This window comes from Perna viridis, chromosome 5 (genome assembly GCF_037379345.1).
Source record: "Perna viridis isolate PV_CMFRI_1.1 ecotype Kerala chromosome 5, ASM3737934v1, whole genome shotgun sequence".
NCBI classification, from domain to species: Eukaryota; Metazoa; Mollusca; class Bivalvia; order Mytilida; family Mytilidae; genus Perna; species Perna viridis.
Window position 1 is genome coordinate 28,947,457 of NC_142449.1, and position 121,896 is coordinate 29,069,352.

Sequence of the window (121,896 nt, forward strand, 5' to 3'; positions counted from 1 at the left end):
TTTCATGGAGAGTCTCTAATCTCAAGTTTGAATTAATGCATTTATAAACTTCGTTCAACACATACATACAAACACGACATACGATTAGTGATCCATGTTCCTCGCCTGGTCCAGGGAAGATTTAGTGCAATAGTATTAGTCTGACATTTTAATTTTAACTTGCCTTTGATATAAATGTTAATAAAACCAAGAGAAAACGGACAGCGGGACACCAATGGACGTTTTTTAGTGGAAACAGAACTTTCTTAAACTTTAAGTGCTGAACAGTGTTTGTTTTATCGTTTTTCTCCGTATCTATAGCATCTATATTATTAATTGACATTTATTTATTTGTAATTGACTTTAGTTGCCCGATTGTTGTTTAATCCCCTGTTAATCTTTATGTTTGTCACGGAGCTGAGAAACCAATCCCAAGCATATTAGTCAATATAGCATTATCGCTAAATGATGTTATTCCTAAACATTCGGAATGTTTTAAGTGTTTAATTGAGGAGTCTGTCCCTGACTTCCAAACTGTACCAAAATATTCACCAGATATAAATAAAGTTGTATATAGTGTAATGACATGAGTGAGGGTTTTGGCAGTTATAAAGCTGCAAAGGACATATGTTCGTTCTGCAGTCAAAGGGTCAACTTAATTAATTTTTTAATGGTCATGATCCAGAGTTAAGTTATTCTGACAACAAAGGAATGATACAGTTTTTTAAGTATAACTTTAAGGTTCAGAATGAAATTATAGAAAGAATAAAAGGTTTAGAAGGAGATATGCAGGCCAAAAATAGGAACAAATAATGGGGAAAAATGTAAAAGTCCCAAATGGAATGAAAGTTTGTCATTAAACGTACACAATCTTATACATTACTCTTTGTCAAACAACTTATTAATTTGATAATCTTTTTGATCAGATACAATTGTACCCATTGACAGTTTTTAGACTTGTTTTGTTAAGTAAACTGCATTGTTTGAATTTATTTAAATGTACATATTGATATAAGAGTTCCATTGATAAGACAGAATATGCTGACTTGAATAAAGTGCTTTATACATACATGTACATGTATGTATAAAAATGTAAAATGATTATCTGTTGTCTGTTTATTAACAATAGACCTTTGCTTTTAAAGAATACTGTAAACTGTGGATCCAAAAATAGAACGGAGAAAGGTTTGAGGTGGCACCTTGAAGGAAAAAGGTATATGCAATTGTATATATTCATTACAACGGAAAAAAAAAACGTTTTACCGGAAATATTTCTAATTTTTACCTCATTTTAAACCGTTTTCAACAAGGGGTATAATTTTTAGTTTACTTTGAATATCTGGATTGGTTATTTTCTTTTTCAATGCTTAATTTTTCAAAATTGATAGGCTTGGATAAATTCATTCATTAACTAAACTTACACCCTAATAATTTAAACATTTAAAACTATAAAATGATTCATGTTAAAGTCGAGTAGAATTTTCTAAATTCCTGTATTTAAGCAATGGTCTATAAGTTTCGTTCGCTTGTTTGTATTTTGGTTAAATTAAATAAGTTTTTCGCAATAACGCTTTCCATTTTAAGTCCAAAATGTAAATTAAAGATATCCGGTATTATAAGTGAGTAGGCGGAAGAGATTTTTTTAATAAGCATGATATTAGATGTATAGATTGAATCGATTTAAATTCGTTTGTTGGACTGACACATCAATGCTTTTAAGGGATGAATGGGAGTACAAACTTAATTGTTATGTATTTACATTGTATGTGCGCACCTAAGCGAATGCATTTTTGGTCAAAAATATAAGTTTCTAGTGATAAAACGCGAGACTACTATTAAAAGGTTCTCTTTAATTTCGCTACACACTTACACACTAAATATTACGTGACTAAAATCAGAAATAACAACAATTAGATGATACAAACAGTTACATTTTTCCTACCTACCCATTTTGTATACAGATATGAGATATCACTATATAGCAATTAAGAATCTCATTCAACACGTGGTTTGTCTGTCACTTCTCTTTCTCTGTCACTTATAATTTTAGTTCATGCGGATAAAATCTTAAGTTTCAACGGTAAAAAGTTTATCTTTTTTATCCATTTTTATCTGATACTGTTTCCAATTACACCGTACTTAATAAAAACGGTGTATATAACGGTACAGGCGATAAAAGAACTAGATGAATGGACTACGTGGAGTACTCCAATGTATTTGTAGTAAAGTAATCAGACAAGCGTTCGATTCACTGCATAATTATGGAAATTTAACTACTTCGTTGATGCATTATTTATGTATTGTTTTACGATGTGAATATGATTTTATCGGAGGCTTACTGTTCCTTAGTAAACATGTTATATATCATATCACCACAAGTTTTTACTTAAAAATAGACTATTTTAACATTCGCAGTACCAATTAGGATTGAAAACATAACGTTGTTTTCGCAAGGCAGGTGTTTTCTGTAAGTCGTAAGTAGGAATTAACTTTCCAAAAATGATTTTAGTATTTAACATGAGCAGAAATTTATTTTAAGTGTACAAACAGTAAAAGGGAGATGTGCAAGTGTATGCCTTGTTCGTCATACAAACAAATCAGACGTTGAAGATAATGTAAATTTTATACGATAGTGCCTTCCTGGCACATTTTGAAACGTTCTTTCTCTTACGGACTTGACTACACGTGTATAGATATTTATGAAAATATACCACGAAGTACCCTGCCACCAAGGAATTCTGGAATATTTTTAAGGGTAGGACAGTCGTTTGGATTATAGATGAGCGGCCTCAAAAAACCATTTTTATGATGTCCTAACAATAACTTCATTACATGTGAATAGTCCTCCTTACAATTGCATCACAAGGTGTTATTCAACAAAGAAATGTTGGAATTGATTGTTTGTAGTTTTAGATGAGAACTGTCTAGATATTCTGGGCCCCAACTAAAGGTCAGGAACATGTATTGTCTTGATGTTCTGACAATAACTTCAGTAAGAGTAAGTGAATCTCTTTTGAAATTTTACCGCAAAGTATCAAACCTCATATGTAGGAATGGGATTGATTATGGGTAATGTGACGTGAATGGTTTAGGAATCAAGAGGTTGGGCCAGAAAGGGGTCTGACACATTAATTTTCCTATGTCAAGGAAAAGCAAATGGGGATCGCTTATATTTTGATGTTTGGATTTCGGACCAAGTGTTCTATTCTATAACAAAGTATTAGTTAATAATATCATAAATGTTGTCATAAGATAAGGTGATAAGGTAATTTATATGGTTGGAATTACACAATGCACGTAAAATACAACAGTAATCTGTTTGGAGTTCTTGCTAAATACAAAACAAAATCACTTTTTATTGCTTTGAAACATGTCAACCCTTATGGTGATCAGTCAGATAATTTCATTCTAATGTTAAATTTGTATATTAAGCGTGCCGAATTGGATTTCATGAATTTTGATTACCAGGACTAAAAGCTGCAGAAACACAAAACAATTTCCATTTTCAAGACTGATTAATGCAAATAAATCTACATGTTCGTGGTAAAACACGAAAACAACTGTTCTACAAATACTCTTGTTGAGTTGGTAAATAAAATTGTCAATAAATAAGTAATTTCATATTGGCCGTGTTATAGTTTCGGTCAATCATATTGGCCTCGACAGCTTTTTTGGCACTCGACGATGCTTTGGGAACAATACGACCGCCATGACCAATATGACAAACCTCAAACCTATAAAAGGGCCAATGTGAAATAACATGTTGATTGACATATATTATCAATTCCTTTATATATGTAGAAGAAATTAATTTTAATTTTGAATTGAATGTATGTGAAGTATTAACTGGTTACATTTTAGTTTTCGTTTATATGAACAGTCGCAATGGTTCGACTTTTTAGAGGAAAAGTAGAGTGTCCATATAATTATATTAGCCGTTTTCTTTCCGTAAAACGATTAATATAATAAATACAGTAAAATGCATTGTTATCATTTGTAATTGATTGATTGTGAATTGATTACCCTCGTTAACAAAATCGTACAGACAAAATATTTCATATAAACTTTTAGTGTTTGAAATGGTATAAAAATATATCTGTAAGAGTGTTGGCATAGAAATCTATATGATTAAATTATAAACATTAATTTTTTAAAAAAAATAATGGGAATATTTGTTTCGAAAAGGGATACAATGGCGTGAAAAGAGGTTTTGGTAAATGGCCTCTGCATTCGTTTTACAAAGTAGTTCACCTTGGCAAGTAACAGTGATTGTCTATCCAATTTACACTATTTCAAATCCCGTTTTCCGTTAATGATTCTTTTGAAAATGTTTATGTTTCTTGCATTTCTTGTTTCTAAATTAAGCTGATTCTAGTATCTAACTGTTGAAAATTAAAAAAAAAAGACTTTCCAGAACTAGTTAATCTAAAGTGGGGTATGTTATAATCCGCACTATTGCGTCAATTATACGACGAAATCTGGTTATTAAGTCCGGACATAAGATCGCTTAAGCATTGTGGACACAGATGGACATGAATACAGTACATGTGAAGACGTTTGAAGTGTCCTCCAACTTCCAATTACTCCCAACCCGTTTCATAGTAAATCGATTCCTTGCTGGCAAAAAAAGATGTAATCCTGTTATAATACTTCTAGCTACAAATTACATTTTAGCTAAATTATTACTTACATCAAGACAACACCCGTCCCAGATTTCAGAAGCGTATTCCATGACTGGACGGATGAAAATTAGATAAATTCTAAATAAATATTTTCTATACAGAACAAGTTTAAGTTTTCTAAGAACTTATATTTTTGCTAGCACATTGCATAATATTATCTAAATTGTTTTGAAATTTGAATTTGAATCAAACGTAATATCCAAGCGTTTATTAGACGCAAAGAATTCAATTTGAGTTGGTCTTAAATGATAAACCGACGTCTTCCGTAAGGTGGCGTTTAGCAATAATTAGACCTTTGGTTTTCTTGGAATTAAATCTTATTAACCATCTTTCAGACCATGTTGGTATATTCTCTAGGCCTTAATTAATTATATCTTCGATTGTAGAGTACGATTTTGTGGACTATAATTGTCATATATCATCCTTTAAAAGTCTGGTAGAACCGAAAAGATCATCTGCTGTATCAATAAAACAACCAAGAAAAAGAAGAAGGCCAAGAACAGAGCCTTGTGGTACTCCAGCATTTGTTTGCTTCAGAGGAGTTATTGAATTGTCCACAAAAAAATTCGCGCTAAGAAGCTTTAAAACAAGTTCTTAAAACTGTCGCATCATATGCATTAAGTTTTATGTGAAAAAAGGTCTTTAGTTGGAAATTTCCAGTATATATTGGTTTTTAAAAAGTGGCATCACGGTCGCGGTTTTCCAAATTCTTGGGAATAGGGTTGTAAAAAAGGAAAAACAATAAAAGCATACATAGCGGAAGCATGTTATATCTTTATTATTATTAAGGTTGTAGTGACTGATTGAATTGGGTCCTGGAGCTTTACCAAGTTTGAGTATTTGAAGAATTTTTTTAACATCTTCAGAATAAATGATAAGTGAAACCAACCGACACGTTCGGTCGCTGTTCAATATCAATAGTTTGAATACCAGTATCATTAATTGTAGATATAGAACAAAAAATAGTTCTTGAGACGGCACGCGTTCTCCTCAGATACAACATCAAATTGTTCTCTTTTTTAATTAACTAATTCTAGAAATTTCATCAGTACTTTTGTGTTTGTTTTTTTTTTATTCAGGACCAATAGTATTTTGAATTATTGTTTTCTAATTCATCTAGTATATCATTTGCTTTCAAGGCAGTTTTTTATGTGACATTTGTTTAAGTTATGAAAATGATTTCTCTTTTTTCTTTTTCTTAAGAACACGTTCCTGCATATTATTTAAGTAGGTTTGAGTGAAATGTTTGTACATTTATCCAAAGAATTATTGGAGACTATGATTGTTTACCAGCCAGATGCAGCTATCAGATTATTTCAGCTTTGAAAGCCTGCATGACATTTATCCCATAGAAGTCTCGTATACGAAATTTACGTTTTTGAAGATATTTGGAAGAATTTAATCGCAGCTTCGTGATCGATGTACTGTCCATCGACTTATTTTATATGGGAATCAGAGGCAACGCAGTCGCAGGTAACCAGAAAATATTACTATTTCTTGTTATACTAACTCTAGAAGATGAATTTAATGCCACTTCGATGGACTGTTGGAATTTATCAAAAACGGACTCTACTTGGATGACGATTATCCATACATACGAATATTTGTTTGGAAAGATAAGTTCAATACATAGGGCTTCACCTTCAAATTATAGATCTTGACGGTAATTAACCTGTAATAACGTACCAACATATACCATGGAACCCCTTCCCCTGAACTGTTACGGTCTTTCCTGGATAGAATATGTCGTCGTTCTTAACAAAATCAGCAAAATGAATTTCCGACAAACAAATAATATCAGTTTTATAATATATACTCCCTATATAATCACTTTTCTGGCGCATATTTCGAGCATTTTAATGTACAAAATGATATTTCAACTTGATGTGGTTCTGGGTTTTGTTGAACATCATTTGATACACTGTAGTGTAAGTATGACAACCATCTGAAACCTGTGTAAGGGGTCACATACAAAGTGTGATAATAAAGTTTAAAACACCTGAAAATACAATTAATAACAACACATTTGAAAACAAACAGAAAATATTTTTAACAAATGTACTATGAAACACACTTTTCTTGTGAAACGGTAATATGCTTTACAATAAAAACAGTCTATTAAATTAAAGTTCTGTATGAAAATACATCATAGCCCTTTTTCAAATCGTAACACATTAATTGTAGTAACAATAATAAAAAGCCGCTGCATAACCAAAAATTTCTCACAACCTTGGTTGGAGTATATCACCATAAAACGTCCGTCTATAAAGGACTTATGAAGGAAAGAATTGATCATCGTTTTACAATTTACAATCTGATGAAAAAAATTATACCCTCCCCTTTTTGTGGATTTTTTCTGACTGCATTATTTTACTTTTAATTAACTACAATACGATAGATGACCTGTTCACCAACTGGCATTTACCGCAAAGTATTGCACGTTTCTATTCAAAATAAACCGCTACCGTGAATTTCTGATTTGTTTGAATATTTTTTAACTTTCAGTAACATTATTAAAATTACTAGTCAACGCAATTACAGGTTTTTTTTATCCCTAACCACCAATCATCGTTTCTGCTTTACGATGAGTAAATATTATACATCGAAGCATTTATCAATGCATTTTTGGAGTTGAAGTGATCAACCTATTCCTACCCCAAAAACAAAGCTTTAAATTGTACTCATAAAACTAAATAAAAACTAGATTGAATTGAGTTGAAGGAACAAATACTTGTAGAAGTAAAGTTTTGCGGTATACAACCACTGCGTTAAAGTATGACTGCGTTCAACTAGTATTTATACAATTTCCGGTGGGCGCAGAAAGGCCCCAGACACAAAATAAATGCTCGGTAACAGAACGATGATAATTCTTTAAAATCAAAGTAAAAAGTAATATATTCCGAACCATTAATGACCAATAGCTCCTCATTTTTGGCAGGCGCGTGAAATCTGCTATAGGGTTAAACGAGCTTACGAAGCAATCTCAAATGAGCAACTTACTTTAAGCTAATCCGAATACTAAATACATGTATGATATTCACATGCTACAAGTTATATTACAAAATATTCCAAAGACTGGAAGTACAGCTTTTATGAAGTTTGTTTTAAGACTGGATTCTAAAAGTAACTACAATTTGATTTTAAAATTTATGTTAAAATAATTCATATTGTTCTATTGTCATTTTGATTCTTTAGACTTTCTGTAATATTGAGATATTCATTACCTGATATTTACATCTGTGTACACAAATGTGTATCAATACTACAAATCTAAATGTGTAATGTAAAGCAGGATAGATATAGGATAGAAATATGATCACTGGATTTTAAATAACTCTCTAGAAAAGCAGAGGACGCTTACCCTATCGCTGCACCTGGTCCATGCTCCCAGGTTTTAGTGGAGTCCGAGTTGCTCATTTGTTTTTGTTACTTTGTATGTATGATTTTAGTTACTTTATGTTCTTTGTTGTGTATGTCTGTTTTCCATATTTGGTCTTTGTCCCTGGATTACATTCTTTTAATTACCGTTATAACCTTGGTTCCCCTGATTACTCTTAGATGTATTTGTTAATCTGAAAGAACTGACGTTTATGTTTTTTTCTTAGCTTTTATGGAATCTACATTATACTTCTGTTTTGGATCAGGAGTATTTTCGACGGGTTTAATCTTTAATCTCCGAAGCCAGCATCTTTGACTCATAGATGTCTTATACCCTTATACATTATACACTGAGTTTCAAAACCCTGTCTGTTTATCGAAATCTATATTACAGTTCAAGTGAATCTGGTCTAGTTTCTAACATTTGGATATGTGCAACCGATTTTGTCATCGAAAAAGAGGTCCCGTCCCGTCATTGAAACTTTCACAAATTTGGCTTGCAAATGTCATCATCAAAAGGCTCTAACATCGTTCAGAACAAGATAAATCACATAAATTGGGGTTTTTGTGGTATTTAGATAGTTCTTTGAATTATTTCTTTTCAGTATTATTGGAATAACCATAGAAAATATCTCCGTTAATATGACAACATGCTGTGAAGCAACATAAACCCATATAGTTCTTGCACTCCCGACTACATGTGCAGTGATCAAAAGAATGCACTTTATTATTTTTAATTTCTGACTTAATTGTACCAACAATTTGCAATTCGTTGTGATAAATTAATATTAAAATCAGTGCATGGTTTTCTTCCGCAGATATACGACCAAATATAAAAATAACTTATTTGAATACGTAGAACTGACATATAGTACCCATGTATAATGAAACGTTCGTTGGGGTAGATATACTATGACTAGGACATGGAAGTCTTTAGAGGGAAAATGTCATAATAATAAGGTTTCTTATTATCGTTTTAAAGCTTGTATTTGAAACACGGTTATGTTGCAACAAGAGACTACATCATCACTTAGAATAAAATATCACTCATTAATATTGCAAATTTCGATATGCTGTGATCTTTTAAAGAACTACAATAAACCCCTTAGTCGAAAAGCTTCGTTTTCAGAATGCATACAAAAATACATACAGACACATGTATATATGGCACGCAAAAGTAACCAAAACCCCATTATCTCCGTTATCTATGGGTTCCTGGATCGTTATCAATTGAGTATATTCAGTTGATTATGACACGCATGTCTCATTTTTTTGAATGAAGAAAAAAGAGGGAAGAGAAGATGATTTATTCAATAAATGGAGGACTTAGAAATTTTAATTTAAATTACAGACAAATCATCTTCTCTTACGCTACCAGTACACCTGGTATTTAGTGGAGCTCGAGTTGCTTTTGTTATATTGTATATTTAATTATGGCTGTTCTATGTTCTTTGTTATGTGTGTCGTTTTTCCATGTCTTGGTTCCTGGATAATATTGTTATAATTTCTGCTAGAATCTTGAAACCCTTGATTATTTTTTGCTTTATACATTTGTAAAAAAGGGGCGAATTTTATCCTTTCATAAATTTAGAGGATATGTCGTAACGAAATGATGGACTTTTTACTTTTTTTTTATTCATTTTAAAAATTGTGGGTTTCATAGTCTCAATTTACATTTTATGAAAAACGAAAAGACATATATTTGCCTTTCATTCATTGAAAGTTGTAAAATATTAGCAAAGTCAAAACCAGCACCGAACCACTTTATCTGAGAATGTTAAAGGAGTTACATTATTGTAGAACTTTGTTCAATACAAGGAATGATGTCTCACTGTTAAAAGGGTTTTGATTTTAGTGCTACGGAAAATACCAAACAAACTATATATTACCGTCGACATTGACTATAAGGTTTTCATAGTGATTAAAAATGGATTTATCAGCATATCTATTTTATTTGAGTAAATATGGTCTTTCTTATTCATCAAGTAATTCATCAGAACATTTTTAAATATATTTGTTACGTCCTAAAACAAATTTGTTGATTGATTATTGTGTATTAATTCCCTGCGACTAATTTGCCCGTACTTTTTTGAAGGAGAACAAAACAAAATCTGAAGTGGTTTAAATATCTCTAGTGGCAATCTTTTGTTCTTTTTAATATTTTTTCTATGATGACAACTGCAAATTTCAAATTAAAACAAATGTTGTGTTAAGAAATACACGAACATACTAATCGCAGGGTTTAAGACCGAGCTGCACTTGATTACACTATGTTAATTGGTTAATTAGACGCCTTCTTCTCATATAGTAATCAAGCCTTGTTTTCTATATTCATAAACATAGCTTTCCTTTATCTTTTGCAATACAACAAAAATATTCTTACAATCGTGAAAGGCGTACAATACAAATCATTGCAGTAATGGTATCAATTTGAGCAAAGATACATATGTCTGATTTAAACCTGACTGTTTAAAAATAGTATATTTCCGCAAGAGTGCATTTTGTAACAAATTGATACTCCTTAGAATATAAAAGAAAATATTTCTTTTATATTTTTGTCACTTAACACAAAATACCACTATAAATGACAGGTAGAAATAATATATTGGCACACCCTTAAATAAATACGTGGGATGCTGAAACAAGGGTAAAGTATCCGATCGAAATCAAAGAGAGATTGAAGTCGAACACGTAATATTTCATATCTTTGTAAAAAAAAACAACCTAGTTTTTGAACGCTATGTCGTGATAAGAATACTAAAATTCAACCGTTTAAGTCAAAACTAAGAATGGGAGACATAGTATAATTCGTCATACAGAGGCAATAGACAAAATATCTAACGAACCCCTTAAGTAGATGATAAGAAATCCGTTATCTGCCCAACATTACTATCATGCACCCCACCCCTACCCCCACCACCCCCCCCCCAAAAAAAAAAAAAAAAACCAATATCTTATATTTAAAACCACTTATAAAATAGTATGTCGACTGATATGTACGACAAATATATACAGCAGATATTGTATTTGAAAACTTATATTTCATTCACGTCGGACGAATTCCTACGGCGTCCAATAAATTATTATGAGGGTTTTGTTAATGTTTAGTATTCTGTCTATCAGAACGCCCATTCTTCCACGGGACAAACTTGCTACCTGAAATAAAAAGGTAAGATCTTTAAAGGGTAACAATAAAATGCAATCAATTTCAGCAGTCGAATGTCACTAAATAGAGTTGAATGCTCTTACAATTGATATTTTATCAGGATCCGGTTGCATGTTTATTTTTAGTTTTTACTTTAAGCAGTATTATAATATTACATTCTGTGCAAGATATTAAGAATGAATATTTGTATTATGAAGCTATATCGATTCTGTCTGCTCTGATATCGGTACAGTCAATATCTAAACTTGTGCTGAAATAATTACAGTGGATGTGCTGATGGTCGTCACTTGATGTATTCCCATGATCATTTTGACCTCCATTATTGCTTGAATCAGTACTTGGAAAGTTTTCATCATGAAGATCTTCTGCTGTATTGTATTCTCTAGCATCATGGAAGTATATTTTGTTCATACTGTTACTTTTATCTTCTTCCTTATCTAAAAAAAAACGTGAATGATTCAAATCAATATGTAACATCACCGTTCTATAACTTAATAGCTCAAGTAAGGTTTACTTTCAATCAATGTCCATACAAAGAAATAACAGTCGTGAATAGTGCTCAGGGAAAACATATTTGACACATGACACGCTGTTTTTCTTCTGTTTGACCATATACGGTTAACTAGTTATTTCTCTTAGTCCTTCAGTTTTTAGGAGGGGGTTGGTCGCTTGGCTGTCACTACGTAATTAAATAGTCAAAACGAAAATAACATTTTCATATACGTTCAACTACATTTCCTGTCAAAACAATAATCAAAGATCTAAAAAAAATCTAATTTATATATTATTTGTTTCAGCATATTAAAGCATGAAAGAATTCAAATTATATTGAAACAAGAAGTACAAGGGAACCTACTTAGTTGCTCTACTTAAAACGCCAGAGGTTAGTTTTCTCAATTTTTAAGTATATGTCAAGAAGGAACTTGCTTTATTCACATTTACAAATGCCAACACCTCTTATAAAGTTTCATCGAAATCTCTTTAGAGTTCAGGTATAGAAAACTGACATGTACAAGGTACATGGACTGACAAATAAACCCATATTAACCCATTGTATTTGTTTCCGTAAGGGAAAAATCAAAGAAAATTGATATTCTCAAGAATCTGAAGGTGAATATGTAACAATACAAAGAAATCCACACGGTGATTTCTATTTACCACAATATTTGTCTGAACAAAGTCTGGCAATCATAAATATATGCAAGACCATGTTATGGAATCTGTCATATTAATATGTATGGCCTACTCTGCTGACTACAGAAATTTACTTTTATATTCACTTTCATATATTGATATCTATAAATTATCGACAATGGCAGGTTTGTTATGCATTCTACGACGACCAAACAAACATAATGTGCACTTTTTCGGCACGCTGAACCAGGTCTGTATTCTTAAAACTCACAGAAGCAGTAGTCCGCAGAAAAGCAAATCACCGAACCCGGATACACCCATAGATCTTTTAAGGCAACCACGCATTTGTACCTATTCATAAATCTCTAAAACCAGCATAAATATTAACAGAGAGATAAGAAGTGTTTTTGCCCTGCCTTTATTTAGTGCACATACAGGTATATGCAGGTATTACAATTATTTTTTTAAGGTAGGAGTTACGTATATGGACGTCCCTTACCGTTACTATGCGAGTTATTTCCCTTTGACTACTGACTTAAATGTTTGACGGCAATCGAAATTCCCGAGAAAATTTCTTACGTAAACTGTAGTATACTTAATAACATAACCTTCTCGGAAAAGAGAGACCAGAAGATGTTCACGAGAAAGAAAAAAACAGAATGCACACGAAAGTAATAACGACAATTTAGAATGGAGACAGGAGAGAAGAGTAGCAGACATCTGGCAGATATACTGAAAGATTGTAAAAACTGTATATAATAATTCTCCTCTGTTTTTGCATAATTGCTGATCTGAACGAAGATATGGTCTTATGAGCATCCTTTATGAAAAAAAAATATCTGGAAATATCATCCAATTAAAAATAAATGACCAGTCCTGTTTCGACGAATAAAATATACATGAAAGCAAGTTAGACGAACGATAATTTAGAATCATTTGTATGGGAAGAGTGGGTTCGCGTATATTATTACATTTTTTGTGGACATACCACAAATGAGCGTAAAAATTAAAAGAAAAAGAAAAAACAGAAAAAGAAAAAAAAAAGAAAGAGGTGAAAGGATTGACGACTGCGCTGATGTGTCTTGCCAAAGATCCAAACAAAATGAAATGTCCCTGAATAAGTACGGTTTACAAAATGTTATATGCTTAAACAGCTATTTTCTATCGTTCTAGTATGTATGAACGGATCTCGGAGCTCCCCAACTCAATGAAAGGTTGAAGGCCGTTCATATAATGTTTGAGAGAAGAGAGATCCGTTCATACATGCTTGAACGACCGAAAATAGCTGTTTAATCCTCATAATTCAATCCCGACACTTGGGAAGGTTTTTTTTAATGTGTTGAACCGTTAAATGTATTTATATGTTTAGTTTGGAACAATTTAATTTTTCGGCGAATGTACTTGTAATTAGATTTTAAGCATTTGTAAGATTTTCCCCCGAGCTGAAAATTACTCTGTAACCAAACTGTACCGGTAAAATCAATGTGGATGTAATAAACATTTCTTACGGCTATATCATGCCGTTTAGGTCGTTGCCACTCTCTTTCGAACTACACGGTCGCCATATTGGTTACAAGTTGACTAGCGTTCATGCAAGTATAAACTGTTTGGCAAAGACGTTCTCGACCAATCAGAAACGGCTATTAACATGAAGAATCTAATGATTAGAATTATACGGTGACATACATATATACATACAAAGTTATTATGTGAAATCACCGCGCTTGATAAGAATAAATAGGAGACAGAAAAGGGGTTACATGATAATATTTGCTCCCTCTTGACAAAACACTACGTGATACTTTTTGATCCACCACTGATATAAGAAATCAAACTCAAATAATGTGGTAATCGGAAAAAAGTCGAGGGAAAAAGCACGCGATATCCAATCGGGATACCTACAACAAACTATCAAATAAATCAAAGTACCTTTGTACTGAATCAATTAACATCGATTGTTGAAATTAATCGTCAAATTTGCAAAATGAGGGTTAAGATAGAAGAAAAGAATCGGGATCGTTTTCAAACGTTTCTTAACACAAGCTTGATGTTGTAAATTGTCAAAATTGAACTCATTTATCTAAATTCACCATTCTGATTACAAATGGCGATCAATTTGTCTTTAAAGTAGCACAATAAAGTTCAATTGGCACCGTCCCAGTGCGCCAGTTTGTATGATGTTCAGGTTCGTTGTCAGTTTACAAGGAACACCTATATATAGATGAGTGAACACAGAACTGACTGACATATTGCAAACTACTAGTTTGCCTTTTTTTAGTTTTTCAAGTAAAAATTCAATTTAGCGAACTGCAGATTTGTCAGCTGGTGTCTCCTTCATTAAGATGACTTCATTAAATATCACGCCTACCAAATATCGCATATGTTCATTGAGCATTTTCGTCATTTAGGCCATACAATAATGCAGCGCCATGTACCCATTTTTTTATTTTTTTAATTTTGTTTTGGATACAAATACATGTTATAAAATAAATGAATATACAGAAAATGCATTCGTAAAATATAGCAATCTGAAATATATCCCCTTCTTCTTGTAAAACTTTGATTCTCTGCTTTTTCGAAGAAAAAAAAAACTTTAAGTACTCCCACTTTAGGAGAACATGACGGGTAACGATCCCGTTGTCAAGAGATTTTTAAACACCTTTCGTTAGCTATGACAGTTGATAATTATATACTTTTTTCTAGACACCGTTATTTCACAATACTAAGATTTAATTTAATACCCACCGTTTTGTAACAATTTCCCTAAATATCCTATATATTTTCATCATTGTACTAGTGTATTTCAAATCTATGTATTAAGAAACCGAAATCTGATACGACGTCATTTTTTTCTGTCATATAATTGCATTCGGGTCGATCTTTCCATAGCAGAAATTTTAGAAAAATTCTAGGACGCGATATTTACGTATCTCATAACTTAAGCCAGAAATACATTTTACAAATCTGCCAGTTTGATGTAAGATTCTAACGCTGCATCTCATGCAATCCTAATATATAATTTGCTATGCCCGATTGCCAAAGGCAACCCGTTGATACATGTAACATGTCGATTGGTGTCAGACTGTGATTTCGGCTGGAATAGCCCTATAGTAAAGTAAATTTTACCAACCTCCGGTTAGACAATTATTATTTCCAGTATCATTCGTGTCTTCTTGCCCATTAGCATACTCTTTATTGCCTAAAAAATCAAAGTTTTGGTGTTCAACGCTCGTGTGTGAGATACCACTTTTAAACAAGCGTGAAATGATACCTTCGTTGGTCCGACATGTAATGTTTTAGTAATATTGTTTTTTATGAAAAATGTTTGTAGTTACTGAATTTGATATGCACAAAATGGTATTTTAGATGAAAACAAAAAACAAAAAACAAAAAGCAAAAAACAAAAACCAATACAAAACAAAAACATTTGTGTAATTACCATAACTTATGAATGACTTGGTCAATTGGACAAAAACAGTAAACTTCTTTCATAAGAAACATTTTTACTCAAACATTCAATGTCTGATCAAATGTACATCAAAGGCATAATCAATAGTATATACTTTTTTTACGATTACCAACACTGCCTTTTATATATTATGTTCGTCAATTAGATTGATAGATATTTTACATCAGAAGGCTTTGCATATTTGAGCATTGAAAATCACTGACTTTAATTAAATGTCCTGTCAAGTATTTATACTGGCCAAAAAGAAATAGTTTTTTTTTTTTTTCAAAACATTTTGACGAACAAATAATATCTAGATGAATGATGTGTGTGTACCTCAAAATGATAACAAATTGATTAGTTTAGAGATACATAGTTAACATTCCCGAGACAGTGCTATATTGGCGCAAATCGTAATACAAATTAGCCAATACTATTAAAAAAAAAATTCGAAATGTGTTTTGAAAATCATATACAAACTATGGTTTTACCCCAACCGTGACAAAACAAAATACATAAAATTAATATTATTTATTGTTCCAATTGATAAGCATGTACTTTTTTCACGGAAATGACGGATTACTTCCATTTATTAATTTATATTTAATATGAAATGCGTTTTAGCGTTTATATTAATTAACACCTATATATAGATGAGTGAACACAGAACGGACTGACATATTGCAAACTACTAGTTTGCCTTTTTTTAGTTTTTCAAGTAAAAATTCAATTTAGCGAACTGCAAATTTGCCAGCTGTTGTCTCCTTCAGTAAGATGACTTCATTAAATATCACGCCTACCAAATATCGCATATGTTCATTGAGCATTTTTGTCATTAAAGCCATACAATAATGCAGCGCCATGTATCCATTTTTTTATTTTTGTTTTCGATACAAATACATTTTATAAAATAAATGAATATACAGAAAATGCATTCGTAAAATATAGCAATCTGAAATAGAATGATTAGACAATGCTACACGTAAATCGCCTTCTTCTTGTAAAACTTTTATTTTCTGCCTTTTCGAAAAAAAAACGTTACGTACTCCCACTTTAGGAGAACATGACGTGTAACGATCCCGTTGTCAGGAGATTTTTATACACCTTTCGATAGTTATGACAGTTGATAATTATATACTTTTTTCTAGACACCGTTATTTCACAATACTAAGATTTAATTTAATACCCACCGTTTTTTAACAATTTCCCTAACTAACCTATGTATTTTCATCATTGTACTAGTGTTTTTCAAATCTATGTATTAAGAAACCGAAATCTGATACGACGTCATTTTTTTCTGTCATATAATTGCATTCGGGTCGATCTTTCATCTTTCCATATCAGAAATTTCAGAAAAATTCTAGGACGCGATATTTACGTATCTCCTAACTTAAGCCAGAAATACATTTTACAAATCTGCCAGTTTGATGTAAGATTCTAACGCTGCATCTCATGCAATCCTAATATATAATTTGCTATGCCCGATTGCCAAATGCAACCCGTTGATACATGTAACATGTCGACTGGTGACAGACTGTGATTTCGGTTGGAATAGCCCTGTAGTAAAGTAAATTTTACCAACCTCCGGTTAGACACTTATTATTTCCAGTATCATTCGTGTCTTCTTGCCCATTAGCATACTCTTTATTGCCTAAAAAACAAAGTTTTGGTGTTCAACGCTCGTGTGTGAGATACCACTTTTACACAAACATGAAATGACACCTTCGTTGGTCCGACATGTAATGTTTTAGTAAAATTGTTTTTATGAAAATGTTTGTAGTTACTGAATTTGATATGCACAAAATGGTATTTTAGATGAAAAAAAAAACAAAACTAAACAAAACAAAACAAAAAACAAAAAACAGAAAACCAAAACCAAAACAAACCAAAAACATTTGTGTAATTACCATAACTTATGAATGACTTGGTCAATTGGACAAAAACAGTAAACTTCTTTCATAAGAAACATTTTTACTCAAACATTCAATGTCTGATCAAATGTACATCAAAGGCATAATCAATAGTATATACTTTTTGTACGACTACCAACACTGCCTTTTATATATTATGTTCGTCAATTAGATTGATAGATATTTTACATCAGAAGGCTTTGCATATTTGAGCATTGAAAATCACTGACTTTAATTAAATGTCCTGTCAAGTATTTATACTGGCCAAAAAGAAATAGTTTTTTTTCAAAACATTTTGACGAACAAATAATATCTAGATGAATGATGTGTGTGTACCTCAAAATGATTACAAATTGATTAGTTTAGAGATACATAGTTAACATTCCCAAGACAGTGCTATATTGGCGCAATCGTAATACAAATTAGCCAATACTATTAATAAAAAAAATTAGAAATGTGTTTTGAAAATCATATACAAACTATGGTTTTACCCCAACCGTGACAAAACAAAATACATAAAATTAATATTATTTATTGTTCCAATTGATAAGCATGTACTTTTTTCACGGAAATGACGGATTACTTCCATTTATTAATTTATATTTAATATGAAATGCGTTTTGGCGTTTATATTAAACATTTTTTTCTTCTCTAGTCATTTTCAGATTTTGCAAATATATATATTCTTAAAGCGCATACTTTGTCCTTATTAAATAACAATTAAAAGCTCTTGTGATTTTAAGGTTACTTACAATTTGCAGTTTTACTTGTTTGTCCCTTACCTGATATCAGCTTGGTCAAAACATGATATAAATCTAAAAAAAAAAAAGCGGAAATTGATAAAATTTTGAGGTAAAAAAAATCAGCTACTAAATTACAAAAAGAACAAAACAAAACGATTATATTAAGAAGCTCTCTATTTAGAACCCAGGCAGTTCCTATAATGTGTGTGGCACATGGTTAATTTTATCCCACTGAAATTTTGTTCCAATGTAATGTTTGTATCATATGTATATGAAATATTATAAAGCTTCGTTTAAATCGAAGATAGATAGCTCAGAAAATTATGTTAAAGTTTAGTAAGGAAGCAACAAAATTTTGCACAAAAAATGTTATCTCTCTTTTTCAACATGTTTCAATACTTACTGTGAACATATTTCTCTTCAACTGAAACAGATAATTAAAACCTAAATTCAATTTTCAGAATGCATTTATGATATAAAATGGAAATTTTTTTAAAACAAAATTTGTCATGTACCACCCCCAGCTTGGTTTTTGTATGGATACCCTTTTAAGACATTACTATGCTAAGCGTGATTAGGAAACACAGAAACGTCGCGTAGCAAGTATGAAGCAATGATGCTTTGTATACAGAAAAACAAAAACAAAAACAAAAACAAATATTAAAAAGCCACGTTTTTTTTTTCAAATGAAGTACATGTGAAATTCTTTGCGACTGTTTTTTATTAGTGTGAATATGAAAATTAAATATGTCGCTAGATATGCAGAACGAATATATGTTTGGTATATGGATTAGGGGTTACAATCCTATCACTATGTTTAAGCTATTTCTTAATGTCTTAAACGACTGTAAGTGTAAGGCTGAAAATCTGTAGAGAAAGTGTAATCAGTCGGAAAGATATAAAGATATTGACATGGTGATTGCACTAAACATCACATTTTTTAATATATGAGGGTAAATAGGATTCCTGGAATATAGCAAACAGCAATGCACTAAATATTTCTCTAAAGTAACTAAAAACAACAAAAAACAACAAAAAAACTGAAGTTTCATTTCTCAATCATATATCTTATTTGAATGAATTTAACATTTTATCCATGATTTATCTTGGTATCATTACCGATTTCATTTATCACCAGTAAACATATCTCTGAAAACGGGAAGAAGGTCAAGAAAGGTGTATTACTAATGATAACGACGACGTACAAGTACCTAGACATATTGCACATGCATTCCATTTGTTCCTGAATTTAGGTTTAATTTTAGCACATGTAGATCAAACCATAAACATTTTCAGTATGTATACTTATACAAACAAATTATATTCGATCAAATTAAAAAAAACATAAATGTATAAATAACAACCACTAAAATCTATATTCAATCATCATCGAAAACTTATCTAGAACTCAAGGTTAAGAAAGCAGGACATTAACTCATTACCAGGACATATCTTACGCTGAAGCTGCACATTATACCGACTGGTAAACCCAATTCCTGAAACGTAGCATCGCGTTTTGTGATTTAAAAAATAGTAAAACCCTGAACATTAAATTCAACACAACAATATCTATATGTTTTTTTTTCTTATTTTTGACCACTCAAGTTGAGCCTCAAAAGTATGAAGAAAATGTTATCTGATTGGTCAATTTTATCTTATGAATTATTTATAAGCATCTTACACAAATCTCTGGCCTTGCATTAGAAATATTTTGCATGATTTGTTTTAATGAATAATACATTTTTTTGTCGTTTATTTGTTTGTTAATTGGATATAAGTTCAGGAATTTTTGCGAGATATTATGATATTAAAAGGTATAAGTTTAACTGTGTAAGATAATCGTTTGTGATTCGAATTATTACGTAATCCCGCCAGACTTATAATACAAAAGTCATGTTCTAAATTTAAGTCCATGAAAATGAAAATATGCCTTTGGTAACAAATGGAAATTTTTACACAGCTGATAATGTTTTCTTTTACTGTTGGTAAACTTATACTTAACACACGACCAAGAGTTCCGTAACACAAGGATCCGGAATCAGTTATATATCCGTCCTGTTTGCGATATGTTAGGTGAACTTTTTACCAAGACATGCCATAATGCTAACCTTCTCACCACAGTGTTCATGATCGGACATAAATATGTGTCACGTTTAGGAAGTGCTTTAATTCATAGTGACAATTTGCATAACAATTTTAACCTTAGCTTCAGTGACTTAAAGTGTTACGGGATTGGAGGAGGTAAACTACAACCTTAAACCAGAACTTTCTACTGTTGAGTTACACTTGGATGTGCAGAACCAAAATGTTTGGTCTGGCTTCTTTTTAAGAGAGTAATCAAGGGAACCAAGGTTATAGTGGTAATAAAAAGAATGTAATCCAGGGACAAAGACAAGACATGGAAAACAGACATTCACAAAAAAGAACATATAGTAACTAAATCATACATACAAAGTAACAAAAGTAAATGAGCAACTCGGACTCCACTAAAAAGTGGGAGCATGGACCAGGTGCACCGGTAGGGTAAGCGTCCTCTGCTTTTCTAGAAACAGATGTTTTTTTTTCATTCATGCTTCAGTGCTAAGAAAACCAAATCTCACCCAACCTTCCTTATCAGAAAATCCATCTATATAAACCGTCCAATGTCAAGAAGACAAAAACTGCCTTAAATTTCTTACTCTAGTTAAAGTTGAACGCCCCCAGTTTTATCTAAAGGGTTATGACATTAGCAAGACTGGGTATCTTTTAAATGGATTTGAAAAATGCGTTTTTGTTAGAACATCAAAGGCCAAGGGAAGATTATTAATGTCCTGATTTAAAATTTTCTAGGGATAATCCTGAAATTGAATAAGAAAAGTTACATAAAGACTTGTTCAAAAACGGAATATAAAGCCTAACAAATTTTCAACAATGGAAAACATGATAATTTCTACTTTAGGATTATTACTTTAAAATCACAGGTTTTCTGGCATTTGATTCATCATCCCTCATGTCCGGTTAAGAAAAGTGATTCTGTAAATGCTTGGATACCTGATGAATCAGCTGCAGTACATTATGCGGGGATATCTTAGGCTATTCAAAATATTAAAAGTTTAGGTAGACAGTCTTTTTTATGCAAAACCAGCATCCGGTCAGCATTTCACATCATTCCAGTAAGTCCGAGGGATTTTGATTTGTTAGGGTTCATTTGAATGCTAAATTTTATTTTGATCGATGTTTATCGATGGGATATCGAACTAGATGCACAGTGCTTTGAGGAACTAAGTCCTGTCATAGAGTTGATATTGATAACAAAAAAAAGTAAAAAGCTATGGTTCATGTATTGGATTATTTTAAAGTACTCTTGGTACTTCAAAGTATTTTTCGTGTGCCTCATTATAATCTTCCTTCTATGGTAAAGTTAGTTCTATCAGGATGGTCTTATTTCTATTTCTGACCACAGCGCAATGTCAGGACTCACGTTTGTATAGACTTAGAAAAACCACTTTTTCAGGTCAACTCTCGTGCATTTCCCAAGTTCGTTTTTCACTGAGTAGACCTCCTCGACTCGATGCTGAAGTCTCCTGCCCTTACAAACTGTTCAGTTGATACTTGTTTCTTCTCTGGTCTTTTCTTCCTCCTTTCTATCTCCAATATGTCTTCAAGACTTTGTTACGCTTTATCATGTTTCCATTTGAATCTAACCTGATGCAGGACTGTATTGCGCCCGGATAAGATGTGTGCCATTATTCCTCTCTCTCCACACAGCTTGCAGTTTGGGACTTCAGTCAGTCCCCATTTGCAGAAGTTGTTTGGTGATGGTAAGGTAGTTCAAACTGCACGGAAAACAGAGGGAATCTGACTGGTTCCAGTCTGTAATGCTCTGTTCATATCACTTGCCTATCAAGTAGATTTAATTTACATCAAATGTGGCCATAATTAATAAAAAATAAGTTCTTTTTTAGGAGTAAATTTCAAAGAATGCACTAAAGGCAGATCATTTTAACTTTTCATTATTTGCTTTGAGATTATTTCGTTTTTCCATGCTCGATCAATACAAAGATGATCCACACACACAATATCGGCGGAGGAATAAAATACAATTATATGTACATTAAAATCAGGAGATTATCGCAGTTGAAATTTGAAATATAAATTATATATTGGCAGTAATACAAAACTTTTGTATAGTTTTCGTGTATTTAAAACCTAATGCACAAATCAACACCGTTTGGGAATAGATGTTTTAGATGTCCTTGTGCCCTATATTAATTGCTTATTTGTATCATGCTCAATCGATTATATAAATGGTTCTGGAAACAGATTCAGCAGACATCAATATTTAAACTAAATGAAATTATGTCTCCAATCACTATTACAGTTGTAAAAGTTTATCTCTATTTTTTGAGAATATACTTATATGGCAGTTCTTTAAATCATATGTTTTCTACCTCTTTCTTTTCTTTGTATTGTCAATGACCTTGTTAATATCTTGTTTTCATATTGGTTTGATAGGTTTCATCATTTATCTATGTATTATGTTTTTTTTTAACTTGAGTACAATTTATTAAGTAATTGCTAATGTAACATACTGTACTACAATGTACAACCAAATGTCTGCTTGTGTTTAAGTGATTTAAAACGTATTTTCTTTTTTCAATCCTAAGTAGTTCGAGAGATGATATTTCTGTAAATAATTTGACAACAACTACCATCTAGTAATGCAATAGTAAAGGAATACAATTAAATTAAAATTATAGCACAATGATCTCAAACCAATTATAAAGTACAACTGTATAGTGCAGCAAAGATTGGGGATTGCCCAAGGGACAGTGATATTTCTTGAAATGTAGACATTGCCACCAGCTATCAGGTGTCGGCATTCTCAATGTTGAAGGCAGTATCACTTTTCATGGACAATTAGTTTATCAAAAAAGCCCTCTACATATGAGATTACTATTGGATGCCCGCCGAATAGCGGTCGATTGAGCAAAGTACGGACACGGTACAAATTTGACGTATCAAAACAAAATGAATAATCGTTGTAAAGATCTACGATCATCTACCATACATTAACGGTGTACATTTTTGTTCATATTTCTTAAGTGGTTTAAAAGGGAGGACTTAGTTTTTCTTTTCGTTTTTTCTTTGCGCGCTTCGCGCAAAAGGTACTTTTGTAACGCAAGTAAGCGAATGATTTTTTTTTATTCACATTACTTACTTTTTAACAATTCATTACCAATTTGTCTTTTCTCAAAAGTTAGTATCAAAAAACATGTAACAACCAAAGAAAGCCCCCAACCCCACCCCCGCGAAATTTAAATGGTGCGTCCATAAGCAAAGTTTCACATCCTCCTACCAATGCACTTCCCTGGAATATTTGGTTAAATCTAGGACTAAGAAGCTGTTTAATTGGTCTCAGGTTTAATTTGATCCAGGGGTTTGGGAGGAGCTGACGTTTTACGGCGACGATGACGAAATTTATAAAAATTAAGAGAATGCAATTATGTGAATAATGCACAGAAATATAATATCCATTTTATGGTTTTAATTACCTTCCTTTACATACACCTGAACCTACCAATAACAAACGGATTTTTTAGACTGCTTTCAACATCATTTACATATTTACAACAACAATAAGTAAACATATGACAAATATCATTCATATATTCAACAGATCACATGGAAACATAAATACAGAAGTAACGATGATAATAATGTATGAAAAACTTAAAATGGGCTAACACAAACATCCATCAACATAAATTCACAATTCAACACAAGAAGAACATAAATAAATCTAACTTGGTAACACCTTAACTTACAATATATGAAACCCTTACGGAAAGTAGAATTAAGTGTTATTAGATCCTAGCGACATGAGTGACTAAATGGGACAATTTGTGGATCTAATTTTAATAAGATTGACAAACATATATTGTACTTGTATACTGACAAGAATGGGCAACAAATCAAAAGTCTACCTCATTTAAGTGTTTATAAAGTCATTTACCGACTTTAAAATGTAAAAGACAATGTAAAATCTAAATGGCTCCTTCATTTATTATCCACGTCCATATTCACAAAAATTGATATTGCTAATGGCGTGAAAGAGATACATGTAAAAACACAACAGAGACGGATCAAGAGTGGGATCCTTTCTATTAAAAGATTTGTAATTTCCATGTGTAACATTGACATAAAATGGCGAATAATGCCCTAGCACTCTTTGTTTCTGAGATATCTCAGCTGACATCCCTCCCCATTTTCAAAGTGTCTGGATCCAATCCTGCCCACACCTAATGCCCCTGAAATGTGAAGGCTTCTATCCATTTAAAACAACACAAAATGAATACACAAGACCCGTATGAAACAAGTACCATTTTCATGACAAAAATACAATGAACTTCGATTTTTGTCAGAAGATTTAGTAATACTAGCATTGATACTAGTATTATGATGTAACATGCACACGATTCACAAGTTTACACAATTATGTGAAATACACGTGTAAATGGGTCCTTTAATAGCTCCTTCCAAACAGTATGCGTAACAATAATCACTATGTTTAAGAAATATTATATGTGAAATACACATGTAAATGGGCATTTTAATAGTATCTTGAAAAAGATTATCGTAACAATGAACAATACAATACAGCAAACATATTGATATTCAAACATGTTATTTCACTGATGTTTTATGAAAAAATAACTATTACATTTCGTAAATGGAGAATCATTTTTGTTAATCCTTAAAATTTTGATAGAAATATGTATTTTCCAAGAGTAACTGTGTTTAATATGGCGCAAAAAAGTTATACAAAATTATTTAACAATGAGCTTTGAAAGGCAGATAGCAAACATTTGTTTTAAAAATCCCTTTCAAGGGGAAGATAATTGGTAGGTAAATAAAATATACTATAGAAATTGTAATTAGAATTTTAATATTTATCTTTGAGTATTTAAAAAAAGGTCCCTCAATTATGCTTTTAAAACATTTGTTAGAATGTGTGCTGAATATTCTGTTAACAAACTTTAAATTTATACAGAGCAATTTTTAATACTTGTATAACTTTATCTATATCTATATAAATTCATGTAAAAATTGTCAACATAAAGGTTCGTTTATTTTAAATCAATTTTGGTGAGCATTATATTTAATACAAATTCTTATTCTTAAGTATGCTATTGAAGGTCATCTTTCAGGAATAAAAAACAGGAAAATATATGAACAAAACTGTTGGATATAATCTACCTTAAGCACAGTACACAATTACTGGTTTATCTATCACAAACATAAATACATTCAGATTTATGTTCAGGAATTCAACATTTTTCTATACAATTAGCTGTCTGGAAGAAAAAAGAAAAGATAAAAAAAAAATACAATGCTTTTAAATTTACAGCATTTGACGTCAAACAGATTTAATGTACTGATGAGAGTAGATTTTATTCAGTTCAAACTACTGTGACACCCTACAATATACCGCTTATACTGAGGTTGCAGCTCAGTATACTAAATACATCAAACCAAGAGCAGTCTAAAAAAGTATTAAAGCAATATTCAAACTCAAACCAGCTCTGACCACTTGGATTGTGTTTACTGTTTAACAAAAGATCTGATTTTACAATTAAGTACGATAATGGTCAAAGAAAGTAAAAACTTGCAATTAGTCTCTTATCTAATAAAAGGCAATGTTAAATACCTAAATGATAAACATAACAACAGCAATGGCAACTACAACATCATATTGATATTATACCATTGCATTTTTTTTCTTTTGTATAGGGGCAAAAAAGATACATTGTTTTTAAATATACAGTTACAATTACTGGACAAGCACAGAAATTTTATATTGGTACACCCATTAACCAGAAAGTCAAGTTTCCGACAAAGCATCTTTTTCTCAACCCATTTACTATGGTTCAGTACAGTAAAAAAACATGAAATCTGAACATTCTGGATTTTTTGGATTAAGCTAGTGCAGTATTTTAAATGATACAATGATAATGAGGTCATTCAAAGTGAATATCTTGGTTATCAGGCCATATTCCAGGGTACCAATGAGGAACAGAGAGACATTCCATCACCTTTTTATTGTCATAAAGAAGTTACGAAATTTTTGTACATACCAAGAAATAATCATGAGGCCCTTAAACATGACAATGGAGCCTACAAACAAAGAAATTATTATATTGGTTGGTCTTATATAGTGAACATTCCTACATAACGGTCATCATTTATTGACAACAGTTTCGAAGAAATGCACCTGACCACATCTTTACATTCTGTAATAGAAAGTCAAAACGAATATTTAATTAGAGAGTTGAGCTATGAACTACTGCTTATTGAGAGCTAATTCACGCTTTTTTAAATTTACCTCAGAACAAAGGAAAAGGTAAGTAAAGATGGACAGGTGAATAGCTAAAAGGTAAACACAACTAAACCAGAATAATTAAAAGTATATGAATGTTAATATCTTACTGTGTGATCTGACTGTCCCACATTTCGCATTGCAATATCCTTAACTCTGAAACAATACTAATATACATCAGCATGTTGAAAGCTGATTTTCTGTCCTGACTTATTGGCTTTAAGATGAATAACCATCAATGAAACCCAACATATGATATTAACAATCTCATTTACTGATATCTAGCTCATCATACAGAAGTTATCCATGTCATTTAATTATTCTCCTCAACGAATCCCATGAAAAGCGTGAGCATTTGGTTAACAAGAATAGGATACAGATTTTTCACGAAAGTGATTAGCTAATCTGTTAAATGTGCTTTTACGACTCTGTACACATATTTGTCCAAAACAAAACAATGATAAAAGGCAAGGCTAATGGAGTAAATTCACAATTTTAAAGCTTGTTAATTTATCTTTTTACTTGTTAGAGATATAGTATGAAGCAAATTCAGAATTTCCTTAAAGAGTAATTCTGATGATGCTTTATTCCTGCCTAACCTTGTGTATATTTAATCATGTTATTACCTTGATAATAAAGAGTGACCATATAAAACTACCAACCACTCCTTGTACAATATTGACCATGATTCTGATTACCAATATCTACTTCACACTTGTCATCATTCAAACAAATCGTCTCTGGCGTATTCTCTATTTCGATTGAAAGAGAAACGAAGTGAAAAGTCATTTCAATTGATTTGATACAGTTTTGAAATATTGTTTTTGCTTTTTGTTTTTGTTTGTTTGTTTTTGATTTTGTTTTTGTTTTGTTCTTGTTTTAGTTAATTCTATGCTCAACATTGTATCAATTAAGTGACGTTTGGAGCTAGATGATGTGTTCATATGCTGCTGCTAATGCTATACCCAAAAACAACTTTGGCACTTTGGTATAGAGAAATCCTTCGAAACGTTAATGATAAAACACCCAAACCAAAAGATCTCAGTATTTGTGATGAACAGCTGGGTATTGTGAATTCTACGTGTACATCTGAATCTGATGATATTTCGACAGTGCAGAGAGAACAATGACAAAATATGGTTATAAGGCATTCAAGTTAAATTACAAAGAGTCTAGAAAAAAAAAAAAAAACTGTAAGCAAATCTTTGTAACTGATATCCATGTTTCGCAGCCCAGTAACCATACAGACAAAATATACACATCATGCCGGACTGAATTTATGCTATTTAAAATTGAATCTCACAATATAGCATACTACATTATGTAAGGAAGCAGTCAAAAAGTCAAGCCCAGGTCTGTGTTGGTAGTTGTAGAAAGAAGTGGGACAATTTTTTAATGATATACCCGCTGACAGACGGATGACAAACAATATGTCCCCATTCTTTTTTCATAGCTGAATATAATTAGTGTTGTATTGTTATGTTTGTACTTGTTTACTGATGTTCTGATAGTACCAGAACGTTTGTAAAATTACTGCAATTAACTAATGACGTAACAATACGCATGCAGAGTACGTGCCACAGAGGAAAAAGAAGGTTAACAACTAAAGCTTTTCACTCAACTAAGTTTTTTCCTTTGCATTTCCTCTATATAATATGTTGAAGCACTTACCATTACCTTGATTTTTTCTTGATAAATTTTCATTTTCACAGAATTGTATGAAACCAAATTTCATCATCAACACAACTGATGTCAAACCAGAAAGAACAACCCTACAAAAGACAAAAAGATTGCTACATACATAGTCTAGTCATAACATATGGATCAAATCTAACAGGAAATGCTTAGAATTGTTTTCTTGAACAGAAATGACTTGATACTTAAACTTATTATTCAGATACTACATACAAAACACGTGATTTTTGTGTTTTTTTTTAAAGATTATATAACTTAATGTGCTACTACTCTGTACCAACAAGTAAATAAGAAAAAAAAAAAACTACAAAATACCGTTAATATTGGTTCTGTGGGAACTCACAACTAAAGCCAAGGTTGCCTCTTTACTAGACTCTAACTTTATCATAAATACAGTGTTCCATTATTCAGAGAATGCAGTATATATATAGTATAAAACAGTTCATGTATCAATTCTTGCAACTAACTGACAAATCATTAACCGATTTTTGAACGACCCGTGACAGGATATCCAATGCCTAGTGACCACCCTTATCCCAGTTTTGTTTCATTTTTATTTAAAATGACGAATGATAGATTCATACGAATTTAAACATTGTCAATGGAACTACATGCACCACTCAAACATAAAAATACTATAACGTATTTTCAAATTTAAAAGATTTAATAAAAGTTGTACATTTCTTTCAGAAGACAAATATTTAAAAGGAAGGTCATAAAAAAATTATTTCTAAAATTATGCTATGAAAATAGAAACAAAAACTAATCATATTCTCTTAAATATATGAATCAATGAGGCCAAAACCTAGCACCAGAACACTTGATTTTTTTTAAGTTTGAGAAACGTCTTAACTGTTTGTGACACTATCAATTTAAAATATTATAATTGGAGTTTCCACTGAAGTTAAGAATATTCTCAGACTTAAGTATTTTCTTTTTAGGGGTCAATTATTTATCTGTAACTGATCTATGATGGATTGCAAAAAATAGTTGCAATTATATTACAAGAGATATTATACACATGCAGTTAAGGGTAATATGCTAGATTCCCACACAAAGTAATTCTATTGCAATTTTTTGAGTGTGGTAATCTATGTGATATATTTGACTGAATTATAAAGTTCATGGAAGTAAAATTCTCAAAACAATCTGATGCTCCTTTCTATAATAGAAAACTGCCACAACAGTGTCACTCCTCTTGCACACATTGTGTGTCTTCTTTGCGCCATTACTTCCAAAGAATACTGATGAATGTTATTTATCACCTTAACAATTTATTGTCTAATGATATTTTGCCGGTTTTGAAAACAATAAAACGGACATGAGAATGGAAAGGATAAGAAAATGTTCTGGCTCCAGCAGGTGGTATTTTTGACAGAAGGGTTGTATAATCATGATCAGGATGATATACCTTAGTATATCACTCTCTTGCTGAGGAAGGGTGGTATATTAACGGTATTTTACAATGCGTTTTTTAACGTATTTACCTATTCTCAAGTAATATACCTGAATAAGATAAACGGATAGATGGCCAGACGCACAAATTTTTGGAGGTCATCACAAAATTACTCACCAATTCGTGAAGCGAGGTATAAACATACGAATTAGAATATTCCTTGGGAATTCTATGGTGAAATGATAATGATGTCATAGTATTAACTTATGTTCAAAGTGTAATAATTTTCCTTTCCTCCTTTGTCTACCCCAGCTACATTTTAGCGGGTATTTCTAGAAAAGTGGAGGACGCTAACCCTACAGGTGTACCTAGTCCATGATCCAGTCTTCAGTTGAGTCCTAGTTGCCTATTTGCTTTGTTACTGTGTGTGTATTATTTTAGTTACTTTATGTTCCTTGTTGTGTAAAACTGTTTTCCACGTCTGGTCTTTGTACCTGGATTTCATTCTTTTGATATCCGTTAGAACCTTGGTTCCCTTTATTACTTTCACATTGATGATTATCACTTACGCAGAATAAACTACTATTACTAAAACGATAATAGTCTTTTCATCATTTTTCGTAGATTCATCATCCCATGAGGATTTTTTTATCTAAAAAATACAAAATATGTCATTTATTTGTCAGCACATATGAATCTCCATTAGGTACACTAAGCAAATTTAAATTCTACAGTAAGTGTGGGCTACAAATGCCCTGACGAAATTTTTGAATATACTGCTGAAAATGGCTAATATCAGAAACATATCAGACGAATTTGTATATAATAGGAGATACAATAATATGTATATAAACAAAGTGCAAGCTGATACTATTAGTTACTTACTTTTTGAATTACTCAAAGTAGGTACCCTAAATGTGACATATTGGCGAATATACGGAATTGAGCGACTACGAGACTTGCCTTCATCATTGGTGGTTAAAAATGCATATTTGAAAAACCTTTTATGGTACTTATTCAGCTCTTCTGTTTAATGAACTAAGAGTAGTCTGATATTAGTATTTTTTAACGTAAGCGTAATTCTCATTTTTCTTACTCTAAACCCACCATCGTCCTTTAACCTATCTGCAATATGCAGTATGCCTGGGTATCCTCGGCCAAGAGCAGTACATGTAACTTCTGATTTTAATGTTTTTGGTGTGTACGATAAATCAGAATATGGAACCTCCGTCACTAATGGTAAACACACTGCAATCAGAACTAAGGCTGAGACTATCACTTTTACAATTATACAGTAGTTGTAAGAAACTTAAATACATATGAAAATTACCTTTTAAAACACTTTCCAATTAGAAAACGTGTTTTTTTAAATATAGAATCCTATTTCACAGTGTTGTGTATGGTTGACATCTTCTTGGTTAAAGTTTAACATAGTTAGTGTAACACTCTCTGTATCAACCACTGCTTTATACTTAGTTTTATCTGTTGGTTGGTTATTCAGAAAGCATAATTTTTGTTCTTTATACTACCTCTTACTCAGTGTATCTTTATGATTCTCCAATGTTTTGTTAAATGTGCATATTAAAGTCATCTCCGTAATTTTCAATTTTATTCATAACTTGCCAGTTAGCTATAAATTGCAGTAAAATAAAACATTGACCATGCTCTTTGCAATCTGTAAAAACATACTTATATAGACACTTTTCTACTTTACTCTGAAAACAACGATTGTCAATGGAGATAAATATTAAATGTTTGAGCTGTATTATCTCCCTTTGAGCATACGTAATCAAACAATGCTATTTTTAGATGACTGAATCCATTAAATGCACACAGATATATTTTAAAATTTAGAGAACCGCCCTAATACAACATTCATTTGCATAGCTTTGTCTCCAGCTATTGACCAAGAAAGAGTCCAAGTTCTATCAGGGGATGTTACAAATTACTTATCTTATCTGTTGAAAATCACAGTCTAAAAAAACAAAAATGTTGACATGTTTGAATACCATTATCCTCTCATATCAAATTCTATCAGATAATTGAACGCGAGAAATACTGACACTATAAATCTACATCATGTTGAATTCTGTTCATTGGGGCAAAATGTGGACATACTGTTACGTTTTCGATACACGTATACAAAAAGGCTTATAGTTCATTAAAGATTTTAAAGACAGTCTTTACTGACAGAAAAAAAAACAAATATAAAAACAAAAACAAAAAAAACATAATGAAAATAGAATCCTCGACATCCTGTACAATCGCGATTAATCATATTCACAACACCTGTTTACCCCTTGAGCTCCTTATTTTCAACGGGGTTGTGGCAAAATCTCCAAGCTTTGCTAATTCCCTAGCAACAATGTAAAAAAAATTCAAAAAGATCAGACAAGTTATTAAAGTTATTGTAAATAAATGAAAGGTAAACAGACCCCAACAATGACATGGTGATAGCAATACATTTATGAGATGTTGCAAAAATTGTAAAAAAAAATAGATAAACTGAGAGAAATACTCACAATATAGGTTTTACAAGCTCAGTAGAAAAAGGAATTTAGAGGAAAGGAAAACTATGATACCGTGTACGAATTGTTTCCCATGATGCAGATGGATACAACACAAGTCACAATTTTAATATCAGTTTAAATGAACTGAAACAAAACAATACACCATAAATTCACCCAATAATACATGTAATACATTCAATTTTCTCCATGCAATACCTCAACTTGTACCATATAGACAAAATGAGATTTCAACACAAAAAATGCTCAAAGTTACTTAAACCTAGCTCAGAACATATTAAAATATGACAAGACGTGTATTTATTTCGCTTGCTGCTGAAATAAGACTACAACTTCTGCGCCCCGCCCCCTTTTTGAAGCTAAGTCGTTTTAATCTTTGACTACCTTTACGAGTCTCGCAAAGACAATACAAGTATAGCTAAGCTCACTCTGCTGGCTTATATACTAAAGAAAATGCTTGCTGTATATTACATCAATTGCATGTAGCTTCAGTATGGCATTTTGAACCAAAAAATAAATCAGACATCAATGAATTAAACACTGTTTTGATACAGGTTCCTTCCTCAATTTTTGCTTCAGTTCTTTCACTGCTAGGCAGAACTATAGGGTCATAATTTCATGGGATTTCGTTAAATGACCAATTGTTAGTGTAAGTTGTTATTTGGTCCTTTTGAAGAAGGTCAAAATTAGGGCCTTTTAGCTTTGTTCATTTGATATGTCTACTCCATCTCTGGATCATTATTTTTTTTCTTTTAATATTTTATACAAAATTATGAAAAGTGTTTTAGTGGATTTATTTAAATCTGTTGATAAATTATGGTAGTACAAGGAGGGGAAACCCTTTGAATCTAATTGTGCGCATCTGAAATTATTTTGTGCCATTTTGGGGCAACATTATTTACGTTGTCTGTAAAGTATCTGGACTGTATTTATTTATTTTCTTGGAGGTGTACGCAAGGATACATTTTTTCAGGACAAGAACATTTATTTTCAAAAACTGCAAGAGAAAACACCATTCCCTTCCATTTCTCTGTGGACTATCACTCAAGCAAAACCTTTTAAATTCTTAAAGACTTAAATTGATTTATTTACTTAATGTAATAATCTATCGTCTTGAAAAAGTTATCCGCTTGTCTCAATGGCATATCAATGTTAAACACTTTGGCAGTAAACGAGTAGAAATTTTATGAAACAACAGGACTTACCTTAAATTTTTATATATAGCACATGCACCTATTCGAGCTACTCGAATATTAACCTGTATTTCAAGAAAAAAACATAAATAGTTCCGAATATTCCAGAAAAAAAAGGGAAATTACCTTGGTTGGAGTGTGTTTTTTACGGAATTAAAACAGAAAGCGGAATTAATTTTAATTTATTTTATTACACAAACAATCCGAACTCCTCCGACTATCTCGTTACACTTAGTGTAGCGGGAATGGCCGAGTAATTCCGATTGATGAAAACAATGGCTTGAGTGAGCACTAAATATAATTCAGACGTTTGTTTATTCGTGTCTTAATTTAAGCAATGAAGGGAACAAAGCAAACAAAATAGTTTTGAAACGGTAATTTTATTTAGAATGAAATATTTTAACATGTAATTTTTTTGGAAAATGTGTGCAGATCTTAAAAATAAAAACAATTCGTTATTATACGTCGATTAAAGTTGCATCGATATTGATTGAACTATATTATCCCTAAATAGTTTTTATTGGTTCAAAGTGCAAATGTATATATCTGAACAATGCTGTTGCTGATTTTTCTTAGACTATTCTACTCTTCATTTATGGCGGAACCTGAACTTCAGTCGGAATTATTTGTTTTTGCCTTTTTGTTAAAGTTTTATATTCTGTATCGATCTCATGAGTTATCTCTTAGTTCGTTTTCTTATAGAATTTTTGACCCGTGCAGGTCTGGGTGTCTAAAGAATAGGCTTGAAGCAGCGCTAAGCTTGTCGTAAAAGGTGACTAAATAGTGCTCAGAACCTTAGCCGGGGGCTATGGCGCAGTGCCCACAGAACAACTGGGTTGTGTCCCCAGGTGGTGGAGGGGGGTACCCCTGGTGTGTTACATACTAAGGTTGTCAGGCTATAATACGGAAAACCTTAAAAAAGAAAGATCTTAAAAATAAAAACAATTCGTTATTATACGTCGATTAAAGTTGCATCGATATTGATTGAACTATATTATCCCTAAATAGTTTTTATTGGTTCAAAGTGCAAATGTATATATCTGAACAATGCTGTTGCTGATTTTTCTTAGACTATTCTACTCTTCATTTATGGCGGAACCTGAACTTCAGTCGGAATTATTTGTTTTTGCCTTTTTGTTAAAGTTTTATATTCTGTATCGATCTCATGAGTTATCTCTTAGTTCGTTTTCTTATAGAATTTTTGACCCGTGCAGGTCTGGGTGTCTAAAGAATAGGCTTGAAGCAGCGCTAAGCTTGTCGTAAAAGGTGACTAAATAGTGCTCAGAACCTTAGCCGGGGGCTATGGCGCAGTGCCCACAGAACAACTGGGTTGTGTCCCCAGGTGGTGGAGGGGGGTACCCCTGGTGTGTTACATACTAAGGTTGTCAGGCTATAATACGGAAAACCTGACGGGCAAACCATAATGGTGCACCGTGTTGGGAAATATGCCACGTTCCTCGCACTTTAAAAACACTGCTGTGGTATTCTCTCGGAGTAGGAACCATAGGGCTCCGCCACAGGAGGCTAAATTGCCCGACCCTACCCACCCCTCCCTGTTTCCAGTGGCAATCGAAATTTGTCGACCCCATTATCCTTGTGTCCCATCCCATTTTTCATTTCATCACCATTCCATGTTAATTTTATCATCCACTTCATGTTCATCGCCTAAATATATCTGAAATATTGCTGCTCGGGCATTAAACCCCAACAAACAAACACATTACAGCATTTTCCAAATGTTCGAGGTTAGGGGAATGCTGTGAGCTTTCAAACATGTTTAACTAAAACATTATTTGGTACCTATTCCAAGCCAGGAACCTGTAGTACAGTGGTTGTGGCTTTAATGTTCATTGCTAATCGATTTGCGTTTTGTTTTCATATAGATAAGGTAGATTTTAGTCTTTTATGAATAGTTCCACATCATTGATCTAAAGGCCTGTTACAGCTTACTTTATATTATGGGTTTTGCACTTCATTGTAGACCGTGTGGTGACCTAAAGAAATTGAAGTGTCTGTTGCTTGACATTTGGTGGGTGACTTTCTCATTGGTAATCATACCATACCTCCTATTTTTATATATTCCCTACTTCCATTATGAAAGGCGTTCCCTGTAATTCCATTACTTTGCTTGGGAAACATTTATAAATAAATAAATTAAAATTAAATAAAAAGAGTAATACGGGAACTAAGATTCTAACGGAAATAAAAAAAAAGTGTAATCCAGGGACAAAGACCATACAAGAAAACCAGACACACACAATAAAAAACATAAAATAATCAACACAATACATGCAAAGCAACGAAAGCAAATGAGTAACTAGGACTCCACTAAAACTCAACAAAAAAAACCCTAGTCCAAGGAAAAGATCGAACCATGAATGGAAAATGCAAACAGCTGGAAACTCGTCGATGCAAGGAAACAATTGAAAAACATATAAAAAGGAACAAGATCAGAGAGAATCAAAACTAAGCTGCAACAGCAATAAAGCATTAAAGAGAAACATTTTAAAAAAGTATGAAAAAGAACAAATGAATAGTAGTTTGGAGATCTTGCAACTGAGGCAAAAAACAGCAGTCAGTAAAGGTAAAGTTGAGAGCAATGTATGACATAACCAAAACATTTTGCAAAGATGAATTGAAACAAATGAAACATGTAAAACACAAAAGTGGCATCCTCCTGACAAAAAAAAATGAAGTGAAGTCCAGATGTTTAAAACATTTCAATGAAATTTTAAACATACAGAAACCCCAAGAACGCGCTGCGATTTATATGGAAGGAATCAAGACACTACAAATCAACAAAGAATATCCAACACGTAATGCAGTATGATATCTGTATCCAGAGACCAATGGAATCGAAAAGCATCTGCGATTGCCAACATCACCAGCGAACTGATAGGAGCTGACCCATAACCAGCCATAAAAAAAGAAAAAAAAAAGAAAAATAAAACCACATACTTCAAATACCAAACAACTAAACAGATATTTATTTTAAGAAACATAATTGAGCAAACAGTAGAAAGAAATTTAAACCCTTTATTGACTTCTAGAAAGCATTCTATCGTGTCCATCCAGGAAATTAATGAAACAATACGGTAAACAGGAAAAGGTAATAACTCTGGTAAAATGTATGTATGAAAACATCGAATGCACAATGCACAGTGGTAACATATGGAAATTCAAATTGAAATAAATTATATCTCGAGTGAAACAGGGATGCACAATGTCTGGCCTTCTATTTCTCATAGTGAAACTACACAAGAAAAAGTATTCAAGGGAACGATTCTAGCCGAAATCTAAAGAAAGTAATCCTGGGGCAAAGACCAACCATAGAAAACAGACATACACAGCAAAGAACATTAAGTAACTAAAAATACACATGAAGTAATAAAAGCAAAACTGGGACTCAACTAAAAACTAAGAGCATAGACCAGGTGCAAGGGTGAGCCTCCTCTGCTTTTCTAGACACATCCGCCGAGTTGCTCATAACAAATCAAGTCCGGGTTAGACTAAAAAGGAAAGGAAAAATATGACAAGATTAACAAATCAAAACATGATCAATGCAGTACAAAAAGGGATGAGACACAATGCCAACACCAACAAATTCATTACTAGCATCGAACAAACAGTAATCTAAGGTGTAAAATCATTTACTGTGAAAGTACTATTGTTCGTGGGGAAGCAATTTTTGTGGTGTTCGCGGGTATATCAAACCACGAAATCTGGTTCCCAACGAATAAGAGATCCCCATTGATGTGTATACTGGAAACATTAAAACCACGAGTTCAATAATGCAAGAATTTGTGTTTCTTCCCTGATCCATGAAATTTAGTATCCTCGAATTAAAGTACTTTCACTATATCTTTGAACCATAATTACTACCTCAAGACGAACCAACAGAGATATCAGCAAAAGCTAAGGCCCCGCTAAAATAACATACAACAAATTATCACCTGTTTTGAGCAAAAGTCAAATAAACAAAAAACAAGAACAATGCGTCCGCTTAACTCCAACATTCCATACTTCCTTTTCTATGGTAGTGAAACTTGGAAAAGGACCAAGAAAGATGAACACAACAAGAACAACGTACATCGAATTATCAAGTGTTGGAACAATATTTAAATTGTACAAACAAAAACAACATTCCGTTTGTTTAACTCCAACGTTCTATCCGTCCTTTTCCACGATAGTGAAACTTGTAAAATGACCAAGAAAGATGAACACCTGGTGGGCACTTTTTAGGAGTATCATGAGAATGTTTTACAGGCCACATAAAGTAAAACAAATGCACACCCGAAGGAAGAAGAAAAAGAAGACGACCCAGAGTGACATGGAAAGAACAATAGAAAGAGAGAGACCAGATCTTGACTTCCAATAATGAACTGACGCAACCTCTGTATCGAGAGACAAAGGTGGATAGGACTTGTTAGCGGCCCGGGTCTCGTGACGGGAAGAAGGAATTAAGTCACTCAAGTTATACCGTTTACCCTATAAAAATACTAGTAGTTTAAACTTGTATAAAAGTAGGCAGGATCTACTTTTTTCATGTAACAAAGACATATTAAGGGGAAAAGGGCAGAATAGCATTGTATAATTACGCTATAATTTTCAAACTTCAGTGGTGAGATAAACGAATACCATGGTATTTAGGAAAGTGATTTACACTGTAAAACCACACCATATGATTATAAACATAAATCGTAGTTCTCTATTTAATATTTATTTAAGATGTCGGGAATCCGATCCATTTGGCTTAATCGATATGAGAGAGTTTTGTCAACAACAGTTTCCGTCAATAACATAAATTGTCGAGTAGATGTAGAGTTTAATACATTTCCAATGAGTCAAGGTGCATATTTTAAAAACGCACACTTAATTACAGCCAACAAAAATGAAACGCAAGGTAACATTCTTCCTATGTAGGCATTCGTACGGGTGTGTCCTGACATTTCATAGTACAACTTCATCATACGACATAAGATATCATAAAACAAAATTGCAGTTAAGAATACCATGCAATTGTACCATTTTACAGTGACTTTCCTACAACCATGACACTCTTTTGTTACCAATTTGCTGAACAATACAAAGGATTGACAAAGCTATTGGGACAATTAAGGCTAAAAACCACTAATTCCACTTCTCATAGGCTTCTATGCTAATTTCATAATATTCAATGGCTTCTCTAGACTTTACCTTAACTTTAACCTGCAGAGGACTATATATCAGCATGATTCTACATATGTCAGCTCACAATCCTCAGAATGGCATGTGGGGTTAGCAGACTTGCAGTGCAGTACTGGTCACCGGAAGTGAAGGGTCTATAAATAGCATGGGAAATCCCAGTGTTTTCACAAGATAGGGGTATATTTAAAAATCATTATGGAGATTAGGCTTCACATCACAAGAAGCAAAATGCACCTATAAAATGTACAAAAATGTTTTTCCTTTCAGAAACTGTTTAAATTTTTTAAATAAGATGAGAACTTTTTTCACAGCACTATGAGGAACAGGGGTAATTTCTGCGTAGGACTATTTTTGCGTACGTTCCAAATGCTCATTGGTTGAATTGGTGGTCTGTAACCTTAAACTGACCAGTTGCTATTGAAAGAGTTGATGAATACTCACCAATAAATCGTTTCATAGCTAGCTCCTAGGTATTCAAATCTGAGGCAGCTACCTGAGCTATGCTATTGTTCATTGGTGAGAGAAGTTCAAATTCAATAAATTATATTTTGATTTGTATTTTGTTGACAAGGTTGATATCCATGATTTAGAATAGTATATAAAGGTTATTACTTTATCTTTACTCTATTGCACATAAGTCATATATATTATTATAAAAATGAGACATCAATTGATGCTTACTCCCTCCTTCATAAAACCGGAATAGGCCTACCAAGGTCCCCTTTTAATGGAAAATATGTTATCTATGTTATAGTTAAAGAAAAAGTGTTATACCAATTGCAAACAGTTTGAGATTTACATGAATTACAATTTTAAAAGTAGTGCTATGAGTTTATTTTATTCCATTTTGATTATGAGTAGGCTTACAAGTTGATTTAGTGCTTTATTAATTGTGAAGGATTTCCATTGGAATTAAGTATCATGTAAATAATAATTTTCATTTGTATTAAAATTTGGGATTTAGTGCATTGTGTCTGATTGAAATTTTAATTTGGGAATATAAGTGCAATGATTGTCAAATAATTTAAGACTTAGAATTAGTGTTATTTACATTGAAAATTCTATGGACTAAGTGCAGTTCATCGAATCTATAAATCTATGAATTTGGATTGAAATGTTGTTTTCCTGTTGGATTATTCAAGTGCAATTTGTTTCATTCAAATGCAATATTTTAAGATTTAGTGCATTTTTAAAGTGCTATAATTTTCGTTACCATAATATGTAGTTTTGGGTCTAATGCAATGGTTATTTTTAAATTAACGATTTGGATTAATGGCTTTTTTCTCATTTGAAGTACAGTTGAAAAACACGTCCACCACACTGGACAAATATGTTGACGATTAAAAATTCCAGCATTTTGTAAACATCTTCCTCTGTATATTTGGAAGATGATTTGGAATTATTTCTTATAAAGTATGAAGAATCTCTACCAAGAACTATATATTTGTATCTAGGTGTACCATCTTTTTTGGAAAAATAACGATGAATAATGTTTTTAAGTCGGGGTTTTAACCGTGTATGCGGAATAGAATATACAGTGTTGAAAAATCATAGGTTTTAATGCTATTATATTCAGATAATAGTCTTGAATTAATTGTCTCCAAAAGATCTTTCGAATTTTTCAGGATCCACATTGAATTAATACCACTACGGGAGTAACAAGTGTTGTGGTAGGACTGCAGACCCTCTTCGATAGTTGTGCGTATATAATTTAAAAGTTTTGAAAGAGGTTTGATGGAACATTTTGCAGATCCAGCTATGAAACGTTGTTTGTATGGATTCTTGTGGAGTTTAGAAATCTAGTTCATAGACGGTAAATCGCTATTATCATCCTTGGTAGAGAGACCAAAAGAGGATAGCACTGATTTATGGTTTTCCACAATCTCTTCTTGGAGAGAGTGGTAGCAGTATAGGTCTGATCACAGCTATTTTTTTCTACGTCTACCTCTGATAATAAACCTTGCATGTAAACCGTTTCGCAGAAAAAAAACAATGTTGTTTTGGGCTTTTTCTGCTAGTACGACAACATATTTGTCATGTATAGTAGACGATGTTCTTGCTAAATCGGGGTTTTTGAAAGTTGATGTAGCCTTGGCATTCATTGACCTACTTAAATTTTCATTCGTTTCAAAATTAAAGACCTCACGGCCTTGAACCACTCTGACAGAGAATCAATGTCTTCTTGTTCCAGTTTTATCCATTGTCTTGCATAGTCCTCGACGGCATCCATAAGAACTTTGAAGTTATAATTCCAATTTATGGAGCGTGGTTCACGGTACTTTGGACCTTTAGAAAGGATATTACGCAGAGATTCGTTTTCGATAATGGTTAAATCTCCCGTAACGACGTGACTAGAAGGGCCATATTTGAATGGCGAGGTTTTGCTAGAAAAGTCAGGTGGTTTAGCCCTGAAGTCCTCAATCTCAAGGTTCTGCAATAGCCTTTTATAACTGAAAATTTTGGATGCAATGGATGAAGTATAGGAATATGAAATAATTGGTATGGATTTGTCTCTGAAATATGGGGAAATTGTGTTGGTAACGTTTTTGTGATGGAGGATGTTAGCCAAATCAATTGCATCTACACCTTTGTTGACAAACGGTAGTGGAAGAAATGACCGTTTTTCTTGATCAGAGAACTGAAATATATTAGCTCTTCCTATTTTTAGTACAGGTGTTAACACTGCTTTCAAATCCCCCTTATACCATCCTAAGGGATTTTCAAAATATTTCCTTTAATTTTCGTTGCGATGGAAAACCAGACAAGATAAGGATACCTGTCATTATTAATGATTTTGAAGAAGGAGGTCTTAAACTTCCAGATATCGTATCATTATGCTACAGCCTTAAGTTTAGTTGGCTTCATAAAGTATTATATACTTAAAACTACTTCCCTTGGACAATTCACAAAACAGAGGATCATATATAGAGATGGGGTGATGATAAGATATTGTATGTCAGCTCTGAGGGTCTGTGTCTTGTGGCACAAAAACTAAATTCTTTTTCAAGAGATGTATTTATGTATCTTTTTTTTTTTCTTCTTTCAAAGACATAAAAGATCCAAATAATATGGATGTTGATTCCATTCTGAAATAATCCTTATGGGTTAACCCATTTTCGAAAATAGGGGGCAACTGTGCATTAAACCTAGGTTCTCAGAGAATGGTGTATTTTTTTCATAAATACATAATGATTTGATATATGATATCTAATCAAAATTTTTTTTATTCTTATGATGAATTTAAAAGGGAATACAATGTAAATGTTAACTTTTAAAATATAATGGAATTATAAGTGCCATACCAGGCAGATGAAAAACATTAATTGTTAATCGTAATAAATGACCAAACATTGAAGATAAAGTGATAGATTTCATCAAGAAAAATGCCCAAAATTGTAGATATTTATAGAAGTTATATTTAGAGAAGAAAAAGGACGATAACATTATTTGAATTCTGAATTAGACAATTGGCATATTTATTATTCCATGGCCTTTTTAGCCATAAAAAATCTTTGTTCAAATTACTTCAAAGGATTCTTCCATGCAATTCGTTTTTATATAAATGACCAAGCTCTGTACTTTTTGCTCAGAGACAAAAACGAAACTTGTTTGGGAGTGTAATGTGGTTCAAAACCTTTGTTTTTTTTTAAGAAAAATGGTTTGAAGAGCTAGGTATTTTAATACTTTTCATTGCAAAAGAAATTATTCTTGGGGTAGATAAGGAACACTCTTTTAAAAATATGATTAACCATGTGCTACTGTTTTTGAAGTATTATATATTTAAATGCAGATGTAAAAATGTGAATCCGTGTGTTAATGGTGGAATAGAATACTTAAAACATGGTATAAGATTGATAAATATTCTACTTGTTACTTATCACTTACACAAAAGGAGAAAATTATTTCAAAATGGATGCTTTTGGATGCGGTCATAGACTAAATCGATATAGCTTTTAATACACGATTTTTCAAATTCAGTAGTACATAATTCATAATTATGATGATTTTCATTTCATGAACTGAACTTCTTTCTTGTTGTACACTTTGTGTATTGTGTTTGTTTACATGTTTTCCCTTTCAAAATAGAAAAAAATCAAAAAAAAAAAAGATTGTCTACTACAACGCATATTTTGTGTTGGGTTCGACAAATTGTGTTTTAAATGGACAATTTAAGTTTTGATATGGTCAAAATATGACTTATTAAAACAAAATGAGCGTTTAAGTAGACAAAATGTTTTTGCTTCAGTTATATTTTGACTGTGCAAAGACATTACAGTAATTATTTTAGTCAGGAGTCGGTACACGCGATACCAAATCTCGTAGTTGTACCGAAAATGAATGGACTAAGTGGGTAGTTCAAATTTTAATGTTAAATTTGTGGAGGTCTGTTTATAGGCAAACTTTGAATAAAAGAACAGTTGAAATAGCGGCATAGTTTGTAAAAACAAAATATTCCTTAACATATCACCTAAATATTCACATGATTCAGGCTTTTTAGGTAATAACTAAAATTTATTGTTGTTTACTGTAGTTTGTGCTTATATAACATTATTAAAACTATAAAATGTTTCATATTAAAGTCGAATAGCATCTCCTAAATTCTTGTATTTAAGCATTTGTTTTTGGTTAAATTAGATAACTTTTAATGTGTTTGTCTCGATAACACTTTCCATTTTAGGTAGATAGTTTACATTAAAGGCATATGGTATGATAAGTGAGTTAAGCGGAAGTGACAAATCATTAAGCATAAGATCAGATTTATAGGTTGAATCGATTTAATTTCGTTTGTTGTACTGACACATCATTGTTAAACAATTTTGGCATAGAAATTTATATGATAAAATTATAAATATTAATTGTAAAAGGCCACTTTAATGGGCATATTTTTTTCGAAAAGGGAAACAATCGGTGGGAAAATTGAGAGAGGTTTTTGGTAAATGGCATCTAATTTTTAGAACATGAAAAAATGCCAGTTAAGTGTTCTTCATATACAATATATATATCTGTTTTTTGTATGCAAAATAGTGAACATTCCATTCAGAATCTATAAACGTTTTGTAAACAAATAGGTCTTTCTTAACGCCCAATAATCTCAAAATTAAATGGTGGCCTATATTATTTTCAATGAAAACAATTTTAAAATATGATAATTCATGATCATCTTTTTAGAAGAAAAGGCAAAACAATGTACTCTAAAGATATTAGGGATGACCTACTTTACTTAACTTGAAAAACGTAACTTGCAATGCCAAACCTTCAGAATATGATTTTCATTTTCAGTTAACAAAAAATAATTAATTAAATCAATACAATAATTGATACTAAAACTGGAATACGCTATAAATAAAGTTCCCTAGACGAATAAATTTACAATGCGTTCAGAAAAAAATTGTGTCATTGTTCACAATTCGATTATCTCACAAAAATAAAAGGTTCTGAATGCGTTTTACCAAGTAATTCACCTTTGTAAGTAAGAATGATGATCTATTCGTTTTATACTATTTCAAATATATCAGCTGCAAACCCTTAAAAAGAGAATTATCCGCTTCGCGTGAATTAAACACCACAATTTCAATTCCAGATATAGCATTGGAAAGAAAATCTTCGAAAGACTTGAGAAGGGGAGGTCACTACATATACAAAAATGTATAGGAAATAAATCAGCATTCAGGAAACTGCACGTGATTCTTAGCCTGGTACATGTTTGTATCACACTGAATTTCCTTCCACCAAAATCGAAGGACTCGGGTTTTTTCCCGTTTTCTGTTAATAATTCTTTTGAAAATGCTTACGTTTCTTGCATTTCTTGTTTCTAAATTTAGCTGATTCTAGTATCTTACTCTTGAAAAGTAAAATGACCTTTCAGTACTAGTTAATCTAAAGTGGGGTATGGTATAATCCGCACTATCGCGTCAATTATACGACGAAAACTGGTTATTAAGTCGGGGTATAAGATCGCTTAAGTAGTGTGGACACAAATTGTTAGGAATAAAGTACATGTAAAGACGTTCGAGTTGTTATCCATCTTTCAATGATTCCCCAAAAATAAGTAATCATGTCACAATACTTCCAGTTACAAATTACATTTTTTTCTAAATTTTTACTTACATCAACACCCGTCCCAGACGTTATAAAACATCCCATTTGAATCAAACGTAATACCTTAGTTTTTTTTAGACGAAAAAAATTCAATGAGTTTCAAATGCTAAAGCGACGTCTTCCGTAAGGTTGTGTTAAGCAACGATTAAAGCTTTGATTTTCTTGGAATTAATATTTAGTAACCATCTTCATCTTTAGTAGACCACATTATTATATTCTCTAGGTCTAAATTAATTATATCTACGATTTTGCGGACTATGATTGCCATGTATCATCCGTTAAAAGTCTGGTAAAACTGAAATGATCATCAGCTGTATCAATAAAATAAACAAGAAAAAGAAGGCCAAGCACCGAGCCTTGTGGTACTCCAGCATTGCCATGCTTTGGAGGAGATTTTGAATTGCCCACAACAAAATCGTGCTCTGATAAGAAGCTTAAAGACAATTTCTTAAAAAGCTTTAAGTTTTATCTGAAATAGGTCTTTAGTTGGAAATTTCGAGTCTATTTGGTATTTAAAAAGTGGCATCACTGATTTGATTTGAAAAAAAATTGTTGCTTGTTACATTTGTTCACGTTATGAACATGATTTCTCTCGCTCTTTGTTTTCTCTTTCCTGAATATTATCTAGGTATTTTTTGAGTGAAATGCTTGCACATTTTATCCATAGAATTGTTGAAGACTATGATTGTTTCCCAGCCAAATGCAGCTATCAGTTTATTATATTTTTGAAAGCCTGCATGACATTTATCCCATCTATGATATATCCTCTTGATATAATCACTCTAGAAGATGAATCTAATGCCATTGCGATGGACTGTTGGAATTTATCCCAAAAAGGACTTTAATTGGGTGACAATTAACCACACATACGAATATATTATTTTCTTTTGGAACGACAAGTTCTATCCATACGGTATCACCTTTAAATTCTAGATCATGACGGTGATTAACCTGTAATAACTTACTAACATATACTAAAGAACTCCCTCCCTGAACTGTTAAGGTCTTTCCTGAATGGATTATGATCATAACCTTCAATAAATATGCTTTGCAATTAAAACTGTCCTTTAAATTCAACTATCTATGGACATATACCATAACTCATTTTCAAATCGTAAAACACGAATTGTAGTTACAATAATTAAAAAGCCGTTGCATAACTATAAATTTCTCACAACCCCGGTTTGAGTATATCACCATAAAACGTCGGTCTTTAAAGGACGTATGAAGGAGAGAATTGTACGTAGCTTCACATGAACATCGTTTTACAATTTACAATTTGATCAAAACAATTATACCCTCTTTTTTGTGGATATTTTTTCTGACCGCATCATTTCACTTTAAGTTAACTACAGAACGATAAATGACCTGGTCGCCAACTTGCATTTGCCGCAAAGTAGTACACGTTTCTATTTGAAATAAACCGCTACAGTGAATTTCGGAATTTTTTGTATATTTTTTTATCTTTCAATAACACTATTAAAATTAGTAAACAACACAATTACAATTTCTTTATCCCTCATTGGTTTTGCTTTACGGTGAGTAAATATTATACTTTGAAGCATATATCAATGCATTGTTGGAGTTGAAGTGATCAACCTATTCCTATCCAAAAAAAAAAAAAAAACAAAGCCTTACAATGTGCAACTCATAAAAATAACTAAAAACTAGATTGACTTGAGTTGAAAAAATAAATACATGTAGAAGTACAATATTCTGCGAGGAACAATATTCAACCGAGATTAGGTACGTTGAATATTCGATGTTCGATATTCGGTTCAAACATTTCAATATCAATTTCCTAGTCGGAAAACGTCGTTTTCAGAATGCATGTAAATTTATATATGACACGCAAAATAAACCAAAACCCTATTATATATGGGGTATCTCCGTTATCTATGGGTTCCCGGGCCGTTATCAATTGAGTATATTCAGTTGATTATGATTAGACTGTCTCCATTTTGAATGATTAAAAAAAAAGGGAAAAGAAGATGATTTGTCTGTGATTTTAATTATTCAAATTTTTAAGACTTCCATTTTGGACAGCCCTCATCTTAGCTTTTAATTGGCGATACGATAGTTGCTATATGAGTTTTGATTTTCGAGCTATTTCGTAACGGTGCAACTATTTGCACTATGAGAACCAATTTGTTCAACGTACCATAGTTTCCTTTCCTCTTCCGTCTACCCCAGATTTGAATTTTTGTGAGCAGCTTGGTGGGTGTTTCTAGAAAAGCTGAGTACGCTTACACTACCGGTACACTTGGTATTTAGTGAAGTCCGAGTTGCTGTTGTTAGTTTGTATATATAGTATTTTGGCTATTCTATGTTCTTTGCTATGTGTGTCTGTTTTCCAAGTCTGGTCTTTGTTCCTGGGTAACATTCTTATGATTCCTCCTAGAATCTTTGCACCGTTGATTAGTCTTTATTGCATACCTTTGTCCAAAAACATTGGTCAAATTGTATATTTTGTTTTTTTTTTTAATTTAGAGGATACGTCGTACCGAAATGTTTTTCTTGTTTTCTTAATGTGCATGTACAAATGTATGTTGTATATTTAGTTGTTTATGATCCATTTTAAAAATTGTGGGTTTCATAGTCTCAATTTAAATTTTATGATAAAAGAAAAGACATATTTTAGCCTATAATACAATGAAAATCCCTGTCATATATTAGCATTTTGAAAGTAACATAAATGCATTGCTAAATATTATCAAGAACCGTTTATGATGAGTTGAAATTAGAAATATTTACATCCCCCACCATTAAATTGAACTTGAGAAACATAAGATTATTCGCTTAAAGCCCAACAAAAGATTATCAATATGTCGCAAGAAAGCACAAATTCCTCCCTACAGAATGTACGAAATTCTTATTTTAGCTTCTTAAATAATACTTATCTATAAATCTGAACATCATTTGCTACGTTCAAATGCCATTTCTATATTTTCATGGTCACAAAATACAATATATACAAATAATTTAGATATTGCAAATTTCGGTTTTGTTGTCCTCGCGTTTTAAGGAGTAACTTCTTATCAGCAGCATTGGAACCACATCGTAAGGAAGTACATAGTTAAAATGTGAATGTACAATATTAACAAAGAAAGCCAAAACCAGCACCGATCCGTTTTATCTGAGAATTGTAAAGGAGTTACATTATTATAGACCTATGTTCAACACAAGAAACGAAGCCTCGGTGTTGAAAGAGTTTCTTTTATACTGCTATGGAAAATATCAGAAGATAATAAGTTACGGTCGATATTGACCATATTGATTACAGACTAATTAAAAATTGATGTTTCAGAGATAATACCGTTAGGGACCTTTGAACTTTCATCGAAATAAAGGATCTGCAAGTTGTCATGAGATGTGACTAAATATATCGAGTTATTTGCGTCTATAAGATTTCATTGCCAAGCTAATCTAGCTAATAGTTTATGAAAGTGCATTTAAAATTGTCTTTTCGTGTACATTAATGACATATATCAAATCATAATATAAAACCGCTAGATACGATGAATTATTCATCAACTCTCTCATTTAAGGTAATATACACTGATGACAAGTCTGGCATAAACTATATAGGCCTGCAAAGTGCAGTTTTTTGAAAACTTGAAAACGTATATTTTCAAAATGATTTTTAGAAAACCTGACATAAATTAACAAAAAAAGACAAATGAAAAATACATTTCTTTTATTCACTTGAGAACTATGTAAGATCTGATTAATAGTAATTAAAATTATGATTTTAACTCACATTCGTCTACTTTTCATTGAATCAATTGGTAAGATCATTAATGATTGTAACATTCATGATGGTACACCTAGATACAAATATATAGTTCTTGGTAGAGATTCCTCATACTTTGTAAGAAAGAATTCCAAATAATATTCCAAATACGCAAAGGAAGATGTTTACAAAATGCTGGAATTTTTAATCGACAACATATATGTCCAGTGTGATGGACGTGTTTTTCAACAAACGGTCGGCAATCCAATGGGAACAAATTGTGCTTCTTTACCTGCTGACCTATTTCTTTACTCTAGTGAGGCTGACTTTATAGCTGATTTGATCAGAAAGAAAGAATATCGTTTGGCTAGATCCTTTAATCTCAGTTTCCGCTATATAGATGACGTATTATCTTTAAACAATCCTAATTTCGGAGATTTGATACATCGTATCTACCCATAAGAACTTGAGATAAAGGATACTACAGACACTGTGAAGTCAGTCTCATATCTTGATCTACAATTAGAAATCGATGGTAAAGTAAAACTATTGACCAAACTTTACGACATACGTGATGACTTTCCTTTCATCTATGGGAACATCCCTTCGGCTACTGCGTATGGAGTGTTCAAATCACAACTCATACGTTATGCCAGAGCTTGCCGAAACTATGCAGACTTTTTGTATTGCGCTAGAACTCTAACAAATAGGCTTCTGGAACAGGGTTATGTTGCTACATAATTTGAATTGAATTGATTGAAGTCATTACTACAGAAGTTTTATGGTCGTCATCATGAACTCGTTGATCGTTATGATGTATCCATCAGCACCATGAAAACTGATTTGTTCAACGGGTCATAGTTTTCCTTTCCTCGTTTGTCTACCCCGGACTTGACTTTTTATGAGCAACTCGGGGGGTGTTTCTAGAAAAACATAGGACGCTTACCCAACCGATGCACCTGATCCATGCTCCCAGTTTTTAGTGGAGTCCGAGTTGCTCATTTACTTAAGTTACATTGTATGTATGATTTTAGTTACTTTATGTTCTTTGTTGTGTATGTCTGTTTTCCCTGTCTGGTCTTTGTCCCTGGATTACATTCTTTTGATTATCGCTATTACCTTGGTTCCTTTGATTACTCTTTAAAAATTCCAAAAATCAAAAATTTACAGCAGTGGTATACTTAGAATTGAAATGCTTCATACTTTGTAGTTATTGTAAGTAGGAAACAGACCAACTATCGTTCTATAGATGATAACATAATTTAAAAAAAAAAATGTGGTCTCGAAAATTCCGTAAAGGTGTCATATAGGATGTATGTGGCCCATGGACTATCTGTGGAAGATTATCTTCAGTACCTGCGGGTCGAGTTTACCTATCAACTCAAACGGTATACAAGAGCTTGATTTAACTACACGGACCTTTTGTACCATAACCATACAATAGTCAAAATATGAAATATCATCAACGTAAAAAGTCTAACACGATAAAAATAATGATATTTTATTATTACATAAACATAAAATATAGAAAGAAAATGTAACAAAAGGTTAACTAAGATAACAATTAAACATCCGTGTAAATAATATGTTTTAGAAAAAAGCAAAACACATACATTTTTATATAAAAATAACAACAACAATCTAGAAGCGATAAATTATGGAGGCAGGTGATATTATGTTGATGCTGAATATATACATTGTTTGTATACGAGCCTCCTAATCAACGAAGTTATCTTTAACTTAATTAACTTTTTAAAATATTCATTTTGAATTTTGATAACGATTTATCAGATTCCGCTCCCGATGCGAAAAACTATAAATTAAAGTGCACGAAACCTCTTAATACGGGTACTGACACAGAAATCAAATGTGTCCTCCTCTCCCAATTGTTATTCATTAAATCATTTAAAGTAAAAAAAGTAGAATTTTTGGCACAATTCGGAATTATGAATGATGAACGATATAGCGTTGTTTGAATTGAGGTTTGCAGTATAATCATCTATTTATTTATTTATAATAATAATTACCAATGAAACAATTGCATCTTCTTATAATGAATTCATAGTAGCAATATTATGTTACATAACTAGTCTTAAATGTCGATAATTGAATCGAAATTTCTGACATCTGGTCTCGGTCTTGGTGGCAATATGAAAGCCAACTAAATGATTCCGTTTTAGTTTTCCCTTTTCCATAAAAATCTCCAAATACAATTTCCAATGCACGCTTCTGTACAAAAGAAAACAAATTATTAATACTGGCTTTTTCAAAATGAAAAATTGTATGATTCAAACCAATATGTAACACCACTGTCATATAACTCAAGTCAGTTTTACTTTCAATCAATGTCCGTACAAAGAAGTAACATTCGTGAGTAATGCTCAGGGAAAATATATGACACATGACCCGCTGTTTTTCTTCAGTTTGACCGTATACGGTTAACTAATTATTTCTCTTACTCCTTGAGTTTTTAGGGGAGGTCGCTTGGCTGTCTCTAAGTAATTAATTAATCATAAATGCAGAATTGAATTTCACAACTAAACGAAAATAACATTTCCAGGTACGTTTAACTACATTACCTGTCAAAACAATATTCAAATATCTAAAAAATCTAAATCATATATTATTTGTTTAAGCATAAAATAATTCAAATTATATTGAAACAAGAACTTCAAGTGAACCTACTAAGTGGCTCTGCTTGAAACGCCAGAGGTTAGTTTTCCCAGTTTTCAAGTATATGACAAGAAGGAACTTGCTTTATTCACATTTACAAATGACAAGACCTCTTACAAAGTTTCATAAAAATCTGCTTAGAGTTCAGGTAGAGTTCTGACATGTACAAGGTAGATGGGGTGACAAAAAACTTATATAAACCCATTGTTTTTGTTTCCATAAGGGTAAAATCAAAGAAAATTGTGATTCTCAAGAATGTGAAGGTGAATATGTAAAAGTACATAGAAATCCACATGGTGATTTACCACGACATTTGTCTGAAAAAAGTCTTGCAATCATAAATATATGCAAGACCATGTTATTGAATCTGTCATATTTATATGTATGGCCTACCCTGCTGACTACAGAAATTTACTTTCATATCCACTTTCATATATTGATATATATGAGTTATCGACAATGGGAGGTATGTTATGCATTCTACGACGACCGTACAAGCATACTTGGCACTTTTTTGGCACGATGAACCGGGTCTGTATTCTTAAAAATTGCAGAAGCAGTAGTCCGCAAAAGAGCATATCACCGAACCCGGACACACTTTGATGACTCCAAGCAAACCAATCGTTACCCTATATCCCAAATTATGCGTACGTAGTAGAACAATAACGATTACAAATTTAAATTCATTTAAATTTAAATTTTCAGTTCATGGTGTAACTAGGTCGGGATTCGAACCTTCGACCTCATATTCTAAAACCGATACTCTACCAAAACATCAGATACGGTTCGTTTTCATTGAGATTTACAATACTCAGGTTATTACAGTCGGACCAGAAATTATTGTTTTTCGACCTCTTCTTTGACCCGATTTTAAACAAGATTCAAACAAAAGTAATCAAGTCAATCGTTTAGTATGAAACCGTATTGTACAATGTCATGGAGAACAATACCTTCAATTTAAGTTTTCTTCCCGAAAACCAAATTTCTGTCAAGAGTAAAACAATTTGTGATCATGCAGAACATTCATGAAGATACATGTATATAAGTTTTACGATTCACACAAGCGTTAGGAAACCCATAGATCCTTTAAGGCAACCATGCATTTGTACCTATTCACAAATCTGCTAAACCTGCATAAATATTAACAATTAACAGAGAGATAAGAAATGTTTTGCCATGCCCATATTAAATGCACATACAGGTATATGCAGGTATTACAATTAAGGTAGGAGTTACGTTAACGAACGCCCGTAGCGGATTACGGGTAAACACGTCGTCGTTACCGTTACTATCGAGTTATTTCCCTTTGACCACTGACAAAAAATGTTCGACGGCAATCCAAATTCCCGTGAATATTTCATTCGTTAACTGTATTATACTGAATAACACAACCTTCGCGGAAAAGAGAGACCAGGAGATGTTCACGAGAAAGAAAAAAAATGAATGCCAACGAGACAAATAACGACAATTTGACAATTTGGAATGGAGACAGGAAAGAAGTGTAGTAGACATTTGGCAGATATACTAAAAGGGTGTAAAACCTGTATATAATTCTCCTTTGTTTTTTGCATAATTGCGAATCTAAGCGAAGATATGGTCTTATGAGGATTCTTTATGAAAAATAGAGAAATTGGAAATATCCTCCAATTAAAAATAAATGACCAGTCTTGTTTCGACGAATAAAATATGCATGAAAAAAAGTTAGACGAATGATAATTTAAAATTATTTGTATGCCGCCATACATATTGATTTCAAGTTGACTAGCGTGCATGCATGTATGAACAATCTGGGGAAGTTCATGCAAGTATGAACTTTCTGGCAAAGACGTTCTCGACCAATCAAAAACGGCTATTAGCACGAAGAATCTTATGATTTAAATTATACAGTGACATACATATATACATACATAGTAATTTTGTATAATAACCGGGTTGGATAAGAATAAATAGGAGACAGAAAACCACAAGATATATGAGACCAGGTTGGATTCACATATATTGAAAAGTGGGTTCCATAGGGGTTACATGATAATATTTGCTAACCTAACTCTTGACAAAATACTACGTGATACGTTTTATCCAACTTTTGATCCACCACTGGTATAAGAAATCATACTCAAAAAATGTGGTAATCAGAAAAAGGTGGGGTCGAGGGAAAAAGCACGCGATATCCGATTGGGATACCTACAACAAACTATCAAATAAATCAAAGTACCCTTGTACTGGATCAATGTACATTGATTGTTTAAATTAATCGTCAAATTTGCAAAAATAGGGTTAAGATAGAAGAAAAGAATCGGGATCGTTTTCAAACTTTTCTTAACACAAGCTTGATGTTGTTAATTGTCAAAATTGAACTCATTTATCTAAATTCACCATTCTGATTAAAAATGGCGATCAATGTGTCGTTAAAGTATTACAATAAAATTCAATTGGCACCGTACCAGTGCGCCAGTTTGTGTGATGTTCAGGTTCGTTGTTAGTTTACATGGAACACCTATATATATAGATGAGTTAACACAGAACTCCCAGACATATAGCAAACTACTAGTTAGCCTTTGTTTAGTTTTTCAAATAAAAATTCAATTGAGCGAACTCCAGATTCCTTTTTAACATGTACATATACTTCTCATAATACAACTTGTTATCAGTTTAAGTGCTGCAGATAAGACTATACCGTAGACTGACACCATTCCCTAAGAAAAATGCATGATCAAAATTATTATGCCCATGAAATATCAGTTGTCTTTGACAAGGTTTGCAAAAGAGGGGAAGTCGACGGGAATACATTAGTTTAACAGGTGCACATTATACAAGTAGAATGCTTTTTTTCATGTCTGACATTGCTATGAGCATCTATACGTCCCCTACCGCGGCAAAAAATAATTGACATGAAAAGTTCCATCACTCCTATAAAATTTGTTGAAATTAAATGGCGGCACAATGCTCAATTACGTATGTTGGTAAGCAATCCTAAAAATGGGTTTACGGACGGACGGACGCACACATACACGGACAACAGTCTTAATATAATTTGGTTGTGTATTCTATAATCGAAAAGTGGAGAGTAGAAAAATAATTGGAATTGGTATGTGCTACAATAAACTGATTGGATTAGGTGAGAATGATACGTAATTTGTAATTCACCGGTATTTCTATGTCCCATTTCCTTATTGGTGGGGAATTAATTCCCTTTAAAATAATCCATAAAATCAGTATCTCAATTTTAAGACACCTATTGTGTAATACTTCAGACGATTTCCCATCTTTCCTATCATTGTCAGCTGGTGTCTCCTTCAGTAAGATGACTTCATTAAATATCACGCCTACCAAATATCACATTAGTTCATTGAGCATTTTTATCATTTAGGCCATACAATAGCGCCCATGTATCCATTTTTTTCAATTTTTGATTTTTTTTTACACAAATACAAATAAATGAATATACAGAAAATGCATTCGTAAAATATAGCAATCTGAAATAGAATGATTTGACAATGCTTTACGTATTTGTAAATCGCCTTCTTCTTGTACAACTTTGATACTCTGCCTTTTCGGTAATTTAATTCTCTTTTCAAACATCTTTGAATTTATTTGAAACTGAAGAAACTGTGTCCAGGGCCTTCCGTTCACTAATTTTGCTACAAGTACCATACATGAAACAAGTATCGTAGGAAGTCTAGCGTTTCATTTACAACCGTATATAACATATAAGATATGCGACGTCACCGAAGTAAACTTTGACGTTACCGAAAAAAAAAAAAAAAAAAAAAAAAACGAAAGAAACGGCAAGTACTCCCACTTTAGGAGAACATGACGGGTAACGATCCCGTTGTCAAGTGATTTTTATAAACCTTTCGATAGCTATTACAGTTGATAAGTATATCCTTTTTTCTAGGCACCGTTATTTCACAATACTAATATTTAATTTAATACCAGCCGTTTTTTAACAATTTCCCTAAATATCCTATGAATTTTCATCATTGTACTAATGTATTTTCATCATTGTACTAATGTATTTTTTATCATTGTACTAGTGTATTTCAAATCTATGTACTAAGAAAACGAAATCCGATACGATGTCATTTTTTTCTGTCATATGATTGCATTCGAGTCGATCCTTCCATATCAGAAATTTCAGAAAAAAATTCTAGGATGCGATATTTACGTATCTCCTACTTTCAGCCAGAAATACATTTTACGAATCTAACAGTTTGATATAAGATTCTAACGTTGCATCGCATGCAATTCTAATATATAATTTGCTATGCCCGATTGCCAAAGGCAACCCGTTGATACATGTAACATGTCGATTGGTGACAGACTGTGATTTTGGTTGGAATAGCCCTATAGTAAAGTAAATTTTACTAACTTCCTATTAGACACTTACTATTTCCAGTATCATTAGTGTCTTCTTCCCCATTAGCATATTCTTCATTGCCTAAAAAACAAAGTTTTGGTGTTCAAGGCTCGTGTATGAGATACCACTTTTACACAAACATGAAATGATACATTCGTTGGTCCGACATGTAATGTTTTTGTAAAATTGTTTTTATGAAAAATGTTTGTAGTTACTGAATTTGATATGCACAATATGGTATTTTAGATAACAAAATAAAAAACAAAAAACAAAACAAAACAAAAACATTTGTGTAATTACCATAACTTATGAATGACTTGGTCAATTGGACAAAAACAGTGAACTTATTTCAAAAGAAACATTTTCACTCAAACATTCAATGTCTGATCAAATGTACATCAAAGGCATAATCAATAGTATATACTTTTTTTACGACTACCAACACTGCCTTTTATATATTATGTCGTCAATTAGATTGATAGATATTTTACATCAGAAGGCTTTGCATATTTGAGCATTGAAAATCACTGACTTTAATTAAATGTCCTGTCAAGTATTTATACTGGCCAAAAAAAAATAGTTTTTTTTTCAAAACATTTTGACGAACAAATAATATCTACATGAATGATGTGTATGTACCTCAAAATGATAACAAATTGATTACTTTAGAGATACATGGTTAACATTCCCGAGGCAGAGCTATATTGGCGAAAATCGTAATACAAAACAAAACGAATATATTAAGAAGCTGTCCATTTAGAACCCAGGCAGTTCCTATAATGCGTGTGGCACATGGTAAATTTTATCCCACTGAAATTTTGTTCCAATGTAATGTTTGTATCATATGTATATGAAATATTATAAAGCTTCGTATAAATCGAAGATAGATAGCTCAGAAAATTATTTTAAAGTTTAGTAAGGAAGCAACAAAATTTTGCACAAAAAATGTTATCTCTCTTTTTCAACATGTTCATCATTGTACTAATGTATTTTCATCATTGTACTAATGTATTTTTATCATTGTACTAGTGTATTTCAAATCTATGTACTAAGAAAACGAAATCCGATACGATGTCATTTTTTTCTGTCATATGATTGCATTCGAGTCGATCCTTCCATATCAGAAATTTCAGAAAAAAATTCTAGGATGCGATATTTACGTATCTCCTACTTTCAGCCAGAAATACATTTTACGAATCTAACAGTTTGATATAAGATTCTAACGTTGCATCCGGAATCAGTTATATGTCCGTCCTGTTCGCGATAAGTTAGGTGAACTTTTTACCAAGACATGCAATAATGCTAACCTTCTCACCACAGTGTTCATAATCGGACATAAAAATGAGTCACGTTTAGGAAGTGCTTTAATTCATGGTGACAATTTACATAACACTTTTAACCTTAGCTTGAGTGACTTAAAGTGTTACAGGATTGGAGGAGGTAAAACTACAACCTTAAAACAGAACTTTCTCGGCCGGTGTTTCTAGAAAAGCAGAGGATGTTTACCCTACCGGTGCACCTGTCCATGCTGCCAGTTTTGAGTGGAGTCCGAGTTGCTCATTTACTTTTGTTACTTTGTATGTATGATTTTAGTTACTTTATGTTCTTTGTTGTGTGTGTCTGTTTTCCATGTCTGGTCTGTGTCCCTTGATTACTCTTTCTACTGTTGAGTTACACTTGGATGTGCAGAATCAAAATGTTGGTCTGGCTTCTTTTTAAGAAAAGGAAATACATTAAGATTGAAAGCTGGGCAGATGCTTTTTTCCATTTATGCGTCAGTGCTTAGAAAATCAAATCTCACCCAACCTACGTTAGCAGATGATCCAGCTATATAAACCGTCCAATGTCAAGTAGACAAAAAATGCCATAAATTTCTTACTCTAGTTAAAGTTGAACGCCTCCAGTTTTATATAAAGGGTTATGACATTAATAAGACTGGGTATATTTTAAATGGATTTGAAAAATGCGTTTTCGTTAGAACATCAAAGGCCAAGGGAAGATTATTAATGTCCTTATTTAAAATCTTCTAGGGATAATCCTGAAATTGAACAAGAAAAGTTACATAAAGAACTTGTTCAAAAACGGAATATAAAGCCTAGCAAATTTTCAACGATGGAAAACATGATAATTTCTCCTTTAGGATTATTACCTTAGATATCACAGGGTTTTTGCCATTTGATTCATCATCCCTCATACCCGTTTAAGAAAAGTGATTCTGCTTGGATACCTGATGAATCAGCTGCAGTGCATTATGCGGGGATATCTTAGGCTATTCCAAATATTAAAAGTTAGGTAGACAGTCTTTTTTATGCGAAACCAACATCCGGTCAGCATTTCGCATCATTCCAGTAAGTCCGAGGGATTCTGATTTGTTAGGGTTCATTTGTATGCTAAATGTTATATTGATCGATGTTTACCATCTACACTAACGTATTGTTATTTTAGGTAAAGTATTATTTTTGTTATTAATTTTGAATTAAGATATTTTATTTTGAAAAAAAAAAATTGTTAATTTAAATACTTGATTTATCCTATGATATTATATTATTGAATTTATATCTTATATCTATAAATTATGCTATTTTTAATTTAATAATTGTTATGTTTAAATACGAATTTTTGTTCAATTAATTACTATTGAATTTCGCATATATTTATGAATTTAAAAATAAAGTTTGGTACCAACTACACGAACGTATTGTTATTTTAGTTGCCTAGGATTAACAAACAGATGCAATGTATCAAGTCCCCGAAACTAGGACTGTTTAACGACAGTACGTCATCTTTATAGCGCAAACTGAGATTAAAGGATCTAGCTAAACGATGTTCTTTCATTTGTATCAGATCAGCTATAAAGTCAGCCTCAAAAGAGTGTAGGAATAGGTCAGCAAGTAGAGGAACACAAGTTGATCCCATTCCACCACACTGGACAAACATGTTGTCAATCAAAACTTCCAGCATTTTGAAAGCATCCTCTTCTGTGAATTTGGAAGATGATTTGGAATTATGTTTATTAAGTATCAGGCATCCTCTTCCAAGAACTATATAATTATATATAGGCGTACCATCATTTTGGAGAAACAAAGAGGTAGAATGTTTTTACGTCGGGATTTTGAGTATGAGGATTAGAAGTATACAGCGTTGAAAAATCATAGGTTTTAATGCTATTATATTCTGATAATAATCTTGAAATAAAGGTCTCCATAAGATCTTTTGATTATTCAGGATTCACATTGAATTACTATCATTATAGGAGTAACAAAGGTTGTGATAAGACTGCTGTGAGTATTGAAGTTAAAAAGGTTTGAAAGAGGTTTGTTGGTATATTTTGCAGACCCAGTATGTAACGTTGTTTGTATGGATTCTTGCGCAGTTTAGGAATCCAGTACATAGACGTCAAATCACAATCATCATCTTCGGTAGGGAGGATAACAAAGATGTATGGTTATCCACTATCTATTCTTTTGAGAGTGTAGTAGCAGTATAAGTCTTATCACCGCTTTTATTTTCTACGTTTTGTAAAGGGAGTGTAGTAGAGTGAGCGATAAAGAATAGAGTTTTGTTTGAATGTGATGAAATCCAAGAGGTTGTTGTATAAAAGGAAGATGACAATCTATGGAGACATTAGGTGACGTATACTGGGGATTGTACGACTCCTTTCCCGTCTTGGGTTATATTGGCTTGAAAGATTTCCTCTACTTTTGATGTTGTCATTGCATCCGTAAGGTATTGCATATCCAGTATTCCTCTCTTTCTCTATGTTTACTGCTTAGAACGGGAATGTTCGTTGCATGACATTTTTTTTCTAGTATGCGAACTTTCACAGAGAGGATTAAAAGACCTTGTTGATTGAAATGTTGATGGACTGTCCGGAATGTGGTGGTATTAATTCCCAAACGATGTCCACACAGTCGTTTTTAATCGTTCTTGTGTTTCTCCGACATATACAAGACCGCATAAGTTGTATTCTAATCCACAGATTAGTTTGTTGATTTGCAATTTAAGTCATCGTGACTTCTCGTGTAAAAACTTTTGTTCATAAGGGAACTAGAGAAGAAAGAGTCGGTTAATAGAATGTTGCTTGTTTTGCAAGTTTTAATACCACAATTTAATATGTACAATTTGGTTCGTCATCGTTGTAGTCAAATATATCATTTAAAGTGATGGAACATTGTTTGATTACTTTAATATTGTCAGATTTGTTTTGCACTTAAATAGTTGGTCTGCAGATTGAACGTGTAATTGGGTGTTTTTTGCTGAAATTGTCGGGCACTATCCATACCAGATGTGAGCGTGACAAATCCATTCATCGGTTTCAGAGAAGCTGTCTCCACAAGATAAATGTGACTGATAGGGGACTTAAACGCTAAATATATTTTGCAGAGACCAAACTAATGAAAATGAATTATAAAATTGCATACATTAATAAAAATGATCATCATCCATTGTTTAGAAATAATCATGTGATTTACATTACAAGCAAGAAGGTATTTTAATTTAATTCAAAGTATTTATTCCTAAAGTTTCTGCTGTATACACTTTTCAGTATGACATCGGATAAAAATGGTTAAGAATTTTAATTTAAAACAGTACCAACCTTGATTTCGAACAAAATCAAGCCTTAGTGTTTGAAGTGACTTTGATCGAAGGTTTAAAAAAAATTCCTTGCCTGAAGAACTTCGTTCTATTACTTGTAACTTCTCTGACGCTCTTTCATATTCCAAAAAGATAATTTAATGTTACAGAACTTGCTGTCAATGAATTCACAACTAGACATTGTCCCTAAGGTGACTAATACCCCTGTAGCATGCTAAACCCTGTGCATTTTGGGATCAATATGGACACACAATTCATAATGAACAAAACGTTTTGGGGGATAGTCTTAGAATGTTTGAAACGCAGTTTTGCAGCTATTCAAAAACCCTCCTTCAAAAAGAAATCAGTATTATTTTTTGTAGTTGATAAGAGAATATGACTGCAAATTAAACTTGAAACATAAATTCTTAATATTCACTCATCTCTATGATTATCAAACCCTCCTTTAAGTTTCATAAAAATCCTGTAAGTCATTAAAGAAGATCGGAGTTGCGAAAAACGCATCAGACCCATGATTTGCTGAAAAACGCCTGTGTTTCTAAAATTTTTGCCCCGAAATAAATAAATGACAATATCGTTATCCCCATACATTAAAATAGAAGATTTTTGTGACAATATTTTTTGTCCTCATTGAAAGGGCTATTTACAATAAACATTTGTGAAATTCCATGTGCAGATAATGTTGTAACATCCCATCAAAACCAGTTACGTGTTTTTCATAAAGAATACATGTATTTCATAATTCTATGCAGATTTACAAAATGTCCGGGAAGATTGTTTTATATCATATTGATATGCTCTACGTTTACCTTCAGTGAGTCTGAAATATTTCATTATATTGTACAATTACGCGGATAAAAGTTTTATATAGCAACGATGCACACCAAAGATTTCGGATAATTTAATATTATTCATTTACTTCTACTGACAAGTCCGTAGAATGTTTGGCAATATGCATGAAATAGGATATATACTTCATTTAGAAGTTTTGATTTATCTAGAATTATCTAGTGGGTCAGTTAATATTTAACCATACTTTTGGGGATTAACTTTATATCTAAATAATTGGCATGGTCCGACGAACTGCAAACAAACATGTCAGGGGAAAATGCATATGGAATAAATTAATTTTATACTATTTCAGAAGAAACTTGCAACAAAATCCACAAACAATTAAGAGAAAAAAAGATATGTAACGCAATATTTAAAACATAAAAAGCGAGAAAAACTTCAACAAGAGTTTTAAAGCATCATAGTAAAGCCGTTAACAGAGTAAAATAATTATGTAAAACAATTTGCAATAATTGCATTTGGGAAAGATATTTTGAGAATACATTACGATAACTCAAAGCAGTTAGGTGGGAGAAACTTACTAAAACAAATCTGCGAAATGAACCCTTTTTAGAATGACACTGAGAATCTCGTGAGATCAATAGATTATAACAAAACCACGGAGGCATATACATATATGTCAAAAACACTTTTAAATAGATGTTCTTCTAAATGATAATCAGACGTTCCAACAATTTATAACATATTTACCTTCAATTTTCTTCATTTGTGTCATTAAAACATTAACAAAATAGTCCATCCTCTTCTCTTCAAACAACAAAACAACGACAAAAATGACCAATCTACAAAAGACACAAATTAGCTTCGTTTAATTACATCACGATAGTAGAATCTTTGAAAACAAAATCTACACAAACGTTGCATTTTGTTAAATTGTCAATACATAATGCCGATCATTAAAAATGGATCAATTGATAGTTGAAACCGCTAAAACGATTTTTTGAGCTAAAAAAAAAAACAACATATCAATGGGTAATATTGAAATTAGTTTCAGAATGTGAAATCGAATATGTGTCCTCCAATGGATGTGAAAAAAACGTTTATACACAGCGTCTAAATTGCATGAAAATCCATATCTGGAAGTTTAAATGGCAGTGATTTCAATGTTGTAGTCGAATATTTAATATTCAGCTAGTTTTGTATCCGAAGTTCACTAAACCATGTTCTTTTCTGTATAAACATTAATTAAGTCAATAAGTTTTGAAATTTTCAATTATAATTAAGTCATCGACCTCAATAGAACAAAAATGACCAAGCAAATTCATCGATTCTTTTCCGAGTAATACGATAGCTACCAGTTTGAAAAGTAAGAAAAATCTTTGATTTTCTTTCGTCACATCATATCTAAGAGAAAATAACACAAATTTTAATTGCATTTACTTTTCGTGTATTGTTATTTCTTTTTATCGATATTCCTGTCGATAATACTCATTGAAAGTAATGGGAAAACTGAAAACTGGATCAAACCAAATTCAAATTGCATAAAAATATTTAAAAAATTATTATCTTTTTTAAACAAAATTTTAAAATGTTCGTGTACTAATATCCTTTATGAATTCATTTGATACCTTGTTTGAAGGAAATATGTTATTACAAACCAATTCATGCAGCAGACGAATCATCCTAAACTCTGTATAACGAAAATTGCTTCATTATCACATGTTTGTCTGTACTCATTTTTGGATTAGCTACTGAAACATCATGGGACTTCTTAATCAGTCGTTTTTGCCTCATAACATAACATTTGGCGAAATCTTAATCACAGGGAAATTGACATTGAAGAATTACGAATATGTATTTCAATCCAATCATAGTTACTAGGTGGAAGGATTCTGTCCGGATTTTGTCTGATCTACTTTTTAATTCATTAGAAATCTGGTTGAATTTCTTATCCTTACTTTATTTTTAACTCCTATTTATCGCAAAATCATTGGAAGTTACTTGTCCTTATTTCCTATTTTTCCCTGACAAATTAATTTTCAGCGCCACATGGTGGGTGTAACAAATTTGATCCGCGTAAAACTACAATTACTGCAAAGAATTCAAGAAGAAATTCTTCTTTCTGCCTTCGAGGTTATTTTTGTAGTGTATCGGCAATGCAAGTTGTTCCGAATGGTTTCAGTCAAAAGCGTTATGACCACCATTTCCAAATAGATGTCTCCAATTTTTTTTACACGCTGTCCCTGATTTCTAACGGTTTTAAACGTTGACGAAAAGTAACTTGTCTCACCTTTTGAAAAACGTCGTATTTAAATATTGTAACAATACCAATAACTACAATATTAAGTTTGCAAAAGGAATTATTGCGACCAAAACTTCTTCTGCTTTTTGTTTTATTATTGTTATGACTCCAACAAAAATTGTTTTTGCTCAAGTTCTTATTCTATGTTTCGTTTACTCACCTCCCAAAATTATGTAAACGTAAGATCTCACCATTAGGTGTTTTGTTATGAATAAAGATATATGTAGGATATAAACTAAAATTGTGTTAATAATTCATTTCGATGTCTTGAACACCATGATGACTAAGACTTTGAAATTCAGTATAATAGTAAAAACAGTATTTGATAATACAAACAGTGAAATGGAACAAAAAAAATATCAAATGCAATATGGCGTCCATCTAGTTATCACCAATTTTAAAATGCTCGGATTTGTATAAAATATACTTCTTAGGATTAAGAATGATATCTAAAATCCTTTTTTGTTCTGAGCTTTCATAACAATAAGTGAACAGTTTGGTTGACAAGGTTGCCGTGTGACGACCGATTTAGCAACAACGGTATAGTCAAAATAAAATCTAAATCTACCTTTGAAGTTTAAGGTCTTTTTAGATTTATTTAAAATGATGACCAATGTTATACATAACCAAAACCTCCGGATTTGAAGCCTATACAAAATTCTTACTTTTACATTTTGAAACCTTTCAAGTGTGGTTTTTCACATAAATAACGTTTTTTTTCTTTTTATCGCCTTTGAGCACACTAGAAGTTACTAGATATCTTAGCTTCCAAGTATATCATATTGCAAAAGAATCGGACAAACTAAACGTTGTCCTTTAAAACCAACATCATTACCGTGATAAAAAAAAACTTTCATAGAAGACATATCTATGACTTACATGGAAACCATACTGAAAACTTCCTTTAAAAATGCGATGATTTCCATTGCAACTAGTAGATAAGACAATGCACGTGGAAAGTGGACTAAATGATATTTAAACAACCTAGCAATACTGGTGACATCAAACATTCAACCTATGATGAGAACGTACTATAAATGCTATTGTATTGATAAATGTACACAGAAAAACTTACATGATGAAAGTCACGAGAACAACTACAATTAATTTCGGCACATTACTTGTTGACTTCTTCTCATCTGAAATTACATTATAAAGATTATGAAAAAAGCAATATAATGAGATAATGTTAAAATTTAAGAAGTTGAAACGATATTTCAATAGTACATGAATAAATGCCATTTTCACAGAAGTAAATAATATTTTAATCCAAAATTATTTGCATTTTTGTAAATGGTGCAATTTTGTATTTTTTTTTAAATCAGTTGATTCCGTATATGTTTAAATTGATTATGATCGAACTATAATCCGATGCGTTCAAAGACAATTTACCATTAAAAATCATTTTCGCAGACAGGAGCCTTTCCTCCGAAGAGTAAAACCCAATGGAACAGTGGTATGTTTTGTTGATATCATCTAAGGAACACTGCATAATAGTCAGTTTTACACCAGCAGGAACAATCTGTGATTTATATTTAGTATTATTAGTTGTCTCTTCACCAAAGGTTAATAAACGTTGCCCTGCATACCACCTCATACCATCCAAAGGCTGTTCGATCGACGATTTATCGTAAGCACAAATCAATGACAGATTTTCGCCATACTTGTCAATTCCTTCAAAAACCCTCCAGTCAACTATAAATAGAAATCGAAACATCTAATCATGGTCTAAAATGTAAGAATAAAATCCAGCAAAGTATTGATTGATAAAACCACAAGACATTTTATCAGAACATCTGCCCAACCTTTTTGTTTTATTCGTAAAGATTTACATTATGTAGGGAATGTGTTTTAAACCTAAACTAACAAATCATAAATCACAAATATCTTAGGATTCAATATTTTAAAAAATCCCAGCTTCTATTTTCACTACAATATTTTTTTGACATCTAAGCAACACTCAACACATAATAGTTGGTCATAGAGGCATAGAGGACGGGTAGTGTCACATTTGGCCATTCCATTTTATATGTAAGTATGGCATATCTATCATACGAATTTAAAATCATGTTTCAATCACTGTACAATAAGGTAAAAAAAACAATTCACAAAATGTAAATAAATGTTGTATTTATCTACCAAAAGCGACCAGTTTAATGGGATATCACTTATGTCTGATTAAGTCATACGTCTTCGATGTTTGATGGCACGCGTCTTGATTTAGTTACTTGTTACAATATTTTTATTTCTGTGTGACAATGTTGTGACTAAGGAAGCCGCTCTCTGGTTGGTCATAGCTGAACTTTAATAATTCTTCACTAGTCGAAGAACACTAATACATCTCTCACTTTCATATGATATGACCGAAAAAAATCCACAAATCTGCAAGGTCCCGTTTATATTTGGAAATGTTTTACTGTCACATTCCTGTATTGCAGTTCTAAAGGGGGCATCTTTAACATTTTCCCGTTTCATCTTCAACATTTGAATTTTATTCTCAAGAGTTCCATATAATAGCAGGTCATTCTCAACGAATTCCAAGTCAGCTAGATGAGTTAATTGAATGGCAAAATTATATGGAATCACAAAAAAAGTCCGATAGCAGCTTTCATTAAGAGATCGCCAAAGCTGCTTTTCATCTGAGAGAGGAAGTGATCTGTTAGAGGAATATAAACACTTTTAAAAGAACTTTCCTACTGATTCATTAGGCATATTTTTTTTGGCGTCTGACGCCCACAGGTATTTGGCCTTCTCTTAAGTACACCCAAAGTCTCGTCAACACCCAATACTTCATGGTACTGCTTGGCATGGAACTTGTCGATGTTTCCTTTTACATATGTGAGTCCATCTTGACGAATTACGGAATGAACCACATCAACAGCTCTTCTGGAAAGGTATCAAAAGAAAAGTTAACTCTATTGCATGGCCTTTATGTATTGCATGTTTATGTATTCTAATGATATGTGATTTTTTTTTCTTTTCTAAACTAATACAATTTCTTTAGTTCCATTATTTCAGATAAATTGACATAGAGGTTAGTATGATTCTACATGTACATGAGTAAAATAGATTCAATTTTGCAACAGAATTACCTTGTAAACATACCCGGAGTTGCTCTAAGTTTTTAATACATCTCATTGTGACCAGCAATGGCACCAGAAAATTAAATAAGCCGGTGTTATTCTCTCAGCTCTGGGTGTAACTCCAACTATTTGGATCTTGTCAGTCTTTTTTTACCTTTTTCCATGGATGCAACAATAGCTGAAATGAAATCTTAAAATATTTGAAAAGCATCAGGTCCTTCAATTCAACGTGCGCAACACATTTTTTATCTTCATTCTTCTGCTCTAACTGTTGTAGTCATTCAATTTCTCTTCTAAAATCGGCTGTCGTTTAGGGGACCAATAAAAGAAATGGACAACGTTGAAGCATATGCAAGAATCATGAGAGGCTTTCAAATATTGGTTTTCAAAAAATAGTAATAAGTACGAACAACCAAACTGAAAACTTTAATCCTTGATTTCTTTGATTATATTAAAAATAAATGCATTTTCCATGCTTTAATGTCAATACCTTGTCTGCAGTTCCCATTATATTTCTAATGCTGGCTTTGCTGACAGAGGTAACTATACATCTGTTTAAATGATGTGATGTGATGTACATTAAAAAGTAGTGATTTTTGGTATTCTCTCTACATCCGTTTACCAACTCCTTTGACTGTGTCTGTCATGTTCCCATTGCATATCATAAAATGTGTTTATTGTTATTTTCGACAGTTCCTAAACGTTTCTATATTAACAGATACAAAAGCCAGGATCGATATATAAAGTTTGATTTAATGAGTGAAAGATGTTAACCAATTAAAAATAATAGTTTCATTTCAACAGGCTCGTCCTTCTATTTTTCTGTTCATTTATCGGCATTTCACGATTGGACTACTACTTGGTGTTAATTATCGACATCCGCTGCCTAGTCATTTCAACTACCATGTTTACTGCTGACAAGTTAGCACGCTTGTCTAGATACGTACACATATACATGAAAAATAAACATATTTAAAGTTATTTTAAGACACAGGGCCAGTCAGTCTTCATTCAAAAATTATTATTGTTCCCATGTATATTTTTTTTAAATTTTGTCATAGACATGCAATTAAATTAAATTATTCAGTTATAAAATTAAAGGTCTGTGTTTCTGTTCTTCGTGTAAAAACGGTAACCGATAACTTTCACGTGTTTGTTCATTCTCAAGAGGTTCAAGATTGACAAAGTACTGTTTGAGTGAAAGCTACTTTTAAATAACATAAGGGCCACAAATCATTCTATAAAATGTTGAAATTGACAATTTAGCATTAGATAGGTGACTGATACCTAAATATTTCTGTAAAAATTCTTCAAAATGCCATTTTTAGCAACGAACATGGGAGCGAGCCCGTCCAATTTACCTTTATTGTCTTATATGTAGAAAATGTAGAAACTATAAATATTGGATCATTTGATTGACTGTAACACCTGTATTTAAGTAAACATTCTAAACATTCCGCAAATTGTATGAGTGCGAGCAGTTTTATTTTCATAATGGTTTGAAACTATTGAGCAAAATGCATTTTTTTCAATATTACTATCATGTAGGTGGCTGAGACATATTAATTTCAGTCAAAACTTCTTTAGAAATATCACATTCTTGCAAAATGTATGAGTGGCCACACTTTCCATTGCCATGAGAGTCTAAAATTATTGAATAAAATGCCTATTTTTTCATTGTAATTATCATGAGAGTGACTACGACACATATTTTTTCAGTCAAAATTCTTCAAAAAAGGCATATTATTGTAACTTTATGAGTGTGCACGGTTTAAATTTTTACGAGGGTCTAAAATCAATGAATGAAATGCTAAATTTTTCGATATAACTATTATGTGGATAGCTGCAACCGATAAATTTCAGTAAAAATTCTTCAAAAATGGCATGCTGTCAAAATGTAGGAATGTGAGCACTTTGAATTTGCATAAGTCTAAAATTATTTACTAAAATGTTAATTTTGCAATATAATTATCATGTGGGTGACTGCGACACATATATTTCAGTTAATATTCTTCAAAAATGTCATGCTGTCAAAATGTATCAATGTGAGCACTTTTAATTTCCATGAGAGTCTAAAATTATTTACTAAAATGCTAATTTTGCAATATAAGTATCATGTGATTGACTGCGACACATATATTTCAGTTAAAATTCTTTAAAAAATGTCATAATCCTGCAAAAATGTATGAGTGCACACATTTTTAATTTCCACGCGGTTCTTAAATTGTTTACTAAAATGCTAATTTTTCAATACAATTTACATGTGAGTGACTGCGACACATATATTTCAGTTAAAATTCTTCAAAAATGTCATATCCTGCATATATGTGAGTGCGCACACTTTAAATTTCCATGAGGGTCTTAAATTAATGACTAAAACGCTATTTTTTCAGTATAACTCTAATGTGGGTAGCTGCAACTTATAAATTTCAGTTCAAAATTATAGAAAAATGTCATTCTGTCAAAATGTATGAGTGCGGAAGCTTTCAAGTATCATAAAGGCCTAACATTTTGGATAAAATTGTCAATAAAGGTACTCGTTCCAATACTGGTGTCTACAGAACAAAAAAAATCAGTCTTAATTCCTTGAAGTCAAGGGAGTAGCAAGTACGACAGGTAAAATTTGTTGTTGGTACATTGTACTGCATGCCATACATTAAAGTCAGTGCAAAAATTGAGAAAAATCAAGATCATAAATAGCAATGATTCCTTCCCGTCGTACCAATCGGCATTCGGATGCAACGATTTTTTTTTTCGGGACCGCGTATATGTTCTGTATGCCATTCAATCAGAGAAGTATTCTCAAGCAAGTGACTGTCAGTGTCTGTCAGGAACTCTTCTAACCTACGTGTCTGCTCTGCCTAGAACAGCTCCTGACAGGAGAGTGTCAGGACCCATGACAGAGCTTTTCCAGAACTGTTTTATATGAGCAAATCCTGATAGAGTCGAATAAAGGTTAGAAGTGACCGCAATTTTATCTTCTCATGTTATACAAACAACCCACAGGTTATCAGTTTTGAGTTTACTACTTACAAGTTAAGACTCATTTCTTTCCATCACAGAATTTTGCATTTGCAAGAATAATCAAGGGAACCAAGGTTGTAGCGGTAATCAAAAGAATGAAATCGAGGAACAAAGACCAGACATGGAAAACAGACATACACAACAAAGAACATAAAGTAACTAAAATCATACATTCAAAGTAACAACAGCAAATGAGCAACTCGGACTCCACTAAAATCTGGGAGCATGGATCAGGTGCACCGGTAGGGTAAGCGTCCTCTGCTTTTCTAGAAACACCCGCCAAGTTGCTCATAAAAAGTCAAGTTCGGGGTAAACAAACGAGGAAAACAAAACTGTGACCCTTTGAATAAATCAGTTTTCATGGTGCAGATGGATACACCATAACAATCCATGAGTTCATGATGACGACCATAAAACTTCTGTATTGATGACTTCAATCTTGTAGCAACATAACCCTGTCCCAGAAGCCTTTTTGGTAGAGTTCTAGCGATACAAAAAGTCTGCGTAGTTTCGGCAAGCTCTGGCATAAAGTATGAGTTATGATATGAACACTCCATACGCAGGTGCTGAAGGGATGTTGCCACAGATAAAAGGAAAGTTGACAATTCTGAGTGAAAAGTCATCACGTTTGTCGTAAAGTTTGGTCAATAGTTTTCCTTTGCCATCGATTTCTAAGTGTAGGTCAAGATATGAGGCTGACTTTACAATGTCTGCAGTATCCTTTATCTCAAGTTTTTTGGGGTAAATGCGATGTATCAAATCCCCGAAATTAGGATAGTTTAAAGGTAATACGTCATCTGAATAGCGGAAACTGAGATTAAAGGATCTAGCCAAACGATATTCTTTCTTTTGCATCATATCAGCTATAAAATCAGCCAATAAGAGTGAAGGAATAGGTCTGCAAGTAACGGAGCACAATTTGTTCCCATCGGAATGCCGACCGTTTGTTGAAAAACACGTCCACCACACCGGTCAAATATGTTGTCGATTAAAAATTCCAGCATTTTGTAAACATGTTCTCTGTATATTTGGAAAATGATTGGGAATTATTTTTACAAAGTATGAGGAATCTCTACCAAGAACTATACAATGCCTATAGCTTTCAACTTTCCCTTGGACAACAAAACTATAATTGTTTTCCGTCTTTTGGCCTATGCATATAATTTGGAAGTTTTAATATTTCCCGTTTCATCATAAAACGAGTGTTTTGAATGTTTTTATATGACTTTAGACAACGTTTTTGATACATACTGTTCTACTGAAGTTTTTGAATTCGACCATTCGGAAACGTTTACACATAGTGACTTTCGGAAGTATATATACAATACATATGCATTGTCCTAGCATATCGGAAATATGGATATGAGGCTTAGAAATGGGGGTTTTGCAAGGCTTTGCCGAACGATTTACCCCCGTTTCGTGCCGAGTAACCCATATTTCCGATATGCTTGGACACTGGTTTTGTATTGTGTTTAAACTGCCAATAAAACAAATATTGGTTGAGGTCAATTCTATGTAAAATCGTTTTTGTACGTGTTTTACAAAAAAGTACCCCTATTGCGCCTATAACGACACAGCGAAGTAATATCTTAGCGACAATATGGGTATGCAAATCCGTACGAGTCTGCCAATTCATTTTAAAATAATACATTCGGGAGAAAATGCTTTCTGTATTTGTAACCTAAATATTTTTATAAATGTAAATGACTTTAAAAGTATTTTGAAAAATATTTTCTCTGTAATTCCATGCCGAAAAATGATTCTTATGCAACACTACTTTTTTGTGTAACCGGCGATGCACTTTTCTGACGCACTTGTTGACAATGGGCGCTAAAATGAGTTCATAAATCTATGATTTATGTTGAACTTCATATCGTGAAAACCACACATCACAATAATATAAATGAAAAAGGTAACTGTTTTACACCTGGATAAAAAAGTCTTGTACAACGATTTCACTGTATCATAACGTCACGAAACGAGTCATTCATGCATGGAATTCGGCGGTGGATGCATGTAAACATTCAGATTATGAAAATTCAATGCCGGCGACCAGTCCATGTTAAATTGTGATGTAGGCTCCGTTTAACTGTTTGAAGACATTTGTGGACGACTACCGGTCACCTGCAGTGGCATGCGGAATGAAAAAGATAAACCAACATAGGGTTATACAAAATAACACAAAAAATACTTAGACATCATTTATTCATTCATCACATAAAAGCAAGTCACGATTTCAATATTCAAACATTTTATTTTCAATGAGGAGAAATATTACATGCAGAAAACGTACAAAATGTATGATTTATTTTCTAAGCGACAACGGCACGGAGGCCGCCATAGCTTTCAAGGCAAAAGGTACTTCCCACGTTAGTCTAAAAATAACTGCCCAATATCGATTTACAATATTTGACAGGCAATATTGGCAGAAAATGCGTCCTTTGCAGGATAAATACTTCGATTTTGACAGTACGGAATTGTTCTTAAATCTAATTTCCATCATAATGCCTAAAAATTGGATATGGACAATGCTAAAATTGGCAGAGAGTTCAGTATTCAGTCTGTGAAAAGAAAACGAGTTAACTTGTGAAATCACCGGAAGTGGAAGCGGTCAAAATATAAACAATGACATGATGTGCAAGATTCTATCGCTAACCGTCTCACAATGCCAGTACCTTTCAACCTTCCTTTGGACAACAACAGATCCATGGCCAAAGCACTACATTTTTTTATGTCGCTCAGTGGTACCAGAATCGAAACGCAGAAGGAATGCCGATCAATCCGCCTGCAGGAATGCGTGTACGACATTAAGCTACATTTGCTCAACAATAATGGCACGTCGGTTAAAGGGTTCGATCGGATGCTTATACCAATACACTTGCAAGAAGTGTCGTTGAGGGCAGCGATATCAATTTGACATCTCTTCTAATTCTTAATCTTGAATTGCCTCAAAATCATACCATAATAGCCTGATCCGAGAAAAAATAAATCCCTTAGCATTCAGAAATCTATTTTGGATTTTGGCAAATTCAAGGGGGTCGTATGTCGTGCTTTCCTGGAAAGAATAGAAGAAATAGATGCATGTGAAGCTGATGTGATTCAAATTCAGTTTTTATGGGCCACAATTTAATGATTATCATAACATTTTCTCAGCTAAGGCTACTGCATTATTCAGGGAGTTGAAGGCAAAATTTGAATAGAGTCTTCATAATAGGGATGTGTTCAATGTAAATGTAGGGGTATGGCAATGAATATATGAAAAATTGCAATCCTGAAAATTAAAACAAACATGGTTCCCTTCAATCAGGTTTTAATCATGGCGAAGAATTCTGGAGGAATTCCAATAATTCTATAGATAGGCAAGATTGAATTTGGATTTTCCGGGAAATATGTAACATTGTTCAAAAAGTTGTTACAGGAGCACTTTCAATTTTCTCCATGCGTGTTCTGAGTGTATCATGAAAGGCCACAGTTATCGTAATATCCGAAAACATTCTCAAGCAAGCATGTATTGCTACTACTACCCTGATAAATAACAAGGTAAGTCCATTAGATATGGCAGAAGGAAAACATGCAGGAAAGAAAGGATTGATTTTGATTGACAAAGATTCGTGATGTATGTCGTATGTGAAAATTGATGATGCTATCAGAATTATTTTAAAATAAGGCAGTGGCAGCAAGATAAGCCTTCACAATGACCTCTGGTTTGTTTTAAATGAGAATCTATGTATTTTTTTTTATCTCGGATGAACTTTTAGTGTACAAGAAACTGTACGCTTCAAAACTCTCAATTCAAATTTGTACACAGGATTTTAACAACAAATTAGAGTGGAATTAAATAATTGCAAATGTCTGTAACTTCTGAAATGAAACTAAAGAGAGTATTTTGCAAATGCAGACTTAGTAATGATATCTGACTATGTGTAAAAGGCCTGTTACGAATAGTTGGCGATGAAATCTCCCACATTACACATAAAAGTAAACGTTATGACATTAGCTATGTTGATTTTCCAAATAACATTGTTGGTCATATCTTTCTTTCATGAAATATTATCTATATACATGTAGATGTACTGATAAAATACCTTGTGTGAAAAGTGCTTTGAAATATTTTAAAGACTGTATTTAAAAAGAAATAATTAGTCAGATGTATGCCACCCTTGCACAAGAAAAATATTATTGTAAAACATGATTGTCTTTGCAAACTGCTCCTGGTGTCAATTAGTAAATACTTTAGTATCTCACTGGAAAAAATGTTTTATTTTTTGTTTTCTTTCTTTGTAGTTTGTTATACATTTTGTAACTTTCAATAAATATGCGTCTGTACTTTCCATGCGTAAAACAAACTTGTGGATGTAGATCTAGTCTACAATCTTGATCAGGAATCACAATCCATTTGTTTCATAGCAGAAAACAAGTACAAGTTAAAACATATTTTCCATTTCCTAAATGATTTTTTTAGTTATTAATAATTCAGAAGATGATGATTTTAGGAAAGTTATTTCACGAAGTAGATCTTTTATATCATACCTGATTGATATATGTCAACTACTGTGTAACAATTTCATTTAACAAACAAATGTAGAACTGATTTGTATCTTGGTTTACATTTTTAACTCAATTTGACGGAGTTACTATGTTTCATGAACAGTATTTTGCATCAAGTTATGATTTTGAGTTGTATACAGATGCTGCTTCATAATAGGTTTTATGGGCAGGCAATTTGCAAGTTAATTGGTTCTGCTCTAGATGGTCGGTTGATTTTCCTTGATTCAATTTAAAAATTCAATGACATTTTTAGAAATATAATTTACCCTATTTTTGTAGCACCTTTGTTCAGGGGTCATCAATGGTCAAGAAACTATCATTTTGGTGTGATAATGATGCAACATGTACAAATTAAAAGAAACATTTTTAGAAATAATAATGTATAAATTAACATGGTGTGCTTGTAATTAATACAAAAATATGTCAATGCAAAATATATTCCATTTTTTAATACCAAATTAGTGGTACCTTATCTCCTTTACAGGTCGAACGATTACGTCAAATAGCTCAACGGGCAGTGCAACAGTCCAATCGTTATCCCAGTGTGTCAGAAGTAATGTGGTCCAAACGAATTCTGCGGAGAAGCTTTGGAAGATGTTTATTAGAAAACCAAGATGGTATATGAAACTGACTACAACCATTACTTTTAAATAAGATACATTATTATAGTAAAGGGATATCTACCATTTTAGAAGAATTACTTAATATTTTGTTACTCACAGTTATAGAAATCTAAAACTGCAGTATTCTACAATTAAACTTTATCTATGCAGAATGTTCAGACATCTGATACAGATTGAAACAATATGGTACATGTACAGTTGTATGTTTATGAAATCCATTAAACGGTTACAAAGTCAAAGTCAATCCTCGCCTACCAGTTACTTCTGAAATACTGGTGCAGATATGTATTAAATTGAATAACAGCTTTTGTTCCGAGTTAGTAAATGTGATGTTAAAAACTGTACGCATTGTAGACTTTCGTTTTTTTTTTCTTTGTGAAGAATTTATTTGTTATTGATAAAATTGAAAACTTTGAACATAAAGGTACACTCTCTGAATTCCTGATATTCCTTATGTTTTAATTTGCAACTTTAAATTTGATAGGGTCTGAGACTGACTCATTTCAACATGAAATGAAAATTCAGTTGCACAAATTTGGTATTTTTTGTGTCCTTTTAAATATATAAATCAAAATTATACAACAAACGCCAATAGGCCCAAGCAATGATCCCTTGCATCTACTTGTTTATTACTAAACTCAAACAGTAATTGGAAAGCTGGAAGTTAGATTTTAAAATCTACAATTGACACTCTTTCCTCAAAGAAAGCACAAATTGAGGACCATTTTATAAAAAAGGGTTAGGCAGATGGAAATCTGATACTTATAACAGGTACATAAAAACTGACAAATCATCTATTAAAACTTCCCATCAAAAGATATGTAAGATTTATTGATAGACATTGTCAAGTATACATGTTCCTAAGTCCGAAATTACTTTAGTTTATGTTACTTGAGTATACAGGGCAGGGGCACGTTGCACCTGTGTATAATGATGTTTGTGGGCCTGCTACAGCTTGCCCTCTGAACTGACGTTTTCCCCGTCGTTCACTGAAAACCCTGATCTGAAATTTTCATCCCAGTGGGGTTGTTGTTTATTTCGCATCTACGCCATACCTATTTTCGTTATATGTATGTATATTAATGTTAGGTAATAAAACTACATGTACCAATATTTAAATTTGTAGTGTTTCAATACACATTTATACATTAAAGTATATTTTCTCACAATATATTTCTTTTTCATTGGCAGTGATGTATTTGTGTGTGTGTGTTTTCTTTTTCTGTTTTTTTTTTTTTTTTTTTGTTTCCATATGAAAGGAATAATAATATTTGTTTTTTTTTATTTCACTTGCTATATTTAAAAGTAAGTGTCATTGTATTACTTGTATTCTGTCAGATTCAGCTGAAAGGTTATGCTATTGCATTTAATATTGTCCTTTTTTATTTTCACTGATATGATTCCTTGGCGGTCACTCAGCTACATTGCATCTGACTTTTTTACCCTTCCGCAACTTGTTCATGTCCCAAGTAACTAAATACTTTCCACCGTCAATACAACCCCCTATTTCGGAAGCCTTCAACTATTAAATGGAGCATCGCCACATACGAGGATTGGCTCTACTGTACGAAGTACCATCGTTAGTGGCGTGGAGCAAGCTTTCTCTTTACTGAATTTTCGACTCCAAAGGGCAAAACAAAAGTTTGATTTTGTAAAAAATCATTAAACTTACACTTAATTGTCGTTAGCTCAAATCTGATATCTAGTTTAAATATCAAATATACAAATATACAGGTTTCCCTTGTTAAATATCATTATCCTTATCCATGTTATATGACTTGTAGGCTTCCTTGGTTTGATAAGATAAAGGGTTACATATACGTATATGTAGTATAAACAAACGCTTTGGATATTGGATCACCTAGAATACCAGTAACATAAAAATAGGAAGTCCTACCCTGGTATAGTCAAACAACAATATATAAGCAGTTATATTACCAAATTAAATTAATAATAGTACATTATAAAAATAGCATTTGCATGGTCACAGGGAAAACAATTTACGGAACATTTGCGTATGAACATGGTCTAAACCCCAGAGCTGGATTTAAAGCTCTACAGTTGTATTCTGGTCAAGATGGCAGACAATTTACATGAAGTTTATCTATAACATGTACATCAATTACATTCATTTCGGATGAAATGGTTTACTTTGGATTTTCTCATTAGAGTATATATAATTAACACTACCGTAACACCGTAACACAGAACACCGATCTACATGAACAATTATGATATTGCTAGGTTAGTTTAAATGCTGTTGTAATTTATCACACAATCTATCCAATATAATATAAATACTAAGTTAATACGTAATATGGTACACAGATAAATATATTAACGTCGATTTGTTTATAGATTAAACAAAAATGAACCATATGTGTAGATATATGTTACACAAAAATACACATACATGTATCTCCTATCATATGCACAAGAAGCTAATAACGGATATATAACCTTGCATTTACCTGTAAAAGGTGTCGTATATATCTGTGAATGTCTCCTGAACCCCAAATATGATCTATTGTTTTACTCTTGTTTTACTATTGTTTTAATCGTTCGAATAAAAGTATTGAAGACCATCGTAACAGAATGAAAATCAAATGTCATCACACGATACACTGACGTACTCTTATATTCTATCGTTTGCATCATAAAGAAAACTTAATTAGTCAACGTAACACAAGAGACCGAATCTCAAAATTGGAACTTAGGACAGTTGGACTCTAATAGACCATTCCTTGTTTATTGAATGTTGCATGAGTTGAGTATTATCAATATACACTTCAAACCCTACCTCGCGGTAGTATACGTCACGAATCTTTTAAACTATGATTCAAGTATCTAGTGAAACATTATTTCCAGATAGTGGAAATATATATACGTATTAGGTTACGAATAAGAGCAAAACAATGATATAGAAAGTTATTCTTGAAACTTTCAAGTTCCTTGAGCCGTACTTTTGTTTAAAATAGATACAAAAAATTGAACTAAAAAACGACAATATTCAGCACATATCGAAATTCAACTCAGGGCCCGTAACATTTCAAATTCGTGGACTGTTGAACAATTAAAGAGTAATCAAGGGAACCAAGGTTATAGCGGTAATCAAAAGAATGTAATCCAGGGACAAAGACCAGACATGGAAAACAGACATACACAACAAAGAACATAAAGTAACTCAAATCATACATACAAAGTAACAAAAGTAAATGCGCAACTCGGACTCCACTACAAACTGGGAGTATGCGTCTTCTGCTTTTGTAGAAACACCCGCAAGTTGCTCATAAAAAAGTCAAGTCCGGGGTAGACAAACGAAGGAAGGAAAACTATGACCTGTTGAATAAATCAGTTTTCATGGTGCTGATGGATACACCATAACGATCCACGAATTCATGATAACGACCATAAAACATCTTTAGTGATGACTTCAATTTTTTAGCAACATAACCCTGTTCCAGAAGCCTATTTGTTAGAGTTCTAGCGCGATACAAAAAGTCTGCTCAGTTTCGGAAGCTCTGGCATAACGTATGAGTTATGATATGAACACTCCATACGCAGGAGCCGAAGGGCTGTTGCCACAGATGAAAGGAAAGTTGACAATTCTGAATGAATAAGTCATCACGTTTGTCGTAAAGTTTGGTCAATAGTTTTCCTTTACCATCGATTTCTAAGTGTAGGTCAAGATATGAGGCTGACTTCAAAGAATGATAAATTCGAGTGTGACAATGTGTGATGACCATAACAAAGAAACAGGTAATAACAATAGTTACTCTTCAAAACAGACAAATGTTCAACTATTTGCATTGCAAATATTCAAAGTCATTTACATTTGTTTAAGATAAAAACTTTCAAAGAAAATTACTCCTCAATAAATTGCCCTCAACGCTTAATATCAAGATTATAAGAAGACACAGAATAAAACAAATGTTGTCGTACTTAGTTTGGTAATTTAGTAATACAAAACAAAGTAAAATTAACAATACTCAGAACTTCGTTTGAGAGTCTTAATAATTGTCAATACATACGTTGATTTTCAGCCATACAACGAAGAAACCACAATACTTGAAACAGAACTATAGCTTTCCCCATTATTTCCCATGTAATTCAAACATCCAATCTACGTGCCACTGGATCTGTAAAATTGTTAAGTATTGTTTCTTACAATGAAGCATACCAACATAATAATTGGTCAGTGTTTTTTAAATTCTAGAAATGAATTAACTTACATACAATAAAATACAAGACATGTACATCGAAGAGTCCATATATAATGGCGAATTTAAATACAATTACTTTGTCAGTATGTATGCCACCCCATGTTAACGTTTAAATCAATACTGTAAGAGTAATCAAAGGAAGAAAGATTATATCAGTAAAGGTATAAAGGTATAAATAAAGAACACGTCAATAGAATAATATGCAACAAGAAAGATAAAATGCATATTATATGATCAAATATATATTTAATCTTAATTTAAAAACAGAAACAATCAATTCAAAGTAAGGACCTTCTTTTCGTTTTTCATTAAAAAAACCGTTGTCCAAGCAACTAAATCAGAGTGGGGAATACAGTTAAAATTAAGAACGTTTTTGCAGTGTAAATGCCAAAAACTGTCCTTTCAACTTTGTGATGCGTTGCAAAAGTCAGCTCTTCTCCACATGAAAGAGCAACAGATTACCGTTCATAAATTCTAATGGTTTATAGAAAAGGACAAAGCATTGACAAATTATTCGAAAAGGACAAAAAATGTTATAATATATAAATATTAGACTCTACCGTTGTTTAAGATAATACTTTAGATTATTTGTCTGTGTTATATAACTCTAAATTTACAACTAAAATCTGGAATAAATATATCATCAGCTCAATATTAAGTTAATCTAAATGAGTAAATGAGACAGAAACTGTGGGACTCAGTCATGGAACAATAAAGACAAAATGAAACACGTTTAATGAAGTTAGCCAGTACAAATATTTATTTTATGTGCTTGTTATGACGGACACCCTGCTGTTAAACCTTAGAATTCACCCCCCCCCACCTCCCCACCCGAAATGATCCTTCCCTGGGTCGAATGATAAATTAAACTTCTTAAAAGCATTAGGTAAGAAAACCCCCAACAATAACAATGACTATGTGGAATGTACTGATATAATAAGTTTTTTATGACTTTATTTTGTATCAAAATAAACATTTTAAATCGATATTTTATATTGCACCATTGTTGTCACGAAATTATTAACTTTCAGGTTTATTTCCGTTCACCTACATGAGGAAAAACAGTGAAACGGCTCCATAACCAAAGACAGGGAATAACCATGGACTCCATTCGCGTGTTGTTAAATGATCAATCGTTTCAATGATTTTATTATTTGTACTACTGCGCAAAAAATCAGCCTAGTGTAAATTTAAATATAACATAAACCCTTTTAAACTTCCCGGTTATATTTTATTTTCAATTTATTTTATTTTAAAAACATATTTTATATTTATTTCATGCTAAAAAATAATATATTATCTCACCGCACAATTTTATTTTATTTTATTGTTAAAATTTTAAGTAATTTCTGGATTAGACATTTTCTGTCAAGACACATGCTTACTTTCAAGACATGTAAACTGAATAGTGTACTGACGGTCAATCAGTTCAGTGAAATACAACAGCACGTAGTACATTTAATATTATATTTAAGAAAAAATGCAATTATGAAATGATCAAGCGGAGAGACCAGTTGAAAATATTACTACACATTGTATTCGAACACGTAGTAAAATGTAATTGTTACGTATTTAGGTTTCTCTTTGACTTGATTGATACATTAAAAGGTCATTCAGGGTTATATAGATGAACACGTATACCATATGTCCTTAGGAATTAATGAATATGGGCTCCTGTTGATAGAACATATTTATTTGTATTCACAACATTTGAATTAAATTCAAATATAACTAAACCGAACGAACGACTTCGATTTATCTCGGCAGAAACCATACGGAAACCATCAGTTTCGTTTCAAAATGAGAGTATGCATTGGATATGAAAAAATTAAGATGAACCACATTTAATTTCTCTGAAAAGTACACCCAACAAAAATTAATGTTAGTTATCTACACACCTTGGTAACTACAGCAAGAATGTTTATAAACCATGAACAAATCACAATACTATTTCGCTGTAACCGTCGTTCTTTTAACTTCCGGGTTGTTCACTTATTTATGTTATTTAAAGAAGTTAACATTAAAGGTGGTGATCAAAATAAGCTTCAAAGTGCAGTAGTTTGCATTAATGAAAAGAGGGGAAACTACAACTGTACAGTAGGGGTTTCCCTTCACACATTTTATGAAATTGTAAACGATATTAAGTTCACGAAAATATTTTACCGATTTAACCACAATATTTGTCAGAAAAATGCTAATTTTATTCTATATCCTTTAAACGTTTTATTTGGGTTTCTTCGTTTAAGCACACAAGTTCCTCGTTTTGTCATCAGTTAAGCGAGTTGGAGTTAGTAGTTGATGTATTTAAAAACTATTTATACCCAACAAAAATCAATGTTACAAACCTTGGTTACTACAACAAGAATGCTGATAAACCATTAGCAAACCACAGAATTGATTCTATGTACCGCCGTTCTTTAAAATGTTTGGTTTTACAATTACTGTTTATAGACGTTAAACTTAAGGGCGGTGATAAAGCAAGCTTCTAAGTGTTGTAATATATACTGATCAAAAGGAGGGAAACTACAACTTGTACAAGTAGGGGCTGATTTTTTTTCTAGAACAAATATGACAGCACCAAGCAGTTCTTTTTTTTTCTATATTCACACATTTGCTTAAATTATAAAAAAAAATATTGAGTTACAAAAATGCTTATTTTATTCCACTTTCTTTAAATGTTTTCTTGGGTTACTTCGTTTTCTGCTCACAAATATCTCTTTTTTTTTCTCCAGCTGAGCATAAGGATGTTATCATAGGACAGCATAACTCCAGAAAGATTTTTCTTTTGTAATTCTAACTAATTAATTAATAGTTTATATATTTAAAACACATTTTTGCTTGTTTACCCAAATATTGATGCATGCTAAGTCTGAAATAATGAAATAATACAGGTCATGATCAGTGTTATGCAAATATTATGTACAAAATGAACTTACAATTAATAATTACTTAAATAATAAATATCATTGAAAGGTTTAGATTTTAAATCTTGGAAACGTTTATAGCTTTTAAAAAAGTTACATAAAGATCATAAAGGGACAATTCAGATTTGCAACCACTTAGAGAATTGTGTGTAATGTAAGTAGCCAAGCCCATACATAAAGATCACATTAATTACCTTCTTTAGTAAATTAAAATGTCCACTCGAGTGCAACATCTGAGATAGACAGCTTTCAACATAGCGGACACCTGGTTGCACAGTGTGATGACAAATGGTCTGTTATTGTTTTTTTACCAATTATAACTATATTAACAGCGCGTGTTTGAATTAACTTAGATTGTTTGACTGATTGGTTTTAAGTCAATATAACTGTTAACGTGAAAGGATTTTCTACGTGTTACTTTTGATTATTGGTATTGTTAGATGGACAACTGAGACTGATTCGTAATGTTGCGGGTTAAGAGAGGAGGTATTACTTTGCTGATATATGTCAACATACACTCGAATGACTGATGTAATCCCGTTGTGAAGTACTCATTTTTTGTTTTGTTTTGATTAAGATAGTCATTTAGTTGACTCGATGAACGACTTTATAAGATGACAGGTGTCGTCTGCTCGTGTACATGTACTTCTATGTCTGATTTTTGCCTCTCATACGGTTGAATAGATTTGAAAGGTTATAACGTTTGTTTTTCGTTTTACGTTCATTCAACCGGACGTTTCTAAGTCGAGTTACCTCTCTTTCATTAACAACAATATGAAATATGTAACTTTTATAATTGTATTTCTCCGTTACATGAACACTGGGGGTCGGAGACCCCACAATATCTTTACAATTCAATATCCATACCGATAGCTTTGGTACGAGTCCTTCTTTTATGGACGTTTATCGAAGACGATTCGGTAATCTTTCCGTTTGCCTGCGGTCATAAATTGTTTCTTCCTTCGAATTATTCTGTCATCTTCTACCGTTGCGCCTTATCAATTCACTACCATTTCTCTAAATAATTCATAGTAAATTAAAAGTGCGTTGTATCATTTAATGTAAATCGACGCACTTTACAACAGGTCGTTGTTCCATCGTCTTGTGGTTTAGTTAATTAAAAGGCAGAAGGGCCGCACAGAACGAATTCTTTGATATTGTTTCCAGTGACTTCATTCGTCAGGTCAATTAAATAAAATCCTTAGGTCAGTTTCAATTCTCCTTCGGCCAACCATTCCATTCATGATTGATTTTTTTAAACGTATACACATATCCGTAAATAGGCCTCGGCTTTGGTTTTAAGTTGGTATCATCAGTTTGTTGTTGATTTTGACAGGAAGCACTGGTATGTAAAGTATTCTGGGTGGCAGAATATTGCATTTGATTAATCCTTTGTAGTCTCGATGCCTTTAAAATTCTAAGTAATTATTATTGCGTGGCCTAGCGGTACTTTTCCAGTCTTGTTAATGTAGGGGTAACATCATAGTAGTCGATCATATCTTCTTCTGGTGTTTTGTGCTATAATTTGAATGCTTCTGTTTGTTCCCCGGCAAATCGTTCATGATCATATCGATTACGAATTCAATGTGTTTCTGACGTAACATGTAGTGCATCCAAGCCAAATGCATGTATGAAATTGGTAAACCGTTCCTACTGCATACCCATCCACTCTTTATGGTCCAACTTCTTGTTCTCCTCCATTATGTGCATTTGTATATGTATGCATTTTGATTCGGACACGTATTTGAGCCACTGCATGGCTTTGGTCGAATGTTTATATCCGTGGGCTGGTATTAGTCCAATAGTCTCTGGTTTAAGATATTTAGATCTGAGTACAAGGTAACAGGCCGAGGCAATAATGATACATTCTTCGAATGGGTCTTTAGGTATGCCGCCATTGGCTTCAGTGGTGTACATGAATAGCTGACGGAAGGTTATACAGGCCTTTCGCACGATGACTAAGTCTGTGTTACAGTACTTTAAAATATCTTGTTGAAGTTACAGTACTTAAAAATATCTTCTTAAAATTCTAAGGCATCCTCTCTAAGTTCGTTGTACCATGTCTTAAAAGTGTCTCTTCCGGCTGGTTTCATGACGTCTGGGTTATAATAGCGTATGTCTGGTAAGATTTGTAGCTTGATATCTTTTTTGTTCCTTCCTATTGTTCAGATGAAGAAAATACAAAGTCCTGTGAATTCAAACATATTAAAAAGATTAAACAGAGTAGTTGGTAGAAAGTTCAGTGAATCGATCATCTTTATCTTACATCTAGGCACTTCTACCAACATGATCTTCCCACCATTTGGAAAAATCGTCGGTTTCACTCCATTTGTGAACAAGTATTGTAGTATTGGGACGGAATCATATCTTTTAAAGTTATGACACAGCACGGAACCGGATACCGGAAAATAACCACGAACAAAATGCTGCAGTTGTTTCTTCTCCTTTAAATATGTCTAAAGCGCAGCTGCAATTAATTCCAAATGTCTGACTCCAAATATCTATTCATTATGATTATATATTTGCGGTCTAAGAAGAAAGTTAATGTTATTTTTTAATGTAACGTTATAAGTATAATTCAAGTGTGGGAACCCCTTTCTCTAATACCATGTGATGAACAGTGACTCCATTTTCAATTAGAAATATGATTACATATGATATGACTACACTCGAGCTTAGAATAATGAAGAAATGAGTCAGATTTAAAACGTAGGAACAAAACCCTAATATCACAAAGTGAAAACAACCCATGCAGTTCACAGATTGGTATTTAAGAGTATCAACAATGATAAATCAGACAGACAGGTAACCGCGGTGACACATTACCAGTATATTGAACGCAATATATCTTAATATTGATGTGAGCAAAGTTCAATTGATCAGAGGTCAAAATAATGGCTCGACTGATAATAGTTGTAGGAAAGCGGTTCTTGTTATTTTTGCCAATGAAAACCAACACAGCGATCTGTGAAACGGAAGCAGAAAGATACAAATTATTATAAACATGTTTTCATCTAAGTAGAATGGTCTCGTCATCAGGAGGCAAATTAACGTTGCATTTTCAGATCAAACCAAAATTATTCGATTTGCGATGGCATTGTCATCAGCTTAATATGTAAGCCAGTCAAACGCCGATGATGTAAATTTACTAGTTGCATAATAGAGATTTCCACTAAATTGACGAATAAACGGATATACCGAAATAAAGATCATCTGTTTTGTTATGTGCTAATGACTTCAATTCACTGCTTCAATTTAAGTATAAATAATGCTCGAACTAAGGTTTTACTGATTTCTATTTCTGAATTATTGTTCTTACATTTTATGATATTACAATTTTTTCTAGCCTTATGAAAATAAAACAAATCTTATGTTTTCCTCACAGAAACAAATTTATCTATTTGTTGTTAACCTAAGATCGTCGTTGAATCGCCCCTTTTATTGTTCGAATTGCTATTTACTTAATATTCATTCATTCATTCATACCTTTATTTCCTCAAATACATGAGATATATAAACAGTTTATATATATAGCAAATAACAAAACATTATTATATGTAAAAATTGGAAAAGTATATCAAATATTTTACAATTATTTCATGAAACATTCATTTGGGGATATCTGTATTAGTACAATCTACGTTAACGTTATCACGAACAAGTCTAAATTGGCGGTTGTATTCTGCATTGTACAACATGAGCATGGCATAATTTAGTGAAGTTGATTGTGTCATCATCGCTGCTTTGTGTAGTGTTTGGTATTGTCCCAAGTAGAATAATAAAACGATTATACTGGGAGTACGAGTCAAGTTCTAGGTCGAAGTTTTCAATTATCAAGTCCCACCAGATTTGTCAGAAGACGTTGGTTGCAGAACATGTACAAGAAATATGGCAAAAAAGGTCTACGTATTGTCTATTACATATTAAACATATCAATGGTCAACCACTGGGAACGTCAGTCAATAATTTTTTTATAAAGTATGACCTTTCTTATTTCATTTACTGTTTTTTTTTTGCGTTTTTCAAATATTTTGCAAATGTAACAGTATTATGTATTCGAGAAATTTAATAAAGTCACTATCGTTATTTATGCGAGTTGACCATTCGCTGGCTTGTACGTAGACACATTCTGTTTAATGATTTTTTTCTATTCTTGTTTTGAGGGGAAGTGTAATAAATTCAAGTAAATATTCATGTAAACTATATTTATGAAGTAAGGTTACTACATCAGGAACATATCCAAGATGTTTACGACTGGGGTCCATCAATATGAAAATTAATCGATTCAAGAAGATTGCTTTAGATAAATGTTTGTTGTCCAGCACAGCTTTTGAAGAAAGAATAATTTGCGTTTATCAATCAAACTTGTGATAGAATGGAAGCCTAGAATACTTTCGCACACATCCGAACGAGTATTAATTTTGAGTTTAAGAATGTTTTTGACTATCAGGTGTTCAAATCGGTTAAGAGAAACTAAGTCTTGCGCTTGGGGTTGGACCAAAGTTCACAACCATGCAATATAGATGGAAGGGTAACAGCGAAATATAATTTAACATTATAACAAGAACACTCAGGTTAGTTGTATCCGAAGAAATTCCGTTTTATGCAAAAAACGACGAGTTCTTTCCTTTTTGACAGGCTTTAATAGTTCCTTTGTGAGTCTTTAAAGTAAGCATTTAAGATTATACCAAGATGGGTTACGTTGTCTGATATAGGAGTACACTCCTGCCCTATAGTCCAGTTAAAGTAGAATGTAGCCGACCTCGAGTTAAGCGTAAATATCACAATGTATGACTTCTGTGCGTTAAATGTAAATCGCCACATTCGTGAGAAAAAATAACAGACATCAAGCATACGTTGTAACATAACGGGGGTTGTACCAATACAAGTAATATCATCAGCTAATGATGGGGCACAAGTTACAACATTATTTAACCCAGTATATGAGTTTACATTCCGAAGATCATTTAGCAAATCATTTATAAAACTACATATAGTAAACTTAAAAGGACACCACCTTGTAGAACACCTTCATTGACAAGAAAAAAGTCAGACTCACATTGATTTACAATAATTGCACTACATGCATTATTATGAACTCCAGGGTTATCTATCAATTGCCATAATTTACCTTAAATACCTAATGTATATAATTTGACTAATAACCCCTTTCGCCATACTGTGTCGAAGGCTTTTCGACTATCCATAAAAGCTACATACACTTAACTTGATATTTCGAAGTTAAAATACACAGTTCCTTGCAATTAAATGATGCAGTGAGACAACTGAGCCCTGTTTGATACCCCTGTTGTTGAGGGTTGGGAAAGGTAATGTTTTCTGAAACTATATCTTGAATTCGAGAGTATAATGCACGTTCAAATATTTTAAGAGTACAGGAAAGACGGCTTATAGGCCTGTAGCTATCCGGTAAGTATTTCGGTTTGTTGTTGCCTTTATACAGTGGAACAATCAGTCCATGCTTCCAAGCTGTAGGTAGTTCAGCGGTTTCAACAATATTATTGAAAAAAAAAACAGGTTATAAATTTAATAATAGTTTTACTACCATACAAAATATCTTTGTGTTCAATTCGATCAATACCACTTGCTTTTCTACGTTTAAGATTTTTAGCTATGTTGGCTATCTGTGCTAGAACCACATGGAAGAGTGTCACCACGCACTAGAGATGTTTGAATGTTTTCATAAGTCTCTTCTAGCCTACGTTTGTTTTCAGCGTCAAAGTTCTCATTTTCACTTTCGCTATACAAGTCTGTAAAATATTCCTTGAAAGCTTCAGCAACTGTTTTCGGAGTATAACCAAGTTTGTCATTGAACACTATTTCAAAGTAAATTCGTTTCGATGTAGGCTTTGAACGTTTCATTAACTTCCAAAGCAGACGAATATCAGTCTGCTGCTTCATTTATAGCATCTTATGATTTTAGCAAAAACTTTTCGGATGCATATCGCTGAACGTTTTGGAAATTGTTTTTAGCATTTTTGTAATTTTGTAGGATTCGTGAAGCATTCCTCTTGGTCTGCCTTCATGCTACCAGATTCGACGCATTTCCCTTACATGTTTGTGAGCAGCTTTGACTTCAGCGCTCCAGTAGAGCTTACGTTTCGGGTTAAATCCATATTTGGGTATAGACTTGTCACTAGATAAATGTACAATTGTAACAAAGTGATAATAGATTTTATCAACAGTTTCAACGTTAGTCTCGGTACTGTCAATTAATGGTTCTAAGTTATCGCTTAAATGTTTATTGTATTGCGAAAGTAGAAGTAGAAACATAGCGCGGATTACAGTTTAAACAAAAACAGCCGATACGGGTAGATGCTCTAATGTACTGCTAATCGATTTTTTTTATTTTTTTTACAACTTTCATGTACAGTTGCGATCACTTCTAACCTCTTTTCAATCATGTCAGGATTCGCTGTCATAGAACAGTTTTAAACTGGCAGAAACTGTTCTGACCCGCGACACACCTTGTCAGGGTCTGTTAGGTCTTTGGACTAGCTCTGTCATAATCTGTCATGGGTCCTGACACCCTCCTGTCAGAAACTGTTTAGGTAGAACAGATGCGTAGTTCCTGTCAGAGTCTGACAGTTATTAGCTCGAGAATACTTCTCTGAGTGAATTTCATACTGTACATATACGTGATTCCGAAAAAAAGGCGTAGCACCCGAATCCCGATTCGTACGACGGGAAGGAAGCCTCGCTATGTTTATATATATATTTTTTTTTTATTATTTTTTTACCTGACTTTTATGTATGGCGTACAGTACCAACAAAAATGTTCCCTGCCGTACCTGCGACGCCCCTGACTTCAAAGAATTTGTACTTAAATCTTTTGGTTGCAGATCTAGACACCGGTATGATACAGGGTACATGTACCTATATATATTGACAATTTTATACAGTTTATACATAAATATTAGACCTTTATGAAACTTCAAAGTGTTCTCACTCATACACTTTGAAAGAATATGACACTTTTGAAGAATTTTGACTGATGTATATATACGTTATTGAAGAATTGTGACTGAAATATATAAGTGGCAGTCACTCACATGGTAGTTACATTAAAGAAAATTAGCATTTGAGTCAATAATTTTAGACTCATGGAAATCAAACGTGCTTTTTGTCATTAATTACATTTTGCAAGAATATGACATTTTTAAAGAGTTATTTAATGAATAAAATGCTAATTTTTCAATATAACTATCAATTGGTGGCTTCAACACATTATTTTATTGAAAAAATTAGCATTTTATTCATTAATTTTAGAACCGAAATATTTAGGTATCAGTCACCCATTTAATGCTAAAATTGTCCATTTTAACATTTGTAGAATGATTTTTGACCCTTATGTCATTAAGAATAGCTTTCACTAAAATTGTACTTAGTCATTTATGGATTTCGTGAGAATTAGCAAACATCTGAAAGTTATCGGTTACTACTTTTAAACTTATATTACAACAGAAACATAGACCTTTGATTTCATAATTAAATAATTTAATCTAATTAATATCGCTGGTGTACGCACGTATGTATGACAGAATGTGAAAAAAAAATATACATGTAAACAATGATAATTTTTGAACGATGGGTGATTGGACCGTTATTGACGGAAATTGGAACATGAACAACGATCGAGTGATTGTGGGATGATGATCACGACGAGCTTTTTATATATAAATGTACACTGTAATTAGAAATGCAATGTAAATTTTGAAATCTAGATTTTTTTCTTAATCGGATTTGCTAATTTACATTAGCCACACAGTTTCGTTTATTAATCGCGGACTTCCTGTTCTAAATTACGTCACACAGAATAGAAAATTTAGGGTCACGAAGTGTCCAGGGCTATGACAGTTTAGAACAGCTTTTCGGATTTTCTTTGTCATGATCCAGGACAGTTTCTGTCTGGATCTGTTAGGGAATAGGGCAAAATGTGTCCTGACCTAGAACAGCCTCTGTCAGACCCTGTCAGGATCTTTCAGGATTTCTGTTCTATCTGCTGTCGTAGAAACAGAAATTCTGACAGATTCTGACAGAATTTAAGAGAGGTTAGAATTGATCGCAACTGCATCTGCTGAGGTCCCTCCAGATAGTATTGAATATTGTGTTATGTAAATATTTTGTACTGATATTTTACTTAGTTTAAATGTAGTAATTATAACAGATTAATTGACTTCATGTGTTTGCGTTTGCAAAGATGTTAAAGGTTTTGACTGCATACACTCACCAACTTGTTAATATGTAAGATACAAACGTACATCAATACAAGATGTACATAAACATGTATTTGCTACATGTAGTGTTTTAAATTCCTGATACAGAGATCTTGTTGCACACAAGCAAAAATAATGAAAAAGATGTGACAGAAGTTTGATATGTGTTGAACTGGCATAAATGGGCACCTTAGGAAGTGTTCCTCTGCAAAGTATGAATTTGGTTTCTCAGTATGATGTAATGCATACAGAAAAATTGAATGCTTTTTTTATGGTTAAGAGTGCATTTGGGAAGGTGTGTATCATGTTCCTGAGAGTATATAAATTCAATTTCTGCTGTCACATTTACATGACCTGTATGTACTGACAATCGTTGTTTTGATTTCTGTACTTCCGATATAGCGAGTAGCTCAAAACGCCTCTACAAACAACAGCAACAGATAACTAGATATATTAAGCAATGATCTCCATCGGAAAGTAAAAGTGTCACGTTGGCTTTTTAAAGAAAAGTTCGCCAAGTACAACTGTGTTACTACAAAATGCGTCCGACAATGCTACATGTATCTTTATAATCAATCAAGCAATAATTAAATCCATAAAATCCATAAAGCAGTAAAAATTGGACCAATTTGGTTAATTAAGCCAAAACGCTAACAGTCTCATACATCTGAGGAACAACACAGTTCATGGTGTGACGGATGCGAATTCACCCCTTATTAAAATATCTTATATACTTCATAGTATCTACTAATTACATTCCATAATAATTTTTAAAAATCCTCAAATGCCGCATTATTCATTCCTATAATCCTATGAATATTCAATAGCTAAATTAAACAAGTGTCAAATAACTCGAATATAAGTAATGTACTACATCTTATAAATCAACCATAAATTCTTTCAGACAGCCTAGTTTCTCAGATAGCTTTGCAGTAACTTTTCTATATTTTCTATCAATTGTTTTTTATTTTGCAAAAACGCTTGAAATTAAATGTTTCAATTGATCTGTAGAAAAAAAATAGAGATGAAAAGTGTCCTGGTGTTATAACGAATGATAATAACATCCTTGCACGCAAGTATATATTGCTGTAAACTATAGTCATATATTATAAGTATAGCTACTTACAATGACGTTCGAAACATAGAATGATACTGATTTGTATGTCAATAGTTTCATTTTTGCACTTGCCTTGCAAAAGCTTGTTGCAACGGAGGTAAACAAAAATGTTTCCGAAATCACAATCTTCTTTGCCCGTTACTGTTTTGATTGCCTAAAGTTATTGGTCAAATACTGGCACTATGTAAACACTGTTTACTGTTCAATTATAAATTCGAGTGACACAAAAATTTATAAAAAGAGTCAAGACGCACAAATAACTCTAAAAAAGCAACAAAAAGGAAGAATCATGGCCACAAGAAACAGTGTAGAAAGGATGTATATGTAATAATATGTAGTAAGTTTTGCTTTTATAAGCACGCACCGCGAGTTTCAACATTCTTGAATTCTCAATTTGACTTTTACTACCAGCCTTAGATAGATTTATGTCCATGTTTTGTTTTAGCGGGCCTGATTCAAAATTTGTACCAAAACCGGAAATATTACATTTTTACACAGATGTTGAGAATAATTTACATATAACTTGTGGCATAAACAAATACACAACTGACAGCTTTGCATAAATACATACATATATACCTAAATGATTGCCTTTTTTATTTAAAAAAGAAACATGCTTCTATTTGAATACATTCTGAGCTATATTTATCAGACAGGAACAGCCAGACGAACAACAGAAAAAGATGCGACAGTGCATCCTACTTTTCCCGAACGTTTTACTGTTCCGAAACAGGGTATATACTGTAATCCTTCGAACATATGAACATTACTTCTTTCAGACTAAAACAAAACTATTATTTATAATTTAAAGCCTTTAGTACAGAATTTGTACATCGTCTTTTTTGAAGATGATAAAATACATGTATGAATGAAGTATGCTAGATGATTATTGTGGTGATTGTGGCTGGAGATGCAAAAGAACTCTCTGTATTCTCTTATCAATGTGAAACATACCTTCCCAAAAAATATTACAGAAACCAAATGAGAATCAATACGAGATCTAATCAAATACAAGTAAAACGAGAATTTTTTCTGGTCACGATTATTTGTCTTTAAAGTAAATATTGGCTGAAATCTCTGGTGACTTCGTCCAAGATCCCCTATGTACACAAAATCCTCCTCTGCATGGCATTTAAAAAAACGTGATAAGGTCGTTAAATTTATGAACACATTTCGAACTAAATTGTACAGATTGGCTAACCGTAAAAATAGTTTCAATCTAACTTTCAATAACTATTTAAATATCAAACTACATGTATCAGCTTCATGGCTATGAAGGAAATAAAAATCAAATGTTTCCTGGTGTTTTAAAGGCGTTTTCCTGAATATTATATTCAAGTATATAACACTTTTCGACATAGTCATAATCATATGCAAATTGAACGTAGTTTGACCACAATTTGACTTTCAAGAGGTAAATGAACATGTAAGATTTCGCAGATGACATTTTCGTTTTGTTTGCTTTATCTGGCGTTTAAATCAGGAAATTAACGTAATCAATCAAAATATTATAATTGTTTAGGTAGAAAAAGTTCACGGCGATGTGATTTTTTAGTTTGTAAATGTTTAGGAAAATAATTAGTTATCTTACAGGTACAATGATGACTTACTATAGGTATTTCATAACTTAATGACAGAAAAAGGAACATCTACAGGAACTGCTGACAACATTATTTGAAAACTATGCTGGTGAATATACTATGCGAAATGCTACTTTTGCTAGGTAAGTTTGTCAAATTAATTTAAAGGTAAAACACAGGAAGATTGAGATATAGAATGCTATCTTAATACACGTCTTTAACCCTTTAAATTAGCCAATTGGCTATTTGGGACTCTGGTCAAAATAAGCAAGTCATTTAAGATATTTGTTGTTTTGCTCCCACTTAACATATAGCTATAGCATGTATCAAAACACGAATGTATTTATAAACAACAAACAAGTGTACAATACAACACAACAAATACACATATAAACGATACAAATATATGAAAAAAAATAGTGCATATTTTAAAAGCCGGATTATGTAGCTGTAGAAAAATTGAAATGTCTGTATAATTCAACATGACACAACATTAACATTTCTTCCAGTGTGCATGCTTTAAGGTTGTCTGGAACATATCAATCCATAATTATATTTTTGTAACAGGTGTAATCAAGGTAGTTGAAGTTAAACCTGTAAAAGGGTGCATACAATATGTCAACATCGGTGAGACAGTCGTATTGGAGTGTCATAGCTTGCATTCCAATCTTAAAAAACCAATATGGCGAAAAGGAAAGTTAGCGATTTCCAATGGGTCAAAATTAAATCCTAAACTTGTCAACAAATCCAAATACAGCATTGTTGGTGAACACGAGAACGACGAGTACTTTTTGAAAGTACATGATATAACAGTAGATGATCTACAAAATTATTTTTGTGATACATCAACAGAAAATGGTGCCATTGAAAAAAGTATAACCCTATTATTGAGCCGAAGAACAGTCAACCGTGAGTAAATTTTGTTTGACTTAGTTGTCTATTAATGACGTATGGTCTGGTCACCAAAAAGGGATTTCAGTGAGTTCTGCTATAAGTTATCTGTGCGTCCTATTGGATTGGTCTTTTAGCTAACACAATCCATACTATAACCTTTGACTTCGTTATATGTACTTTTGTACATCATAATTGTAAATGATTTTTCGCAAACAAGCAAGTGATTATACCCTTAAGTGAAAACAAACAAACAACGGAATGTTTTTGTAGCTAACTTGTTATAAAGTTCATGTTATCCCGTGATTTATTCACTGAAGAAACTGCAAATATATATTATGATTGGCTGAGAGTAAACAGATTTATATTACTTCTAAATTAATATCAATGAAAGAATGTTCCGACTCAATAAATAAATAGATAAGTCAAAAGGGGGCAGTGTGGACTTAAAGCCAATGTCCTAATCAACTTGTAAATGAGAAATGATGGAACTCTTAAGCATTCCATGTTTGTTTTTCTTGTTAATGAGACAAATTCTAAGAAAAAATATTTTAGTGTTCAGACATGTCCTTGTGCTCTTTTTCTCAAAATATGTAGTATCCATCACATAAGAAAAGAGTCCAAATGTGCAACATTATCTTGGTCATTTCTTATTTTAAATAGATACATATATTAAAATATAAAACAATACAGTACTTACCTTAGTTATTTGAACGAATATGTTTATTCTTCCCAACAGAAAGATTCCGGCTGAAAATTATAAATTGTTGATTTCACGTAGGAAAAATGAACACGGTGTTGCGTGTAGAGGTATTCGTTATGTACTTTTTTCATTGTCATACGCCAGAAGAAGTGTTTGGTTCATTTAAAAAAGAATTAAATGATAATTCATTATTATTCGTTAAAATCAACATGAAACGATGAAGATACCTGCAGTCTTTTCCACCAAAAATGTAAAGTGTGAAATAAGTCGTAAGTGATGATAGAACAAAGTGTTGTCTACGACAAATTTTACAATTACGATTTTTTTGTGAAATCGTCCACTGGCTCTTAAATATCTAGACATATATATTCCCACATCATATACATTTATATTTAAATAGTGAGTAGATAAAGATAAGCTGTAATATCACAACTGCGTTAAATTGATATAAGAAGACATATTGTATAAAAGCTGCTGCTTTTACAACTTACGAAATTGGAAAACTAAAAAAAGGACATATCGAGACTACATCATGGTTTTCCCCATAGGAATGAATCGTTGTAAGTAAGAACCGAATAAATGATTATAAAACATGATGAATCGGCTTAAAACGACAATTCCACTAACGAAGGGAAAACATATTGATGGAAGTTAAAGATGGTTTTTGAAGTATTTTAATGACAAAAGTTTTCAGCGACAATTCGTACCCATGTTTAGCTATATACAATCATCTCCTGCATATTGACTATACAGTTCACAGTTATTCCGTAATTGTGATGCATGTATTGTACACTATGTTTTTAAGTACATTTTATGTCAAGAATACAGTTGACTTAGTTGTCTATTAATGACGTTTGGTCTGGTCATACAGAATATAGTCGAATTTTCTTTTAAGCTTTTGTTGCTATCAATTATCACTTTAGAAGTGTTACTGTATTTATCACAATTTGACAGATATGCAAATTTGCATTCAATTGCAACGGTCCTGCTGATGGACCAGAAAATGCTATTTCGCCCGAAAGCACATGATATCTATCCAGGTTTTTCAGCTTTGTGATGGTATAAACTTCCCATGTTACACCATATATCATCCCAATGCCTCATTGACCCAATCCCATTTCCATTGAAAATTCCCTTTCATTGTAAAAATTTTCCATTCCCCCATTGAATCGCCATTGCATATTTCTAATCAAATATTTACATTATCAAAATAAAGTTATATTTAGGAATTACTGAACATTAAAATTGATATTTTGAATTTTGGAATGGGTAACCCCTGGCGTGTAACATGTCGGGGATGTCAGGCTATAATACTAAAACCTGACAGCAAACCATAGTTGGGCAACGCGTTTGGAAAGATGCCACATTCCTCGCATGTTAAAGAACCCTACTGTAATATACGATAGGATTTGGGTTCTTTGCGCTCCGCTACAAGAGACTAGATTGCCCCACCTTACCCATCCCTCCCTTTTTATAGTGGCAATCAGAATTTGTTGACCCAATTATTCTTGTGTCCCATCCTCTGTTTCATTTCATCATCATCATCATCATCGTTTCATGTTAATTTTTATCATCCATTCCATGCTCATCGCCTACATATAGCTGAATTTATTGCTGCTCGAACGTTAAACCCCAATAATCAATTAATCTTAAACGATGATTTTAAAAATATGATAATAATTTAGCTTCGTTCCATTTTAAAATTCTTTAATTTTTCGCTTGACATCCCACAAGTTCAAATAAAAATATATACACCTCACTTTATGAATAATAATGAATGCATATGTTGATAATAAAAAAAGTTGAATACTTTCCCGCATAAGTTACTAGAATTGGGTACATGAAGAGGATGTTGATTCCGTTTATTAGGAGGTATTATTAAGGAAGGAAATCAAACAATTTGCAATTGATGTATTAGTCATAGACAAAACTGTTTTTAATGTTATTTTAAATTTCGTGTCGAATTCCTTTTACAATTTGTGAGAGAATTGATTCGTTTTTTTTTTATTTGTTCAAAAACTTTCTGGGGGTAATTGGAATTGAAGTATTTCTCCTTGAACTGCTTGGTATTTCGGCTTTAGCGTTTGTAGAATGTATTTATTTGTAATTTTTGATGTGCATACTATGTGTAATTTTGATTTGAAAAAGGTCAAAATTCGGCTCATTTGTTCAGAGTATAACACTATGCGTGAATCATATTTGCGTGGAAAACATTATACTTGTTTAAATTCATTGTATGAGCATCATCCTTGAGAAAATAAATAATAGATTAAGTCGTTTGGTCGTTTTGACTTCTAAAGAGGCCAATTAATGTTATGTTTGTCTCCTTGTACGTATTCCAGTGGAGACCACCATGTCAGATAAAGATTTTACAACTGAAAAGAAGCAAAAAACAACTAAACTTTTCGGTAAGTAACTTTCTTTTTATTTCACCCTTGGTCATTTCACTTACATGACGTACTGATATTTTACAGCTAAACATGAGGGATGTACGTATTGTCCAGCGGATTCTTTTGTAGCACAATACTTTAATGGAAAAACACGATTGTAATTAAAGTAGTAGACATTGAGTAATGTCGGTAATCCAAATAATGAAGCGTCAAGCAAAACTAGGAATTTGAAGTATTAATTTGAATTTTTAAAATGGTCAGAGGCGTACATCGAGGAATATATATTTTTCTGCCTTCATGATGCCGATGCATTCAGCATACGACTATATCTAGCACATATTGTGTCCATCATATGAATTTGCTCCATCATTCAGAAAATAAACATTTGTTATTTTGGTAAAACAAAAGCCCAGTTACTCTTTCAAAACACAAACAATTTAAAATTCCACGTAAACACTTATATATGATTCCTTTCTAAGTGAATTTGACTTAATAATCAGTTGCTCATTTAAATATTCTGTAATAAATTATCCTTAGATACCAGATATAGTTCAGTTTGGCCAATTATTTAGATTTCTAAAAAAAGCTATTTTTAATCCATATTTTTCAACGTCTGCACGATAACATTTCTAAAAAAAAATGTCAGAAGATGTACTACAGTTGTTTTAATACTATGTACACATTTATAAAAAAAAATGGATTTTGAAAAATGTCTAGGGGTATCCCAGGTCTACTACCTTTATTGACCTTTGACAACTTATATAACGCATTTTACCTGAATATTATAACTTGCAGACGCCTCATGAGATTAAACGTCTTAAAAGAGAACCCATATTTTCCATTCTTTAGGAAAATACTTGTTGACTTTTATTAATGTAAACAGCATATTGCACTTCATAAACACACAGTTGACACTCATGTCAGTTCAGAGTTGATCAGTCATTGTTAAACCTGGAATCTGTACAAGGACTTTTTTTAAAAGCGCGGAAATTGTCAAATAAACTTCTTAATCAGTGGAATATGTATGATCAGTCTCATCACTACAGAAGTTTTACAGTCGACATCACAGAATGAGTTTTTGTCTCACACATATATTCAATTAGATTCAACGTATTACTGGATTAAAGGTCGATGCAATTCAAAACACCGAAGACATGTGATTCACTTCTGCTCTCAACTACAATTTTAACCACACTTTCCTTTCATACAAAAACCTCTTGGACTTCATCACATTAGAACCAAACGTTATTCTATACCGCTCACTCTACTACACTCCCTATACAAAAGTCTTGACACTCCTGTTTCTGACCCCACCTCATCATTATGCAGACTTGTTGCCATCATTTTTGATATTGGTTTCCACAGACTCTTTAAACGAGTTTGTGTGAAAAGTCAAGATGAAGAAAAACGATCATTTTTTTCCACTACCCGTTTGTCAACAAAGGTATAAATGCAATTAATTTGGCTAACATCCTTCATCACAAAAAGCATCACCTACAAATTTCCCCCATATTTCAAAGAGAAATCCATGCCAATTATTTCATATTTCTATACTTTACCCATTGCATTCAAAATTTTCAATTACAAAATGCTTTTGCAGAACCTCGAGATCGAAGACTTCAAGACTAAACCACCTGACTATCCATTCAAATATGGTCCTTCTGGTCACGTCGTTACGGGAGATTTGACCCTAATCGAAAACGAACATCTGCGTAATATCCTTTCTAAATAAATTGGAGTTATAACTTTAAAGTTCTTATGGATGCCGTCGACTATGCAAGAAAATGGATAAAACGAGAACAAGAAGACATTGATTCCCTGTCAGAGTGGTTAAAGGCCGTGAGGTCTTTAAGTTTGAAACGAATGAAAGTTTTTATTGGTCAATGAATGCCAAAGCTACATCAGTTTTCAAAGACCTCGATGTTGCAAAAACATTGTCTACTATACATGACAAGTATGTTGTCGTACCAGCAGACAAAGCCCAAAACAACATTGTTTTTGTCTGCAAAACGTTTTACCACAAATGGTTCTTAGGTAAACGTAGAAAATAATAGCAGTGATAAGACCTATACTGCTACCACGCTCTCCAAAGAAGATATTGTGGAAAACCATAAATCTGTGCTATCCTCTTTTGGTCTCTACACCAAGGACGATGATTGTGATTTACCGTCTATGTACCGGATTCCTAACTAGCTGGATCTGCAAAATGTACCACCAAACCTCTTTCAAAACTTTTAACTTCTATACTAACAACTGTAAAAGAGTGTCTACAGTCCTACCACAGCACTTGTTACTTCCGTAGTGGTATTAATTCAATGTGGATCCTAAAAAATTCGAAAGATCTTTTGGAGACAATCAGTTCAAGACTATTATCTGAATATAATAGCATTAAAACCTATGCTTTTCAACACTGTATACTTCTATTCAGTTAAAACCCCGACTTCAGAACATTATACATCATTGTTTTTCCAAAAAAGATGGTATATCTAGACACAAATAAATAGTTCTTAGTAGAGATTCCTCATACATTGTAAGAAATAATTCCAAATCATCTTCCAAATATAAAGAGGAAGATGTTTACAAAATGCTGGAATTTTTAATCGACAACATATTTGTCCAATGAGAACAAATTGTGCTCCTTTACTTGCTGACATATTCCTTCACTCTTATGAGGTTGTCTTTATAGCTGATTTGATCCGAAAGAAAGAATATCGTTTGGCTAGATCCTTTAATCTCAGTTTCCGTTATATAGATGACGTATTATCTTTAAACAATCCTAATTTCGGGGATTTGATATATCGCATCTACCTCAAAGAACTTGAAATAAAGGACACTACAGAAACAGTCAGCCCCATTTCTTGAACTACACTTAGAAATCGATGGTACGACAAAGGTTATGAATTTTCATTCAGAATTATCAATTTTCCTTTCATCTGTGGCAACATCCCTTCAGCACCTACGTATGGAGTGTTGATATCACAACTCATGCGTTATGCCACAGCTTGCCGAAACTACGCAGACTTTTTGTATCGCGCTAGAACTCTAACAAATAGGCTTCTGAAACAGGGTTATGTTGCTACAAGATTGAAGTCATCACTACTACTCAATCGCCCCATTTCCTATTGCCCCATAGCCCATTGCCCCATCCAAGATTGCATTGCATTAATTCCTGTTGTCCAATACTTATTAAGCATTCCAAAAAAAAAAATAAAATAAAAGTAAATGTTTAAACAAACGCATATAATGCATTGGGATGCACAAAGTTTTGTACAATATAATATCAAATTTAGAATCTCGCAGCTGGGTTCTAGAATTACCGCAATCATGCGATACATGAATTATCGTGTATCATCACGCCTCCGAGCTGCATGAGAAATCACCATGCAAAATATTCTTAAACTATAGATAAATGTATAAATTGTGAACAAATCTAATTTTAAAAATGAATCTGAATAATGTATCTATGAATATTCTTGCTTTATTCTAAATTTAAAATTGGTTAACACTAGCTTCCTAGTTTATCATGTTTATGTATTCAGTCCCTTTCCACAAAACAGCTCTTTTCCTTTAATTGTATGGGTGCAAAAAAAAGTATTTTAATAATGGACTTATCTTGTTTAGAGTGCAAATAATGTAAAAATAAGGATTATATGTGGAGCTGATACCCTTCTATTTCAGACCACATTCTTAAAATATCTTGAGATATTTTTTTTGCAAAATGAATGAGAGTAACACTTAATATTTTCTCAATGGTCTAAAATAACTGTTAACAATGAAAAAACTTGTCAAAATGAACAACACATGTGTGGCTGGGACACTTATTTCTGTCCGATTTCTCATAAGTGACATATTTCTGAAAATTGTATGGGTGCGAACAATTGTCATTCCAGTCATAGTCCAAACAATTGTTTAAAATATTCAAAATGGCAATATAATTATCTAGATGGTAGTTGCTTGCGACACTCATATTTCAATCAAAAGTCTTCAAAATCACATTTTTGTTGCAAAAGCTATGGTATAAAATGTTGAAATGGTCAGTTTAAGTGTTATCTTGATGGCTGTGATACATATTTCTTAGACCAAATTCTTAAAAAATGAGATATTTTTTTGGAAATCAAATGAGTGCGAACACTTGAAATTTCGTTAATGGTCTAACATAATTTTAAAAATGAAAAACATTGACAAACTGAGCATCATATGTGAGGCTGGGGCCCATTTATTTCGGTCCGATTTCTCAAAAAGGCAATAAAGTATCTGATTCGTAGTTGCGACACTTATCATAGATTTCTGACAATTAAAAGGGAATCAGCGTTTTCAATTTTAAAAAAAATGATCTTGTTTCTATTGCTCAGTATGTTCAATATGTGTGTCTGATTCACAAAATTATTGCAGTCTTAATTTTCAAAAATGACGTATGTTCAGAAATCGTATGAGTGCAAACATATTAATCTATGATTACCAGAAATTAAATATTATATCAATAAACTTAACATTAGAAAATGTCAATAATTTATTAACTTAGACACCTGTTATCATTAGTAATTATTCTAAAAGACGTTTTATATCAGAATTTTTCAATTGCTGTGGCAATCATAGAATTATGATAGGTACGTTGCTTACGGAAAAATTAAGGCACAACGATTTTTTTCGATTGACCAATCAAAATTATTCCTTCGCCTAATTCCTCATTGCCTTTTACATATACCAAATTCCTTATTCGCCATGCCCGATACCCCATTGCCCCATCCCCATTCCCAATTGCCCAATCCCTATGCTCCATTGCCCCATACCCCCATAGAATGGGAAGTTTATCCCATACAGGTACTGTATAATCATCGTCCACATTTTATGAAACGACAGTTATATATACATAAGAATGTCAAATGCACTGTTTCTTTTGGAAAAAAAACCGACACAATTTGTTTCCACTAAATTAAAAAAAATACTAACCATAGATTAAAACGCTTTTTTTTTTCGCCTTATTTTTATATATTTTCATATACTCAAAATACGAAATTTCCAATCCAATTAATTCGAATTTACGATACAAAATTGGTCGCTCCCTTAGCGGGATTCGATCCCCTTCTTTTCTATGACATCTATGGCAACACCGACTGCACTAAGTCGAACTCTCTAGACCATTCGGCCAACAAGGCTCTATAAAAATATGGCTTTCGTTAACCGAGTGATACTTCCTCGTAAGTAAACCTAGAGCGCAATTATTAATCCTACGAGGAGGAATGACCCGGCCAGCGAAAGCTACATTTTTATATAGCCTAGCTGGCTGAGTGGTCTAGGGCGCTGGACTTTGTGCAGGCGGTGTTGCCATAGATGTAACAGCGGTACGAAATCGAGTCCCGCGGATCCAACGACCAAAAATATGCATCGCAAACATCCGTAACTATAAAAATATTTATTCCTAGATTTCCTTAGGAACATTTTGCCCCGTGCAGGTCTGGGTATCAAAAGAATAGGTCTGCAAAGGAGGCTAAATTGCCCAAACCTACATATTCCTTCTTTTTATCTTGTGGCAATCAAAATTTGTCGACACTAATATCTTTGTGTCCCATCCCTTTTTTCATTTCATCATCATCATTTCATGTTCATTTCATCATCATCATTTCATGTTCATTTTATCATCCCTGTCATCCTTATCGCCTGAATATAACTGAAATATTGCTGCTCGGGCGTTAAACCCCAACAAACAAACAAACATTAGAAACATTTCTGTCTCATTTGTGTTTGACGTACACTTCGATACTGAGCATTATGGAATTCACATTCATTAATCTTGACGACATCCCTTCAACACCGCTTAACATATTTCTTCTTTATTTGAAATGATATGATTATGCATATTAATGAAGTTGATTAATGAAGTAGAGTCTGGGCTCATTTACTTTCGTTACTTTGTATATATTATTTTGGCTTTATATGCTTTATAAGATTTCGGCTAGAATCTTGGCTCCCTTCTTTACTCATTAATGTTCTCATTAGTTTATTGATTCTACAATTATTTAGAAGAAAATATTGGTCTTTCCCTGTAACAAAGACATTAGTGCATTAAGTTTACATACTTGCTTTTTTTCTGTCCTTATAGTTCATACCACCATGGCAGATATTTATGTTACAAAGTCATTTGAGATAAAAACAACTGACCTATTTGGTGAGTAAAATTATTTCACTTTGACCTATTAAGATATCACAATCGTACACAAGTAATGTACAAGTGTAAAGAAGGTGATTTAACATGATATTTGAAGCACAATAATCGGATTGAAAATCTGATTGACATCTAAATGAGCCTTGAATATTGCAATACGCTCATTAACTAAGATAATGCACTTTAAACGCTCTTGTAACATGCGGGCCAACAAAGTTTAGCTGTTCCAAACGCGAACCTTTGTTTTCGGAACGTCAATGTGATTTTGTTGATCTTCATTAGTGAGAGCCTTTTAGTTACATTCAATTATTATCTGTTTGATTGCCGCTAGAATCTTGGTTCCCTTGATTACTCTTTTTTGTCCATGTGGGTTCTCACAAGTTTCAAGTGTTGATTTATTATATTTGAAATTTGTTTAATAAGCAATAGCATGTAAACGGGAAGCTAATTATGAATTATGATAACCGAATATGGCGGACGCTCAAATCGAGACATTTTATCACGCGGAGAACAAGTTGGAAAGAGACAGAATAGCCATAAGAGGTCACATGGAAGTTGGGCATCATATGTTAATAAGCATGAAGGCATATGATTACTTTCGGAGGACTAACCAGGTTTAACATGTTGAAACAATGATAGTGCAGCACTTTCTGCACTTATGATGGGATTTTGACGAATAGTTATCAGAAGGTTGGGCAACATATGTAGATGTGCATATAGAAGTTTGATTTGGATTTCTATCAGAGAACAAGGAAGGTAATGCAACTGAAAGGTTTTACATAACATTACCGCTCAAGATATGTGAATTTAAAAAAAAAGGATGGTTGTCGTACCAAAGTATATGAAGGAATTTATTTACCGTCGAAGGCTTCTAAACGTGTAAATGCTGATAATACAACTCACAGGTTTTACACAAATAGTTCCTCGTACATTGAAAATGAGATTCTTATTAAATTTCATAGGATGGTTGGGCATCTTACATAAATTTACATGAAATAATATCAACCAGCAATTGCATCTGCGGACTTAAAAGGGAGAGAAATAAACTTAAATTGGTTTCGTGTTATTAAGTCATCGCTTCAATTCGCGTGTTTTATTCTAAACAGCTAAACGAATTAAGCATGTTTTAGGGAGCATTGGCATCAGAAAATAATACTGTTAAAGGACTACAACAGCAAATTATCAAACTTAAGGCATTTACATGTTATTCACAAATACTACTTAACAACGCAAAGAACTTTGATGATCTTTTGAAGGCTGAACATCATATATAAATGTGCATGAAGGAATGAAATAATTGCTTTGGGATTCCAAACGAAATCCTTGTACTGATAGGTTTTACATGAACATTTCACTGCGTTTGTAGTGGAGTATTCTCTTTGTTAGTTTCCTCGTAGTATTTATCCTCTTTAACAAATTGATTTTGTCAAAATGCAGTTGATAATAATTCATTTTTTTTTAGAATTAGAAGAAATACCAGCAATACTTATCTACCTTATAGTATGTTTCGTTTGTTTTGTGACATTTGTGGTATTGTCATGTGTATTAAAGATTAACAAACATCTTTAAACTAGTGTTATATATACAATATACAAACGTCTCAGAATTTGACGACTTTATTCGCTACACTGCTCCATCGGATCAAACTGATACATGGAAGATATGTAAACGTATAGAAATGTCGGAAAAATACCCAACGATGTTAGAACTATCAACTTTGTGATGCAAATTTGTGGTCGTTCCCTCCGCGGGACTCGAACACGTAGCGCTGTGACATCTATTGTTGGGAATATTTCAAACCTTTCGATATGTTTACATTATCTTCCCTGTATCAATTTGATCCGATGGAGCAGTGTAGCGAATAGAGTCGGCACATTCTGAGACGTATATATAAATAACTTTTCGCAGAACTGACATTTCAAATATATATGAAAATATGTATAGTATTGTTTTATATACGTGTTTTCAAATCATGCTTTTGCCCTCAATGCTACAGTTCCTAAACCGAACCGCGCAACTATTTCACAGATCGATGACCGCATACTGATTAATCGATTACGGATCGATAACCGATGACCGGTGTTCGATCTGATTGCAGTTTTGTTTGTGAAATGATGGTTAACAGTCATGAAAATTTAAGAATGTTTATTGGAACGAACCGAATAAACTACCATAGTAAATCTACCTTAAATTTCAGATATTAAATCCACATGTAATGTATTTTTTTAAACTAAAAGTAACTAGTTGATGTTAAAATCTATTGCATTATGTAAATATATGTAAAAACAAAGCAACGAAATCCGTTAAATATGTTGACTGCGACTGCTGTGTGGTCACAGGATGTGATTACCGGTTAAATAGACCAAACTTGTAGTTGCAATGATCGGTTAAGGTACCGTATGCATTTAGTTTGTAAAGCTGTTGCATTTTGTCATTGTGTAAGGAATAAATGTGAGATTAGTTTAAATAATGACAAGTTTTCTATGTAATAAATGTAGCAACTTTTACGAATAATGAATAGTATATGTCAAAACAAAAATGATTGTGCAATAAGTAACAAAAATGTGTAAAAAATATTCTGTAAATAATGCAAATAAAAGTTTTATATTTGACTATATTATTTTAGTATTTTGACAAGTTCTTGCTAATGTGCAATCTTGTAAACGGCTTGTTTCATGTCACCAGAATTCATAATTCATTTTGATTATCGTGTTTAGTACATAAAGCTTTGTTTCTAGTAAACGAAACGTTTGCAATCCAAAATGAAATTCCAAATGGAGTGGAGTGTTAAATAAAACAACGTAAAAATTACAAAAAAGTCAACATACACAACAGGTATATTTGCAATCTGTCTGTGAATTGATCTAGCGAACATTAGGTGGTCTGTCGACGGGAGTCTTAGTTTCCTTTCATCTCACAACACTTAAAATGACTTAAAAATTGTGGCGTGATAAGAAAAAAAACATCACAGTGTCTCAAACATGTCTAATTTGTAATTTATCGGTCCTTACGTGGATGCATTGTCACGATAATGATACCCAATGGGACCTCTGCGTGAAAATCAATCACATGCATAAAACGGAAATACCACTTTTAAGCATCTTACCTCTCGAAGTTTAGTTCTTAAATCTTTAACTGTTCACTTATTAGTTTCCATCAGCTTGTGTGCTCTTGAATTACCATTTGATTACTTAGTTTATACTTTGGATAATGGTAGACAAATAATAATGTCTCATAGAATGAAATAGTTAATGGTCAACAATCAACAAATGAATATGATACTGCATCATTGAAAGAACCTTTACATCAAAATACAATACAATGATAGTGAAAAGTAGTAACAATATTCATGTTTTCTTCGTTTTATTCATAGTTTATACTTATGCTAAACCTAGAACTGAACTTGCGAATATTAAATATAAACTAAAGTCTTATAGACATTAATTTGAATTTTCCATGGTAGACAGTATACGAATGCAGCAATAAATAAAGATTATAGCTGCTATTGACTCCTCAGTCATATGCATATAGAAACAGATATTAACGAAAATAAAAAAGAGTTCATCACTATCAACAAGGTGTGCTGCAATGCTTTTGTCAGCTAAGCAATTAAAAGCAGATTTATATTCAACGACTATTAAAGTTGAAAAGTAAACATGTGACGAAGTTTCGCCTTGACTTACATCAATGTTAGATTGAAATAGTCACGAATTACACTCCTTGAGACGTTCACGTTTCCAATTTTAGCTTTCGTGCATCGTTTATTGTGCGTTTACACATCGTTTCGAGTTCGTTTAAACGCACGATAAACGTATAATAGAAGAGTTTGTTTAAACGCTCGCAAGGAGTTTATCACAAAAATGTACTATTATACACATATGATATGATATTTATAGTTTTTAACATTGTGCCATTGATGGTATATTGAAACTATATTTTCCTTAAGTATATTCGTCAAACCAACCAAAAAGCTCTCCGAGTTGCTCATTTACTTTTGTTACTTTGTATGTATTATTTTAGTTACTTTATGTTCTTTGTTGTGTTTATCTGCTTTCCATGTCCGGTGTATGTCCCGGGATTACATTCTTTTGATTTCCGGTAGAATTTTGTCTCCCTTCATTATTCTTTCTATCACAAATATAAATCAATTAAAAAATCTAAGATCTTGCCATTGTTCATGATATAAGTTTGCGGACTTAGCCTGTTGCTATCTCCATGGATGTTTATTTTTAAGGATAAAATAGACACCCAATCTTTCACGTTTTCATCTGTTTGGAAGACGATCACCTGAAATAGCAAAGAGACTTCTAATCAACTCAGGATTTAATTCAGGATTTCAGATTAGAGATGTAGATACAAATATTCTAAACGTACAGTTGTTACATTTTAGGAATGACTTGGAGTGTAGATAAAAAAAAACACAATTCTGTAAATGGCTACGTCTGTTACTGTCAGAAAAAAGACATCGCAGAGTACGGAATATTCATTTTATGGCACTTAAAAACTAAATTGAAAACTAATTTATTCAACGGGTCATAGTTTTCCTTTCCTCGTTTGTCTACCTCGGACTTGACTTTTTATAAGCAACTCGGCCGGTGCACCTGGTCCATCCTCCCAGTTTTTAGAGGAGTCCGAGTTGCTCATTGCTTTTGTTACTTTGTATGTATGATTTTACTTAATTTATGTTCTTTATTGTGTATGTCTGTTTTCCATGTCTGGTCTTTGTCCCTGGATTACATTTTTTTTATTACCGCTTTAACCTTGGTTCCCTTGATTTATCTTAAATAATCAGGTTGACTTGACAAGAATGCAATGATATTGTGGCATGAAAGTGACATCGGCTGACACGCATATCAATATGGTTTATCATGATATTTCGAACATTAAAAAAATCTTGCGATGATGTTACTTATATTCCCTAAAAGTACAATTAATATTTTAGCAAACACAAGGTCGTTAAATAGCCGTGCCATAATATTTTTCAAAGGAAGGGAATGTAAACAAATATCATATTGTTACATAATGTATAAATTCTAATACAAATTACTTGGCTTAATGTGTTATGTATGTAACCATTCCAGACGAAGGCAAGCACTATGCTCAATAAATGCATTACAAAGGATTGCTTCGCTTTATTGTTTGTTTGCCATGCTGCCAATGTCAGATGGATTATGATCTCTGTCCAACTTTCCCAATTAGACTAACAAGTAGTCGGATATTCTATCTTGAGTTTCCTTGTTGTAGATAATAGGATTGTTTTACTAAAAAGATACATTCCAAACTTTTCCCAAAAATTAACCGTCCTACAAATCACAAAAAAACATTTTCTAAAACTAAAAAAAAATATTAATAAGACTTTGATTTCATCAACATTTCGGGTATTTTAAATAGTCATGCTGTTAAGGAAACTATCCCTGCTTATTTTTTTTATAAAAGTCAACCCGTAAATATGTCTTTAATTATAGTGAATTATGCAAGATGTCAACGTCCAGGAAAATTCGCCAATATCTTGAAATTGAAGTAACTCAAAATTTATTTATGGACCCTATTTCTATGTTATTAGCGGTAATTTGAATATCGTTAACGACACATTTCTTCAAAAAAGAACTAAATATCGTCCTGCAGCCACGATCAATTGAAATAAATCTCGTTACACCACTCCATTCGTATTGTATCAAATGAATAAAATGTGAACAAGTAGACAATAAAGCACTATTAGATTCTGACACAAAACATTTATGAAAATAGTTGACATCCGGATGAACATTTTGAGGAGAACTTTACTCCTAATAAACAACATCCACACCGTAATTCCCCAAATAAAAACAATTTGAAAGGACTCAAAGAATTAGTTTTTGTTCGTGCTGATAAGGCTGTAAATAAGAATATTATAGCTATTTGTCTTAAATTTAGTATTGGAATTCTACGAAAAGAAATTACTTCACCAACATTACAACTGATTAAATTTTAAATAAGCACAAACTTGTCGCTTCCCTACAAGCCGAGCCATGTATCGTAGAAGTTCCTACTATCTACTGGCTTCCCAAACTTACAATTTCCTTATAAATATAGACTCCTTTCTTCAAGTCACTGTTCCACTAGACTTTCTATTTTACTTACTGTACCGCTCGATACCATAAAATCTGATTATAATTGTTTGAAACAAAACTTATGAAAATAGTGCTATCAACCATTTTTGGAGTGTTAAAAAACTCGCCTGCATTGGTTGATAAATTTTATGCTCATTTTGGATCTTTCGAATCTGCTCAAAGTTTTGATTTTTCAATATCATTTCCACATAATCTCATAAAAAAATCATATTCTATCAAATGGTCATTAAATGAATCGAGATATGAATGTATTTGTTAGAATTTTTTTAACCATTTTTAGTAATGAAAAACATCAAAACTACGTTAGTTGTTTTTTTGTTTTTGTTTTTTTTTTTTTTTTCGATATGCTTACAACACACGAATTCCTGTTAGACAACATTTTCGTACGCTTTGACGAAACTGTTTATTGTCAAGTTATTGGATTTTTGCAGATCTCTTTTGACTGTTACGAATCACAATGTATGGTTAGGATAAATAAAGTCCCTTTCAATTAACATTGTTTAGGCAACTTAATACTACCTTTAGATATTTGGTTTTTGGCTGTAAATAACGATTACATCAATATTTAAACGAACGATATATATATCCTGTAGAACTGTCTTTGAGTAAAGCTGATATTAATGTTGATCTTAGTATTCATATCGATAATAGTAAACTTAACACTAAACTTTACGATACAAGGGATTTTTTTTCATTTTCTGTTGTCAACTAATCGTTTTTTAGATGGTGACGTCCCCTTGTCCCCATCATTTGGTGGTTATATATCACAATGGGTTTAATTTTCTTCTATTTGTAACAATGTTTCGTATTTTATCGAAATAAATCATAATATATCGGAGACATTACTACATCAAGGTTTTCGATATCACAAGATCGTAAAACATTCACAGTTTTTTTTTCAACCTATACAAGATAATCATTCTCAAATACAGATGTATTGGAAAGGATTAATACATGCGGGTATATCTCAGTCTGTTTCACGCACGGAAAGCTCGATACGCACCCGATAAGTTAACTAAACCGTTGAATAAGCTCATTCGTAATGGATATAGTTATGATATTTCTGTCACATCGCTTAGGATATCATTTTTTGGTGTTTACATTGATTCTCTCATAGAGTCTATACATAGAAATTAAAACACCATTTGAAAGCAGTTCTTGGTATGACATGTTCTTGGTCCTTATTGTATGACTGCATCATGTACCGTGGTTTGCAATCTCACATGTAAAGAATAAGGTTTGATTTTACAGATTTGGACATTATTTTTTGTAGGTTTAAACTGGTCTGGAGCTAAATGCCAGTTAACTGCTAGTAGTCCTTAGTTTGTACATTTTGGTAATTTATGTTCAGTTCTTTTATTTCCATTGTAACGAGGGACTCGTACCTTTTTAAACTTTACCCCCACCCCCTCCCCCCGGCAGTTGTTGCGCCTGCCCTAAGTCAAGAATATCTGGCCTCTGTTTATCTTGTTTTCGTTTCACCTTTAGATCATTTGAATCTTGCTTGAGTATACATGGCCAACTGTTTTGTTTTACCTGTGTATAATGATGTCATGGGGCCGGCTTCAGCCTGCTCTATGGTGTGAGAGTTTTCTGGTTGTTCATAGAAGACCAATGAATCCTTCGACTGAAATTTTCCTGAAGGTGGGGTTTTTGTGTCTTTAATATATTCTAAATACCCATTTTCGATTTATATATTCAACTTAAGGATTATCTTTTTGATTTATCAAATGCACTATTTATACTCAAGCAAATATGTAGGATATCGGTTGTTCGTTGTATTTATCGTAAGAACATATCGATTTATTTATTTTGAGCAGTTATATAAAAAAAACTCTTTTTACATTTGTAAAGTTGTTTCTTTGCAGTCGACTGTATGATATCAAAGAAGTTACCGGTAATTTCTAATGATAACCTTACAAAAATGTCAATGCAAAACGTTGCCTATACACACAATATCTTCTGTATCGAACGGCTCGACAAATTAAAAAAAAGCATTTCATCGGAATAAGCTGGCCTTATATATTCGATCTTGATATTCTTCTTTCAGGCTTAACCAAATTAAAGGAAACGCAGAATATAACTACATTATCAGTGGGTAAGAAACCATCTTTAAGTATGATAAAAACATTTGTATCGTGTCTTAGCTTCTGCCGACTAATATATTGTTCTATTTTTATTTTTTTCCATCTATGTTTTCTTGAACTTTTTAAGTCAAAGAGTTTCGATGTTGTTCAGAAAACTGTTTGCTATTTATTAAAAACGGCAATGGTAGCATGTCTCAAACATCATCGTTGATTGCTGATTGAAATTGCTTTTTGGTATTTAAAATCTGCAATTTGTAATTTACATCTATGCTGACTGCTGATATGTCGAGTAAATCAAATCCCAAATATTATCGCTTGGTAAAATTTAACTGGTTTAAACTAGTCAGACTGAATAGAGCCTTATTTAAAAGTAACGCTCGGTGTTGAATTTCCTCTTTGTTGGACTTTGGCTAAGTTTTTAGATTCCCGAAATATGTTGTTTCAATCAACACATAAATACTTTTTAACATTACGCTGATTTTGTCCAAATTAATCTTAACTAAGATATATTTTATTTAACATTCTAAATAAATTATACCTCAGAACAAGATATTGACTTAACAACTGGTATCTTAGGAGAACAGGGGGATGAGACGTTTTTATCAGGTTAGTACTTTGCTGTCAAATATATGTCTTGAAATGTATCTATGCTTTAAATATTAAGGTTCCATTTAGAATATAGTTCATTGTCTATTACATATCGCCATAAAATAATATTGTAGATTTTTTGTTTTAAATCTAATATCATTTTGTTGACCAAATGTTGTGTTGGCGTGGCAATAAAACCGACTTGTTTTATAGTTATGTTAATCATTTACTTTTCTAGGCCTGAAAATGTATGAAAAATTTGTGCTTTTTGGTATGGCAGGGGCAGGTTTTGTTCTTTTGTTGGCTTTATCTATCACATGTAATCTGTGCATTAATCGCAAATGCAAGGCTGCAGAAATCAGTGTACCAACTGAACGGATGGAACAACAAAGTAATCAAGAAGATCCACAAAGTACAATACAAACTTCTTCATATGACTACATTGACGACAACGATTTACTAAGCTATACTGATCTAGCACAAAGAATTGTTTCGAGCGTACCAAACCAGGAATCTAGAGCTGCGAATAGCATCGTGTCTTCTGAAAGATCCTATGTCGTGCCTGAGGACCACCCAATAAATGTACAACTTCATACGTACCAATCGATGAAGGAAATAAACAATACCGAAGCAGTCCATCATTATATGGAAATCAAAAGCTCAAAAGCTCCTTTTGTCGCCATTTGGACACCTGAATGTGAAAGAACATATCATCGAAACTCTCTTGGCGACCTAAAACATATTTATGGTGGTATAGATACGTCTTGTAAAAAGAGAGCCATTTGCAATTCTTGGCCACAGCAATTCAGAACAAAATGCAAAGAAAGTGTGGTTAAAAACTTCTCAGTAAGTCAAATCGCACAAGACAGTGTGAATCCAGAAAAACGACAAAATTTATACATTGGTACAATTTTTTGTGGATCGTCACTTGAAGTAACAACCAGCAACAAAAACCATACCGACATTATAGATCTAGTGACTCGTGATGGAGTAGAAAATTTAGACTATTCTCAGGTTAACTGTAATGGGTCTGACATTGCCGCAAAACCTGTTAATTTACAAATCTGTAGCGCCAATTATTGTGCATGTCCTAGAATCGATTTGACTGATAGGATTTGCAGACTAGTTGATAACCCATCCTATTTCAGTACTATCTCGAGTCCTTTATGTTTAAATGATGATCTGCACGGCTCACTCAAGGAAGATCCAAATGAATATTTTGGAGAAAACATTTCAAAGAAAGAAAGTAGACAGTACGAAAATATAAACCTGGAATGAGTAAAATAATGAATATGGTTTATCCTTTCGTGTAGAGCTTTCTCAATTGTAAATATTTGTTTATTTTCATCTTATTGTTTCAGTAGATATGGAAGTTGTTTTGAAGAAGTAATCAAGGGAACCAAGGTTATATCGATAATCAAAAGACTGTAATCCAGGGATAAAGACCGGACATGGAAAATAGACACACACAAACTATAAAAGTAACTAAAATCATACATACAAAGTAACAAAAAAAATTGCAACTCCACTAAAAATTGGGAGCATGGACCATGTGTCCCGGTAGGGTAAGCGTCCTCAGCTTTATTATAAACACCCGATGAGTTGCACATAAAAAGTCAAGTCCGAGGTAAACGAAAGAGGAAAGGAAAACTATGACACCTTGGAATCTTGTATCGAAAGATTTTAAGACAAATCATAGTAACCTGTACATTGTCAAGTTTAATAACATATTGGACAATGAATTGGATGATATTATCGTCCAATTCTGGCATCTGGTGTTTACGAGGTTTTTTTTTTTCTATTTTTGGTGGTAAATTATGTACATTGTGTTTGATAAAGTCAAATTAAATCAAATTTAGATGAATTGCTATTTCTATAGATTGCAGTTTAAAATACACAATATAGAATCCGCCCATTGCTGATGATGTTTTTGTATCACAATCCTTTATAATAACAAAACAAAAACGTCAACCGAGTTTTATTTTTACTATAAGGACGGGGGACTAATTCTTTTAAGCACCTTTAACAGAAGATGAATGTACCAAGATATACTGTTGGTATAACTTATTATCCTCAATGGTGTTAAAAATATTCTGGAATATGTAACATTTGATGAAACATTGCTAGAACTGATTATGTTTTCCATAATTTACAAAGTCAAGCCCTTCGTTGTTAAGGAAGGAAAAACACAATTAATTTTAGGTCATGATATGAGACAATTTATTGATATTCATTCATGCATATTCTGTTTTTTTTTCTTCGCTTGTACCTATTTAACAAAATGAAATTATTAGCATTTATTAAATATATACTCAATATAACTTATGTGTGAAAATCATTCGATTTTATTGCTGTGTAATTTAAAAAAGGCATAATGTAATGATTCTCCTTCCTTATCCAAAAACAGTTGTACATATCTTTTACATATTGCATATATTTAAATAATATTGAAGTCAAGAATTAAATTAAAACATAAATGTCATGGCGTCTGTCGAAATTAATAAAAGCTATATGAAAAAATATACGACTTTTGTTGGATCAAGAATACAAGAGTTTATTGTTTGAATACTTACAACATGTACTTCATATTTCTCTTACATAAAAACAATAATTAAAAAACGTCTCGTAAAATTCGATTTCATTAAAAAAGAAATGCAAAATATCTGGTTATATTTCTCATGTTTTTTTTAACATCCGATTATGCATCATAGCATATAAATGTTTTGAATGTTGTACATGCATGTAGACATTCAACCTTTTCGACCGTTTCCTTCCTTGACTAAAATAGAAAATATTGATTTGGAAAAGGAAAATCAATTTTAAAATCCGACCTCTGATCCTTATTGTAATGCCAGAAATCTTTCCGTCCTTATGTGACCTTAAATACTGAATATAATAGTGAATGGAAAAACAAAATGCTTAAATATTACCCCTCTGATGTCTATTTGAATTTTGTACCACTTTGCGTTAAAAATTGAATTAATCCTGAACAGGAAAATTATTATTTAAGTAAAATTGTGTCCGAAAAACTACTCTTTTTATCCAAACACTCTTCAGTTCTTATCTAAATAGAACTCAATTTAGTTATTTTTAGCATTTGTTCTTAATTGTTTCTTTTGTTTTTATTCGGATGAATCGAATAAGAAGAAACAACCTAAATTCAGTATGATAATTCGATTAACAAATGCAGAAGAAACGAATTCATCAAAAATGAAAAACAAATTCTTACTTTGAAAGTAATGATGCAATATATAATATTGGTAACACTTTTTTGGCATAATTGCACGTCAACATAGGCTGTTACTATTGTGTGAATTTTTATCTTTAATATATTGTCAGCCAACATTCCGAGCTTCTGTTTGCGGAAGTACCTTATTTAATTAAATGTATATTGTAGATCTTACTTCCTTTTCAGATGATATAAAACATTAAATCAGCCTATTTATGACAATATTCATATTGTTATATTTTGAAATTCTGAATAGTGCTTCACTATTGAGCAATACTGTCATTTCGTATAACAGAACTAGTTTAGCCACGCTCCCCTAGTACGGAACTACTTTAATTGTGACCCAATACACTAAGAGCATGTATATAATCTACAAATTTTGCTATTGATTATCAACGTTGGCAGTACTGATCGAGCATTAAAGAGTAATCAAGGGAACCAAGATTCTAGGGAAAATAAAAAAGAATGTAATTCAGGGGAAAAGACCAGACATGGCAAACAGACATACACAACAAACGAACACAAAATGACCAAAACAGTACATACAAAGTAACACAAGTAAATAAGCAACCCGATCTCCACTAAAAACTTTGATCATATACCAGATACACCGGTAGGATATGCGTCGTATGCTTATCTAGAAACAAACACCGAGTTGCACATTAAATATGTTGATTTCAAATAACAAAGCAAATCTTTTTTATTTCATTTATTTTTTGTGTGTGTTTTTGAACTAAGCACTAAATAATTGTTTCATTTGCTGATAAGATTTTTGAAAATTAATATCTTTTGGTCGGTTTGCGCTGCAACATAAACGGTTAATTTAGCGTAAAGCGACCTTTTAAAGTCGTTTATATCTAATAGTCTAACCATAAATATAAATAATTCCTAAATAAATAGATGATAATTTACTATAAGCAGAATAATCTAACGATTTACAAAGACACCTAGATTGAAATGATGAGAATTGTGTTACTTGCAGACTTTAAGTTAATGTAAATTAACACACATTTTTGTTATGGCAGAATGCCCAATAACCATTTAAAACAATAACAGGCATATTGACATTGGGTATGATTTTTAACTGTTTTTAGATATTTCTATCAATAAGCGGCAAGTTTCGAAAGCAATACAACTGCAAGTAGATAATGGCCGATGGGTTTTGACATTCTAAAAAGGGATAAATATCACAATTTATCAATTTCCTTCAGCTAGATTAATTTGTTAATACATGTTAATCTCTTTCCTCTATACGGCTTAGAAGTCAGTAGCTTTAGTATGTACTGTATTGAAGAATTACATCTTAAATTTGTAAATTATTACAATATTTGGAACTGACAACACCAATGTGATTGATAAATAGAGATATTGGATGATACCCACATATTTTACACATGAAGCAGAAAATTGTCATTTTTTAAACTATAATTCAAGCACAACTGCAGTCAGAATTATCTTTTTTTGGGAAGAAAAACTGTAAATAATATAAATGTAGATGAATTGATAGACTTCTCCATTTTACAAGAAGGGGCCAAGGAAAATTCAAGGTACATTTCTGACTATCCTCCTCCACCTTGTAGAAAATGAGAAGTCCCTTAGATACCACTACAAATCAAGATTATTTTCTCCTCCATTTTGGGTTTTGTGAAAAAATGACAGAAATGTTCCCCTACCAAGCCGAAAAATCGCTTTAATTGACATATTTTTCAATGTCGAAAAAAGGATTTTAAAAAAAAAAAATGCAAAAATAGTACATGTAATTGTCATACTCGCTTGTTTTTTTCAACATTATTTTAGCGGATCCAATCTTTTCGACCTACCACTTCTTTTGACAATTCAAGGCTTGCATGAACATATGAACAAAAATGCAAAAAAAAAACAAGGACCCTTTCTCTTCTCGTTTGCTCTCTGATTGCAAATTGAATAAATTAAAGCACGTGAAAAGTTTTGAATTTACCGTGTTCACATTTTAGGCTTCATTTGAACGGTAAGCTTTATTATAATAATGAGTTGATTATATTTGAACAACGAGGTGGTACTGTTAAGTAAAGCACGATCGATTTACTCAACATATTCACAAATGTACCGAACGATATCAAAACAGAGACTCCTGACACTTGGATATCCACTAACTCAGGCTATCAATGTGATAAAGGCATAATTACACTCCAAGATAATGTGGTGATTTAACATATATATTCATTAAATGTGAATAATTGCCTCAACTGTTATATGATTATTTACAAATAGGCTTCTGGAGCAGGGTTATGTTGCTACAAGATTGAAGTCATCACTACAGAAGTTTTATGGTCGTTATCATGAACTCGTGGATCGTTTCCGTCGTATTCACGCACCGTGCAAGGGACGGCTTTGATGATTTTCTAGATAAGTCACGAGAGATTTAAGTTTTATTTACCCTTCCAAAACGAGTCTTGCAGGTTCTTTATAGGCCATAATATACTTATTACAGGACCAGGAGGTACAAGAAAATCTAAGTGACAAGAGAATCGATATAAACGAAATAAAAGTGTTAGGGGGTGATGTAAGATTGAGTTTAAATTCCATGCCCCAACACCCAACCTCTTACAGTCTAGCGCCATATTCAAACCGCTCGTTGTAGAATTATTTATTTCAAAAATGAAGAATTTTGTAGTGAAGACCGTCGAAGATTCAGCTTATGTGTAATATGAAGACAAATTCTTTTTATCTAATCTTATTATTATAAGTAGTCCCCTTTAATAAAAAAAGATACCGACCAAGTCATTGATTGCCCGCAGAACTAATTATTTTTATATAAAACGGAAAGAACAGACATCTTTGCAAAGACCATTTACTACCAGTACATGTAAAAGTAAATCACAGTATAATGAAGCATTTTTTTTCGAAAACGCCTATGAAAAGACAAAAGAACTCTTGATTCACGATTATACCCGCTATCTATCAGCAATAACAGAATTCGTTCTTTGTGAAAGTTTGTCGTTGGAAATAAGTTGGAAAACGTGAGTGTCCACAATTGCTTATTGTTCATTTGTACATATCTTTTACATATTGCATATATTTAAATAATATTGAAGTCAAGAATTAAATTAAAACATAAATGTCATGGCGTCTGTCGAAATCAATAAAAGCTATATGAAAAAATATATGACTTTTGTTGGATCAAGAATACAAGAGTTTATTGTTTGAATACTTACAACATGTACTTCATATTTCTCTTACATAAAAACAATAATTAAAAAACGTCTCGTAAAATTCGATTTCATTAAAAAAGAAATGCAAAATATCTGGATATATTTCTCATGTTTTTTTTAACATCCGATTATGCATCATAGCATATAAATGTTTTGAATGTTGTACATGCATGTAGACATTCAACCTTTTCGACCGTTTCCTTCCTTGACTAAAATAGAAAATATTGATTTGGAAAAGGAAAATCAATTTTAAAATCCGACCTCTGATCCTTATTGTAATGCCAGAAATCTTTCCGTCCTTATGTGACCTTAAATACTGAATATAATAGTGAATGGAAAAACAAAATGCTTAAATATTACCCCTCTGATGTCTATTTGAATTTTGTACCACTTTGCGTTAAAAATTGAATTAATCCTGAACAGGAAAATTATTATTTAAGTAAAATTGTGTCCGAAAAACTACTCTTTTTATCCAAACACTCTTCAGTTCTTATCTAAATAGAACTCAATTTAGTTATTTTTAGCATTTGTTCTTAATTGTTTCTTTTGTTTTTATTCGGATGAATCGAATAAGAAGAAACAACCTAAATTCAGTATGATAATTCGATTAACAAATGCAGAAGAAACGAATTCATCAAAAATGAAAAACAAATTCTTACTTTGAAAGTAATGATGCAATATATAATATTGGTAACACTTTTTTGGCATAATTGCACGTCAACATAGGCTGTTACTATTGTGTGAATTTTTATCTTTAATATATTGTCAGCCAACATTCCGAGCTTCTGTTTGCGGAAGTACCTTATTTAATTAAATGTATATTGTAGATCTTACTTCCTTTTCAGATGATATAAAACATTAAATCAGCCTATTTATGACAATATTCATATTGTTATATTTTGAAATTCTGAATAGTGCTTCACTATTGAGCAATACTGTCATTTCGTATAACAGAACTAGTTTAGCCACGCTCCCCTAGTACGGAACTACTTTAATTGTGACCCAATACACTAAGAGCATGTATATAATCTACAAATTTTGCTATTGATTATCAACGTTGGCAGTACTGATCGAGCATTAAAGAGTAATCAAGGGAACCAAGATTCTAGGGAAAATAAAAAAGAATGTAATTCAAGGGAAAAGACCAGACATGGCAAACAGACATACACAACAAACGAACACAAAATGACCAAAACAGTACATACAAAGTAACACAAGTAAATAAGCAACCCGATCTCCACTAAAAACTTTGATCATATACCAGATACACCGGTAGGATATGCGTCGTATGCTTATCTAGAAACAAACACCGAGTTGCACATTAAATATGTTGATTTCAAATAACAAAGCAAATCTTTTTTTTTTATTTATTTTTTGTGTGTGTTTTTGAACTAAGCACTAAATAATTGTTTCATTTGCTGATAAGATTTTTGAAAATTAATATCTTTTGGTCGGTTTGCGCTGCAACATAAACGGTTAATTTAGCGTAAAGCGACCTTTTAAAGTCGTTTATATCTAATAGTCCAACCATAAATATAAATAATTCCTAAATAAATAGATGATAATTTACTATAAGCAGAATAATCTAACGATTTACAAAGACACCTAGATTGAAATGATGAGAATTGTGTTACTTGCAGACTTTAAGTTAATGTAAATTAACACACATTTTTGTTATGGCAGAATGCCCAATAACCATTTAAAACAATAACAGGCATATTGACATTGGGTGTGATTTTTAACTGTTTTTAGATATTTCTATCAATAAGCGGCAAGTTTCGAAAGCAATACAACTGCAAGTAGATAATGGCCGATGGGTTTTGACATTCTAAAAAGGGATAAATATCACAATTTATCAATTTCCTTCAGCTAGATTAATTTGTTAATACATGTTAATCTCTTTCCTCTATACGGCTTAGAAGTCAGTAGCTTTAGTATGTATTGTATTGAAGAATTACATCTTAAATTTGTAAATTATTACAATATTTGGAACTGACAACACCAATGTGATTGATAAATAGAGATATTGGATGATACCCACATATTTTACACGTGAAGCAGAAAATTGTCATTTTTTAAACTATAATTCAAGCAAAACTGCAGTCAGAATTATCTTTTTTTGGGAAGAAAAACTGTAAATAATATAAATGCAGATGAATTGATAGACTTCTCCATTTTACAAGAAGGGGCCAAGGAAAATTCAAGGTACATTTCTGACTATCCTCCTCCACCTTGTAGAAAATGAGAAGTCCCTTAGATACCACTACAAATCAAGATTATTTTCTCCTCCACTTTGGGTTTTGTGAAAAAATGACAGAAATGTTCCCCTACCAAGCCGAAAAATCGCTTTAATTGACATATTTTTCAATGTCGAAAAAAGGATTTTAAAAAAAAAAAATGCAAAAATAGTACATGTAATTGTCATACTCGCTTGTTTTTTTTCAACATTATTTTAGCGGATCCAATCTTTTCGACCTACCACTTCTTTTGACAATTCAAGGCTTGCATGAACATATGAACAAAAATGCAAAAAAAAACAAGGACCCTTTCTCTTCTCGTTTGCTCTCTGATTGCAAATTGAATAAATTAAAGCACGTGAAAAGTTTTGAATTTACCGTGTTCACATTTTAGGCTTCATTTGAACGGTAAGCTTTATTATAATAATGAGTTGATTATATTTGAACAACGAGGTGGTACTGTTAAGTAAAGCACGATCGATTTACTCAACATATTCACAAATGTACCGAACGATATCAAAACAGAGACTCCTGACACTTGGATATCCACTAACTCAGGCTATCAATGTGATAAAGGCATAATTACACTCCAAGATAATGTGGTGATTTAACATATATATTCATTAAATGTGAATAATTGCCTCAACTGTTATATGATTATTTACAAATAGGCTTCTGGAGCAGGGTTATGTTGCTACAAGATTGAAGTCATCACTACAGAAGTTTTATGGTCGTTATCATGAACTCGTGGATCGTTTCCGTCGTATTCACGCACCGTGCAAGGGACGGCTTTGATGATTTTCTAGATAAGTCACGAGAGATTTAAGTTTTATTTACCCTTCCAAAACGAGTCTTGCAGGTTCTTTATAGGCCATAATATACTTATTACAGGACCAGGAGGTACAAGAAAATCTAAGTGACAAGAGAATCGATATAAACGAAATAAAAGTGTTAGGGGGTGATGTAAGATTGAGTTTAAATTCCATGCCCCAACACCCAACCTCTTACAGTCTAGCGCCATATTCAAACCGCTCGTTGTAGAATTATTTATTTCAAAAATGAAGAATTTTGTAGTGAAGACCGTCGAAGATTCAGCTTATGTGTAATATGAAGACAAATTCTTTTTATCTAATCTTATTATTATAAGTAGTCCCCTTTAATAAAAAAAGATACCGACCAAGTCATTGATTGCCCGCAGAACTAATTATTTTTATATAAAACGGAAAGAACAGACATCTTTGCAAAGACCATTTACTACCAGTACATGTAAAAGTAAATCACAGTATAATGAAGCATTTTTTTTCGAAAACGCCTATGAAAAGACAAAATAACTCTTGATTCACGATTATACCCGCTATCTATCAGCAATAACAGAATTCGTTCTTTGTGAAAGTTTGTCGTTGGAAATAAATTGGAAAACGTAAGTGTCCACAATTGCTTATTCTTACTGTATGAAGTCACCCAGGTATGTAAATCCCGTTGCCATGGTAACTGTCAATGAAATTTATCTATACAGCTACAGAGGTCTTCCCTTGCCATTTTCAATTGTTCTGTTTCCATGGAAACCATCAAAGAATTTATTGAGTATCTTTATTCTG

The 121,896-nt window shown here is 32.4% G+C and overlaps 3 protein-coding genes across 19 annotated transcripts; 1 reads left to right on the forward strand and 2 right to left on the reverse strand.

Annotated features, from left to right (window-relative positions):
- Positions 1–11,047: 11,047 nt before the first annotated feature.
- LOC148616989 (uncharacterized) lies at positions 11,048–18,586 on the reverse strand. 3 transcript variants are annotated; one of them, XR_015922367.1, is made up of 5 exons: positions 18,450–18,586; positions 17,370–17,438; positions 15,470–15,538; positions 11,469–11,642; positions 11,048–11,195 (listed from the first exon to the last, which is right to left on the reverse strand). XR_015922367.1 is itself a non-coding variant. In XM_088584202.1 (3 exons), the coding sequence occupies exons 1-3, from the start codon at positions 12,696–12,698 to the stop codon at positions 11,137–11,139; spliced, it is 321 nt and encodes a 106-aa protein (XP_088440328.1). In that variant the 5' UTR covers positions 12,699–13,474; the 3' UTR covers positions 11,048–11,136. The 3 variants fall into 3 exon arrangements, 2 of the variants coding, with proteins under 2 accessions (XP_088440328.1, XP_088440327.1); XM_088584202.1 differs by lacking the exons at positions 15,470–15,538; positions 17,370–17,438; positions 18,450–18,586 and adding an exon at positions 12,611–13,474; XM_088584201.1 differs by lacking the exons at positions 11,048–11,195; positions 15,470–15,538; positions 17,370–17,438; positions 18,450–18,586 and adding an exon at positions 12,611–14,849 and having other exon boundaries at positions 11,202–11,642.
- Positions 18,587–50,117: 31,531 nt separating this feature from the next.
- LOC148616990 (uncharacterized) lies at positions 50,118–102,827 on the reverse strand. Of its 12 annotated transcripts, none has more exons than XM_088584211.1 (9): positions 102,771–102,827; positions 94,301–94,350; positions 78,663–78,770; positions 64,746–65,048; positions 64,429–64,492; positions 61,802–61,893; positions 55,694–55,744; positions 54,810–54,944; positions 50,118–50,859 (listed from the first exon to the last, which is right to left on the reverse strand). In XM_088584211.1, the coding sequence occupies exons 3-9, from the start codon at positions 78,724–78,726 to the stop codon at positions 50,807–50,809; spliced, it is 762 nt and encodes a 253-aa protein (XP_088440337.1). In that variant the 5' UTR covers positions 78,727–78,770; positions 94,301–94,350; positions 102,771–102,827; the 3' UTR covers positions 50,118–50,806. The 12 variants fall into 12 exon arrangements, with proteins under 12 accessions (XP_088440337.1, XP_088440338.1, XP_088440333.1 ...); XM_088584212.1 differs by lacking the exons at positions 94,301–94,350; positions 102,771–102,827 and adding exons at positions 66,446–66,614; positions 66,927–67,371; XM_088584207.1 differs by lacking the exons at positions 94,301–94,350; positions 102,771–102,827 and adding an exon at positions 80,753–80,911.
- On the forward strand, positions 92,403–115,072 carry LOC148616991 (uncharacterized). Of its 4 annotated transcripts, none has more exons than XM_088584203.1 (8): positions 92,403–92,543; positions 92,723–92,852; positions 93,277–93,618; positions 96,646–96,711; positions 102,794–102,859; positions 111,017–111,064; positions 111,597–111,659; positions 111,880–115,072. In XM_088584203.1, exons 2-8 carry the CDS (start codon positions 92,813–92,815, stop codon positions 112,917–112,919), a joined length of 1,665 nt encoding a protein of 554 aa, XP_088440329.1. In that variant the 5' UTR covers positions 92,403–92,543; positions 92,723–92,812; the 3' UTR covers positions 112,920–115,072. The 4 variants fall into 4 exon arrangements, with proteins under 4 accessions (XP_088440329.1, XP_088440331.1, XP_088440332.1 ...); XM_088584204.1 differs by having other exon boundaries at positions 92,507–92,555; XM_088584205.1 differs by lacking the exon at positions 102,794–102,859.
- The last annotated feature ends 6,824 nt before the right edge of the window (positions 115,073–121,896 follow it).

Coding starts and splice junctions, on each gene's coding strand:
- LOC148616989 (XM_088584201.1), bottom strand. CDS start 12,698: ATGAATAGGTACAAATGCGTGGTTGCCTTAAAAGATCTATGGGTGTAT. Junction 11,643..12,610: donor TTCTGCGGACTACTGCTTCT/GTGAGTTTTAAG, acceptor GTTTTTTTTTAG/ATAAGGAAGAAGATAAAAGT.
- LOC148616990 (XM_088584211.1), bottom strand. CDS start 78,726: ATGGGGAAAGCTATAGTTCTGTTTCAAGTATTGTGGTTTCTTCGTTGT. Junction 64,493..64,745: donor TGCGAAAATGATTTTTAATG/GTAAATTGTCTT, acceptor ATGTAATTTCAG/ATGAGAAGAAGTCAACAAGT. Junction 54,945..55,693: donor CACTAATGATACTGGAAATA/GTAAGTGTCTAA, acceptor TGGTACTTGTAG/CAAAATTAGTGAACGGAAGG.
- LOC148616991 (XM_088584203.1), top strand. CDS start 92,813: ATGCTGGTGAATATACTATGCGAAATGCTACTTTTGCTAG. Junction 92,853..93,276: donor CGAAATGCTACTTTTGCTAG/GTAAGTTTGTCA, acceptor TTTTTGTAACAG/GTGTAATCAAGGTAGTTGAA. Junction 111,065..111,596: donor TATAACTACATTATCAGTGG/GTAAGAAACCAT, acceptor ATTATACCTCAG/AACAAGATATTGACTTAACA.